Source organism: Pinus tabuliformis, chromosome Q (genome assembly GCF_031772625.1).
Source record: "Pinus tabuliformis cultivar Carrire ecotype Pingquan chromosome Q, CPIR1, whole genome shotgun sequence".
NCBI lineage: Eukaryota > Viridiplantae > Streptophyta > Pinopsida > Pinales > Pinaceae > Pinus > Pinus tabuliformis.
Window position 1 is genome coordinate 1,094,790,059 of NC_142296.1, and position 144,179 is coordinate 1,094,934,237.

General features: G+C 39.9%; 1 pseudogene; it reads left to right on the forward strand.

Moving 5' to 3' along the window:
• The first annotated feature begins 25,341 nt into the window (after nucleotides 1–25,341).
• On the forward strand, nucleotides 25,342–102,407 carry LOC149223330 (cation/calcium exchanger 4 pseudogene; annotated as a pseudogene).
• Nucleotides 102,408–144,179: the final 41,772 nt, after the last annotated feature.

The window sequence follows — 144,179 nt, forward strand, 5'->3', positions numbered from 1 at the left end:
AATCAATCACTTTAACAACCCTTCAATCCGATATTTCAAAATGTTGTAACCAGAATACAGTACCCAGAACCCAAGCCAGAACCCAGAACACTACAACAGCAAACAAAATTAGCTAAAATATGTTTTATAAGATATACACTACTTCCATGTGTCGAACCTGTGTGCATATCTGCTTTCCTCAAGATGAACCTATGTACCGATCTGCAAATCAAATTTATGATGTATACATTATTTCGATATGCAGAACTAGCATTTATACGTGCCTTTTCTAAAGTGAACCTACATATAGATCTGTAAATGATGATTTAAACATTACAACAATTCTAGACTTCAGTCATACCCAGATCATCATATTTACAGACTACAACATGCGCCAATTAATAAAATGATCAAACCACATAAATATAATTCACTTCAAGCCTTGAGATCTTGACACATCATTAGATATTATCCTTCGTTAACTGCTAAGGTTCATCCTTGGTTTAGATCTAGCTATGCACCATAACCTAATAACCTGTATACTAGATCTTACTCTTCATCAGATATACAATACTTGAGTGTCCTGCCCTAATGATCTTCTCCTCCTTTTATAGTCTTAGGCCTTACTCAATACCATGGACCAAAACCACTTAGACCAATACCTTAGACCAAATACTAAGGGTCAATACCTTGAACCATATGCCTTGGATCAATACCATGGATCAAAATACCATGGACCAAAATACCATGGACCAAAATACCATGGACCAAATACCTTGGACCAAAAATTAGTTTTCCAAGATATACGCGCCTTTCATTTTGTGAAAGTGCGTGTGTACGTATACGTGACTTGTATACAGTTAAACCATGTGTATATGTGACTTGGCCAATGGTGAACCTGCGTATACCTCTCTTTCTTCATCCTGTGAAGTCTGATCTGAGCTCCGTGTTGTTAACCTGCTGAACTATGACCTGTCATCTGAGTGAGTTGCGATCAAGGACAACACTTGTGTCATAATGCCAACATGAGTATGATGTCTCCCCATTGTACACTTGTTGAGCCTACCTATTATTGAGGTTTGGATTTGGCTGCGCAAGCATCTGGGGTTGCTTGGGTGGAACAGAGTGTAGGAGTTGTGGTTCTGTAGGTGGTGGAGGCAATAGAGCTGGAGAATTGTTGTGTTGGGGCCTCCACTCCTAGATTGGGGTATTCCACGGAGGTTGTGGTGGTACGTAAGGTTGAAATGACTGGTTGGCTAGCTGAGAATGATACTAAGATGCATAGGACCAAGAGAGGGTGTAGACCAAGAAGGATGAGCAGGGGGTCCCCAAGAAGGTATAGTTGTGGTTCGGTTGGGGCTGTAATATGCATGGGATGACCCTTGCATACCCTACTAGTATGGTTTAGGCATAAGAGGTCTCCTTTGGTTGATGTAGAAAAGTTGCTCAGTGACCCCTTCATCTCGTTGATATACAACTTTGAGTCCAGGTAAAGAAGCGCACTTGTCTGTCGAGTGGTTTTCTTCACAAACCAAGCAAATCTCAATGCAGTTCTGTTAGGTTCCTATACCAATATGAGTCATAATTTTGAATGACTAAGGTGAAGCCTTGTAATATTGTACATACCTTTTCTTTCTGCAAATGTTTTCCATATTAAAAAATTAAAAAATGTAAAGAGGGTATGTCCTAAAAGAATAATCAAAGGACAATAAGAATGAAAAAGGTCAAAAAATGAAAATATATGAACCCCAAAAGACAAAAAGAGACCATGAAAGTGTGCAAGTCAAAATGCCACTGCTATTTACTTTTATGCATAATAATGATTGTGTGCAGCTTGTCACTCATGCCACAATCCATGGTAATCAAACTGTTTAATCTTGATTATACCATGCTTTGAATTTTATGTTTATAGTTAGTGAATAAAATCTGACCAAATAGTGTAATCTTGGCAGATCATTAGATAGGTAGAGTAAATAAAAGGTGCTCATCAATTTAATCTGAGCCCTTGGATGATATAAGGTTAGAATTAGATAGTTTACTTTGTAAAAGAAAAGAAAAAGATTGATAAGGGTTTGCTAGCCTAAATGCACCCTAATAAAGTGAAGAAAAAATGGTAGGATGAGTAAGTGGGTAAGTAGTAGAAAGGTTGCAGAAATATCATGTGATTATACAAAAGCACATATGTCATTATCCTAAATGCAGTTTTCAAAAATGCATAAGTAGTAGATAAAGCAAACACAATGGTTCACAATATGGTTTAGTTAACACCCTCATCATTCATTTTAACCCAACACTCACTAATTTCCCTTTCATAATAGAAATATTAATACATATAGTTCTTTAAATCAAAGAGGCTCAAAGCATTTCTCTGACACTTCTGGTGGGACCAGAACCTCGGCTTGTTGACTTAAGAAGAAAAGGTGTTAAATTCCATTGCAATTCATTCATCCCCCTCATAAAACCCCTTTTCCTAAGGTTAAATTCTTTTTGCCTAAGAAAACCCCATGATAAACATATTTTATGCAAAAACCTATCAAATACATTTATCCTAAGTACTAAGTGTATGGAAAGCGCATAATATTTTGTATACCTAACTACAATACCCCTTCTGCTCATTTCACCTCATATTAGCTTTTTAATTAAATATATAAAATTCCCGAAAAACCCATTGACACTTATATGTTTAACTCCTTTATATAAATTAATCCCACCCCTTAGTTTATTTATAAACTATATGACTACCCCATATCCCACAAAATATATTAAAACCCTGCCCTCATTCCTTAATCCTATATTAAAGCACCTCGATGAGATTAAATTTTACTTTAATCCTATACCACCGGTGATTAGACCCATGGGCCCCCCGAAAAAAAATTGTGTAAATCGTCATGCGACTCCATCGCCCGCCCACCATTGATCGTCCCTTCCCCACATCCAATGGCCCATAATCATATCGGCTGTGCACGATGACTGAACAATAGCCGCCTGATAAAGTGGTTTTCCTCCTCACCCCTAATGCTATGTGTCAAACGATGAATGTAATCAGGCGACCCCTCCAGAAAACTAATTCCCTCTCAAAACCAGTGCGATGACCCTATTAAACCACCTTCTAGTATAACTGAAAAAACTTCCCACTGTTCATCAATTAATGAACCTGCCAAAATTAAAAAAATTTCTATATAAGCCCAATTACCCCTCTTTTCACTCTTTTCGCGCATTTGCTATTGAGAACTCAAAAAGCCGTTGCGACCCCTGCAATCAACAAATTTACTCATAAAGCTTTGCCATTGCTCCATAGATGCTGCAGACAACCCTTCTCATTCATAAGTCTGTACCAAAACCGTACAAACCTCTGCAACTGCCATAAACCACCATTTACAGTCAATTTCGCCCAATTCCAGGTATTTAACTATGGAATACAAACTCCGTTATCAAATTCCAAGTAAATTCATCCTCATAACACTGTTAATTAAGTAAAAGATATCAAATTTACTTTAATTATAACACTCTGAGCCATAGCCAACTACAAGACCTCTGTTTACATAAAACCCTCTAAAAATCCCAAGAACCTTTGGAGAAACCCCTAGAGCATAATTCAAATCCACAAGAACTAAATTATGGTTGCCCCCATCGCCATGGACGTTAGACCCATTACCAGTCCACACCTAGACTTGGACAACCTTCCCCTGGCTGAGAGGGGCTTCCAAAAAAAAGATACTATTGCCCTAGAGCCCCTGCTCAAAGTGCATTGTCAAAGTAGGGATAGATACCTTAACCATGCTGATGAAATTGGCCTGTGGGAGTCAAATTTGCCTAAATACCGGTTCCCCCAAGTTCACATCTTTCAAGAAATTGTCCATATGTGCTATGCTTGCTACGTACCCAACCACAGAACCATAATGTCTCATGACAAGAAGGTCCTATTCACCATCACAGTTGAGTCCATAAATGAAATGCTACAGTTCCAACTAGGGGCAAACCTAACTCCACTCTCAATTGGAGACCTGTTGGACCAGAATCCTATGCTAAGCCCTGCAAAATTAGCCCAATTATTCCAAACCTTCATTAGAGGGGAAAAACACATCCCCAATGACTCCCTCCGTATGTATCATCCATTTTCTCTCCATGGGGCCAAAACATTGTAGCCATGATATCATGTGTTTTGGGTTACACCACAAGTGAGTACATTGATGAAATTATTCTTGCTTTCATGTCCATATATACCCTAGGACAACCTCCTGCAGCCATATATGACTTTGCCACATTCATAGCTGATAGAATGCATGAGCAGTTCACAAGAATGGGAAATGAGAGGGTGTTCAAATACTCCTCTGTATTATACCATCTATTTTTGTATTATCAATCAGAGAAGTTTCCCTTCACTCTCCAAAAGCTTGACACCAAGGGCCAACCCAAATCTGTAATCCTTTTCACCCCATTTTTCCATGAGTTTAGATCACCATATACCTACTCAAAATTTATAAATTCTTTTGTGCATCCAATCATGACTATGCTCACTGGGAATCCCCCACCTAGGATAAGCCCAGAAATAAAGAGAGTCCTCCAACTTTCCAAGCAGACCAGAGTGGGCGACTAGTACCTTTATGAGAACCACACAAAAATTAGAATATATGGTTGCAAGATTGCACCATATAAGTTGCCAAGATACCTCCCTATGAGGTTGTTTGCCTTAGAGCATTACAGACAAATCATTAATGCAGATGAAGTCAACTTTGTCAATGCCAAGAAGAAGGTCTATTTTAAAATCAAATATCAACTAGGTCCCTTCATATGCAATTCCAAAGAGGCAAGGAAAGAGGCATACCTAATCTTGCAAAGAATGAAGTTCCAAAGGAGTTCTGTATGGAGATATGACCCTTTGGAATTCATTACCAAGAAGAGGAAAAAGGTCAAGCTAGGACCTTTCATCCACCACCCCATACTAGAAATAGAGGCATATGCCAATCAAACAGAATGGGTGGAAGGTATTCTAGTAGAAAGAGATAGCACCACAGTAGATGTAGAAAATGCCCTGATTGATTTGAAAAAGTAGCTTGATGACAACTCTTTCCTACATGTACCGGAAGAGCAAGAAAGAGCCATGAGCACCCCTCCAATCATCCAGAATCCTCAGAATGAGGAGAAGATTCCAAAATGAAACAAAGAAGGAGCTTCCACTTCAGGAATGGAAACCTCAAATTTGTAATAAGAAACAACCAAGAGGGAAAAGTTCAATCCGACCTATGCACATGAATACACAGAGGAATCAGCACAGGTTACCAACACAGAAGCATAAATAAGTAGGCCCTCTACTCTATCTAAAGGCATGCAAGAGCCTTGCACATTAGAGAGTTAGATGTTGCAAAGGTAGCTTATTGTGGAAGTATCATCCTTCAGCAGGCTTGCTGATAAAGACCAAGACATACAAGATAGGTACAAGGAAATCAAAGTAAGAAATGAGAGGTTTAAGGCCCAAACATATGCTTAGTACCTGAAACTGACTCCTACAAATCAAACAAGGCTAATGTTAGCCTTTGACATTAAAAAGGGAAATCTTTCAACATCTGATTTCAAAAGGGTTGATTTTGAAGTGTTGGCAAGGGATATTCATCCCATAGACTAGATTGAACTACACAAATAGGTTGGCGAAATAATATACTCCACCCTAACAGGTAAGGCCATAGCCACTCATCAGCTACAAAACTCTTTGAACAACATTTCGACACAACTTCAGTTAGAGAAGGCCTCCTCACAAGCCAAGGATACAAGGATCAAGTCCTTAGAGGAATTAATGGTTGAATTGGAACACGATCCCAAGGATATTAAAGCTATAGAGAAGCTTATAAAAAATAAAAATGATGATATTGGTGCACTTAAGAGGCAATTAAAAATACCATAGCTGCAACATACTCAAACTATAGAACTCGTAAAGGGCCAAACTAAAAATAAGGAGTTTATGGACTTGGTCCTAAATTTTAATGATCAATTAAAGGAGACAGAAAAGGAGTTGGACGCTTTAATTCAATTGAATCAAAGAGACATGGCCACAGCTCCTAAAGATGTCATCCCTACTGTTATAGACATTTTGGGCACTGCAACCCCAATCATAAATGTCCATAAACCAAGGGCTCTTAAGTCCCTAAAAGTGCTGTTCCAACCCCTAAAAGAACAAGGTCAGCTAATTACATCATCTCCCAGAAGTTCTCCATGAAAAACTACTCAGAACTGGTCAAAACTGGACCATCTCACCTGCTCCATGGTCAAAGTGCGTTGCATCCCACCTAAATGCACACGGGAGGTGCGATGCATACTGAAAAGCCCTTCTATGGGGTGTGATGGGTGAGAGTGGACAAATCGCAGGGTCAATCTGCAAGGTGGAGGATCATGGAATCTTCCAGAAACTTCTCCTGTGACACTTGCCTCTCCGCATTCGCCCAGGGATGAGTAAGAGATCATCAATCTCCAAGTGGAATCAAGAACTATCAGAGAGAGGACACTAATAAAATCTCAAAATCTGACTCACCCCCCTTGCAAACATCTATATATGGATCCCTCATCCCAGAGATTTGGAGGCTGGAATTTTGTATCTTGTAAGGAATTGCTGCTGGTTCTTGGTGTAACATCATAGTGTTGGGTGATCTAAGCTTTTCATGAGGTGAAGAAGGGCTTTCTTGCTGAGAGGATGACGCTGGTTCAAAACAATTGGTTGTAATCCTCTTTCCTATTCTTGATTATTAATAAAGCTATTCAAGTTTTCCTCCACATTCTTGTATGATTGATGATATATGCATTTGTGTGGTCAATATATATCTAGTCCTATATTGTTTATGATAGTAGATCTATGTTCTTGGATAGTATTATGCTGCTTTGATTTCACAGGTGCTCTTCGAAGCTGGGTAGACGAGGAAGCGAGTGGTAAAGAGCTATCAGAAGGGAGAGTAATCAAGCAAGGAACCAAGTGCAAGACAGAGGTTGGTCTCCTTTATTCCCCTCTTATCTACTTCTCATAAAGGAAAATGAAAGTGGTTTTAGTTTTTTTGTTTCTAAGGTAGCTACCAGCCTTAGTGGGACTAGCAGCTCTGCATAGACACTAGATTTCCAGATAACAAAATGGCGACCATAGTGGGAGCAAATAGATTGTTTGTTTGTCTATATTTGTGTGCTTTATAAACTTACAGACGGAACCTGAAGTCAAGCCAGCTAGCCTTCGAACTGAATTTTCTATGCAATTGCAAAGTAGATCAATGTTGCTTCAGTCTATCTCTGAGTTTTGTTTATGAACTGAACAATTGATTTACAAACTCTCTATTTTCCCTTGTGGTGGCTCTAGTAACCTCTTTAGATCTACCCCTGTGATTTATTTACTGATTACCACTTGCTCGGCCTAAATCACTGAACTGTGCTGCAAATTGTGATCAAGAACTAGATCAAAAGTCTCACACTGTACCATCAGACCCTCTCTTCAAGGATCTTAGTATGCATCGCACTTCCCATGTGCTGTAGGTGGGATGCATACTGGAATCCCTATGTAACATGTGCGCTGATCAGAAAGGGCTAATTTTGCCTTCAGTCTTTGGTTTTTTCACTCTTTTCAGCTCTATGCAGGAGTTTTGCTGTCTGTAATCAGTATACCTCTGTTGGAAACCCCCTTCCTTGCCATTATTCCGCCTCCATTGTGCAAAGAGCTGTAAATGTTTTTATGTATTGTGAGCCATTTTCAGTTCTCTTTTACAAAGAAGTAGCGTAATTGAACTGTCGATTCTTGATTTGAAAGTGTCACAAGTGTCGTTTTCAGTCATAGAAGAGAATCTGATTGTTCTTGATAGTTGATTACACTGTTACTCTTGTATTTGATTTGAATTAGTAGTTTTTTCAAGTGTCGAAAGCAAGTTTTCAATTCCAAAGAACAAAGTGTTGTCATTGTCTTCATTTTGTCTTGAAAAGAAACTTGTTATTAATGTCGCTTTGAAAAATAATTCAGATTTGCACTCAGCTTTCTTTTTTATCATTCACGCATTAAGAAGGCTAAAAACAAATACATGCATGTGCATTTTCATTTAGACTATTTGTTGGTTTGATTTAGGACAGTGCATATAGTGTGTGCTCTCTACTCTATGTTGAAGGAATATCGTCTCTCTTTCCTTAGTAGCTAGGATTTTCATTTCAAAAAAGAAGATTAAACGATTGTTTATCATCTTAGATTGCATTTTAGGAATTTTATATATACATCACGTGGTGAACCTGAAAGGAAAATTTCTTAAGCAAGATCAACTGTAAAATAAATTTAATGAATCTAAAAACGCATTGGAACCTAACGCACAACATTTAGAAGTCTATGCTAGAGACATATTCTAGCGTCGTAAAGCCTGGTAACTGTTGTTTTCATTGCTGGTTGGGTGATTCCTCCACTTTGAGACGATAAGTGCCAGTATGGACTTGTGCTCCCACATACCATCGAGTATATATTGGGAGACCACAATAGGCTTTATCCTTTATCCATAGGAAGCGGTGTCTGCTGCCCTATCGATCGAAATTCACTGAACACATCATTCGGGAAGATTGACTGTCGTACCGTAAAAAGTATTCTACAGTTTTGCGATTGGTTTGGTAATCCCTCTGTCTAGATTTCCAGATTAGTCTCTTCCGTTCCTTTTCAGACTCCTTAACGGAAAAGGTCCATCTGAGCACTTATCACTTTAGGCTCATTAAAAATCGAAGGTGACTAGAGTCATCTTTTGTGTTTTCTCGACACTTAAAAATTGAAAAAACAAGTTGTGTCAAAGCATCTAAAATTCATTTAATTCGGAAACATATTTCCCCTTGATTTTTAATTGATCGAGTAATCCACAATCGTGGAAGAAATTCAATTGAAACCCCGTCGTTCGTGGAGGCTTACGAGTCAACCGTCTTTGTCTCCAAAATCAAAACTATTACAGACGAAGTGAACTCGTTTAACTGGTTCCAAATCCCCTGGTAAAGTTAGAACAAGTGTTCCAACACCATCGGAGACTCCGGTTACTCCAACCATTTCTGGTATCCCTACCTTTACAGAAGAAGTTCTGCAGCCACCAAAGGACAGTAGAACTGATCCTAGTGTGAAGGTAAACACTTGTATTACTGAACCAGCTCCATCTACAGCTGATTCGGAAGGTGTTATTCCCCAAACATTTGTCGTTGCAGATTCTATACCTTCTTTAGCACCAAAAATATTTTACAGACCTGACGGTCTTCCTCTTCCACCTGTTCTGATTGCTATGGAAGAGATTGTGGAGGATCCTCCATCTAGTACTCCATCGCAATTTGGAGTCGGGATCACCCTATATCCTTCTTCATCAGAAATTAGTCTACCATTATCAGAAGCTCTTGTAGAATCGCTAGGAAATCTTTTGGATAGACTAGAAATGTCTGAACAACCGTCGACATCTAGGACTGTGTCATCTGACACAGTGACGGAAGAACTTCCTGCTATCACTCCAACAATTTTCACCGGCATACCACCTGTCCCAACTAGCTCTCAATCGCTAGATGAGGCCCACTCAGGGGCTATTTTGACAGTATGGTCCATTCCCGTTTGTTCATCCGGAATAATATCCGGGAACTCTTATGTTGAGTCTCAGCAAATTGATCCTTCACGGTATCAATTTGGGCAGTCTGGTCCTCAAGGGCAAACCATTCCTTTAAGTACCGGATTACCGCCGTATGGGGGGCAATATACCCTTTCATTGTCTCCTCCAGGAGGACAACCATACGAGAGTTCACAACAAAATTCAGGTTATGCTGGAATTACATCTAGCGGTTGGGTGCCACTATTGCCTCAACAACCAAGAGTTGTATATTCGATGCAACAATGTTTACCTATGTCAAATATACCAACTACACCGGCTATTGTGACGGTGTCGCAGGTACAAGCGTTGCCTATTGTATGCCAACCTCAGGTTTCTCAGGATGTAATGAAACAGCCTCTTCTCCCTATGACTCAACCACAATCGCCAACTAGTGGAATGACACAGGCCCAAACAGGTACAATTACCCCTCATCTTGGTCAAACGGCTAGTATTGGACAAGATCACATGGGTTCACAACCATGGTTGGTGCAATATCAACAACCGCAACTCCAACAAGTATACCAAGGATCTGAGCAACAAATCTTTGCAAATAATGGGCAGCCGTATATTCAAAGCGGTCAAAATCAACCATTCTATAATGGTTATGCCCATCAACCTTACCAAAGTTACCAACATCAAATGCATTATGCTGGTATGCAAAGACCAACTGCTCAGGAAATTCCATCTTATCCTAGGTATGCTTCGCCAAACCTGAATCAACAGTTACCCTTCGTGGCAACTTTAGAGTTACTGGATCTAAATCAGCTAACGAATGATCCAATTGCTTACGCCCCTTGGTGGCCAGTGATTCCTCATAAACTTCCGTCAAATATTCCTAAATTTAATGGGAATCTGGTTGAAGACCCATCAAATCATGTGATCACATTTCATCTTTGGTGTTCATCAAACACCCTAAACGATGATTCGATTAAGCTTCAACTTTTTCAGAGAATGTTAATTGGTCCGGAAGCAAAATGGTATATCGAATTACCTAGAGCTTCATTTGATAACTTCAGTGCCCTAGCCACAACCTTTTTAACCCATTTTTAGTTACCCATAAGGTACGAAACGGGTACAAAACTTCTTACCAATTTCAAGAAAACGATGGCCACTCACACATCTGACCATATTCATGAGTGGCGACATCATCATAGAATGGTAAAAACGTATGTTCCTGATCAGCTTTTAGCTTAATGGTTTATTAAGTCATTATTACCTTCCATTACAGAAGATGTGGCAAAGGGAGGAGTCGTCACTGAAGAGCAAGTTATTGCTTGTGCGTAATATTTAGACTTGATTTATACTCAGTCTGGCACGCTCTACGATAAAATCCCTGACGCTCCCAGGCCGGAATTTTCTGTTCCTCCTCCTAAATCGAACAATGACTCTCATGCCAGCGATGGCATGATTGGTACAACAGAAACAAAATCAACAAAGGCTACATCTAAAAAGGCATGTAAGATTTCTAGTCAAAATGCAAAAGAAGAACTTCTCACCTCAGAAGTAAATGCCGTCTCAACTGAGAAAGGCAAAGAAACCAAGCAACCATGAGGCAAGAAGAAAAACAAAGGGAAGAAGAAGAAACAGGAGGAATCATCACCTGAAAAATCTTCTGCAAACCCTTTTGGAGATGAGAAACCAAATCGTCCCTGTCTTATATGTGATGAGGATCATTGGACAAGAGATTGTCCATATAAAGTTGAGCTTAGAAAATTCTTCAAGAATTCGAAAACCTCGGTGGTATTAACTGATTCGTTTCCAAATCCAGGAACAAATCTGGTTGCCAGTGATAATGCTTCCCCGTCCCAAGTGCTGATGTTGTCGGTTTCGAAACAGAAAAATGATGCTTTGATAACGACAAGGAATAAAGATTACGGGAATCCACAACTGTCGAACAACAAGGATAAAGATCAACCTAGTAGTTCGACAACAACTTCGATAGAAGTTGCACCACCCATCATTCCAGAGCTAACAATAAAACCGCCAAAGGGAGTAGTACACAAGTCGACATTTAATCCTCGTGCCAGAGCAGCATAGAATTATAATATAGTGGAAGATCTGGCCCAATCGCCATCTTCTATGTCGACACTTGAGGTACTGCAAAATTGCCCCTCCCAAAAGCAGGTTTTATTATCAGCAATAGGTGGGATTGACCCAAAGGATTCTAATCTTGTGTCCTTTAATCACAAAGGATATGATCCTCAGTTACCATCTCAACTAGCTTTCCTAATTCAAGTGAAAGCCCTCAACAAAACTATTCATCGAGCAATTATTGATGAGGGGGCATCTACATGTATTATGTCGATGAGTTGTTGGAAAACTTTAGGATCTCCAACCTTGTTGCGATCTTCGATGACATTAAAATCATTTGATGGACGAACATATACCCCATATGGGATTCTAAGTAACTTGCAAGTTCAACTGGAGGGGAAAACCGTAGAAATAGATGTTGAAGTAATCGACGGAAACCTCGATTACAACATCCTACTAGGAAGGCCTTCGATATATTTTATGGCTGCAGTTGTATCGACCTACTTTAGGAAGATTGCATTTCCTTTTCAAGGAGGAATTACAATCGTCGACCAACAAACATTTCTCCCCAATAGTTCCCAAGTTACGGGAAGCATTCCGATGATCCATGGAAGCCCCCATTCGCTTCAAAATATCGGAGTAGGCCTACTAAAATACCCTATATTAATGGGGACTTTTGCCCTCCCGCCTCCAATCAATGTGGCAGAAGTGGCGATGGTAGGAACCTGCAATATGATATCTTCTATTCAAAAGATCTCAGAAAACGATATTAACATGGATCATCCGCAGGTATTGCCTTCAAGCCCAATAGAAATATTGTAGCAATCAATGTTTTTGGCATGGGAGGCAGACCCAAATCAATGCTCAACAAGCATTTGGATAGATAGGTCTAAGGAATATGGCACCCCTTCAAATCCTTGGTTGCAAGTGTATTACATCGACAAAGGAATTGTTGAGTCAATGATAATTGATGGGGTGCCATGGGAAAATTACCACCATCATTCCCATCTTCTAGATTGTCAAGAAGATACTCCTGATGACCTTCATCATCCTTCAGTTTTTGATTTCCTATCAAATACTGTAAACACGGAGGATTACGAGCGAAACTTGTCCAATATCGAAGAGACTATCGCCATAAATATCTCGACCAAAACAGATGTTGTAGAGAATATTTATGTTGGAAAATATTGTTCTCCTTCAGAACTGGAAATATATAACGCTCTTTTTCGCGAATTCAGAGATGTCTTTGCTTGGTCGTATGATGAAATGCTAGGCATTGACTCGATTATAGTTGAACACGAAATCAAGATAATCAATGACCACTATATCGAGCAGTTTTAATGCAGAATTCAAGCTCGTTAAAAAATAAACATAAGAAATGAGAAAATGTTCCCCCAGAGTTTAAGCTCATTAAAAAATGAACCAATTTCCAGTAAATAACCATCGTGAATGTATTATCATCAGCTTTTGAAGCCTTGGTCATGTTCTCATCATCACCTCGACTCTATTTTGGCTGATCATTCACCTCCATTTGATTGTTTATCCTTTTTGAGGAATAGCTGCGAAGAGTAATCCTATTAGCCATCCTTGTGACACTGCCGTGATTGGAAAATTCCAAACCTTACCTGGAATTAGCTGCTACCCAAATTTATCACTCGTTCCTCAAAAAATGAGTCTCCTTTAAGCTCTTTTCAACTGACTCGTAAAATATGAAAAGATTGCAAGTGATTGGCCTCTCCAGCTCGTTAAAGTGACCGGAAGTGCTATCCCTCCTTTAGATTTTCATCTTTTTGGACTTGAGGGATTATTACACAAAAAGATCAAGCGCTTGTTTTGTTCGGCTTGTTAAAAGTACTGAAAATTCATCCCTTTTGTATTGTTTTATACTTTTTCGGACTCAAGGGATTATATGATGAAAAAGGATTATTGGACTTTTCTTTATGTCCCTTTTCAAACTCTCTAAAATTGAAAAGGACCGATTTATCTTTGTCGTTAAACTCGTTAAAACCGAATAGCGACAAACTTGTCCATACAGAAAAGAACGAGTTTCACTATTGCTAGGTTCATTAAAACATAGCGATGGGTTTGCCCGAAGGGTAAATTATAGAACAAGCATATGTTATCCTCCTCAAGCTTGACAAAAATAAAGAAGTAATGGTCAGCAATGACTGGGGAAAAATTGGGAAGAAAACTTGAAAAAAGTTTATTGGTAGCAAGTTGCTCTTGAACATGACACTTTCACTCCGCATCTGAGTCAGGTTGGGTTGTTCCATTCACTGGTCATATCACCATGGCTCCATCACACCATCCATATTTGGGGTTAACACTACCAATCCATCATGTTAGTGTCGCCGATATGTTCAAGAGAAGTCGCTCAGAGAATTCACCTGTGTCTCATCCACTGTAATACATTTACTCTCCATTCTTTCATGACTGCCACTCTGAACCTTATATCATCAAATCATTTTCACCTCCATTAAAATCATTTGCTTCGTTTCGTGTCATTGATGTGGGATTCACTAAGGCCCTCCTATGACAGATCGCTTCTTGTCGACATCAGCTCATTATCCAGGAAGTTGATCTAGGAACAACCCTTTCACTAATTTCAAGCTTGCATACCTCAATGGCAAGTTTCTCACTTCCAGTGACAGGTTTACATCAATGGCCTTCGACCGAAAGATTTTGCATGGTGTTCGACGCCAAGTCCCTTATTCACACCACGTGAATTATACTGTAGTACATTGAGGGTCATCATCATTATCGGTGATTCCTCTCACGCCTGTTAACAGCTTACATAATTGGCTGGTAATCAGGCGATGTCTTTCCATGTTTGACTCCAGAACATCTCTCACATGGATCGACTTGTACTTTGAGTGAAGATCGAATGAGATTGAAGACCCCGGATCTAGTTTCATCCATTCGGGCTGTGATATATATTCAGGAAAATAAAGACATCAAATGTACATCATTGCTGCACAGATAATCACCCAGTCCACGTGATGATGGCTCTAGCAGAATCATCAGTCTGCACACAGACGATTGTCTGTCTTATGTACATGAAAATGAACTTATAAAGCTGAGCATGGGAATGCCTGCCTCAGCTAGATCATGAAAATATTATGAAGATAATGTATTTTATTGTATCTTATTACAGGTCACCTTCCAGCTCGAAAAAACTTCATATCCTCATGATAAAGCATTCCACTCGACATCAAAAGATTAATGACCTCATGCTTTAGTGGGCAACTGTTATAGACATTTTTGGGCACTGCAACCCCAATCATAAATGTCCATAAACCAAGGGCTCTTAAGTCCCTAAAAGTGTTGTTCCAACCCCTAAAAGAACAAGGTCAACTGATTACATCATCTCCCAGAAGTTCTCCATGAAAAACTACTCAGAACTGGTCAAAACTGGACCATCTCACCTGCTCCATGGTCAAAGTGCGCTGCATCCCACCTAAATTCACATGGGAGGTGCGATGCATACTGAAAAGCCCTTCTATGCGGTGCGATGGGCGAGAGTGGAAAAATGGCAGGGTCAATCTGCAAGGTGGAGGATCATGGAATCTTCTAGAAACTTCTCCTGTGACACTTGCCTCTCTGCATTCACCCAGGGATGAGTAAGAGATCATCAATCTCCAAGTGGAATCAAGAACTATCAGAGAGAGGACACTAATCAAATCTCAAAAGCTAATTCACCCCCCTTGCAAACATCTATATATGGATCCCTCATCCCAGAGATCTGGAGGCTGGAATTTTGTATCTTGTAAGGAAGTGCTGCTGGTTTCTTGGTGTAACATCATAGTGTTGGGTGACCTAAGCTTTTCATGAGGTGAAGAAGGGCTTTCTTGCTGAGAGGATGACACTGGGTTAGAACAATTGGTTGTAATCCTCTTTTCTATTCTTGATTATTAATAAAGCTATTCAAGTTTTCCTCCACATTCTTGTATGATTGATGATATATGCATTTGTGTGGTCAATATATATCTGGTCCTATATTGTTTATGATAGTAGATCTATGTTCTTGGATAGTATTATGCTGCTTTGATTTCACAAGTCCTCTTTGAAGCTGGGTAGATGAGGAAGCGAGTGGCAAAGATCTATCAGAAGGGAGAGGAATCAAGCAAGGAACCAAGCACAAGACAGAGGTTGGTCTCCTTTATTCCCCTCTTATCTACTTCTCATAAAGGAAAATGAAAGTGGTTTTAGTTTGTTTGTTTCTAAGGTAGCTACCAGCCTTAGTGGGACTAGCAGCTTTGCATAGACACTAGATTTCCTGATAACACCTACAGTATCCATAACAATCCCTTCTACACTAGCAGCTTCACTAGCGCCTATAGCTCCACCTGCCATAACATTGCTAGTCACAGTAGAATCTACAAAAATAGGTGCATAAGGTGAGAAAGCAGCAGAATTGGTAAAAGCCATGGAAGAGATGTCTATCCAGGCTAACAAATGAACAAGCTAAGAGAAAAGGTGGCAAGTTTGGAAACTGACTACAAACTGGCCCAGCTTAAGCACAAGGAAGAAGCACAAAAGGCCCAAAGAATGAGTGAAAGGATAAAAATCTTAGAGAAAGACTTAACACTAGAGAAACCCCTTAGGAAAACCAAGGAAATGTTGTGGGCCAATATCATTGACTCCTTCAAGGATATTTGGCCATCAATTCAAGTTATTTTTTAGTAGACAAAGTTAGTAAAGATATTTACAGAAGCTATCCAAAAGGTCAAACAAGAATTAGGAGACATGCCTGAGGATGCCAATAGACTCATCCACTTCCTCAACAGCAAAAATAGGTATGAGCTCCAAGAACTCAATATAGAATATAGAACCGAGACCATTTTGGAAATAAGGAAGGTCCTTTCCAAAAGGAACCTTATGCTTAACTTAGAAGAAAAGTGCCACAACATGCAGATAGCCATTGCTAGGTTCATGGCTAAATTCCAAATTTTGAGGGAGAAAGGTCTGTCTAGTCCTTTGGTTATCAATGATAAACTCATGACACAGTTGGACTATGATAACAGTCTCAGACAGTTGGCTAAAGAACAAGCAAGCACTTCATCCATAAAGGCACTGCCAGCAGGAAAAGTTTTTTACAACACATTTGAGAACTTGTGCTATGGGGTAAAATGCATGGTGTATGTAAGATGAAAACTACCCTCAAAGGCCTTCCTGGAACCTTCGACAAACTATAAGACTATCTGCAGAAGCTACGAAGTTATGCACATGTTCATCTATCGAACATAAATTGACAAGGTATGGAAAGAGGATCACCTTTAGTTCCTTCTAGATTTGTTTGGAGATCTCTATGCGGCAAGAAGAACTCCTTCAAGGCCAGCTCCAAGACAATTCCTACACAAAGGACAAGGTAAACCAGTCATATCATACGCTCTTGAAAAATAATGTAAGAATGCACAATAAACATATATTAGTGCATAACTTAACTACTCATCTCAACAAGCATCAGAATGAACAAATCAATGAACAACATTACCGGCACTATGGAGTAGGGAACACAACTGCAGTTCTATATTTATAGTGGAAAAGTGATTACAACCATCTGTTGTATCAACCTTCCCTTTCCCCTTATTCCTCTCTCTCTCTCTCTCTCTCTCTCTCTTTCAGCTCACTTCTTCAAGTGTATGACAATTTCACAATAGCTTAATGGGCTATCCTTCCAAATGCTCTGACCCCTTTCACAATGGCCCTCTCGCATGTAGCAATCGAATTATGGATGCCAAGCTCCTCATAGATTTCATTAGGAAAAATTCCATGAACCTTCCTTGTTTTCAAGCTTTTTCCCATTTTCCTTCATTCTCAGATTGGAATTTCCCCAAATAATTCGATTTTTGGAGTTCCCTTGCTTTTCTTGATCAAATTTAGGGATAAATATCCATATATTTGTGAGCAGATTCGTTGATTTGACCCATTGAACTTCCCTTAGGTTCACTAATGTAGTATACCTAGGGGGGATAATATGGGGTACAAAGGGAGGTACCCAATGGAATAATAATGGGATGGGCAATAGTAATAAATAAGGTGGTTAACTCGTATCATGTAAAGGACCACACGTAGTTAGCAATAATGTAATAAGCCCATGGTATTAGATAGATGGTATTGAGGGAACCATGGTAATGACCCATGGTATTGTATGTATGAGGCCTATATAGAGGCTAGAGACTCCACATTGAGAGATGTCAAGGAATTATTGTATGAACAGGCATATGGCTTGTGGAGTGTTCTCCTTCCTTAAGGAGTGAATGTATGGTGTTGCCCTACCTTAAGGGTTTGATATTAATAAAGTGAAGAATTTTCTATATTTCAGATCTTGTTATTTCTGGGTTATTTCTATTATCTTATATTTTCAGATCAGATCTATAACAAGTGGTATCAGAGCACTTTCTTGGGAAAAAGTGGAGAATTTTTTTTTTTTAATTTTTTGCAGGAACTTTCTAGGGCGGCGCGTTTGCAGATCAAATTTGTACATTTTGGAGAAAAATATTCAAAGTATAATTGTAGATTTGGATTCTTTGTGAAAAAATACCCAATTTCAAAAAAAAAAAAAATCAGTCAAATTAGAGTCCGGATGAAGGAGATATCGTTGATCTAAAAATCAATGGTGTTGCAGACATTTTTCAAGGAAGTAAATTTGCAGATCAGATATGTATTATTTGGGGGGAAATCTACAAAATCTAATTGTAGATCTGGATTATTTGTGGCAAAATACCCAATTTAAAAAAAAAAATCGGCCGAATCGGAGTCCGGATGAGGGAGATATTGATGATTTAAAAATCAGTTGGGTTGCAGACATTTTTTTAGGTTGGTGGCTTTGCGGCACAGATCTGCACGTTCTAGTACACAAACTGAAGAATCTAATTGTGGATCTGGATTTTTTGTGAAAAAATATACAAATTCAAAAAAAAAATCAGTCGAATTGGAGTCCGGATGAGGGAGATATCGTTGATTTAAAATCAGCTCTTTTTTTAGATATTTTTTGTGATGGCTGGACAGTTGTTGTGTGGATCTAAAATTCCAGTGTCTAGATCGGGATTTCTATCACATATGAAGATGCAGAATGGTTGTTCCATTTGCAAAAACTGGTCATAATAGGGATTCTAAGTAATATTGACTAAATTGTGACAATTTCAAATTTTCGCCAAAATTTTTTGTGATGGCGAGCCTAGATCAGAATTTGAGGAAGATATACAAAATTGATGGTTCTGATCCAGAAATATGGGTAGCACTAATCGAATAATATTTCTCTCTGGAGTGCATCATAGATGATGGAACTAAACTAAGTTTGGGAAACCTTTACTTGAACCAAGAAACATGGCAATGGTGGCAGGGGCATTCTAAATGATATCCAAGGACAATTACTTGGAAGATGTTCGCAAAATCCATTTGTGATTGCTTTAACCCTAAATCTAATTTTTTGGGACCTCTTACTAAGCTTAGACAGACAAGCACACAACCTAGCAAAGATTTTATTTTTACAGGAAAGAAGGAAACCAAGAAACCTAAAGCGTTACTTTCTGCTGGTATCTCCTTATTGTAGGTTCATGGATGTATTCAGAAGGAGAATATCATTGTGTCTATAAATCATAGCTGCAAGCATAATTTTATCAATGTTAATTTAGCAAAAAAATTGCAAGTTCCAGCAAAATACATTGTGAACACACAAGTTGATGAGGAGGATGTTCAAGTTAATAAGGATTTGAAGCTTTCTATGGATAAATATGTGTTGCATGGTGATTTTTATACTTCAGATATGGATAACATGGATGTTGTTTTGGGATATCCTTGGATGAAATCTGTGGGTACTTTCAATATTAATGTGCAGAAGAAATTCCCGAAGCTCTGGTATAAAAATAAGAAAATTACCTTTCAAGATATTTCCATTAAGACCCAAACAGAGACTATGGAAGTAGAAGCACAAAGCTCTAATGACACTTACACATCAGATGATGAGCCTTTGATAATCGACAATAAAACACAAATAGAGGTTGAACTAGAAAAGGTTACAGGTACTGATACATCAGATGAGGACTCAGTAGTTGAAGTAATATTGGAAGATAAGAAACAACAACAGGCACCACAACATGTACCAGATACCACTCAGGCTCCACTATTGGTTAAAACTTCAGCATATCACCACCCACATCACCCCACAAGAAAACAACCAATAAGATGGCAACGAATTAGCCACAAGGACAACAACCCCCACATGATAGATAGAGAGGAGCAACAATCCACCTACTACACATCAACACAGAAGAGCCACCACGGTCAAATTCCATCTCAAGCGAGCGAGGCACCAGCTAGATTGAGGGTTCACCTTTCTCTTAGATGGCTAGATGCACATGCATGGTACCAGTGGACTACTCTTTTGAGTAGATCTTATTATTTGTGTTCTTCCCATGTTTCGAGGATGAAACATGTTAAGGGGGGTGGAATGTAGTATACCTAGGGGGGATAATATGGGGTACAAAGGGGGGTACCCAATGGAATAATAATGGGATGGGCAATAATAATAAATAAGGTGGTTAACTGTGTCATGTAAGGGACCACAAGTAGTTAGCAATAATGTAATAAGCCCATGGTATTAGATAGATGGTATTGAGGAAACCATGGTAATGGCCCATGGTATTGTATGTATGAGGCCTATATAGAGGCTAGAGACTCCACATTGAGAGATGTCAAGGAATTATTGTATGAACATGCATATGGCTTATGGAGTGTTCTCCTTCCTTAAGTAGTGAGTTTATGGTGTTGCCCTACCTTAAGGGTTTGATATTAATAAAGAAGCATTTATCTATATTCAGATCTTGTTATTTCTAGTGTTATCTACAGATATTGGGTATATTGATATCATTTCATATATTTGCAGGTCATATCTATATCAACTAACACTCCCCCTGGTCTAACAACTTGAGTTAGTAGGGTGACTAACACTCCTCTATGCTTGGTAACAAGCTTTATAAAGCAGGTTAGCAGTGTGCAGAGAGCGTTAGTGTGGAATCAAGGCTTGCAATTCTGGTCTTTGCTTCAGTCATCCTGTCTTTCACCTCTGAGTTGATGAGGAGGTCATTTTGTCCTATAATAGATGCCCCCTAAAGTATGAGATCAGAGGCAGAGATGATGGTCGAAATACTTTACTAAAACTATAATTTTCTATCAAAATTTTGTAAAGAGAGAGAAGTTTCAGGCGGCAAGGAAAACCTAATACAACACATACATATATATAAAATGTTAAAATCATGTCCTGAGTCGAGCATTCCCATTCTCAGTAGCTATGTTAGAGTGATTTTCTCTTCTAAGATATAACAATGGTAGCCCCCGATAAGCACAGAGCAGATCCAGTGTCATAATAGATCATGCTGAAATAGCTGTCTCCAAAGAACAATATCTGCAGTTTGGGAGAGGAAACAAGGCTGAATGATGCAATCCTCTACGCAAGGTCTTGATTTCTGCTTCACCGAACAACATAGATCGGTACATGTGATAAGATGTGTTGACGTCGAACATGCATGAAATCATCTGATTACCAGTCAATAATGGAGACCGTTAACAGATGTGAGGAAGGCCACCGATAATGGTGATGGTCTCCAAGATGCACAGTGCAAACTAGCGAGTGTGAAAGATTTCTTTGTCATCAAACACTCATAGAATCGCTTAACCAGGAGCCAATAATGAAAACCCGTGATCAAACACAAGGTAACTTGCCACTAATGTCTGCAAGTACCAAGGAATTGAATGTGTTTCTGGGTTATCTTCCTAGATAGAGTGTTGAAGTCGATAGGAAGAAACCTGTCGAAAGGTAGGCAATGACGTGTCCTACATCAATCAACACGAAACTAGACAAGAATGATTTTTTTTTTTGAGGAATCTTTTGAGCATTTGGGTCTAAACAACGGAGGGCATGATGAAAGGATATGTATGATTGGTTGATAGAGGAAACAAATGGGGACCCTTGAACAATAGAAGGCATGACAACAATTTTAACAAGACAACACTAGACTCATGAACACTACAGAGTGTTAGGATACGAAGATGCAATTACATCAAGGTATATAGGCTAAAACTCATAGGTTGGCAGGGTTGATATTGAGAGGCCATCAAAATGAATGTTTTTATGAGGGAGTGCCATGTTCAAGGGAATGATTGCTACCAAACCACGCTTTCAAATACGGAATACAGTTGTGTTGTCCACTTTCCCCGTCTGATTAATTTAATGAATCTAGATAGGTAAACTCATCGATCTTTTCATGTTTAAAGAGTATGAAAAGGATCTCAAAAAGAATGACTCTTTTCCCTATCTAATTAGTTTAATGAGTCCAAATAGGCAAACTCGTCGATTTTTTCATATTTTAAGAGTCTGAAAAGTATCGTAAAAAGAACAACTCTGTATCTTGTCTGTGTAATTTAAAGAGTCCAGACTAGACAACTCAGTGGTCTTTTCATATTTTAGAGAGTCTGAAAAGATCATAAAGAGAGACTCCATGGTGGTCCCTTTTCATATTTGTTAACCAGGTGCGAAAAAAGGTTAATAGTATACCCGGATTGATTACTTTTCCGTCTTTTAATCTATTGAACACGGATAAAGAGAAACCTTTTTCCAATATATGTCGACCTCATTTTGTTACGAGTACGAGGCGACGGACTAAACTGGTGTTTTGTCGTGAATTTTTAATGAGCCCAGTAACAAAAACTCGAGGTTTTTCAGTTTAATGAGCAAGAAAAGTACCTAAAAGAATACTCGAGTCATATTTAGCAAGTTTAACGAGCAGCGAGACATAGCTCAGGATTTTTTGAGTTTAAAGAGCGAGAAAAAAAATGCCTAAAAAGAATGTTCCTTTGGTATTTTTCAATTTATGAGCTGAAAAAAGATCAAAAAAGAGTTTCTCAGAGCATCGTTGCATGTATTTGATGCAGGAGCATCAAGACCCTTTTTCTCCATTTGTAAATATGGGGTATGATAATATTAATTTGTAAATATGGGGTGTGAGGATTTTTAATATTTTATTAATTAATTTGAATAAAATAGGAGAAGGTGAGGATTTTTGTAAATATCTTTTTATTAATAAAAGGATATGAGGGAATTTAATAAATTGAAGGATTTTAGGGATAAAAACCTATCCTTTAGGGATGTTGAGAGATTTAGGGGTTTGTTGAGGAATTGAAGGGATTGAAAATTTAATTAAATGATTTTTTAAATTGTATAAATAGGAGGGGTTTTGAGAGAAAAGGAAATTGAGAATAGGAGAGGAGTAGAGAGCTGGTTTGGAACAACCAAGGCTGTAAGCCTTCAGAAATTGTAAGGGCCATCAATCTGGAATATTAGGCCAAACAAAGTTTGTAAGTAATCTTGTTTTGATTTCAGATTATATATATACATTTGGTGATTGGTTGTGGAAGTTATAGTTAATTCTGGTTAAATGTTTATATATGTGGAATTGATTGTTGGAAAATCGACCAAAGAGAACCTGTAATGAAAGAAATTGCGAGATGTCCAATCTAAAAGGGATTAATATAACATTTGTTATATGTGTATGAATGATCGATCTGAATTCGATTAATCACAAATAAAAAGAGGAGAGCACCAGCATTTTAATACAAGTCTGCAGTGTCAAGCTTTTGAAATCTTGAGGGGTCGATAGCAGAATTGCTATTCGTTGTGCGTTGAGAGCGCCAGTAAATATAAAATAATAAGCTTATAATCAATCAAAGGGAGTTCGATTCCAAGAACTGTGTGTTCAATTGACAGTGAATGCGTTGACGCAATGAATTGATTGCCGAAATAGTCTTATATAAAAACTGAATTCAATGTGTAGGAGGATTGATATTATCAGAGTTTGGAGGCGCTAACTGGTAAATCGATTAAGTGTTTAATCTGCAGGTGGAACAGAGACTCCAATGAAATTCGGTCTACTTTGCAGTGTTTGAGCTTGAGGTTACATCCAGAAGTTTTTATGGTGAAATCGATTGGTGAAGTTGCGGCAGAATGTTTTCAGGTTGGAAAGCCGATATCAAATGGTGTGTGGGTCGTAGCTAAAATCTGGACGCAGAGGATTTTGTTGTTTAACTTTGAAAAATCATATCATTTCACATTTCAGCTAATCGACAGTGTTATGAATCTGGTTTGATGAACCGAGTGCTGGCGTGGAGAGCAGTTGCACGTTGTGTCCCATTTAAACTAATATCGATTCACTCAAATGGAATCTACATTTGTTGAGAAGGACGCAGGAAATCGATCATCCTGGGTCGAATGTCAGTTACGTGGAGTTGGCATATCGACTTTGAAAGTAGAATTCATGGAGGCGAAATCACTTTAATAAAGATCTGGATGAATCGAGTGCAAGAAGCACAGAATTAACATTGGAAACCTGTTGATAAGAATTGTTTTGTTGAAACGCTGGTTTAAATGAAATGGAAGGTAACCACAGTATGAAACAAAAATGGGTAAAGTCGAAGATTGGCAGTGTTAAATGCTGAATGAGGAATGAATTGAAGAAATTCAGGGAAGTTCTTTCATTCTGATGGAAGGTATGTAATTGCCTGGGCAGATTATGGGATTTTGATTTTCTTTTAATCAGATATGGTTTTTGTGAGCGCGACATTTTTTATTTAAATATGAGTTATGAATTGAAACATTCTCACACTGTTAACAAAATCGACTATGGCTAAAGTCCATAGCTATGGTCAAATGTTGTGACCTTAGGTTTTAATCAAACTTTGCACGGGTTTATAATGGTTATAGTGAAGATTGAGGTGTGAGAGCATTGCAGAACTGAATAGGGTGAAGGCGCACTTGAGTTGCGTAGCCATTCAAAGATAAACTCATTTGTAATTACCATGTTAGATCTACTATCATGTTGAATGGGATGGGTGAATTTGTATCCATTGTGTATGGTAGATTTGGGGTAAATTTCACAATATTAAAATGCCTTCATGTCATGATAAGTGTTGGGCTTGAATGGTTAAATTCTTTTATAAGACTTTTGAATGGGTGTTCACAAAGCTTGAGGGTTTTATGAAGTATGTTGAAAGTAAAATGATGAATGTAGTTTCTAAATTGGTTTTGTGAATGAAGTTTTTGGTAGATTGCATGGAAGTGATATAAAGCATGGTTATTTGATGATCATGGGTATGGCAAGCTCTAGGCTTGCGTCATTTTTGGTATCAGAGCCAAATCCTCTGTTGAAATATTTATTTTATGAATGAGAACTGAAGTGTATTTTTGACTGTATGATGAATGATGATGGAAGAGAAGACGATGGCATTGAACCTGGCATTCAGCTAAAGGTTGAATAAGGAGGACAATTGTAGTGTCCTGAAAAAGAAGGTGAGTTGAAGAGATAGCCTGAAGAGAGAAGAGAGAGTGCTCGAAAGGTTCCAGAGGCAGTGAACTAGTACTTACCAAAATACTGAGTGATGAGGGCTTGGTGAGGTAAGTGGCAGCAGAAGAGATTGCTGTTAGAGGCTAGTACAACTCATAGTGAGTGAACAACTCATGGAGGATCAAAGAAGTGGTTCAGAGGAATGCCACAGTAATGAGATGACTGCAGAAGTCAGAGAAAGAGAGATTGCAGTAATGAAAGTGCAATTGCAGGTACTAGAGGAATGGCTGCAAGAGCAGGAAAACCAGAATAGAGGATGGATCTTTCCACTGAAGGGAAAGAAAGTGAAGTGGCAGAGGCTACAATAGAAAAGAGATCGACAGATAAACATGCAGTTAACAGAAGAGCTGAGAAAGCTTGAGCAGATGATGGATGTACAATTGAGACGTGAAGAACTCAGAGCAACTGAGTTGGAAGAGGAGGAGGAGATCATTGATGATTTCTTAAATTATTGGGCAGATCCAGATTAGCTGGATAATGTGAACTCTTGTGTTTTTATAGCTGACAGTTGTGATGTGGTTACAGGTTTTGTTGAAGAGGAAGTTCATGTGAATGTAGAAGATAATCAGCTGGAAGAGCTGGTATACGAACCGAAGATTAAAGCTGTTGAGACTTGTAGTTTTCAAACTAACAAGTTGTGTATGAATGCAGGGACTGTAAGTGATGGTGATGTTATGCTTCAAAAATGTCACAGAGAAATTGCATTTCTAGAATATTTGTTGAAGAATTCAGAGTATGACAGGGAGATGGCAGAAGAAATAGTTCAGTACAGTGAACGAGTGCATAAGATATCATGGAAGTAGATGATGTGAGAGAAAGACTGGTTGACAGTCTTGAGAATTCTTCAGAGAATTCTTTGGGTAAAAAGAATCAGCATACTGATGTGCTGATAGTGGAGGAGAATTCAGAACAGCATACTGAAGTGCTGGCAAAGGAGGATAAGGCACTGATGCCTTCTGATTTTTATTCTAACAAGTGTTTTGTGAATGCAGGTATTGTTGCAGAACATTTGACTCAGTTGAGCAGTCAAATGAAGGAAGAAGAAGTTTTCTGTTCCAGAAGACAAGAGGGTATGGATGATTGGGTGGCGGTAAGAAATGAGAAAGTCAGAACAGAAACAAGCATAGAAACAAGAAGTCAGCGAGTGACAGTACAAACTGAGCAAGCCGTCTTAGCTCAGCAGACAGCTGGAAATCAGCAGCCGGGAGATTATTTGGACCAAGAGATTGAAAGTATCAGAAGACTGATGACAAAAGAATCCCGGAAGAGACCAGCAGCAGAAAAAAAGAAAAGGAAAGACAACAAGAGAAAGACAGCGAAAGATTGCAAGAGCAGAGCAAGTGGAGCACTACAACACAAAATATGGAAGCCTGGAGGACAACAGCAGCTAGCAACAATAGTAAAGCAATTGACAAGCAAGGAAAATAAAATTTGGGATCCAGGAGGAAATAATTATCCAGAATTATGACCAGGTGGTCATGAATTTTCTTACATGGGGAGTCTGATGCAGGAGCATCAAGACCCTTTTTCTCCATTTGTAAATATGGGGTATGATAATATTAATTTGTAAATATGGGGTGTGAGGATTTTTAATATTTTATTAATTAATTTGAATAAAATAGGAGAAGGCGAGGATTTTTGTAAATATCTTTTTATTAATAAAAGGATATGAGGGAATTTAATAAATTGAAGGATTTTAGGGATAAAAACCTATCCTTTAGGGATGTTGAGAGATTTAGGGGTTTGTTGAGGAATTGAAGGGATTGAGCATTTAATTAAATGATTTTTTAAATTGTATAAATAGGAGGGGTTTTGAGAGAAAAGGAGATTGAGAATAGGAGAGGAGTAGACAGCTGGTTTGGAACAACCAAGGCTGTAAGCCTTCAGAAATTGTAAGAGCCATCAATCTGGAATATGAGGCCAAACAAAGTTTGTAAGTAATCTTGTTTTGATTTCAGATTATATATATATACATTTGGTGATTGGTTGTGGAAGTTATAGTTAATTCTGGTTAAATGTTTATATATGTGGAATTGATTGCTGGAAAATCGACCAAAGAGAACCTGTAATGAAAGAAATTGCGAGATGTCCAATCTAAAAGGGATTAATATAACATTTGTTATCTGTGTATGAATGATCGATCTAAATTCGATTAATCACAAATAAAAAGAGGAGAGCACCAGCGTTTTAATACAAGTCTGCAGTGTCAAGCTTTTGAAATCTTGAGGGGTCGATAGCAGAATTGCTATTCGTTGTGCGTTGAGAGCGCCAGTAAATATAAAATCATAAGCTTATAATCAATCAAAGGGAGTTCGATTCCAAGAACTGTGTGTTCAATTGACAGTGAATGCGTTGATGCAATGAATTGATTGCCGGAATAGTCTTATATAAAAACTGAATTCAATCTGTAGGAGGATTGATATTATCAGAGTTTGGAGGCGCTAACTGGTAAATCGATTAAGTGTTTAATCTGCAGGTGGAACAGAGACTCCAATGAAATTCGGTCTACTTTGCAGTGTTTGAGCTTGAGGTTACATCCAGAAGTTCTTATGGTGAAATCGATTGGTGAAGTTGCGGCAGAATGTTTTCAGGTTGGAAAGCCGATATCAAATGGTATGTGGGTCGTAGCTAAAATCTGGACGTAGAGGATTTTGTTGTTTAACTTTGAAAAATCATATCATTTCACATTTCAGCTAATCAACAGCGTTATGAATCTGGTTTGATGAACCGAGTGCTGGCGTGGAGAGCAGTTGAACGTTGTGTCCCATTTAAACTAATATCGATTCACTCAAATGGAATCTACATTTGTTGAGAAGGACGCAGGAAATCGATCATCCTGGGTCGAATGTCAGTTACGTGGGGTTGGCATATCGACTTTGAAAGTATAATTCATGGAGGCGAAATCACTTTAATAAAGATCTGGATGAATCGAGTGCAAGAAGCACAGAATTAACATTGGAAACCTGTTGATAAGAATTGTTTTGTTGAAACGCTGGTTTAAATGAAATGGAAGGTAACCACAGTATGAAACAAAAATGGGTAAAGTCAAAGATTGGCAGTGTTAAATGTTGAATGAGGAATGCGTTGAAGAAATTCAGGGAAGTTCTTTCATTCTGATGGAAGGTATGTAATTGCCTGGGCAGATTATGGGATTTTGATTTTCTTTTAATCAGATATGGTTTTTGTGAGCGCGGCATTTTTTATTTAAATCTGAGTTATGAATTGAAACATTCTCACACTGTTAACAAAATCGACTATGGCTAAAGTCCATAGCTATGGTCAAATGTTGTGACCTTTGGTTTTAATCAAAATTTGCGTGGGTTTATAATGGTTATAGTGAAGATTGAGGTGTGAGAGCATTGCAGAACTGAATAGGGTGAAGGCGCACTTGAGTTGCGTAGCCATTCAAAGATAAACTCATTTGTAATTACCATGTTAGATCTACTATCATGTTGCATGGGATGGGTGAATTTGTATCCATTGTGTATGGTAGATTTGGGGTAAATTTCACAATATTAAAATGCCTTCATGTCATGATATGTGTTGGGCTTGAATGGTTAAATTCTTTTATAAGACTTTTGAATGGGTGTTCACAAAGCTTGAGGGTTTTATGAAGTATGTTGAAAGTAAAATGATGAATGTAGTTTCTAAATTGGTTTTGTGAATGAATTTTTGGGTAGATTGCATGGAAGTGATATAAAGCATGGTTATTTGATGATTCTGGGTATGGCAAGCTCTAGGCTTGCGTCAGTATTTAACTAGTGCAATGACGAAAACTCTGAGATGTTTATATTTTTAAAGAGCAATAAAATATCACAAAAAGTGCTCTGACCATTGTCACAAAGTGTTAACGAGATTAACAATGAAAACTCGGAGATGTTTATATTTTTTAAAGAGCAATAAAATATCCCTAAATGTGCTCTATTGAGAATTGCATAAAATTACACAACATATTCCTAGTGTAATACTAGGCATAATACTTCTTTAGGTGGAACTAGCCTGACATAATTGGGTATAAAACGATGGAGAAAGTTGGCCTTTCCTTGTAGGCTCTAGAGTTGGTGTAGTGAAGTTGGAGGGGGTAAATTTACAATGGCCTCGACTTTTAGTGGATCAAGGCGAATATCATGAAACTCATAGGACATTGATCAAATTGTTGATTAATGTGTGGCTAATGAAATTTTTTCATTCATGGATGGATTCTATGGTTACAATCAAATTACTATCCGTCCAGAGGATCAGCACAAGACAACCTTTATTTGTCCTTTATGGGTTGTGACGGCAATCCAGTAATAGAACAAGTAAAATTAACCTGGTAGCCGCTAAAGGATCTGGGCAAAGTTGTCCATCATCACGTTCCTTTGTCACTCGAGGGCTTCTTTGAGCAAGATTTTGATAGGATCTCTTGCCCCCTTCATCTTTCTTTTCATCCTCCATGGGAGGCCGTCAGGGTTTGTGAGGTTGGTCTTCCAAAGGTTTGACCGTTCAAGCTCTAACTCCTTCTATCCCGACCTCGTTGGGGACGTGCAAAGAAAAACAGAGAAGAAAAGTAGATCGCTCTGATACCACTGATCCGGATTTAAAAAGGAACACAACAAATTACAGAGATAACCATAAAAACATAGATGCAGCGGAAATAATACTTCATCTCATTAATGTAAAATATTGAAATATGCTAACAAACAGGAATGGAAATAAACCAGGTAGGGGCTCCTTGAGCGGGACTCCTTCCCAGTCCTGTAATTCGTATGCCCCTTTGGAGTGGACTTTCTTAATGATATAGGGATCTAGCCATAACGGTTGGAGTGTGCCTGCCCCTAGGAGATCATGTTTTTGATCATAGACTAACACGAGGTCGCCCTCTTGGTAAGAATAGAGCTTAACGTTTTTGTCGTATTAGGATTTGACCCGACGCTTGTGAGCTTCGAGTGCTAGTTCGGTATCTCAACGGGTTTCATCCAACTGAGCAAGGTATACTAAGCATTCTTCTTCAGCAGTAGTGTCAGGTAGGAGTTCAACGGCTAGTTTCAAGGAAGGGATCTGACACTCAATGGGTAGTATCACTTCTAGGCCATACACCAGTTGAAAGGGTGTAAAGCCCGTGGCAGTCTTTACTGAAGTTTGGTATGCCCATAACTCTGAATATAACATTCGATGCCAATTGGTTTTTGGGTTTCCTACCAACCTTCAGATCATGGTTTTCAAGACGCCATTTATGGCTTCTACTTGACCATTAGCTTGGGGGTAGTAGGAGGAAGATTGATCCTAACAGAAACCAAGCAGCGACGTTAAATCAAACATCATATGGTTCTGGAAGTGAGATCCATGGTCTGTAACAATTGTACTGGGTACACCAAAATGACAGATAACCTGATTAAATAGGAATAGTGCCGCAGTTTCTCCATCGGCACTATAGGTAGGAAGGGCTTCGGCCCATTTCATGAAATAGTCCATAGCTACTATGATATAGTTGTGTCCAGCAGAGGAAATGGGATTACAGGTGACGAAGTCGATCCCCCATTTGGAAAACGGGCCAACGGAAACCACTAGGTGCAGTAGGGCCGGAGGGGTGTGCATTTTCTTTGTGAATATTTGACAAGGATGGCATTGCCAAATGGCCTTGACACAATCTTTGAACAAGGTCGGCCAGTAATAGCCTGCGCGCAGGATTTTCTGTGCAGTAGATATGCCAGAAAGATGACCGCCACATGCCCTAGCATGGCAGTCATTTAAAACATGCTCTGCCTCTTCATGAGTGAGGCACCATCGAAGAACTGTATTTTCACTGCGACGATATAACGTATTGTTAAGCACTAGATAGTGTCGCACTTGGTGACAGATGCGGCGACGGTCACCTGTGATGAGTTTGGGGCAGAACCGTTGTGCTTGGAGGTAGACAAGAATGTCTCCATACCGAGGATCTGTGGTGTCGATAAGATAGATAGCTTCATTTGGTAAAGGATCATGGGCTATCTTGTTCGGATCGACGATGGGAAGGTCTGACAAAAGTTTGGCGAAGACTAATGAGTTCTTTGCCTTGGCAGCTGTGAAAACCAAATCAAATTGTTGGAGGATGACAATCCATTTTGAATATTTTCCTCAAATTACTTGATGAGACAAAATATGTCTCATGGGATTCTCCAAGGCAATGACAGTAGTCCGTCGCAACATGATATAGTGTCGGAAATGGTTGACAACAAAGACGACTAACAATGACAACTTCTCCACATGTGAATATCAAAGCTCGAGTCCACCTAGGCCTTTGGACAAATAATAAATCACATGTTCACTTCAGTCATCGTGTGTTTGAACCAAGACCATTCCAAGGGAGGATGGTGAGGCTACGAGGTAAAGATGAAAATCGCGACTATAGTCGGGAGCACTGAGGAGTGGAGTAGATATAAGTGCCTTTTTCAAGGCATCAAATGATTGTTGAGCTTGCTCGTCCCATATATATGACACTTCTTTATTAAGTAGGCACATGAAACCTTTCGTCAATTTGGCATAATTTACGATGAATCGTCGTAAAAAGTTTGCTTTCCCTTGCAAACGTTGGAGCTGAAGGATGGATTGTGGTTCTGGAAATTGAACAATTGCTTTTACCTTATCGGGATCAACCCTAATCCTGTACTTGGAGACAATGAATCCAAGTAAGCGTCCAGATTTGACGAAGAAAATGCATTTATGCGTATTCAGGTAGATGTTGTAAAACCGGCACCTTAGAAAGATTTCTCTTAAATGATTGAGGTGTTGCGTTCATAACTTGGAATGGGCTGGGAGGTCATCCAAGTAAGCTTGAACGATATGCCTGATATCATGAAATGCGTAATCCATGGCTCTTTGAAAAGTTTCTCCTGCATTCTTTAAACTGAATGGGAGTTTTCTATAGGCGAAGACACCCCAAGGGCACACAAAGGCAGTTTCATGCTGTTCATCGGGTTTTATAGCAATCTGGTTATAACCTGAGAATCCATCCATAAATGAAAATGATTCACAACCTACACAGTCATCGATAATTTGGTCAATGAACAGTGTCAGACAATTATCCTTCAAACACGCAGCGTTCAAGCCTCGGTAATTGACACAAACTCGGATGGTTCCCTATTTTTTATCTACAAGAACCAGATTGGAAACCCATTCTGCTAAAGGAATGGGATAAACGAAACTAGCATGTAACAATTTTTCCACTTCGATTTTTATTGTTACCATTTTGCAGGGATGGACCAGTCGAAGTCTTTGACGGACAAGTTTTACATTGTTGTAAAGCTTGATCTCATGCTCGACGATAGATGGATCTATGTCAGGCATTTCCTCATAAGACTAGGCGAATACACTGTGGAATTCCTTAAATAGGCAGGTGAAGCTTACAATTTCCTCAGGATTGCAATCAGCTCCAACCTCTGGATGTTTTCCACGATGCCTGCCTTGACAGAAATATCGATGAGCAATGTCTATGAAATATTTCCCATGATTCCTTCCACATCCAAAGTTTGGATGGTGGTATAGGGAGAGAAAACGATTTTTGGTATGTCAGGAGACAGGATTTGAAGAGGTATCCTGTTTGAATCAGATATCAAAACATGATGATGCCAATGCTCCCAAGGTCGATCTTCTAAACTCATGACTTCTCGAATAGCTTCGTGTGTAGGTAGGACTTGATTGAGGAGGTCGAAAGAAGGCACGATTATGGAAGGGGCGGTGGTACCATCGGTAGTAACCGACATGACTGGAGGTTCATATGCGGATTGAATGGCTTGGCAAGCCAACTCAGCTGGTGATAGCGGCATCTAGTCTCTGAATGTGTCAAGGTCTGAAGGAGCTCACAGGATCCATGGATCAGTCGGTTCATGAGGAATAGATGAAATCATGTTAACCGATTGTGGAACCTGGGGCAGCTGTAGAGGAAAACTACCCATCAGGGAGGAAGCCTTCAACAGACCAGTACCTAAACTAACATAGCAGTTAGTTCCACCTCCTACTAGGGGTACAGAGCCACTTGGTAATGGGGAATAATCAGGGGTGCTAGAAAACAAAAAATTGATCCATTGTAATGACCTTTCCATCCAATGGAAATTGGATGATGTGAAAGACAATAGAAACAACGGTCATCATGGCATATGTCCAACTGCAACCTAGCAACAGATTATAGTTGAGTCTCTTGTCCATGACTTCTATGTCCACCGTTACTGTTTTCCCATACAATGTGATGGGAAAACTGGCTAGGTATCCTTTTGGGGTAAAGGTGTGGCCGTCGAAAGCTTTAAGGGAGTTCGATGACAGGGATAGGGTTGGAGAACCTAGGGTGAGCCAACATGAAGCCGACATGACATAGGTTGAAGCACCTTTGTCTATGATAGTTCGATGTATACCTTTGCCTTTCGAAGTGATATGCACTTGAAATGCAAGTTGGTGGGAAAGGAGAGGTTTACACTTGTCCATGTCGAAAATATCAAGCATGGAATCCATAGGGTGAATACCTCTAATAGCCAAAAGCAAAGCTTTCTGTTGGCTAGGGCATGTTTGTAATACTTCGAGCACCAACATAGCCGACGGCGCTTGTGCCAAATCCTCTACGATGTTGTAGTGTTGGGCAGCACGTGTAGACTTATTATGCATTGTGTGTCGAAGTGCCCCCATGGGGGATTGAATTATAAAGTCCTCAGCGAGCCTTTCGATATGCAAATTGTTGGGCAGCGATGGGTTTTGACCTGAGGATGGTTCTGCTACCGGAACGAAGGGAGCTCCATAAGATTTGGCTCTTGTGGCGAGTTCTACCATTTCAAATGTGTAAACGGTAGAAGATCCTTCACCATCTGAAGGATGTTGTGAACCATTGCTACCCCCTAGCATGGGTTGCGGTTGGTTGGCAATGAGATTTTGTTGCTGTTGAGTAGGAAAATGACTTCTAAGGACAACAGGTGCCTTACCAGAATCCCTTTTGGCAAAGTAATCTGTGCATTCTTGAAGATGTGGACAACACCAGGTTATGTGTTCTTCAAGACATAGTTTGCATTGATATCTGGTGCCTTTATCCTTTTCCCCATCAGTAGGTGCAGTGGCATTCTGTTTTGGGTTGGGCTGCCTGGATGATTGCTCTTTAGAAGGAGTGGTCTTGTTCTTATTCTTCTTGTTCTTGCCACCAGATTTTTGTGTATACTGCATAGAGTTTATCGCAGTGGCATGAAGAGTAGTCACTTTGGTAGAGGGGTCCACTACCAGATTGGAAATTGAACCACTGAGTTGTTTTATAGCGACCCCGAAGGTTGCACCTACAATCCTGTCGGCGTGCACTCTAGGGTGTTGAGTGGTGGAAGCATTGGGGTTACCAAGAGCATGGGGGATTATGTCATAGAGAGTTCTAGACTATGAATAAATCAAATCTAAGTGATGGGAATGACGTATGGATTGGTCTTCTGTGACCGCACCACCTAGAGTGACATCTCTAGCAATTTGTGGGAGTAAGGACTTACAGAACTAGTCCGTTAAGAGAAAATCAATGATGAGAGCTTTGAATAACCTTTGCTTATGTCTCCATTCATGAATATGATCAGATATGTGGGTGGCAGTATCCTGATTAAATGAAGTAAGGAGCTCTGTCCCAGTCTCATAACAGATAGGTAACTGAAAGTGCTTTAGGAACTCCATCACTAAAGCGTCAAAGGTATTTACTGATGTGCGTGTGTCACACGGAATTGGTCAAGGGTGCGGACACGACTGACCTTCCTAGAAGTCTAAGACATTCTAATGACAAACAAGACAAAATGGAGTGATCTTTCTCTAAATACACCTTTTACAACATGAAGATTACAAGTGTTTAGGCTTACCTTATTCCAAAACGCTGTTGTTGTAGTTTGTCCTTGCCAATCCGGATGAGCTCCTCCTTCAAGTCAATTCCTGCAACCACAAACAATCAAACAATTACCAAGCACTTGCATTTCATATAATAAAACATATATTCAACATGCAAACCAAGGAACACATGAAATAACTCATTAACACAAGCTATTGAGAAAAATAAACCAGTTTGTATTAATAACGAAACAAAGAAACTCTTACAACCTGGCCTTGGTGTTGTGCAAGTTCCTCCCAGGGTCCATCAAGGGTTTTCCTCTACTTTGACAAAGCTCACCCACTTCCAAGTAGAATCAAGTGAAGACAATCTCTCCTCACAAAGGCTCTAATGGAAGACCTAAATCCTGCAACATTTACCCAAAGAAAATGTATAGCTCCAACCTCTCTTCCCTTTGGCTCAATGTCTTTATTTATAGTGCTGTAAAGAGGTTAATCAGGTCCACTATTAATGGGATCATCCCTCTCTATGGGTGGGATAGCTCCCTTATTGATGGGATAAGTTCCCTCTTAATAGAGATACATGAACCAACTGGAGGCGCATCCATTTCATCAAACCGACCTCTAGAATGTTCTAGAAGTAACCACAAGTAAATTTTTTAAGATGAAACTCGCGCATTTTGCCTTTTACAGAAGGACGCACCTGTCCCTTAACATACAGAGCGTCCATGGACGTAGCTTTTGTGAACATGGTCAGCGTCCCCGCAGGTAAGGCTAGAGAGAACCTGCGACCCCAGAGATAAACATAGTTTTTACAAGACTTTCTCTCTTCTTTGAGTTTGAGATGGATAACAGAGGCATGAGACTTGCCTAAAAGGGGTAGCATGACTGTTGATTTCAGCCATACTAACTGCAAGTAGTCAAGGTGACATTTTTTAGTGTAACAGCGTGGTAATTCAATATACCATTTCACGGCATTGCCAGTGAGGGTACGGGGAAAAAGACATATCAGGACACTATCATCCACCATAGAGTTTGAAACACACTAGATATTGTAGGTGGTGATATGGGTGCTCGGATCCTCCCCTTGTTTTCCATCGAACTTTGGAATGTCCGTTGCTATTTTGTGTGGGATCGGAGGCCATTGTAAGTTGTGGTAGATGGGGTCATTTTTCAACTTGTATAAGTCGGGAATATCCAACATTGCCAAAAAAGGCAAAGAGTTAGGTGCCCCCGACTTGGACCATGGTGATGACGGATGACCTAAGGAGCTCTATGCTCCTCCCATCATTTGGTTCCCCATAGTGTACATGGGTTGTGTGGTGTAACAGTTGCTTTGTGGTATGGTGTTGTAGAGTTGATTTCCATGAGGATTTTGATATTGGGGTATGAAATTGCCTCCAGTATAAGCGGTGCCCCCTTGACTCATTTTCTATGAGTAGGGTGCCCCCATGGATTGGTTGGGAACCCCTTATGGATTCCTGACCGACACAGAACTAACCATATGACTTTGATTGATAGAGGGAACACTCATGTGAATCAGTGACTATCCATGAATGCTTGAGAATGGAGGGGGAATTGTGACATTCCCCACCGACATGTGCATATTGGGAACCCCCCCAGATATCTAAATTTGGGGGTTGGAACTGTACATTGGTGGTCAACCGTGTTTTTGGTAAATGGGAACCATGCCCATAGTGTCAAATTGAGTGTTATATGGAGCACAATATGTGGCACCATAGGAGTGGAACCTGGCATCTGCTGGGTTCCACTTATAGAGGGTGTTATGTGAGTTGTTGTACCTAGGACAAACGGGATAGCAGGATTCCACATTACTAGTGTTGTGATGACTGTCGACTGGGGAAGTGGAAGAGGACCAACAGTGTCTCTAAAATTCCACAACCCATGAGTCGTGGACTAGATAGATGGGAAGGTTCCACCTACTGAAGAAGGAAGTATAGGTACCACAGGAACCACGATGTCCAATGGATTTGTGAGTGGAGTGTTAATGTGAGGAAGGAATCCTTCTATGAAGAAGTCCTCTGGCAAACTAGAATTGCTGGTCATCCACAGAGATCCCGTGTGAGATTTAGGAGACAGATTTCTCAAAGATGAGGAATCCGAGTTTGTGGATCTCGACGGATCTTCCACAATGAGTGGAGGAAGTCCTAACAATAATCTGGAGTGACGACGAGGGCCAGATGTAGCCACAGTGACCGTTAAGTTTTATTAAATAGATTTTAATGTGATATTCTTTAAAGCCTCAAAAATGATAGCACTCAGGTACCTAAAAATAAAAAATACACTAAATATATCAATCAGCAAACAGAGGGAAAATACCTCGTCTGATAAGCACCGATCACTAGAGATGAAACCTAGTCTCTCAATGAATAACACAGAAGGATGGCCAAATGTAAAGTTACGGTTACTCTAGAGCATCATGCGAACCTCAGATTTAGGGGTCAAGTACTCTCATGAAGACAAGCACCCTCCCAAAAAATGAAGACAGAGTAGATTCGTCTGTTTTAGGTACCAGGACAGCCCGTTCTGGTCACCTTGTGTAAATGCCTAGAAGTTTTGGCCACTAGAGATACCTCAAATCATAGACATTACTAGGGGGGACATAGTCGTAGACAACATGCTGTGTGGGCAGGAAACCTGAGTCTCTGACTCAGTTTTGAAATCCTCGAAGGGACCCCCAATACACAGAATGCCCAAAGGATTTGTAAGAGAAGGCGGGCTACCTTCAATTACAGTCTGATATTGTCTCGTATTTCGCTCCATTGTTAGTGGAGTGGTCTTGGTAATATGAGTGCAAAAGGATATTTCACTCGTTAACGACACAAGTTTTGGTTTTCAACGTTGGGCAATTCACTCACATGCTTATCCCAAGGTCCTAGCCTAGCTAATGTTGGTTTGTCTTCAGTAGGGGTGTTGTTGTATGAATATGGTGAGTCTCTTGACTCAATAAATCATGCAGAACAATGCTCTGAAATATTTTTTCAATTTCTTATGCAAACGAGTCTTATTCTACATATTCATCTTTTCACATATTCATGGATTCATTTGTGCATCTAAAGCCATTCAACACTTGCATAACAAAAAGATTCTTTTCCCAATATTTCCTAACAACTACTGAAAACCAAAATGAAGCAACTTACAACTATTTTGACAGAAGGATGAATACAATTTATCAATCTTTCTTTTTAAAAAAATGTATTTTAAGAGAAAAAACTAAAACATTTTCCTAAAAATGAATTTTCAGGACACCAAATTTGTTAACATAATATAGTTGCTGATCTTACTTTAGCCCATGAGAAAATTCCCCCACCCCTTTTGGTCCATAGAATCTACTGGAAATCATGGAAATGGGAGACTAATGCTTTGTTTCAGCGTAAACAGAGAGTTAGTTGGGCCACTAATGCTCCCTGTACACAGGCACAGTGCTTTATAAAGCTCTATTTAGCCTGGCTACCTCCGTTAGTGAGGGAAATAGCTCAAACAAAGGGATTTTAAGATCAATTTCTGAGGAGAATGTAAACTAGTAGGATGTAACAAGATAGTTGGTGGATCAGAAAAGGATTTGAAGAAGTAGGGAGCTCTTAGAAGAAAGAGAAGAACTGAGAGGAGTCCAGGTAAACCAAGAACTATATGTATAGTCCCTAGTGGAGTCTCCAATTCTGCTATGTGGTAAAATGCACGATGTATGTAAGATGAAAACTACCCTCAAAGGCCTTCTCGAGACCTTCGACAGACTGTAAGATTATCTACAGAAGCTACCAAGTTATGAACATGTTCATTTACCGAACATAAATTGACAAGGTATGGAAAGAGGATCACCTTTAGTTCCTTCTAGATTTGTTTGGAGATCTCTATGAAGCAAGAAGAACTCCTTCAAGGCCGGCCCCAAGACAATTCCTGTAGAAAGGACAAGGTAAACCAATCACAACATACGCTCTTGAAAACTAATGTAATAATGCACAATAAACATATATTAGTGTATAACTTAACTACTCATCTCGACAAGCATCAAAATGAACAAATCAATGAACAACATTACCGACACTATGGAGTAGGGAACACAACTGCAATTCTATATTTATAGTGGAAGAGTGATTACAACCATCCCTTGTATCAGCCTTCCCTTGTCCCTTCTTCCTCTCTCTCTCTCTTTCAACTCACTTCTTCAAGTGTATGACAATTTCACAACAGCTTAATGGGCTATCCTTCCAAATGCTCTGACCCCTTTCACAATGTCCCTCTCGCTGCTTATGTAGTAATCGAATTAGGGCTGCAAAGCTCCTCTTAGAGTTCATTAGGACAAAAGCCATGAACCTACCTTATTTTCAAGCTTTTTTCCATTTGCCTTCATTCTCAGATTGGAATTTCCCCAAATAATTCGATTTTTGGAGTTTCCTTGCTTTTTTTGAGCAAATTTAGGGACAAATATCTAGATATTTGTGAGCAGATTCATTGGCTTGACCCACTAAACTTCCCTTAGGTTCACTAATGCTCCCCCTGGTCTAAAAACTTGACTTAGTAGGGTGACTAACGCTCCTCTATGCTTGGTAACAAGCTTTATAAGGCAGGTTAGTAGTGTGCATAGAGCATTAGTGTGGAATCGAGGCCGGCAATTGTGGTCTTTGTTTCAGTCATCTTGTCTTTCACCTCTATATTGATAAGGAGGAAAATTTTTCCTATAGCAACTTGTTTTCCCTTGAGCATGAGATAAAACACTTGTTCCTCACCAAGCCCACTTTTGCAAAGTATACTGACGCTGATGAGATATATAGGAGGATGATGAATATAAAATTACCTGATGCAGAACGGTGGGAGACAATGACTAATTTATTGTGATAAATTTACAGTAGAAAGTTACTCCACAGTAAAAATAAGAGCAGCCAGGTAAACAGATGAAAACAAGGCAGCATAGTCAAAGAGTATCAGGGTCAAAGAGTATCAGGTGCAATATAAAAATTGAAGAAGATTCCAGCGTGAAATATCACAACTAGAAGCCAGAATAAAGGGATACAAAATCAACCATCAAATCCAACAGTACCAAATAAAAAGGGACAACATGAAACAGTTCATTAGCTATCTCTATCTTCTTGTAAGAAGATATTTGTATTTCCTAGAATAAATCTCATGTTTGTTTTGAGATATTTTGTAATAATTTTTGTATAAATACTTCACAATTTGAAGTATGTAGGGTGGATTCTTAGAAATTTCTATAGATTTTCTTGATCAAAGACTATAAGATAGTGTATCACTGTTTAGACTAGCAAGCTGGATTAATGAATAAAGCCAAGACATTTCACAGGATTCATGTGTAGTGCAAAGTACAGACAAGTATTTTCTCTTGTGTTGTTATCTTTCTTTAAAAAATTTCCACAATCTTTAATGTATTTGAAATCTGAATGCTATAATATGGAATGATATCTCAAAATTTGCTTCATTGCACTATGTTTTAACTATTATGCATTTTAATGTTTTCTACTAATTATATGAGTTAAGGAATTCTTCATTGCTCCTTAGTTTAGGTAGTTTCCCTTTGATCTATAGTAAAGGATTCTTAATTTCCCTTTTCTCATGATTATCCTTCATTCCTCATTTTAATCCTAGTTTTAGAATTATTAAATGCAGTCTCACCTTCGTTAAGGTCATTTCACCCATCTGACCTAAAGATCTGTACTTCACTCTGCTAACTTACCCTTTGAACACTCCCTTTAATGAGTTAATATGAGTTTTGTTGTCCTTCTTTGACTCCATATCCCAATGGTCCAGAGACTTCACTCTATCCATCTATTTTAAGGATTCCACCATCCAACATTCAATACAAATCAAAACCCCCTGAACTTTAAGAACTAGCCTAAAATTTTAGCAAACAAAGATAAATCATATAGAGAGAGCCCTCTCTAAGTCATAGGTTGGCTAGAGCCTATACTTAAAAGATTGGTTTGTGGTTACCTTGGTCTTTTCCTTCTTCTGATAACTTCTAGGGAAAAATTTTGAGTGATAACATAGTGGCGACCATACTGGGGAACTCAAACCCTCAGTCCTAATAAAACTTTAAGAAATTTTTAAATCTATATTTTGAGCCTCTTAAAGAAATTTATTAGCAGTTATTTTAAAGAAATCTCACAAAAGAAAACAATTAGAAAATTTTTGAAATTTTGGCTTCAAGGAGAACTCATTATACTAGGGCTAACCTAGATCCAAACCCTGCCCCAGTAGTTGATAATCCCAACTTGATTTCAAGAAAATCCAAAAAGGAAGAAAGTTTAGCTAGTCACACACCATTAATTAAAGCTAATTCATGTTCTGATGAGTGGTTGTTTTTAGAAGATCTTCCCTTTGATTAGCAATTTGATTTGTCATTATTTAAAGCAAAGTCTAAAAGTGAAATATAAGATATTGTTCTAGACCCTTATTTCATTGCAGACCTTGAAGTCCAAAAGGCCAACAAGTCAATTGATGAATACATTCTGAATTCTCCACAATCATCCCTTAGTACTGCCAAGATCCCTGAGCTTTGTGAACAATTGTCGACCACTTTCAGTTCACCATTTTTCCCTTCAACTTCTAAAGTCCATTCTCCACCCCCATTTATACCTTCACTCCCTCACCAACCTATCATTTCCCATTTACCACCTACTAGTCCTGGTTCTTCATCCATTCTTCATCCACATTTTAACCCATCCCAGCCTACAACCATGGCTAATAGATATGCTCCTCTTATTTTACCTTCTCCACTGGGTGATATGCTAGCAGACTACGAGAGAAAAATTGTTCAATTTGATTGCAGAGGACACTACACTGCACATCACCATGTCAATAAGATGATATATTACTTTGAACTACATGAAATTGATATTGTGGATGTTCAAACGAGAATATTTTATCATACTTTAGTTGGTGATATTAGGAAATGGTTTAGAGCATTGCCTGATAATAGTATTGATAGTTTAGAAGTATTTCATCAACAATTTTTTAACAGATGGGAAAATAAGGAAAATCCCCTACAAATCCTTTTAGAATATGAAAATTTTAGAAGGGGACCGAATGAAACTATTGAATATTACTACACTAGATTTAATAGTATATATAATTCAATCCCAGTTAGTCTTAGACCCCCACCCAACTTAGCCTTAATAAAGCTCCCTGATAGTTTTGACACAGATATGGCATTCCAACTTAGGGAAAGAAACCCACCAACATTACAAGAAATGCAAAGTGTACTTGTTAGTGTTGAAGTTAATTTGTTAACTAAAAGCGTTAGAGTTAGAAATGAAAAGAGAGGAACTGCTAAAGGTGAAGCTTCACCATCAGACATCAAAATAGATAGTTTAGCCAAAAGTATGGATATACTAATGGATAGAATAAATAGCATAGAAAGTAAATCCTAATGGGATAATCAACAAGCACCTCTAGTTAGAAACGTAAACTTTAGAAAAAACCAAAACCAAAACACTGGAAAAAATGGACCTAATCAGAATATTAGGCCTCCTTTTCAAGTAAATTATGCAGAAGCATCCCATCCTGAAGACCCAAAACAAGATACACAAATTAACCTGATGGGATTAGATGATGAAGATGTTGTTTTTCTAACTGCATATGCTACAGCAATTGCAAATCCAGTCTGGAGAGTCATTTGACTATAAACAAGGTTATGCTTCTACCATCTTTGAAGTACATAAATAGCATAACCTAAGGAGTAAAAAGAACATTGATGTCCCTGACCAAACCAAGAAAACAGTGCCAAATCAACCCAAAAAAATCAAGGAAGCCCCAGTTTCTAAACTCCTCCTGATTCTCCTCAGACAGAACCAAAATCCCGCTGGCCCCACCATTGTAGATATAACCCCTAATCAACCTTCTGATGATCAGTCATCCACTTCAATTCCCTCTAGAGAACCAGTGGAAAAACCTCAAAACAATAGATTTGAAAACCTACATAAAGAGGTCCCCAATAAAGGAAAGGAAGACCACCCTACTCAAATCCCTGCTGTGAAAATTCAAAACCCTAAAATAGAAAAAGCCCCTTTGCCATTCAATTTGGGAGTAGAGGTGGCCAAGCTAAAGATTTCAGTCCCTTTAACAGAACTAATCAAGAATGAAACTTACAAGACACATATAAACCAGACCTCAAACATTGTTGAAAATGAGGATTCTTTTAGCCTATTTGATGACCAAGCAGAACTTATATTTGGTCCTTATGTTAATAGTAAACCACTAGAAGGAGGAGTACCACCTTTCTACATTAGACTTAGCATCCATGACAAAATCCTACACAATGCAATGTTGGATTCTAGAGCCTCCCACAACTTAATGCCCAAATCAGTAATGGAGAAGTTAAACCTAGACATTACAAGGCCTTACAAGGACTTATTCTCATTTGACTCAAGTCAAGTAAAGTTTCGATGATTGATTAAAGACCTGTGTGTTACCTTAGTTCAATATCCTGCCAAAAGCATCCTTATGGATATTGTGGTTGCTGACATCCCACCAAAGTATGGCATGTTGTTATCCAAATCATGGGGAGCCAAACTTCAGGGATCTTTACAACTTGATATGTCATATGCAACAATCTCTGTTTTTGGACAACCTAAGAAGCTGTACCAAGAAACTTTAATTAAATACATGGTAAGTAGCCAAGATCGGCCTCAAAACTTTCCTATATACTCCATACATTCAGACATTAATTCTTTTATCCTATATAATGCCGACACAAGAAACTATTTTAGACAGTATTGATACAAAACCAAAAGAAATTGCAGTTTCTATTCAAAATTAAACTAACCAAACTTTAGAACTTTCCAATAAACAAAGTGGTCAAATTTCTTTAATTAAGGAAAAAATTGTTGCACCAGATGATGAAAATTATGAGCATGAGATATTATGGCATCTTGAATTTGATGGATCAGTCAATAAGTTTTGAGCAGGAGAAGGAGTATGGATATACAATCTGGAGAATAATCACTCAGAAGGCCATGCATACAGACTGAACTTTAAATGTACTAACAATATGGTCGAGTATGAAGCACTAATTTTAGGTCTTAAATTAGTTAGAAATCTAGGAGCTAAAAGAGTCTCTGTCATGGGGCATAGACCTGCAATTCCAGATAATTTGAATAATTGGCAAGTATTTTCTAATGAAAAACAGATAAATTTTTTTTTTTTTAATTTAGAAGAAGAGTTGTCAAATCACAACATAGATACTGATACATCCATAGATCCATACTCTAAGGATGAGATAGAAATAAATGAGATAGAAGGTGATGAACTAGATAGATTTAACCCAACTAAATTTACTAAATCAGATGTAGAAAACCTAAAGCAAGTTGAGATTGATGAAATAATTAACGAAGACACTGAAGTAATTAATCTCAAAGATAATTTCTTACATAAGGGATTAACCCCTTTTGAATATTTTTTCGATTAAAATGATGTTCCTAGGAAACCTAAAATGGAACCAGTAAGGTCTGATATATAGGAATGTAATATAGGCACCAGTGAAAATCCTAAACTGATAAAACTTTCAAAATCATTACCTCCCACTGAAAAAGTAAAATACATTGAGTTGTTGAAAGAATTTCAGGATGTCTTCTCTTGGAGTTATGAGGACCTCAAATCCTATGACACCAACATCATACAACACACTATTCCTATAAAAGAAAATCAAAAGCCTTTCAGACAAAAACTTATAAGGATTAATCCTATCTTATTACCTTCAATTGAAAAAGAAATTCAGAGGATCTATGATGCTAAAATAATTGCACCAATCATATTTTTTGATTGGGTCTCAAACTTGGTTCCAACTAGGAAGAAAACTGGTGAGATCAGACTCTGTGTGTATCTCAGAAATCTCAACAAAGTGTCATTAAAAGACAATTACCCTCTCCCCAAAATGGACCACATTTTACAGAGAGTAGTTGGAGCAACCAGAATCTCATTATTGGATGGGTTTTCTGGTTACAATCAGATCTTAGTTCATCCTGATGACCAAGCCAAAACTGCCTTTACTACTCCTTGGGGCACATTCATGTATGTGAAAATTCCTTTTGGACTAATGAATGCAGGAGCCACTTTCCAGAGGGCTATGGATATAGCCTTTGCAAAATAAATTCATGATTTGCTTGTGATAAATCTAGATGACATTACTATATTTTCAAAATCTGACAATCAACATCTAGATCATCTGGGGAAAGTCTTTATTAAATGCAGAAAATATGGAATTTCCTTCATCCCCAAGAAGTATTTGTTTGGGTTAGAAGAAGGAAAGTTATTATGCTGAATAATTCTAAAGATGGTATCTGAATAGACCCTGCAAGAATAGAAGCCATATTACAGATACAACATCCGAGGAACATTAGAGAATTGCAAGATTTCTTAGAAGGAAAGTTATTAAGCTGAATAATTTTAAAAGATGGTATCCGAATATACCTTGCAAGAATAGAAGCCATCTTACAAATACAACATTGAGGAACATTAGAGAATTGCAAGCTTTCTTAGGGAAGATTAATTTTCTTGGAAGGTTTATTTCTAATTTAGCAGAGTTAATTAGATCACTGAACAATATGCTGAAAAAAAATTTGACCATAAAATGGACTGTTGAGGCTAAGAAATCCTCTAAAGACATTAAACTAGAATTAACTAAAACACCAGTGTTAATCAGTCCAAAATTTGACAAAAAATTCATCTTATTTTCCTTCGCTTCTGATCACACAATTATTGCAGTCGTACTACAGAAAAATGACCAGGGCTATGAACAACCGATTGATTTCTTTAGCAAAGCCCTGAGAGATGCCCCTTTGAAATATAACATAATGGAAAAAAAAGCCTTTGCTTTGGTCAAATCCATCAAGGATATCAGGGTATACATCTTCTATTCTCATATAGTGGCCTACGTTCCTAATTCAGTAGTCAAAGACATCCTAACTCAAGAAGGTCCAGATGGAAAGAGAGGAAAGTGGATTGCTACTATTCTAGAATATGACATAGAAATCAAACCAACTAAGTTAATCAAGGGCGAAGGTTTAGCCAAGCTCATGGCTGAATCAAACTGTTAGGCCTTCGATATAAACTTTATTGCAGCAATAGATAATCGAGAGGAGATGGCGACTCCACTAATCATCCAGGGCTTTATTGAATCACCTTGGTATGTTGATATTATTTATGTTTTACAAAACTTACAATATCCTCCCAAATTATCTAGAACTAAAAGCAGGTTTTTAAAGATGAAATCCTTAAAATTTTGTATATTAGACAATGCTTTGTTTTGGAGAGATCATGAAGGTATTCTTCTCAATTTCCTATTAAAAGATGAATCTGAAAAAGTATTGCAAGAGTTTCATGCAGGTGACTATGGAGGACACATTTATTGGGAGACCACTACAGAGAAAAGTCTTAGAGCTGGTTTCTACTAGCCTACCTTACTTTCTAATGTCAAGAAATATGTCACCTCCTATCACAAATGTCAAATTTTTGAGGGAAAGAAAAAGCTTTTACCTTTACCTCTCAAGCCAATCTCTACTGAAATACCTTCTCAACAATGGGGTTTAGACTTCATTGGTGATATTCACCCACCCTCCTCTGCCCAACACAAATGAATCTTCACAGCCACAAACTATTTCTCAAAATGGATAGAGGCCATACCTTCAAGGCAAGCCACAAACACTGTTTTCATAACCTTCCTTGAAACCAATATTATATCAAGATTTGGATGTCCAACTAAGCTCATTACTGATAATGAGGAAGCCTTTAAATCCAAAAGAATGATAGGTTTCTGCAATAAGTATCATATAACCCTGGGCCATTCCATAGCCTATTGTCCTTAAGGAAATGGACTGGCATAATCCTCAAACAAAAGCCTCATAAACATCATCAAAAATTTGCTAGAGGACAATAAGAAAATATGGAAAAAGAAGCTAGTCAATGCCCTATGGGTAGACAGATTGACCACAAAGAAATCAATTGGTACTTCTCCCTATCAACTAGTTTATGGGATGGAAGTTGTTTTTCCATCTTCCTTAGGAACACCAATGATGAAGTTTCTTCAAGAAATTCAGGTTGAACCAAATAGTATCCAGAGAAGAATCAACCAAACAATTCATCTTCAATAGCCCAAAGAAGAGGTCTACATCAGGTCTCAAGTTGTGTAGGAAAGGGTTAAAAAGATTTTTGATAAAAGAATCAAGGCTGATGATTTCTACCTTGGGGATAAGGTGCTCAATTTGGATTCAAGGAGGGAAGATAAAGGTAAACATGGAAACTTTGATTTCTTATGGAAAGGCCCATATGTCATTTATGCTTTCAGACGTAATAATGCTTTCTTCCTGAGAGAACTTGATGGTACAGAAGCAGAAGGTGGACCAATGAATGGTCGAATGCTAAAACATTATTTTGAGCCTAATTAATAATTTCTCATTTTCCATTTGTACATATTCTATTTTCAAATGTCTAGTTTGGATTGTATGGTGATTTTTGAAGTTGAAGCCCAAAGAGAAGACCCTAAGGTTTGAAAGATCCACTATCATAAGTATTACTAATGCAGAGGCATAAAGGAAAATTTTACAAGGAAACATCAACAGCAACTCAAAGGCTACTGATCTACAAAGTCCTTGACATTTCACTAGAAAATGGCATCCCCAAGTGGAGCCACTGTTAGGTTCCTATACCAATAGGAGTCGTAATTTTGAATGACAAAGGTGAAGCCTTGTAATATTGTACATACCTTTAATTTCTGCAAATGTTTTCCATATTAAAAAATTAAAAAATATAAAGAGGGTATGTCCTAAAAGAAAAATCAAAGGACAATAAGAATGAAAAAGGTCAAAAAATGAAAATATATGAACCCCAAAAGACAAAAAGATACCATGAAAGTGTGGAAGTCAAAATGCCACTGCTATTTACCTTTATGCATAGTAATGATTGTGTGCAACTTTTCACTCATGCCACAATCCTTGGTAATCCAACTGTTTAATCTTGATTATACCATGTTTTCAATATTATGTTTATAGTTAGTGAATAAAATCTGACCAAACAATGTAATCTTGGCAGATCATTAGATAGGTAGAGTAAATAAAAGGTGCTCATTAGTTTAATCTGAGCCCTTGCATGATATAAGGTTAGAAGTAGATAGTTTACTTTGTAAAAGAAAAGAAAAATATTGATAAGGGTTTGCTAGCCTAATTGCACCCAAATAAAGTGAAGAACAAATCGTAGGATGAGTAAGTGGGTAAGTAGTAGAAAGGTTGCAGAAATATCATGTGATTATACAAAAGCACTTATATCATTATCTTAAATGCAATTTTCAAAAATGCTTAAGTAGTTAGAAAAAGAAAAGACAATGGTTCACAATATGGTTTATTTAACACCCACATCATTCATTTTAACCCAACACTCACTAATATCCCTTTCATAATAAAAATATTAATACCTGTAGTTCTTTAAGTTAAAGAGGCTCAAAGCATTGCTCCGACTTCTGGTGGGACTGGACCCTTGGTTTGATGACTTAAGAAGGAAAGGTGTTAAATTCCCTTTCAATTCATTCATCCCCCTCACAAAACCCCTTTTCCTAAGGTTAAAATCTTTTTTCCTAATAAAACCCCATGATAAACATATTTTATGAAAAAACCTATCAAATACATTTATCCTAAGTACTAACTGTATGGAAAGCGCATAATATTTCGTATACCTAAGTACAATACCCCTTCCGCTCATTTCACATAATATTAACTTTTTAATTAAATATATAAAATTCCCGAAAAACCCATTGGCCCGTATATGTTTAACTCCTTTATATAAGTAATCCCACCCCTTAGTTTATTTATAAACTATATGACTACCCCATATCCCACAAAATATATTAAAACCCCGCCCTCAGTCCTTAATCCTATATTAAAGCGCCCCAATGAGATTAAGTTTTAATTTAATCCTATACCACTGGTGATTAGACCCATGGGCCCCCCAAAAACTTTTTGTGTAAATCGTCGTGCGACTCCATCGCCCACCCACCATTGATTGTCCCTTCCCCACATCCAATGGCCCATAATCATATCGGCCGCACCCAATGAATGAACAATAGCTACCCAATAAAGTGGTTTTCCTCCTGACCCCTGATGCTACGTTTCAAACGATGAATCGAATCGGGCGACCCCTCCTGGAAACCACTTCCCTCTAAAAACTAGTGTGATGACCCTATTAAACCACCTTCCAGTATAACTGAAAAACTTCCCACTATTCATCAATTAATGAACCCACCAAAATTAACGTTTTTTTCTATATAAGCGCAATTACCCCTCATTTCACTCTTTTTGCACATTTTCTATTGAGAACTCAGAAAGCCATTGCGACCCTCGCAAACAACAAATTTTCTCACAGACCTCTACCATTGCTCCATAGATACTGCAGATAGCCCAGCTCATTCATCAAACTAGACCAAAACTGTACGAACCTCTCCAGCCATCATCAACCACCATTTACAGTCAATTTCACCCAGTTCCAGGTATTTAACCGTGGAATACCAACTCCACTGTCAAATTCCAAGTAAATTCACCCTCATAACACTATTAATTAAGTAAAAAATATCAAATTTACTTTAATTATAACACTTTGAGCCATAGCCAACTTCCCTCCATTTACCTAAAACCCTCTGAAAAATCCCAAGAACCTTTGCCAAAACCCCCAAAGCATAATTCAAATCCATAAGAACTGAATTATGGTTGCCCCCATCGCCATGGACATTAGACCCATTACCACTCCACACCTAGACCTGAACCACCTTCCCCTGGATGATAGGGACTTCCGAATAAAAGATACTACTGCCTTAGAGCCCTTGCTCAAAGTGCATTGTCAAAGTAGGGACATATACCTTAACCATGCTGATTAAATTGGCTTGTAGGAGTCAAATTTTCCCAAATACCAATTCCCCCAAGTTCACATCTTTCCAAAAAATTTCCATATGTGTTATGCTTGCTACATCCCAGCCATAGAACCATAATGTCTCATGACTAGAAGTTCCTATTCACCATCACAGTTGAGTCCATTAATGAAATGTTGCAGTTCCAACCAAGGCAAAACCTAACTCCACTCTCAATTGGAGACCTGTTGGACCAGTATCCTAAGCTAAGCCCTGCAAAATTGGCCCAGTTATTCCAAACCTTCATTAGAGAGGAAAAACACATCCCCAAGGACTCCCCTCCATATGTATCAACCATTTTCTCTCCATGGGGCTAGAACATTGTAGCCATGATATCATGTGTTTTGGGTTACACCACAAGTGAGTACATTGATGAAATTATTCTTGCTTTCATGTCCATCTATACCCCAGGACAGCCTCCTGCAACCATATATGACTTTGCCACATTTATAGCTAATAGAATGCATGAGTAGTTCACAAGAATGGGAAATGAGAGAGTGTTCAAATACTCCTCTGTATTATACCATCTATTTCTGTATTATCGACTGGAGAATTTTCCCTTCACTCTCCAAAAGCTTGACACCAAGGGCCAGCCCAGATCTATAATCTTTTCGACCCCAGTTTTCAATGAGTTTAGATCACCATATACCTACTCAGATTTATAGATTCTTTTGTGCATCCATTCATGACTATCCTCACTAGGACTCCTCCACCTAGGATAAGCCTAGAAATAAAGAGAGTCCTCCAACTTTCCAAGCAAACCAAAGTGGGTGATTGGTACCTTTATTAGAACCATACAGAAATTAGAATATATGGTTGCATGCTTGCACCATATAAGTTTCCAAGACACCTCCCTATGAGGTTGTTTGCCTTAGAGTATTACTGAAAAATCATCAATGTTGATGAAGTCAGCTATGTCAATGTTAAGAAGAAGGCCTATTTTAAAATCAAAGATCAATTAGGTCCCTTCATATGCAATTCCAGAGAGGCAAGGAAAGAGGCAGACCTAATCATGCAAAAAATGAAGTTCCAAAGGAGTTTTGTATGGAGATATGACCCTTTGGAATTCATTACCAAGAAGAGGTGAAAGGTCAAGCTATGACCTTTCATCCACCACCACATACCAGAAATAGAGGCATATTCCAATCAAACAGAATGGGTAGGTACTCTAGTAGACAAAGACAGCACCACAGTAGATGTAGAAAATGCCCTGATTGATTTGGAAAAGAAACTTGATGGTAGTTCTTTCTTGTAGGTACCAGAAGAGCAAGAAAGAGCCATGAGCACCCCTCCAATCATGCAGACTTCTCAGAATGAGGAGAAGATTCCAAAAAGAAACAAAGAGGGAGCTTCCACTTCAGGAATGGACACCTCGAATTTGCAGTACGAAACAAGCAAGAGGCAAAGGCTCAATCCAACCTCTAAACAAGAATACACAAAGGAATTAGCACAGGTTACCAATGTAGAAGCAAAAAGAAGTAGGCCCACTACTCCATCTAAAGTCATGCAAGAGCCTTCCACATCACAGAGTCAGATGTTGGAAAGGCATCTTAGTGTGGAATTATCATCCTTAAGCAGTCCTATTGATAAAGTCCAGGACATAAAAGACAGTTACAAGGAAATCAAAGCAAGAAATGAGAGGCTTAAGGCCCAAACATATGCTCAGTACCTAAAACTAACTCCTACAAATCAAACAAGGCTAATGTCAGCCTTTGACATTCAAGAGGGAAAGTTGCAGATGTCTTTCATCAAACCTACAGCTCAGCAACCCAAGACAACATCTGATAAGGGTTTATTTTGAAGTGTTGGCAAGGGATATTCATCCCATAGACTAGATTGAACTGCACAAACACGCTGGAGAAATGATGTACTCCACCCTAACAGGTAATGCCATAGCTGCTCATCAGCTACAAAACTCTTTGAATAACATTTCAGCATAATTTCAGTTAGAGAAGACCTCCTCACAGGCCAAGGATACAAGGATCAAGTCCTTCGAGGACTTAGTGATTGAATTGGGACACGATCCCAATGATATTAAAGCTACAAAGCAGATTATAAGAAATAAAAATGATGATATTGTTGCACTTAAGAGGCAATTAAAAATACCCCAGCTGCAACATCCTCAAACTCTAGAAGTCATAGAGGAGCAAACCAGAAATGAGGAGTTGATGGAATTGGTCCTAAATCTGAATGATCAATTAAATGAGACAGAAAAGGAGTTGGACGCTTTGATTCAATTGAAGCAAAGTGACATGACCACAAATTCTAAAGATGCCATCACTATAGTATCCATGGTAGTTCCTTCTACACTTGTAGCTTCACTGGCACCTACAACTCCACCTGGCACATCATTGCCAGTTAGAACAGAATCTACAACAATAGGTGCATCAGGTGAGAAAGCAGCTCCAAGAACTCAATATAGAAGATAGAACTGAGACCATTTCTGAAATAAGGAAGGTCCTTTCCAAAATTAACCTTATGCTTAACTTAGAAGAAAAGTACCACAACATGAAGATAGTCATTGATAGGTTCATGGCTAAATTCCAAATTTTGAGGGATAAAGGTCTTCCCAGTCATTTGGTTATCAATGAAAATCTCATAACACAGTTGGACTATGATAACAGACACAGAAAGTTGGCTAAGGAACAAGCAAGCATTTCATCCAGAAAGGCACTGCCAATAGGCAAAGTTTTGCACAACACATTTGAGAACTTGTTTTTCCTTGAGCATGAGATAAAACACTTGTTCCTCACCAAGCCCACTTTCTCAAAGTATACTGAAGCTGATGAGATCTATAGGAGGATGATGAATATAAAATTACCTGATGCAGAATGGTGGGAGACAATGACTTATTTAATGTGATAGATTTATAGAAAAAGTTACTACATAGTAAAAATGAGAGCATCCAGGTAAACAAATGAAAACAGGGCAACATAGTCAAAGAGTATCAGGTGAAAGATAAAAATTGAAGAAGATTCTAGCGTGGAAGATCACAACTACAAGCCAACATAAAGTACTACAAACTCAACCATAAAAGCCAGCAATACCAAACAAAAGGGACTGCATGAAATAGTTCATTAGCTGTCTCTATATTCTTGCAAGAAGATATTTGTATTTCCTAGAATAAATCTCAAGTTTGTTTTGAGATATTTTATAATAATTTTTGTATAAATACTTCACAATTTGAAGTATGTAGGGTGGTTTCTTAGACGTTTCTATATATTTTCTTAATCAAAGACTGTAAGCTATTGTATCACTATTTGGACCAGCAAGCTGGATTAATGAATAAAGCTAAGACATTTCACGGGATTCATCGGTAGTGCGAAGTACAAAAAAGTATTTTCTCTTGTGTCGTTATCTTTCTTTAAAAGTTTTCCATAATATTTAATGTATCTAAAATCCGAATGCTATAATATGGAATGATATGTCAGAATTTACTTCATTGCACTCTGTTTTAACTATTATGCATTTTAATGTTTTCTGTTAATTATCTGAGCTAAGGAATTCTTCATTGCTCCTTAGTTTAGGTAGTTTCCCTCTGATCTATAGTAAAGGATTCTTAATTGCCCCTTTCTCATGATTATCCTTTGTTACTCATTTTAATCCTAGTTTGAAAATTCTTAAATGCTCTCTCACCCTGGTTAAGATCATTTCACCCATCCAACCTAAAGACCTGTACTTCACTCTACTAACTTTCCCTTTGAACACTCCCTTTAATGAGTTAATCTGAGTTTTTCTGTACTTCTTTGAATCCATAGCCAAATGGTCCAGAGACTTCATTCTATCCATTTGTTTTAAGGATTCCACCATCCAACATTCAATACAAATCAAAACCCCCCTAAACTTTAAGAACTAGCCTAAAATCCCAGCAAACAAAGATAAATCATATAGAGAGAGCCCTCTTTGAGTCATAGGTTGGCTAGAGCCTATACTTAAAATATTGGTTTGATGTTACCTAGGTCTTTTCCTTCTTCTGATAACTTCTAGGGGAAAATTTTGAGTGATAACAAGTTCAATGGACATTCGTTGCTAGGATGCCTCCTGGTGCATCTAGGATAAAAGATGGCTAGGTCTCTCTTTGCTTCCTCTTGCTTCTTTTTGATGTTCATGGTTTACAATTGGAAGGCAAGTGTTTTCAACATCTCACTTTTGAAATCTTCCAGCATATTTCCAATTTCACCCTTGATGGATGAGTTTGAAGCTGATGTATTGACTATAGGTTCACTACTCCTACCCTTTCTCCTGGCTGCCATATAATGGTTTCTAAAGACAATCTTGATATCCTGATAGGGTAATTGGTAGATATCTCTTCCTGATATCAAATGTAAGTTATCCAGAAGATCTTCCCTTACTCCTCTAAGCAGGACCAGCTTTAGTGACTTGGGGTCAAGTGTGCACCTGGCCCATTTGTAACTGAGTTTTGAATCTTTCTTCATAGTCTTCTAAGGATTCATCCTGGCCCATGGTCATCGCGAAAATATCTTATTTAGTATCCTTTGACCCACAGTAGTCCCTATATTTTTGTTAAAATACTGTTGCATCTGAGCCCAAGTTGTGATGCTATCTCTAGGTAAACCCATGAACCAGCACAATGTTGCATCCTTGAGGGTAGATGGAAACAATTTTAACTTTTTCTCATCATCTTATAGTCATAAGTTCGTCAGATAACATCAAACTCAAATAGGAAAGTGTCAAGGTCCTCTATGGTCAGGCCATGGAAATGAGGTAAAGCATAGGAGCTTATATTCTTCATCTTAGTGTCCCCATTGGTTTCCCTAATGGGGAAGGCACCCTCAATTCTCTCTCTATTTCCTCTTTCATTTCGGTTTTTAGCCATTGGTTCAGTAGGAATGGGTTCTTCTTCTTCTTATTCCCCTGTAGGTTTTTCAAATATGTCAGGTTGCTCACCTAAGGGTTCCTCCAGTTCACAGCCACCGAAGAATAGAGAAGGTTGGTTGTTGGATGCAGTGGGGGTATTTGGCAATAATTTTCCTAAATTGTCCATACTCCTATGAGGCATTAAAGGAAATTTTTTTGGGTTGGTTTTTGGAATTTTTTTTAGCAAGAAAGTACTTTGCAGAAATGAAATTACTGATTGAATGAAAACTACTGACAGAAAGAAACTACTTTCTAAATTGAAATTCTACTTGCAAAATGGAAAGGAAAGCGAATAATGAAAAATAAAAGAAAGGAAGCTACTAGATTACTTTTGCAGAAATAAACTAATGGAAGAAAATTGAAGGCTAGAAATAGAAGAAAAGAAAGAAGTAATCACATTCTACTCTGACACCTCCCAGAAATGGCACCAAAAAGTGATGAGCACCAGTATTGCAACAAGGATGTTGTAACTCCTGGGCTACCAACTTTTCTTATCAACCCGAGGTTCGTACAAACTTGGAGGTGATAGTGCTATATGCACAAGTAGAAGTGAAGGTCCTTCCTATGTCACTTGTTCATCTGGTGAGAGACCCCAGGGGTTCCAAGCCAGACTTCTATAGAGTCATAAGAAGCTTGATTCTTTTATGGAAGAAGAGAAAATCTATTCTAAGAGAGCTACTCTACTGTAGTAATGAAGAAAACAACATGTAATGCTAAATCACACCATATCCTAATTAACAATTTAAACAACTATGCTCAACAGAATTGCTAAATCAACACTAACCTAATGTTACTATCTAAGTTACAGAAGTAAAGAGCATCAAACCAAACTAATGAGTAAGCGAGGAAACTAAACTAAATCTGTTTTCATTTTCTTGGTTTTTTGATGATCGGATAGTGTTAGACTCTAATTGAATAACCAAATTGAAGCTCAGAAGTGGCAACGCTTAAATGATATGTGGAACAATGTTCAGGAAGGAGTCAAGCAGAAAATCAATCGAAGATCGAAATCAGTGAAGGGAGGATGTAATGAAGCAACAATGCATAGGAACCATTGGATCGATCAGCGAATAGTAAAAACGAAAGATGAGCAGTGGAGATCTTATTGCAGGAGATTACGTGAATAGATGGACGAACAGGATTAACGGGAGATGAATGGCAGAGATCTTATTTCAGGGGATTAAGTGAATAGATGGATGAATATGACTAACGAAAGATGAATGGAAAATATCTTATCGCAGTAGGTTAAGTGAATAGATGGACGAATAGGACTAATGCAAGATGAGCAGTGGAGATCTTATCGCAGAGGTTAAGTGAATAGATGGACGAAAAGGGTTAAACAGGAGATGAATGACAGAGATCTTATTGAGGTGATTAAGTGAATAGATGGAAGAAAAAGGTTAATGGAAGATGATCGGCAGAGATCTTATCGCAGGAGATCAAGATAATAGATGGACGAATAGAATTAACGAATGATAAGCAGCGAAGATCTTATCGCGGGAAAAATGTGCGGAATGATGGAGCGGGTTTTCATAGGTGGTAAGTAGTTTCTCGCATGCACTCAAAGTTGTAAGCTGTATTTCTAATTTTCACGCGATTGGCCTAAGTGAGTGACACGTAGCATGGCAAAACCACTTTTCTTGCGTGCTCTTAGCAGGATATTGGCCATTCAAGAATTCGCGTGAGATTGCGTGATAGTCATTGGATCATGCAGGATTGAGCAACGATGGAGATCAGTCAAGCTAGTTGGCAATCGGGTGATGCAATAACCATTGGATCAAGGACACGACAGATCGACGGTGGAGATTTGGAGTGCATAAAGAAGGTGGAATAATTCATGATAGTTGTTGGATCAAGCTAGACAGATCGACGGTGGAGATCTGGAGCACATAAAGTCATGCGTTGAAATGAATCGGACGACGATTGGTCAAGTTTATTATGGATCAGACGGTAAGGATATATATGGGTATAATCCTTGCTAACCTACTAATTGAAGAAAAAGACACAAAAAGAAGCAAACTAAAACACAACCAATGCTACATTCTTGTAATGGAAATGCAGCTACTTAAGCAAATGAACGATTAAACCATGAATCTATGCGCTACACTGTTGTAATGGAAATCCAACTACTTAAGAAAATGAATGGTTAAACCATGAATCTACGCTAACATACATGTACAATAAAGAGGAGCCTTAGCTGCTAGGGTTGGGCCCTAACCCAAGAGCTTCATCCCTCTGAGTTAACTCAGTGTTGGCTCTAAACAAAACTCATTCTTATTATCAAAACCATGGATTACATAAAAACTGTCACAAGTCTTGCAACTGAAAAATAAAGTAGAGTTTTACAATCAAAAGTCTAAATCCTACTGAGGTCATATGCCTCTCTACTTATACAACTAAATTCTCCAACGAATTCCTTAAAATTAGGGAGGCTTGGCTCCCAAACTCGAGATAAAATGGTGCTTTGACTTCCACTTATTCGGCTGCCTTCTAGTCCTCATGATTTGGTTGTTTTCACTTCGAGCTGATGGAGGAATATTCGAATGGAGGGGCAGCAAATGAGAAGGATTTCCCTCCTATAATTCCTCTCCCTTATCCCATTTGAGGTTTGACCAAGGTCTTTGCCAAAATTCCTTGCTTTTATCCTTTAATCCTGCATTACATGCACATTAGACCACAAAGAAAACTATCCAACTCTAACTCATCTCATAAACAAAATATAATCAAAAGTATGAAATAATTTGTGAGAATAGTTGGTTTGACTAATCTAGGAGGTAAATTAAGGCCCATATAATTACCCAATGATGAGGCTCATCACACGACTGATATCCGATCAAAAGCACGCGAGAAAAGTGGTTTTCCCATGCTACGTGTCACTCACTTAGGCTAATTGCGTGAAATTTAGGAATTTTGTTTACAGCTCTTAGGGTAGGGGAGATACTACTTACCACCTATGAAGACCGCTCCATCATTCTGCATGTTTTCCACCCTTCTGTTGACACGTGACTTGATGTGATCCATCCATCTATTAACGCAGTCTACTGTGATAAGATCTCCACCGCTCATCTTCCATTAATCCTGTTCATTGATCCATCCATTTATTAACGTAATCTCCTATGATAAGATCTCCGTCGCTCATCTTCCTGTGCACTACTGCTTCATTACTTCTTCCTTTCACTGATTTCAATCTCCGATTACTCTTCCACTTGACTCCTTCCCGAAATTTGTCTACGTATTATTTAAACGTTGCCACTCCTGAGAGACTATCCAAACACTCCATAGACCTTCTAGCCATCCTCAACCACCTTCCATCCACCTGTCACGTCTACAAGAACAATTAAATTGCATGCTTGATTTTACCAAAAAAAACCAAAAAAGTGAAAACAAACTTAGTTTAGTTTCCTTGCTTACACATTAGTTTGGTTTGATTCTCTTTACTTATGTAACGTAGATAGCAGCATTAGGTTAGTGTTTATTTAGCAATTCTGCTTAACATAGCTGTTTAAATGGTTGATTAAGATATGGTGTGATTTAACATTACATGTTGTTTTCTTCATTACTGCTGTAGAGTAGCCCTCTTAGAATAGATTTTCTCTTCTTCCATCAAAGAATCAAGCTTCTTCTGGCCCTATAGAAGTCTGGCTTGGAACACCTGGTCTCTCACTAGATGAGTAGTGACAACAGGCATGACCTTCACTTCTACTTGTGCATATAGCATTGTCACTTCCAAGTTTGTACGAACCCTAGGTTGATAAGTAAATCTAGTAGCCCAGGAGTTGCAACATCCTTGCTGCAATAATGGTGCTCATAACATTTTTTCGCCGTTGCCGGGGAGGTGCCTGACTAGAATGTGATCACTGTTTTCTTTTCTTCTATTTCTAGTCCTCAATTTTATGCCATTAGTTTATTTATGAAAAAGTAATCTAGTAGCTTCCTTTATTTCAGTTGTGATTATCTGCTTTCCTTTCCATTCTGCAAATAGAATTTCAATTTAGCAAGTAACTTTTCTTTCTGTCAGTAATTTTCATTCAAACAACAATTTCATTTCTGCAAAGTACTTTCCAGCTAGAAAAATATTACAAAAACCAACCCAAAAACATTTCCTTTCATGCCTCGTAGGAATAGGGACAATTTAGGAAAATCCTTGCCAAATACCCCCACTCCATCTAACATCCAACCTTCTCTCTTCTTTGGTGGCTGTGAATTGGAGGAACCTTTAGGTGAGAAAACTGACATATTTGAAGAACCTATAGGGGAAGAGGAAGAAGAAGAACCCATTCCTACTAAACCAATGGCTGGAAACCAAAGTGACATTGGGAATAAAGAGAGAGTTGAGGGTTCCTTCCCCATTAGGGAAACCAATGGGGACACTAAGATGAAGAATATAAGCCCCTCTGCCCTACCTCATTTCCATGGCTTGACCATAGAGGACCCCGACACTTCCTATTTGAGTTTGTAGTTATATGTCAAACCTATGACTATACAAATGATGAGAAAAAGTTAAAATTGTTTCCATCTACCCTCAAGGATGCAGCATTGCATTGGTTCATGAGTTTACTTGGAGATAGCATCACAAATTGGGCTCAGATGCAACAAGATTTTAACAAAAAATATGAAGACTACTGTAGGTAAAAGGATACTAAAGAAGATATTTTTAGGATGACCATGGGTGTTTTGGGAAGTTTTGGTGTCTACGGATAAATGCTTAAACCCCTAGACTAGTAGCTAAGTCTAGAACAACAGTGCAAATCATTCTCTACCTTTTCTATAACCAATAGATTAAATAAGATAGTAAAGAAGCCTACCTGTAGCCTTCGCTTACTGCTTATCTCCCTTGACCAATTATGTCACTCTTTTCCATGCTTAATCTACTTGAAAAGTACATTCACATAGACAGAAGACAAAAACCAATCAAAGCATATGATAATGATCTATTGATTAAACATAGAATGGAATCAAGTTCATAATACACATATGAAAGCATCAATGAACAATACAAACATATGGAAAAAGCTTTGAACACTTTATTAGTAAAAGGAAGAGTTACAACCCAATTTTATTGATTCAATGTCACTCCTCCAGTTCAATCCCATCCTCTCCTCCTAACAAGAAAGACATTTTGACATCATTACAATACTTGAAACCAACTCAAGTCTCACACTAACAGTATCTCCCTATAATTCAATGATTTCTAGCCCCTGATCACTTAGATGAGTGGTCTTTTTATAGGTGAATGAAGGAAGTTATGCCATAAATGGTGATAATGAATGCCCTCCCAAACATAGGATTTAGTTCCATGGAGGAAGGGATAAAGGGATTGATGTTCCTTAACTCCCTCCCTCATCCAATTTTGAGCCCAAAGGAGTGGATAGCCTTAGGAAAATTCTAGGGGCATCTTATGGATAAGAATATTCCAAACCCTAATGCAGATTTTGCTCAAATTCGCCCAGCGCAGCCTGGTAGTGTACTGGGCTGCACTACAGTGCACCCTGGTAGTGTACTGGGCTGCATTACAGTGCACCCTAGTAGTGTATTGGGCTGCAGTGCAACACACCCTAGTAGTGTATCTACCTGCGCTGATCTTCTTAGAGACAATTTTTGGATGATTTCAGTCATAGAACTTCTTGGGAAGTTAGGCATTCTGATGGTTGACTTCTTTAGGGTATGTAAGAACTGAATTAGGGTTTGATGTGCCCTAAAGCACTGATCTATAAGATGGGAGTGATGTGCCCAAATGGATCTGTAACAATGGGCCAAGATGAATCCTTAGAAGAGTACGAAGAAATATTCCAGCTCAGTTACAAAAGGGCCATGTGCACACTTGACCCTGAGTCACTAAAGCTGGTCCTGCTCAGAGGAGTAAGGGAAGATCTTTTGGATACCTTACATTTGTTAGCAGGAGGAGATATCTACCAATTACCCTATGAGGATATCAAGACTGTCTTTAGAAACCATTCTAGGGCAGCCAGGAAAAAGGGTAGGAGTAGTCAACCTATGGCTAGTACATCATCTTCCAACTCATCCATCAAGGGTGAAATTGGAAATATGTTGGAAGATTTCAAAAGTGAGATGCTGCAAACCCTTGCCTTGCAATTGGACACCATGAATATCAAAAGGAAGCAAGAGGAAGCAGAGATAGCCTTGGCCATCTTTTGTCCTAGATGCACCAGGAGGCATCCCAGGAATGAATGTCCATTGAACTACATTGAGATTTGCTCGATCTATGAAGAAAACCACTCCACAGACAAGTTCCCTTCTTTACCCAGACTCAAAGATGTATATCAAGGAGTTGAAGGGGTCACTGAGTAGCTTTGCTACATCAACCAAAGGAGACCTCTTGGGCCTAGACCATACCAACTGGGTATGCAAGGGTCATCCCATGCATATTACAACCCCAAACAAACCACAACTATACCTTCTTGTGGACCCCCTGCTCATCCTTCCTGGTCTACACCCCCTCCTTGGTACTATGCATCTCAGTATCATTGCCAGCCAGCCAGCCAATCATTTCAACCTTATGTTCCACCACAACCTCAATGGAATACCCCACTCCTAGGGTGGAGGCTCCAATACAACAATGCTCCAACTTTATTGCCTCCACCACCTACCCAACCACAACTCCTACACTCTACTCCACCCAAGAAACCCAAGATGCCTACCCAGCCAAATCCGAACCCGAACAATAGACAGGCTCAACATGTATATAGTGGAGAGACATCATACCCATCTTATGTTGTAGAAATTGAGGAGATAAACCTAAGATCTGGGAGAATTCTCCTGGATAACCAACCTCCCTCTCAACATAGGGAGGTTGAGGAAGAAAGAGATGAAAGCAACCTTAAAGTATATCCATCCTTTCCTGAGAGATTAGCCCAACCGCTCCAGCCTACCCCAGAAGGAACTGAAATTCTGGGAGAATTGAAAAATCTATGTGTAAAGATCCCCCTTCTCGAGGCAATAAAATATGTTCCCATTTACAATAAGTTGATTAGGGAGAAATGCTTCAAGCATTCATGAAGAATAAAAAGGGATGCCCCTACCATTAATGTCATTGGTTAGCTATCCGACTTAATGTTGGGGCAGGTAATATGTCCAAAATATTTGGACCCTAGAAGCCCTGTAGTATTTGTACACATCAATGGCACCATCATCTCACACACTCTGATTGATCTCAAGGTTGTCATTAAAGTGATGACCAAGGACACCATGCTCAAGCTCAACCTCCAAGGGTCATTGAGGAAGACCACAACAGTTCTGCAACTTGTAGAACGCTCCATAGTCACCCCTGAGGGAATTGTGGAGGATATGATGGTACCCATTGACTCTTGGGATTACCCTGCAGATTTGCTAGTTCTCCAGCCTAAGGCTAAGCTTATTGGTTACCCTCTCATCCTTGGGAGGCCATGGTTGGCCATAATCGATGCTTACATTAGCTGCAGAGCTGGGAATATGACCATCAATAATGGGCATATATCCAAACAGTTAGTCTTATACCCTCCGGCTCAACCTTCTCTAGAGCATGATTTACCTTTATGGTTGGAGGAGGAGGAAGAAGATGAGGTTTATTCAGCCCAGATTTATGCTTTGGAATCGAACATAGGAGGACAGTAAAATGAGGATGACTTAATTGAACACCTGCTCTAAATTCCAACTCCTAGTTCATTACCATTAGAAGAAGAAGTAATGGAAACCTAGAACAATCTTCCAATTGACTTATGCTTGGCCGATTCCAACTCACCCCATGTCAAAACCATAGAATTCGTCCTAGAGAAAACTTTGAAAATTAATCCATCTCTTTCTTCTCTCGAAGAGGAAAATCTATGGAACATGTTGAGAGAAAACCTAGAGGCCTTCACTTGGAGTTACAAGGAAATGAAGCGAGTACACCCCTCAGTGTGTACTCACCACATATACATCAAAGAAGGTTGCAAGCCAGTCTAGAAACCACAAAGGAGGATGAATCCAACTCTTAAAGATATAGTCAAAGAAGAACTGCAAAAACTGCTAGATGCAGGATTTATTTACCCTATCTCTTAATGTGAGTGGGTCTCTCCTTTAGTGTTAGTTCCCAATAAAAATGGTAAGTGGAGGATTTTTGTCGAGTGTAGGGAGTTGAACAAAACCACAAAGAAGGATAACTTTCCCCTACGCTTCATTGACCAAGTGCTAGATGGCCTAGTAGGGAAGAAGTTTTTTCCTTTCCTAGATGGATTCAATGGGTACAACCAAATCCAAATCTGCCTAGAGGACCAGGATAGGACCACATTCACCTATCTTTGGGGTAATTTTGCTTATAGGGTCCTTCCTTTTGGCCTATGCAATGCTCTTGCCACTTTCCAAAGAGCAGTCTTGATTATTTTTTCCGACTTAGTACATGATGCGGTGGAAATTTATATGGATGATTTTACACCTTATGGCTTTGAATTTCAAGAAGCCTTGACTAACCTAGGAAAAGTTTTACACAAATGCATTGAAATGAACATGTCTCTCAATCAAGAAAAATGTGAATTCTTAATGACTAAAGGGACCGTGCTACATCATTCAATATCTCAGCAAGGAATGTCGGTGGACCCAAACAAAATAGCAATCATCCAAATGGTCCAACCTCCACAAAATCAAAGGGACATTAGGAGTTTCTTGGGGTTAGCTGGATAATACCAAAGGTTCATAAAGGACTTCAACAAGTTGGTCTCTCCTTTATTTGGGTTGTTGGCCAAAGATTTTGAGTTTATATGGTCAAAAAGTTGTCAAGAGGCCTTAGACATTTTAAAGGGTAAGTTAACCACTGCACCAATTCTTCGAGGCCCAAACTAGGCCCTTCCTTTTCATATTCATGTTGATTCCTCACACAAAGCCATAGGAGTAGCCTTACATCAGGGAGAGGAGAAATTGCCCTATGCCATCTGTTTTATCAGTAAGAACTTGTAAAAGGCTAAGCTAGATTATACTGTGACCAAAAAGGAACTCCTAGCCGTTGTGCATTCATTAAACAAATTTAGGCATTACATTACAGGCTATCAAACATTTGTGCATACTAACCATGCTGCAATCAAATATTTAATGAATAAACCAGATGTGAATGCTAGAATTATAAGATGGTTGTTTTTATTACAGGATTTTGATTAAAGTATTGTTGATAATCATGGTAAGGAAAATGTTGTTGTAGACTTCCTATCTAGGATGAATCTGCCTGCAAGTGAAGGAATGGTGGATGACCAGTTACGAGACGAGCATTTGTTTGCTATTTCAGTTCTCTCCCCATGGTTTGTTGATATAGCAAACTATTTGGTATCAGCATAGTTCCCACCAAACTTGCCCTCCAAAGAAAAGAGAAAGATAGTCAGGAAAAAAGCCCCCTTCACTTCGATTAGGGGCAATCTTTTCAAACTTGGCTGAGATCAAATATTGAGAAGGTGTGTAAGGGAAGAGGAAGTTTTTTACATCCTTTTGACCTGTCATGATGGACCTTGTGGAGGTCACTTTGCAGCAAAGAGGACAACATTCAAAGTGTTACAAGCGAGCTATTATTGGCCCACTCTTCATCAAGATGTGAAAAAGTACATTAGCTAGTGTGATCGGTGCCAGAGGATGGGAAAGCCTACTCCAAGAGATGAAATGCCCCTACAACCTCAACTGGATTTCGAGCCATTTGACAGGTGGGGCATGGACTTCATTGGGCATATCAACCCTACTTCAAAGAAAAAATAGTAAATGATTGTGTGCACTGATTATTTGACTAAGTTGGTTGAAACCAAGGCAATTAAGGTAGCAACAAAAGAGAAGGTGGATGAGTTCCTATGGGAGAATGTATTCTACAAATTTGGGTACCCTAGAGAGCTAGTCACAGACCAAGACATCTAGTTTACCTCCAACATGATTGAAGAACTGCTCAACCATCACAAAATCAAGCATATGACCTCCACTCCTTATCATCCACAAGCTAATGGGCAACTGGAGGTAACCAACAGGGCATTGAAGAGCATCTTAACCAAGGTAGTGAGCAACAATAGGAAGGACTGGGTAGAGAGACTAGTTGAGGCCACCTAGGCCTATAATACAACATGGAAGACCACCACTTGATTTACACCCTATGAGCTGGTTTATGGGAAAAAGAACTTGTTGTCCATTTTGTTTGAATATAACACATTAGGGATGGTAGCCCAACTAGATTTGGATCTCTGTCATGCACAGAAAGAAAAAGTGTTCCACTTTAATGGCTTGGATGGATTCAGAATGTAGGCCCTCCTACATACAAATATATTTCAGCTTCAGAGGAAGATCTGGCATGATAAACATATTAAGGAGAAGCAATTTCAAGAGGGAGATTAGGCATTGTTATATGATTCTAGGTATAAATACTTCAAGGGAAAGCTAAGGACAAGACGGCTCAGACCTTATATGGTGGAAATATGTCATGATAATGGTTCAGTGCAAATCAGAACTATAGATGAAGAAGCCATTCCATTGCTTGTTAATAGACACCGATTGAAAATGTACAAGAGGCATTTATCAAAACAAGAGTTCATTGACAATATCAATAAGACAATGATGATGGTGGAGCAAGTTCCAGCTCCTCCCTCATCAGGTCACTAAAAAAGAGAAAAACAATAAGAATTCAGGTCAAAACCTCCATGAGGAACTTGAGTCCCATATTTGGGTTGAAAACTTCATGAGGCGGCCCAATGATGAAAAACAAAAATGGAGAAAAATAATAAGAAGATCCCTAGGTGAAAAACTTCCTTGAGGCACCCAGGGAAAACTTCTAGGGTGAAAACCTCTCTAAGGCAACCTAGGCACTTTTCAAAAGAGAGAGAGAGAGAGAGAGAGAGAAAATACATAATTGTTACTTACAGGTGGGCGAGAAAGACAATCAAGGAGAAAAGAGAAGATCCAAAGGGAACCCTGCCTCACACATATTCATCTCCTCCACTCCTTACCATGCAGCCCTCCATCAATTCCATTGTTTTTTTCACTTCATTGCTTCAATTTAGGCGAAGATCGTATTTTCTACAGGATCCCCTGAAAACCTATAGGATGATCCTGTAGAAATTACAGTGGCTCAGAAAACCTACAGGAAGAAATCCAGGGGTGAATGGTAGGTTGTTTAGGTACCAAAAATTCATTCTAGACATGATCTAACCCCTCACCTCGTCCATTACCATCATCTCTGCACTCACCATTCAAAACAAAAAGGGATCAGTTTCTGCCAGTTATATATTAAAAAAAAAAAGAGGAAAAAAGGGAAAACAGAGGAGAGTAAGAGGATTACCTGAATGTCCCTTACTCCACACACACTCCTACTCCCTTTGTCAATTCATTGTAACATCCTGATAACCCCATCTAGCAACATGATTAATAAATTCTTGAGAGAAGTAGCTACAGGACATACTATAGGAAATCCTATAGCAGCCTATCCCACAAAATATCAATCATTAGCTACAGGTCTTCACTAGGATGATCCGGGAGCTCCAGATAGCAGACAGCAGACAACAGACAGTAGAGGAGGCATAAGAATGACCATGCAGCAAATAAACAATGCAGCAGCTCTGATATTTGACAATTGTAGCATGGCATCGAGACCACATGTAAGTATCCCACTCACTCACTCATATGCATCATTTGATCAAATGTTGTAAGGGTTACGAGGTAGTTGGTTTATAAGTGAAAAGGTGGCCAGTTAACTTGGCCACCTTACTTAGAATGCATTCATGCATTCTACCTCCTCAAAACTCCCTCCCTCAATTCACTCTCATAACTCTGGCCACCCACCAGAAGCAAGGATCCATCGTTCTACAAGAGAATTTCTACAGGCGCATGCATAGGAATTCTTTTAGGAATAGTCTACTAGAGCAGTCTATAGGATACACAGAGGTAGTCTATAGGATAGGCAGAGAGGGGTTAAAGAGGGAAAATCACGAGAATTTCCCACTACCACCATTCTAAAGAGGTAGGATCTAAAAATCCATCCCCATTTACAAGCAAATGAACTAGAAATGCTCTAAAAGATAGTGTATATAACAACTATGGGAGGTGAATTACATACATAGGAAACTCATTTTCTCCTGAATTTAAAATTATTGTGTCAAACGTCTCGTTTCCTTCTCAAGCCTCACAAGCAAGATGATAAGAGGGTTTAATAGGAGAGAACCCACAAACATTGTGAGGATACAACAACACCCCCAAGAGCTTGAAATCTTTATAAGACACCAATGGATGGGGTTTTTTGAAAAATTCAGAGGGTATGATGATGAGGTGGCTCAAGAATTTGTTCACTCCCTCACTCCACATAGTAGAATCCATGCCACTATTATAGTTAGAGGGCTCACTATAAATCTCACCCCAAAGCTTATCAGTGGGGTCACCACACCTTCCCTAGGAACTCCATGGAGAAAAGAAGACAAAGCAGACAATCAGGTGGCAAAAAGGAAATTCTTTTCAGAAGGTGAAGAACCCACAGATGATAAAAATAGAGTAAGGAGGGACAGTCTGCCATACCCATGGAGTGAGATAGGTTACCAACTCATCAAATATATCTCATGTGAGGGTAGATACAATGTTGTTTATGGCTACCATTTTAGGATGCTTGAAGAATTAATATTTGGGGTAGAAACACTAGTTCACCAAAGACTCAGCTTACCCTATTTCTTGATGCAATCACTCATAGACTCAAGCAACAAAGTAAAGGAATGGAATTCCCAACAATTGGCTCACCATGGGTTGATCAGGATCCTCATTGAGGATTCCCTCCAAAACCTCAAGATCCCTATAACATGGTCAATCTTTAGAGACTTAGCAGCAGAGGATGACATCCAAACCCTCACCTATGACGTTAGTCCTTCTGTCAGTGAGGAGGAGGAAAAAAAATAATAAGATATAGAGCTAGATGGGGATGATATGGGTGAAGAAGAAACTAATAAAGAGGAACACGATGAAGCAGAAGAAGAAGGGGGAGAAGAGAAGGAGGATGATGCTAAAACACAGTAGGAAACGAAGGAAGAAACTGATGGGGATGAGAAAGAACAGCAAGAGGAAGAAGATAAGAAAAACAAAGAGCTAAGTGGCTTAAGGGACAGGGAAGCAATAATGAGAGATAAACTTGAGAGGGAAAATGGATGGCTGAGAGTACAACCGCAGGAAAGGGAAAACCACCTAGCATGTATGGCTAGCCTCTCCTTGGAGGCCATCCAGTGTACGATGCCAGCTAAATCCTATGCTCTTTACCTCAAAGAACAATGGCTGCAATTTCATATTAAAACACTAGCACAAAGGGGCACCATGCCATTTCAGGACTACAGGAAGTTTTTTGATCTTTGTGATCAAAGTACACTAGTGGATAGGGCCAAAATGGTTGAGTTTTACTTACACAACATGGCCCTCATAGACATGAATGTTTGGGATCCTAATGTCGAGCTAGGAGCTCTACAATTAATGGCTTTGGCATTGGATGAACCATGAGGAGTCAAGGGCTGCAGAGATGAAAAGAATATTGGCCAAAGAGAAAAATGAACATCATTTCATCAAAGTTGAAGAATCAAATCCCAAGGCCCTAATCAGCACCCATAATCTAATTACAAATGATCCTCAGCTAGCACCTAGATATCTTGCTACCCAAGAGGAAGCAATTCACATTTCGAGGATATGTTTAGGATGCTAGGAGATGATAGTATACATGCCTGCTCAAGAAGATGGAACACACTACAACAAAACTTGAAGATTAGAGAATATCACTCCCCCAAAGGTTGAGAGAGGCACTCAACGAGAAACCTATGTATAAGAAATCAATGCAAAGGTTGAAGGTCAATTGGATAGACCTAAAACTCAGTCCACCACTACTCCTAGGGATGCTAGAAGGGAGAAAAGAAGAAGAGGAAGAGATGTTGTGGGAAGAAGTAGAAAGGAAAGCAGGCTTCTATGAACAAGAAGAAGAGACCAAAATAGAGGCATGGGATGTCAGAGAGGCTACCAGATCCATGAAAGACATGGACATTGACTGAGTTTCTTAGAGGATGAGCAACACTTTCAGTAGGGGGGTGATGATGAGCCTCATAATTAGGTAATTATATGGGCCTTAATTCACCTCCTAGCTTAGTCAAACAAACTATTCTCACAACTTATTGCATAATTTTGATTATATTTTGTTTATGAGTTGAGTTAGAGTTGGATATTTTGCTTTGTGGTCTAATGTGCATTTAATGCAGGATTAAAGGAGAAACAAGGAATTTCGGCAAAGACCTTGGACAAAACATGAATGGGACAAGGGAGAGGAATTATAGGAGGTAAGTTCTCCTCATTTACTAACCCCCAGTCAAATATTCCTCCATCAGCTCAAAGTGCAAACAACCAAATCATGAGGACTAGAAGGCAGACAAGAAAGTGAAAGTCAAGGCACCAGTTTATCTTGAGTTTAGGCATTGAGGCTCCCTAATTTTAAGGAATTCGTTGGAGACTTTAGACGTATAAGTAGAGAGGCCTAGGACCTTAGTAGGATTTGGATTTTTTATTGTAAGACTTTACTCTATTTTCAAGCTGCAAGAATTGTGATAGTTTTTGATGTAATCCATTGTTTAGATAATAAGAATGAGTTTCGTTTTGAGCCAGCACTGAGTTAACTCAGAGGGCTAAAGCTCTTGGGTTAGGGGCCAACCCTAGTAGCCAAGGCTCCTCTTTATTGTACATGTATTCTAGCATAGATTCATGGCTTAATAATTCATTTTCTTAAGTAGTTGCATTTCCATTACAACAATGTAGCGTAGATTGGTTGTGTTTTAGTTTGCTTCCATTTGTGCCTTCTTTCAATTAGCAGGTTAGCAAGGAGAAAAAGATCACCATAAGGTTTTCGGCAGGTGTCTTGGCCTTACCTCCTCCCTCTGGGACCATGACTTGAGGAAGAGACCCTTCAGCAATCCCAAAAACACAAATCTCTAGTTCTTGCATGAGATTTGGAGTTTGTTGTCTTGATTCAGTACTTGATTCATTTTATCATCATCTATTTCCATCACTCTCTTTCTGTAATAATATCTCACTCATATTCTCATTTCCTTCAACACTTCCTTCATGCATGATATATGCAGAAGCTAATAAATCATGTCTTAATCAGATTATACCCTTAGATCTCCTTACCGTCTAATCCATAACAAACCTAACCAATCACCATTAACCATGTGTCGCATATTCATTTCAATGTTTGACTTTAGGCACTCCAAATCTCCACCGTTGATTTGTTTTGCTTGATCCAATGGCCATCGTGTCACCCACTCGCCAACTAGCTTGGCCGATCTCCACCGTTGATCAATCCCGCATGATCCAACAGTTATCGTGCAATCTCTTGTGGACTCTTGCACGACCAATATCCAATTGAGAGTGTGCGAGAAAAGTGGATTTCCCGTGCTACCTGTCACCCACTTAAGCTAATCGCGTGAAATTTAGGAATATTGCTTACAACTCTTAGGGCACGCGAGATACTACTTACCGCCTATGGAAACCGCTCCATCGTGTCACCTGCTCGCCAACTAGCTTGGCCGATCTCCACCGTCGATCTGCCTCACTTGATCCAACGGCTTTCACGTCACTTGCTCACCAACTAGATTGGTTGATATCCACCGTTGGTTAATCCCGCGTGATCCAATGGCTATCGTGCAATCTCATGTGAATTCTTGCATGACCAATATTCGATCGAGAGCATGTGAGAAAATTGTTTTTCCCATTCTACGTGTCACTCACTTACTCTATTAATGTAATCTCCTACAATAATATCTCCGCCGCTCATCTTCCTATGCGTTGCTGCTTCACTACTTCTTCCTTTCACTGATTTCGATCTCTGATTACTCTTTCAATTGACTCCTTCCCGAATTTTGTCTACGTATTATTTAAAAGCTACCACTCCTAGGACACTATCCAAACACTCCATAGACCTTCTAACCATCCTCAACCACCTTCCATCCACCTGTCACATCTACAAGAATAATTAAATTTCATGCTTGATTTTACCAAAAAAGCAAAAAAGTGAAAACAAAGTTAGTTTAGTTTCCTTGCTTACACATTAGTTTTGTTTGATTCTCTTTACTTTTGTAACATAGATAGCAGCATTAGGTTAGTTTTGATTTAGTAATTATTCTTAGCATGGCTATTTAAATGGTTAATTAGGATATGGTGTGATTTAGAATTACATGTTGTTTTCCTCATTATTGCAGTAGAGTAGCCCTCTTAGAATATATTTGCTCTTCTTCCATCAAAGAATCAAGCTTCTTCTGACTCTATAGAAGTCTGGCTTGGAACCCTTAGGGTCTCTCACCAGATGAACAGTGACAATAGGCAAGACCTTCACTTCTACTTGTGCATATAGCACTGTCACCTCCAAGTTTGTACGAACACCGAGTTGATAAGTAAAGTTGGTAGCCTAGGAGTTGCAGCATCCTTGCTGCAATGCTGGAACTCATCACTTTGTATGAAGGATGCACTCCTATTTATACACAAATTGAAGATAAATATTCAATAAATATAGATCCTTAAATTTCTCCTAAATCCACATTTATCTCTTGTGGTTACAACAAATCACCTAAAAATATAAGATACAAATCCTCTCAAAATTCTCTCTTAGTTTTGATATGACACACATATCAAAACATCCATGATTATTCTCCTTTGAATGTGCTTAGTTAGTGATCCACATCTTCTACAAATATTTCACAAAACTTCATGAGTTGGAATTTGAAATTCGAATTTGTGGTTGGGTGGCCAAATAGGACCCTTCTAGAATCTCCAAGTAGGCCTACAATATCACAAAACTCATACCACTTTTAGATATATATGAAAACATGTTAATTTCCTAATATTTAATCATAAATTCTCTTAAAATACTTAAGATAAATGAATTGGAAAATAATAATGATAAACACATATAATCATGAAAATGATTAATTAATGTAAGGTTATGGGGCTATAACGTTCTTAAATGAGGGTAAATTGATGGAAATGTGGGTAAAAGTGGATGACATTTTGGAGACCCAACAATAGCTAAGAAGTAGTATGAAGGAAGAGAAAGTGGAGAAATAGTGAGAAGACTGTGCTGGAGGTTGAAAGTGAGTACAAGACTTTGGATGTGAAGATGAAGGGACATAATAGAGATAGAGAATTTTGAGGGTGGCACATTGAGGAGTGGTTGGAGTTTTTGATGGAGTGATGTGGGAGGAGGTCAATCAGTGACAATGCCTACTGCAAGGAAAATCCTAGGGAGAGGGGATAGAAAAGGCCACCAAAGGACGAGGAGAAATGCAAGTGACCAAAGCTATGAGGGAACACAGTTTGGTACACCGCACACTGAAGTGGAGGAGGAGGAATGCCAACAACTTAGCCTAAAAAGTACATAGTTCATGAATCCTAGTTAGCAAAGTTAGACCATCCCTCGTGTCAAACCCATGACCCCACATGATTCTACAAATATTAAGGTAAGCACTTAACACACTATGACAGATATTGTAGAAGGTAGTCATAGTGAAGAGGGTGGAGGTAGTAGCAGTAATGGAATTGGTCAAGTAGTGGCAAGATTGTCATAAGGTATTCATGTTCATTTTGTTGCATAGACTAGTGCACATTTTTCTAGTGGTGTATTATATGTGTATGGAAGTGCTTCGTATGGAAGCATGCATTGAACATAATGACAAGAGTAGAGATGAGGATGCCTATCTTCCATGGTGCCAGGAACAAGGATCTAGAACAACATTGTTTCATTTTTGAGGTCGTCTAAACAAAAAAACAAGTTTAGGATGAGGAAACAAAGATTGTGCAGTTAGAATTTAATTTTATGGACAATGTGTTAACATGGTATATGAAATACAAGAGTGTGAATGCAGTAAGATAGACCAGGACATTGAATTACATCAAGCAATATATGATTAGTGAGATTGAAAAGCCAAAGTCAGAGTCTCAATGTATTATAGAGTTGAAATAAATAAAATATTATCCAAGTGGATTTGTATGGGATTTCAACCAGAGTTTCAAGATCCTAAAGGATAGGTTGACATTTGAGATCCTAGATGTGCATCATAAGGAGTGGTTTATTGTGGGACTACTTTCACATATTAGAGTTCTCCTTACATATCAGTGAATCAACTCGCAATCAGAAGCATTAGAGATTGCACTGAAGCTGTAAGCCTCTCTAGCAGAGAATTGAGAAAAAACGATTGTGGCACAAGTATAGTCTCAATTGGTTGCACTAACCCTTCAATTGCAAGATCTAACTAAAGGAAAAGAGAAGCAAGAAGAGGTGTGGTGCACCATTTTTAGGACAAAAGGTCACCAAAGGAACAAGTGTAAATTGATGACATATTATATAGCAATAGGGGCATCTAATATGATTGTGTAGGGTAGAGGATTATGGTGCATATTTTTCCAATTATGGGGCCATACCCCATAGAACTATCCAATGATGCAAAATTATGAGGCAACTACACGTAATTTTTTTTGTGAATTATGCAAATCTGTGGGACATGATATCCACAATTTTCATGCATTAGAGTTAATGCACGAACATGCAATTGATTCATTTAAGGTATAGGGATTCAAGGGAATGGAAGTTGTGATGACATGTTTGAATTAGTTAGGGTATAATCTAGCAGATCTATACAATCAACATGGCTAGTCCAAGAGGATCTAGGATGGCTTAAAATTAAAATTCCATAAATTTTTATGGAAGTAGTGGCAATTTCAAAAGCTTGATTGTATGAATCCAATGCAATTTGAATCACAATGATCCGAGTTCATATGAGAAAGTTATCACACTTTGAAGTTTTGCGATAATATGGAAAAAAGGAGGACAAAGTGACACGCAACATCCTCTCAATGTGAAACATGGTAGGTTGTATGAATGACACTTGGTTGTGATTGAAGATGATGTGAACATGACCGATAGTGACACTTCGCAATACTTAGTGTCGACACATGGACTAGGTGGCTAACAGTGCATGACATGGACCAATCCAATGGTGACACATGGCCCAACAGTAGGGCACCACATAGCACCATGGTACACCTAAAATATGGATTAGTACAATAGGCAGTACTTAGTGTCAACACATGGCATTACATGGATAGTTGACTAGGTGGCTACAGTGCATGAGGTGGACTAATCTAGTGGTGACACATGCCCCAACATCAGGGCACCAAGTGGCACCACGAAACACCTAAAATATGGATTAGTACAATAAGATGGAATTGGAGGGGTTTGAACCTATAACCATTGGTATATTAACCAAGAGCACCACCAATGATCCATGCATTAGTTTTTATAATAATGATGAATGCGATTATATTTGAAATTTTATTGTAGCGGAGAACTATAAAGGGGAGATCACAAACCATGACCACTATAACTACCAACAACTATGTGACAGGGGTTGAAAACACTAAAGCACATGGGAAAGGTGGATTAAGTGGCACATTGATATATTTCAGTGGTTTTTAAATTATTCTAATTTTATAATATGGTAGTTATGACCAACAATTATACCATGCACCAATGTAACCAAAGTTTCACATGCACCATCGGGATTTTAAGATATTATTTTATGGTTATAAATATTTACGCCGAAGGCGTTTTTCACTGTCAGATTAGGGTGAGAAAACACTGTTCACCCCAACCAATGGCAAGTGTTTATTTTATTCATCCTTTGTCTAATTAAAAATGTCCATGTGGCATATGAATAGTGCAAACTACTAACCCATTGGCTGCTAACTAAGCAGTAGACCAGAGAAATCATGTCCCCGCTCTCTTCCCTAGTACGGAAGGCTCAAGAGTCAAGATCCATTCTGGATGTTAATATTACAAGTAGCCATTTCTTCTATGAAGTCCAAGCTCCATCTTCCATGGTGTTACACTAAAATTTGTCACCATGACTATTTGCAGTTAGTATGGCTCCATCAACTGTCATATTATCCTCCTTGGCAAGCCTCATACCTCTGCTCTCCATGTCAAACTCCAAGAAAGAGAGAAAGTCATTAAAAATCTATATATCTCTGGGTACGCAGTTTCTCTTAGCCTTACCTGCGTGTACGCACCCCAAGTTCACAATACCTGTGTACTTGTACGCTTTGTCTATAAAGAGGAGGGTGCGTACTCCTGTAAAGGTCAAAAGGCGCAAGTTTCACTCCAAAAAAGTTACTTGTAGTCATTTCTAGAGCATTCTAGAAGCTTGTTTGACGTGTATGGAGCGCCTCCAGATGGTTCATGTATCCCTATCAAAGAGGAACTTATCCCATCAAGAGGGGAGTTATCCCATCCAAAGAGGGGCTTATCCCATTGATGGTGGACCTGAATAACTTCCTCTAGAGCACTATAAATACAGGCATTGGGCCAAAGGGGGGGGAGGTTGAAAGTTGAACATTCCTAAGGGTAGATGTTGCTGGAATTAGGACTCCCTTGTAAATCTTGAGAGGAGAGATTCCCATCCTTTCCTAGCCTTATTTGAGAGTGGGTGAGCTGGTCAAAGTAAAGGAGAACTCTTGCTGGACCCTAGGAGGGACCTGCACAACACCAAGGCTCAGGTTGTAATGGTTTCTTTTGTTTCCACTTAATACAAATGAACTCATTTTTCTCAACAGATTGTTATTCATGATTTGTTTCATATACTCCTTGGTTTGTATGATGGATATGTATTGTTTTATGAGTTTATCAGGTGCTATTTAATATTTTGGCTTGTTAGTGAATGCAGGTTTCGAAGATGAGGAGGAGCTCATCCGGATCGGGGAGGCTGGACTACTACAAAGCATTGGACTAAAGGTATGTTAAAATCACCTGATTACTTGTATTCTAAATGCATGTTTAGAGAAAGGTAGTGTTTATTTGTCTTGTTTGTCACTAGAAAGACTTTGCTTCTAGGGAGGTCTGTTTTGTCCGCATTATCGACTCTTTCCGCATGACAAAATGGCGACTCCGCTGGGGAATCCATTGATGTGAATGTTTTTTCCTTTGTATGAAACTTTGGTCTGAGAAAAGTCGTTTGTTCTCTGGTTTTTGGCTGTTTGACTGTGTTTTTGGGTGGGCTAGCTTAGGGTTAAATTAGATTTTAGTTTTTCTTTGTTTTGCTAGAAGTACACAACCTCTGCGTTGAGCACAGTGCATACCTGTACGCACTGCAGCTTTGTGCACAGAGCGTACACGCACCTGTGCAAACAGGTCGCCTGCGTACCCTGTCAAAATTAAGAAAATTTCAATTTTCTTCTTTTTGCCTTTTAGATTTTGGTTTTAATTTGTTTTTTCTGCCCAGATCCACTGGTTATCTGCCATCAATCTTCACCTAAGCTTGTTTCATCAGTGTCGAGAGTTTTAGTGAAATTCATAGAGATTTTTCCCTAGGGTTTGATTTTTGCACTGGTCCTGTAGTGACTTTGGCGTTAGAGGTTGTCAAACTTTGGATCTCCTTGGTTTTGTTCAGTCCTCTTAGGAGTCGGGCCTTTCATAGAATCCACCCTTGTGAGAAACCTACCTTTGTGTTCTCTCTTTGCCAAATCTCGAAAAAGTTTGTTGATTGAACTTTGAATTTTATTCTTGAGAAAAAGAACAAAAGATTTTGATTTTTGTTTTTGACTGGTTTTGGGTTCTGCATTAACTGGTCCTTAGTTAAATTTTGACTAAGTAAAACATCCAAGAATCATCTTTAGTAGGCTTTTGCCTCGTTAGATTTACTTTTAGGTGAATTTTCTCTTAGATTTGCTTTTGAGTGAAATTGAGTTGATTTGATTGCCATAGTTTTTTTTTAACTTTGATTTCTGTTAAAGTAAGTTTTACATACTTTATTAATTAGGAAAAAATACAAAAATATCTTTTGAAGGAAAGTTTGCTTTGGTAGCATTTGAGTCTTTGAAAGGAAAAAGAATTTTCGTGAAGTAATTAGTGGTCATGTATTGTATGCTTTGGAAAAGATAAAGAGTTTGTTTCTTTGATTTTCATTTCCAAGAAAGTTGTCTTTATATCAATTTTGCATTCTCCAACTCTCTTAGCTAGGGAATTCATTGAAAAAGAAAATTAGTATAAATCATCCTAAGTGCATCTTTTTAGTGGATTTCGGTCGAGTCTACACACCATCAGTTTCATCTCCACTACCTTTTGTCTTAAAAGAAAAGCCATAAAATTAACGCTTAAAGTAAAATCAACTTAGTAACTTTTTATTTACTAGGGCTCTGAAACACCAATATAGATCAGGCTAGTGTCTTGGAGTAGGAGAGTAATTAACTCTCCAACATAGCAAAAAACCAAACAAGTAGCTCATCTTGTGGTAGGATAAATCCAACTATTTCATTTGTACTCTGGGAAAGCTCCTCTTAAAGGAGAAGCACGAGACCGTGTCCGAACCAGTGAGGGGATCAATCCTCCTTCATTGGGAAAGATGCCAAATATGCACGTACTACAAACGGTAAACCTCGGATTATTGTTGAGGAGCCTGGGGTCACTTGTCGGTAAACCTTGGATTGTTGTCAAGGAGTCGGCAAGGGGATTGAGCTTGTTACTCTGCCCTTACGTGCTATCGGGTCGTAGACTGTTCCCCCAGGTATATTTGTTGTTGTTGGTAACCTTAGTGACCATTATCTTTAGGATTCTACCGAGGTGACGGTGGAGGGAAGATCCCACTGTACCTGGAGCAGACGTCGGCTAGACTCACTTGGATTTTCCAGGGGGTTCACTTCACTCGAGACGGTTAAAGTGGAGGAACTTGTGCCGGTCTATTCATTAAGTAGGTTGCCAGGGTAACTGTTCCGCCCACCACTTCTGTACTGGATTCGGCGATGTTGGGTTTCATCTCCAACTAGTGTTTTCGGTCTGGAAGGCTACTGTTTGTGTATGGTTTGACGCCCTAGATTCTTTAGGCGTGTGATTCAAATTTGTTTGGTCCTTTAGAGACTTTAGGTGGTTTGCTTTGAGATTTTACTTTGTTTGCGTGTGCAGTAGTTAAAAAATTTTAACTGTGGCTGAATTTCCGAGACAGTCCCGTAGACTTCGGGGCAAGTCTCCTGAGATTGTTACCGTGGCCGATTTATTGAGGAAGTCCCGTAGACTTCGAGGCGAACCTCCTGAAGAGGTTCCGGGTCATTACGAGCGTTTGAAAGTCCTTGTAACTCCTAGTGGCAGTAAAGTAGGTTCACCTGAAGAAGGAGAGTCATCGTTGGTAGTCCATCCAAATTACCAAGGTCTAGAAACAGGTTATAATCCTGAAGCTGTTGCAGTTTCCGAGCTTGCTGGTAGTTTTTCATCTACTAGTGATATAGGCGAAGAACCTGAAATATCTGAACCTTTTACTCCAACTTCTAGTGCACCTGATTCACCTAGGGTAGAAAGATTCATCACCGAAAATCTTCCTACTGGTTTGATCGCTATTGAAGAACTTGCTCCAGAGGAAGAATTTTGCGTCTCTATCCTTGAAGATCAAACTACTATTGATCTAAGGGAGCGTGAATCCATCTTTTACAGTCCTCCTAGAAGTACTACTTGGTACCTTTCGTTAACCAATTATTTAGACAACTCAGGGATAAGTTTTTCTCCACCTCGTACTCCTTTTCCACCTGGAGGTATTTATACTCCTGTAAATATGTCTGGTCAGTCATCCGTGTTTACTCAAGCTCCTGAATCTTTCTTGTACGGCGGTCCTTCTGTTCCCTCCAGGTATCAGTCACTTTCTGGTACTTTTGCGGGAGCATCTCCTCAACCCATTGAACATGGGTTATTAGCTGGAAACAATGGTAACAAACCGTTGGGTGTAGGGGACATTTACATGATCTCAGGTTCAGTTCCCGGTTCTCAACCTCAAGGTGTCCAATTACCGCCTGGGGGGCAGCCTCAATTAACGCCTAGGGGGCAACTTCAAGGTACACAAGTTGCGTCTGGGGGGAAACCTCAAGGACAATATGTACCCATAGTACAATACATTCCTCAAGGTCAACCCCAGCCTCAATATGTACCCCAAGGTCAACCTCAGTATCAATTTATAGCTCAAGGTCAACCCCATTATCAGTATTTACCTCAAGGTTATCAACCTCAAGGTCAATACTCGAGTCAAGGTTATCAACCACCTCAAGGTCAATCTTACGTTCAAGGTACGGGAAATGTACCTTTCAATTATCAATCCTACCCTCAATCCAGTTATGGATCTCAATATCCTCAACTTGTCATGGGTCAATACCCCGGAATGAACATAGTGTGGAATCCATCGCAAGTTCAATAGATATTGCAGCCAAGCGTACAGTTGTCATCTCAAGCTAGACCATCCTTAGTTGCTGGTCCATCCCAGCAACCAGTCCAGTCTAATGTTCAAACTGCTGTACCTTCGGTAGTTACTCAGTCGCCAATTGCACCTAGTACTCCATCTCAAACGACTGCTGCAACTACCGCAACATCCGTTCCTTCCACCACACTTGCTTCTAGAGTATCGACAGCTCTGGTTTCTACTGTCTCTGCAACTACTCCTCAGACATCTTTACCATTGTCTGGATCTACGATTCAAACTACGGTTCAGATGCTTGTAGGACAACCTGGTTTAAGTACGGATGTCACTAGTCAACCCCAATTCACTTATCAACCGTACCAGGGACAGTACCAATATGGGCCTGCTGTCCAACAGCCGGTTTACCAGTATCAACCGTATCCTGGGTACACTTATCAACAACCTCAGCAACCCCAGTACGGTCTGGTTAATCCTGGTTTTCCAGGAGGATATAATATCCCGAATGCGATACCTATTCCAAGTTATCCTGGATATCCTCCTCCTGGGATTGGTCTTGTGACCCAGCGTTTTAGGTATCCTAATCGGCAATTACCATTTATCGTAACTTTGGATTTACCAGACTTGTCGCGCCTAACGAATGATCCAATAAATTATCTTCCATTCTGGCCGCCAATGCCAAATAAGTTGCCCAATGATATACCAAAGTTCGAAGGTAAGTCTGGAGAGGATCCATCCAATCATGTGATGACTTACCACCTCTGGTGTGCTTCAAATTCCATCTCGGATGATTCGATCCGCTTACGTCTTTTCCAGCGTACGCTCATTGGTCTCGCGGCCAAGTGGTACATTGAGTTACCACGAGCCTCTTTTTACAACTTTAGTCAGTTAGCTACCTCGTTCCTAACTCATTTTCAGTTGCCGGTCAGATATGATAATGGCACGGAGCTACTAACTTCACTAAAACAGTCGACGTCTACTTATATTTCCGATCATATCCATGAATGGAGATGTCGACGGCGATTAGTGAAAGCTTTTATCCCGGACCAAATCTTAGCTGAATGGTTTGTTAAATCATTATTATCGAAGATTACTGAAGATGTAGCTAAGGCCGGAGTAGTTACTGAGGAGCAAGTAATTTCTCAAGCGCAGTACCTTGACTTAGTTTACACTCAGTCAGGTACGTTACACGAAAAGATCCCAGATCTTCCAAAGTCAAATCAAATCGCTACTGCTCCTTCGAGATCTCATGCCGTTGATGCCATGATTGGTACGGTAAATACTAAAAGCAAGAAGAAGTCTTAAAAGAATTCTTCGCCCATTATAACCTTACCAGATTCCCCAACAGGAGAGTCTTCTCCTGAAATTTCCGCTGATATTCACGCTGTAGAGTCATCTACGGCTAAATCAAAAAACGGTGGAAAGAAGAAAGGTAAGAAGAAGAGTAAAGCAGACAATACTCCAAAGGAGAAAACAGAAAAGTCAGAAACCAATGACGAAAAGCGCAAACTTCGATATCCTTGTCTTATTTGTGAAGAGGATCATTTTACAAGAGATTGCCCTCATCGGGCTGAGGTTGTGAAAATCGTCAAAGGTTCCTCAACTCCTGCCATTTTGAAAGATCCGTTTCCAAAGCAGGAGAGTAAGATGATAGGTTCTTCCTCGGGTGCCATTGAAGAACCCATATTGATGATGTCTCATGTAAGGATTGCGACTCGATCGCAAGATTATGGTAGTAAAAGTCTTGTTGATGGATCGAAAGAAGCAGAATCTTCTCATTCAAATCCATCAACCTCAGCTCCCGGTTCCGATCCACTACAGATCGAGAAACCTAACCCTGACTTAGTAATCAAACCGCCTGCCAAGGGTGTACTTCGAAGGTCTGCTTTCAATCCACATGCGAGAGCGGCCCAGAAGTACAACATTGTTGAGGATTTAGCTGTTTCACCATCAGCAATGTCGGCTTTAGAAGTGCTGCAATCATGCCCAGCACAGCGAAAATTACTTTTGTCGGCTATAGGAGCTGTTGATGTTCAGGACCCGAACCTAATAATCTTTGATCTAGAAAATAGTACACCGCATTTGCCTCATCAGATGGCTTTCCAGATCCCAGTGATAGTAAAAAACAAACCTATTCATCGGACTGTAATTGATGAGGGAGCTTCCATGTGTATTATGTCGATATAGTGCTGGAGATCGCTTGGTTCTCCTTCACTAAATCAATCTCCGACAATTCTTAAGGCCTTTGATGGTCGTGGGTTCCATCCGTTTGGCATTCTACAGGATTTGCCTATAGGGGTTGAAGGAAAAATTGTTAGTCTAGATGTGGAGGTGGTTGATGCCCCTCTAGACTACAACCTTCTTTTGGGTCGAAGTTGGTCTTACGCTATGACAGCGGTCGTTTCATCGGTCTTCAGAGTAATAAAGTTTCCACACAATGGCAAGATCGTAACCATAGACCAGCTGGCCTATTTTTCATCCGACCCAGCCTCTTCAGAGAGTATCCAGCATGTCGGTAAAACGACTATCCCTTATAAGGATGTTGGTGTAGGATTAGTTAAAGATGTCGGTTTACTGGGAACTTTTCCTTTTCCTCCAATCAACGCCGTGTCTTCGTTTGCATCTATTCATATGATTACTTCAGACACTATTATTTATAACGATCCTTGGATCGTTCCTTCTGAATCTGAGATAGACTCATTTGGTGACGCAATGCCTTTGAGTCCATATGAAATAGCCTATGAAGCCGTGCAGTCTTTTACTGACCCAAGTTCAACCCAAATGGACCAAATGAATGTGGTCCGTGAGGAATCCCTTTTCGCGTCAACCTCGGAATTAATAACGTTTCCTGAAGTTGTGTCATCTGACGAACAACTTTGTGAAGTCCTGTGTGTAGACGATTTACCATGGGCAGATCTCCATCATAGATCTTCATTTTTACCTAACGATGATCGTTTTGAAAACGATTTCTCATCAATCTTTACAGCTGAATATGTCAAAGACGCTCAGAGTCCAATGAAACATCTTGATTTCAGAGCTGAATTTGGGAAACATTTCTCGCACTATTCCCATTGACATTTCAGTGAAGTCCAGAATTATTGAACACATTCATATAGGTGCTGTTAGCGCTTGAAATTTCACCTCAGGCTGAGAAAGGTAAACCTCAAGGCAACATCAAACCATTTAGCCTCGTAGCTAGCCCTACGGGGCAGGAGAAGGCTCTCTCCGGTCTATCTCGTAAAATCTTCAATAGATGAGATGACCAATAAGGTAACACTGATATTAGGCTAGTAAACTGATCAAAGAGTTTGATTTTGAGGTTTTCTTGGTTTTTGGTGGCAAATTGAGGAGAGGGCAATTTTGGGTGTGGGGATTGGACACAGTTTCTGCAGGGGGTTCCTTGGGGCGAGGTAGGAGACAGTGTTGATGCCTTTGATTGAGGTGGATGGTCAGGAATGAAAGCTGAAGAGCTAAAGAGAGCAAACAATAACTTTGAATTCTCTTTAGACAGTAGAAAACATTGAAATTAAACAAACTTAAAAGTAGAGCATGGCAAGCATGAATTCTTACTTTAACACTTCATTTGTTTAATATGCAGAAGTAAAAGAAAGGAAATGAGTCACATAACAAGCTTACAAGTACATTGAGAAACACACCATCAACACATGAGTCCACAAGAATCCCAAAGAGGACTGCAAAACCCTGGTCTTCCTTAGTCAAAATTGCAGAGATACAATGAATAATACAATGATAGCTTCTCCCTCAAGAGTCCAACCATGAAAATGATAAAAAAGGTACATAATATAGATGGTCTAACCTCTTTCCCTGCCGCCATGGGTCGAGCTCACTATCCTAGGAGCTGTTTCAACCACTTCTAAACTAAGCATTACAAATTAGGCAGTCAAAACAACTTGCCTCTATAAACTTGGAAACCAATTCATTCACTTAACATTTACCCTCTTCATGAATGAATGTTCTAGAAGTGTTACATAAGAGTAAAAGTGTCTAAAAAGTACAATAATTACATCAAAGAGAATCACATTTCATCCCAAAAAGTCAAACTGAGTCAAATCTGCGTTTTCTGGGCTGTACAGTGCATTTCTGGACAAAACTGCCTGACAGGTCGCGCGCCCCTGCCTGACGGGTCGTGCACCTTTGGAGCCATGTTTGGGGCACTTGCAGGTGGCCAAATTGCGCCAAAGTGGGCTTGTTGGAAATTTCTATGAGTCTACTTTCCAACCAAACTAGAATTTCTGAATTTGGAGTTCATTTGCCCTGTCAAAACTCAAATCTCCCAAGACTGCTTTCTGCAATTCAAAAAAGTAGCAGAAAGTCAATTTTTGCTAGTTTTTTGACTTTCTGGAGGCCCAAAACTTCACCAAATCTCAAGTCCATCCATGAGAATGTGTAACTTTGCATGAAAAATATGGAAATGCTGAGTTTTTTCCAAATGGATTTGCCATGATGAAGGGTCGCGCGGGGGGTGAGACCCGTTAATGGGAAAAACCTGCAAATTGCATAAAAAATTCACAAATGACAACATTTTCTCCAAATTTCTTGAAATTTGGGCTGGGAGTCCCCAATCAAGTACCATGCTCATTCAAAGAGGCTTTGGCCAAAATTTGGAGTGGATCGGGCGTTTTCCTTCGTTTTTGTGCTTTGGCCAACCATCCTTGGAGCACCTTCGTTCTCGCCGGTATTTTTGACATTTCTTTAAAACCATGATACCTGTGCAAAAAGTGAAGGAGGTTTTTCTTACTTGGCATGTTTTGGACAAAAACCTCTCTCAGGTTTCCAAAATGCATCTTTTATTTCTCTGGAACATCATTTGAGTGCGACTTGTCCCGATGTGTGAAACAAGGAATTTTGTCGAAATGGAGCGAAATGAAGGGGATAGGGGGCTTCTAAATTCTTGGAGAAATTTTTGGGAGTGGGGAGGGATGTTAGGAAGTAGGGGAAAGTGGAATCTCAGAGATTGAGCGAGGGGAAGGGGTCCAAAAGGGAAAAACACAGGCCAAACCTAGAAAATTGCCAGGTTGTAGCTAGAAACTAGGGTTTGTGCAAAAATGAGGAATTTGGCGGATCTAAGGGATGGGAAGTGTTTGATAAGGTACTTTAAGGATAGGGGAAGGTGTATGAACATCAGGAAACAAGTTTTTCCGGTGATTTGACCATCCAAGAGAAATTGCCTTCAAAACCCTAGGAGAGGGAAATGACCTTGCCTAGGCACAACTGAAGCATGAATAAGGTGTAACATGACCCAATGGAACCTAATATGATGATAGGCTCAGCTGAATGATGACATGGACTGACATTTGGACAACTTTGAAAAGTGTGAAAGCAAACCCTAGACCTAATGCCTAGTGACCAAATTTTGCTTGAAGACTCACTGAAATGACAAAATTTGACCTTGACACTCTGAGATCACTTTGTAAGAGCATATTTGATCACTGGAGGAAGGCTGGAAATACTGACACTAACATTGGCTCCAATGGGGATGGTAGCTCCTTGGAGGTGCCAAGAACCGCAGACCTCTAGGAGAGCAGACCAATGCCTTATCCATTGGGCGATGGAGTCATTATTTCGGCAAACGACACAAGACTTTGACTCATTTATTAAATGATAACTTGACTGAAAACTGACTGAAACTTAACTAAAGCTTGACTCAAACCGACTCGATGGCAAACTGAAATAACTTGAAAAACTCACTCAACAGACCAAACACAAATGACTCATGACTGACTTAACTAAAACAAGAACTTACAAAGCTTATTGAAGGGTAGCAGTGCATCAAGATTTGAAATCATGATGACAACCACCTGTGTTTCTTACAAAACAATATACCATCAAACTATTTCAAAATGCCAATGTAACCAATCAAGCAGATGCCTTCTTGATTGGTTCTCCTGATCAGATCTTCTAGTCAACAGTACAAACCTATAACTGAGCATCCAAAAACATAGCTGACCATGATCTCCTTCATCACTGAACACTACAATAAACACTATCACTGTTGGATGCAACAAACTTGCTAGAGGATCGTGAAAAACATGAAGAGTTGCCACTGCCACCTCCTGTTGAAAGAACAAGGTGTCTTTTGTTTCAATTTCTGATCTGCCTTCCTCATGTGCTTCGGTGAAAGTATGCTCATGGGCTTCAAAAAATTCTGAAGAAGTAGATGAGCAAATCTCGTCTTGGAAAAGCATTTCAGCACATGAAACATATGAAGAGGAATCTGAATGGAAATCCTGAATGTTTTGTTCTTCTATGGTGTGAATATGCTGTAGGTCATCTTCATATGATATCACAACCAAATTATCAAGTTCCTTATTACATTATTCAATATTATCAAGCACAGTATTATCATTTAGATCGTTTATCATAAATTCACTCAAAGAAACTTTTTCACTTGCTTGAGCAAAGATCTCACCTTGTTGTTCATGAGCTGACTGAATGACCTGCTCATGAAGACTCGGTTCTAATGACAGACTGGCAGCACGACTGAGAACATTTGAATCCATACCGTTGTCTATGATCTCAAAAACAACATTCTCCTTTTCAGGATTCAGCGCAAGGTATTCTTGGTCACCATGATCTGAATTTTGATCTGAAATAGCTGAGTTGACTGCATTACATTCTAAAATTGAATCTTGGCTACCCTGCACGTTGTCTTCTTCTGTGGGCAGATCTTAAACAAGCTCTACTCTTTCATCAATTACAGCCATATGGCCATCTTCAACCTGCTGATCTTGACAAGTATCCTCTAAGATTTCTATGTACTACTGAAACGGCTTTTCATACAGGGCTTCCATGATCTCTTCATCCATGAAATTATCATCTTCATAAAACTTCTCAAGGCTTTCAATAAAACTATAGGCATGCTTGCAACAGTCTTGAACTAAATTCAATGATGGATAAGAGTCCTTATATCTTTCAATGAACATAGCATGAAAATCCTTTAAACAGTAAATACAAGCAGGTGGCAAACTTTCATACCATGATTGGGCTTTACCTTCCAGAGTGGCCAAGAATATCTTCATCAAGCAATCTTCAGGAAAATCCACCTTCAACTTGCGAATATGCATATGAAATCTAACTAGATGTAAAGCAGCATCCTTCTTACCATCATCATTAAATATAGGCAGATTCCTTGACCAATCTACCTTTGGAATTTTATTTGGAAAACCAGGGATGTGATCTCGGCTCAAGGGAGCATATCTTCTTGCGATCCGATCCATCTTGAAAAGCTCAAAGCTACTGATCTCTCTGCAGTGAAGTCACCATGAAGCATTGATCTCTGGAGTTTTCAGTGAAAAGAGTCGCCAGGTGAATGATTTCAGCCTTTCAAGTGTCTGATCGTTGTCCACCATCAACAATCAGATCTGAACATGATACATTTACTGGGGTAAAATGCAAATGAAGTGCTGTATTCACAAGCTCACGGAGATGGACTGAAGCAGCGTTTATCTACTAACGCTGATGTAAAACAAGAGCGTTTTCGAAGGCTACCTGGCGTAACTTCAGGCTCCGTCTAAGACTTATGAAATAACACGTCACTGAGCAAACGATTAGTTTGTTCTCCCCAGTATGGTCGCCAGTATGTTAGCGCTTGAAATTCACCTCAGGCTGAGAAAGGTAAACCTCAAGGCAACATCAAACCATTTAGCCTCATAGCTAGCCCTACGGGGCAGGAGAAGGCTCTCTCCAGTCTATCTCGTAAAATCTTCAATAGATGAGATGACCAATAAGGTAACACTGATATTAGGCTAGTAAACTGATCAAAGAGTTTGATTTTGAGGTTTTTTGGGTTTTTCATGGCAAATTGAGGAGAGGGCAATTTTGGGTGCGGGGATTGGACACAGTTTCTGCAGGGGGTTCCTTGGGGCGAGGTAGGAGACAGTGTTGATGCCTTTGATTAAGGTGGATGGTCAGGAATGAAAACTGATGAGATAAAGAGAGCAAATAATAACTTTGAATTCTCTTTAGACAGTAGAAAACATTGAAATTAAACAAACTTAAAAGCAGAGCATGGCAAGCATGAATTCTTACTTTAACACTTCATTTGTTTAATGTGCAGAAGTAAAAGAAAGAAAATGAGTCACATAAAAAGCTTACAAGTACATTGAGAAACACACCATCAACACATGAGTCCACAAGAATACCAAAGAGGACTGCAAAACCCTGGTCTTCCTTAGCCAAAAATTGCAGAGATACAGTGAATAATACAATGATAGCTTCTCCCTCAAGAGTCCAACCATGAAAATGAGCAAAAAGGTACATAATATAGATGATCTAACCTCTTTCCATGCCTCCATGGGTCGAGCTCACTATCCTAGGGGCTGTTTCAACCACTTCTAAACTAAGCACTACAAATTAGGCAGTCAAAACAACTTGCCTCTATAAACTTGGAAACCAATTCATTCACTTAACATTTACCCTTTTCATGAATGAATGTTATAGAAGTGTTACATAAGAGTAAAAGTGTCTAAAAAGTACAATAATTACATCAAAGAGAATCACATTTCATCCCAAAAAGTCAAACTGAGTCAAATCTGCGTTTTCTGGGCTGTACAGTGCATTTCTGGACAAAACTGCCTAACAAGTTGCGCGCCCCTGCCTGACGGGTCGTGCGCCTTTGGAGCCATGTTTCGGGCCCTTTCAGGTGGCCAAATTGAGTAAAAGTGGGCTTGTTGGAAAGGTATGTGAGTCTACTTTCCAACCCAACTGGAATTTCGGCATTTGGAGTTCATTTGCCCTGTCAAAACTCAAATCTCCCAAGACGGCTTTCTGCAATTCAAAAAAGTGGCAGAAAGTCAATTTTTGCTAGTTTTTTGACTTTCTGGAGGCCCAAAACTTCACCAAATCTCAAGTCCATCCATGAGCATGTGTAACTTTGCATGAAAAATCTGGAAATGCTGAGATTTTGCCAAATGGATTTGCCATGATGAAGGGTCGCGCGGGGGGTGAGACCTGTTAATGGGAAAAACCTACAAATTGCATAAAAAATTCACAAATGACAAAATTTTCTCCAAATTTCTTGAAATTTGGGCTGGGAGTCCCCAATCAAGTACCATTCTCATTCAAAGAGGCTTTGGCCAAAATTTGGAGTGGATCGGGCGTTTTCCTTCGTTTTTGTGCTTTGGCCAACCATCCTTGGAGCACCTTCGTTCTCGCCGGTATTTTTGACATTTCTTTAAAACCATGATACCTGTGCAAAAAGTGAAGGCGGTTTTTCTTCCTTGGCATGTTCTGGACAAAAACCTCTCTCAATTTTCCAAAATTCATCTTTTATTGCTTTGGAACATCATTTGAGTGCGACTTGTCCCGATGTGTGAAACAAGGAATTTTGTCGAAATGGAGCGAAATGAAGGGGATAGGGGGCTTCTAAATTCTTGGGGAAATTTTTGGGAGTGGGGAGGGATGTTAGGAAGCAGGGGAAAGTGGAATCTCAGAGATTGAGTGAGGGGAAGGGGTCCAAAAGGGAAAAACACAGGCCAAACCTAGAAAATTTCCAGGTTGTAGCTAGAAACTAGGGTTTGTGCAAAAATGAGGAATTTGGCGGATCTAAGGGATGGGAAGTGTTTGATAAGGTACTTTAAGGATAGGGGAAGGTGTATGAACATCAGGAAACAAGTTTTGCCGGTGATTTGACCATCCAAGAGAAATTTCCTTCAAAACCCTAGGAGAGGGAAATGACCTTGCCTAGGCACAACTGAAGCATGAATAAGGTGTAACATCACCCAATGGAACCTAATATGATGATAGGCTCAGCTGAATGATGACATGGACTGACATTTGGACAACTTTGAAAAGTGTGAAAGCAAACCCTAGAGCTAATGCCTAGCGACCAAATTTTGCTTGAAGACTCACTGAAATGACAAAATTTGACCTTGACACTCTGAGATCACTTTGTAAGAGCATATTTGATCACTGGAGGAAGGCTGGAAATACTGACACTAACATTGGCTCCAATGGGGATGGTAGCTCCTTGGAGGTGCCAAGAACCGCAGACCTCTAGGAGAGCAGACCAGTGCCTTATCCATTGGGCGATGGAGTCATTATTTCGGAAAACGACACAAGACTTTGACTCATTTATTAAATGATAACTTGACTGAAAACTGACTGAAACTTGACTAAAGCTTGACTCAAACCGACTCGATGGCAGACTGAAATAACTTGAAAAACTCACTCAACAGACCAAACACAAATGACTCATGACTGACTTAACTAAAACAAGAACTTACAAAGCTTATTGAAGGGCAGCAGTGCATCAAGATTTGAAATCATGATGACAACCACCTGTGTTTCTTACAAAACAATATACCATCAAACTATTTCAAAATTCCAATGTAACCAATCAAGCAGATGCCTTCTTGATTGGTTCTCCTGATCAGATCTTCTAGTCAATAGTACAAACCTATAACTGAGCATCCAAAAACATAGCTGACCATGATCTCCTTCATCACTGAACACTGCAATAAACACTATCACTGTTGGCTGCAACAAACTTGCTAGAGGATCGTGAAAAACATGAAGAGTTGCCACTGCCACCTCCTGCTGAAAGAACAAGGTGTCTTTTGTTTCAATTTCTGATCTGCCTTCCTCATGTGCTTCGGTGAAAGTATGCTCATGGGCTTCAAAAAATTCTGAAGAAGTAGATGAGCAAATATCGTCTTGGAAAATCATTTCAGCACATGAAACATATGAAGAGGAATCTGAATGGAAATCCTGAATGTTTTGTTCTTCTATGGTGTGAATATGTTGTAGGTCATCTTCATATGATATCACAACCAAATTATCAAGTTCCTTATTACATTCTTCAATATTATCAAGCACAATATTATCATTTAGATCGTTTATCATAAATTCACTCAAAGAAACTTTTTCACTTGCTTGAGCAAAGATCTCACCTTGTTGTTCATGAGCTGACTGAATGACCTCCTCATGAAGACTCGGTTCTAATGACAGACTGGAAGCATGACTGAGAACATTTGAATCCATACCGTTGTCTATGATCTCAAAAACAACATTCTCCTTTTCAGGATTCAGCGCAAGGTATTCTTGGTCACCATGATCTGAATTTTGATCTGAAATAGCTGAGTTGACTGCATTACATTCTAAAATTGACTCTTGGCTACCCTGCACGCTGTCTTCTTCTGTGGGCAGATTTGAAACAAGCTCTACTCTTTCATCAATTACAGCCATATGGCCATCTTCAACCCGCTGATCTTGACAAGTATCCTCTAAGATTTCTATGTACTGCTGAAACGGCTTTTCATACAGGGCTTCCATGATCTCTTCATCCATGAAATTATCATCTTCATAAAACTTCTCAAGGCTTTCAATAAAACTATAGGCATGCTTGCAACAGTCTTGAACTAAATTCAATGATGGATAAGAGTCCTTATATCTTTCAATGAACATAGCATGAAAAGCCTTTAAACAGTAAATACAAGCAGGTGGAAAACTTTCATACCATGATTGGGCTTTACCTTCCAGAGTGGCCAAGAATATCTTCATCAAGCAATCTTCAGGAAAATCCACCTTCAACTTGCGAATATGCATATGAAATCTAACTAGATGTAAAGTAGCATCCTTCTTACCATCATCATTAAATATAGGCAGATTCCTTGACCAATCTACCTTTGGAATTTTATTTGAAAAACCAGGGATGTGATCTCGGCTCAAGGGAGCATATCTTCTTGCGATCCGATCCATCTTGAAAAGCTCAAAGCTACTGATCTCTCTGCAGTGAAGTCACCATGAAGCATTGATCTCTGGAGTTTCAGTGAAAAGAGTCGCCAGGTGAATGATTTCAGCCTTTCAAGTGTCTGATAGTTGTCCACCACCAACAATCAGATCTAAACATGATACATTTACTGGGGTAAAATGCAAATGAAGTGCTGTATTCAGAAGCTCACGGAGATGGACTGAAGCAACGTTTATCTACTAACGTTGATGTAAAACAAGAGCGTTTTCGAAGGCTACCTGGCGTAACTTCAGGCTCCGTCTAAGACTTATGAAATAACACGTCAATGAGCAAACAATTAGTTTGTTCTCCCCAGTATGGTCGCCAGTATGTTAGCGCTTGAAATTTCACCTCAGGCTGAGAAAGGTAAACCTCAAGGCAACATCAAACCATTTAGCCTCGTAGCTAGCCCTACGGGGCAGGAGAAGGCTCTCTCTGGTCTATCTCGTAAAATCTTCAATAGATGAGATGACCAATAAGGTAACACTGATATTAGGCTAGTAAACTGATCAAAGAGTTTGATTTTGAAGTTTTTTGGGTTTTTGGTGGCAAATTGAGGAGAGGGAAATTTTGGGTGCGGGGATTGGACACAGTTTCTGCAGGGGGTTCCTTGGGGCAAGGTAGGAGACAGTGTTGATGCCTTTGATTAAGGTGGATGGTCAGGAATGAAAGCTGATGAGCTAAAGAGAGCAAACAATAACTTTGAATTCTCTTTAGACAGTAGAAAACATTGAAATTAAACAAACTTAAAAGCAAAGCATGGCAAGCATGAATTCTTACTTTAACACTTCATTTGTTTAATGTGCACAAGTAAAAGAAAGAAAATGAGTCACATAACAAGCTTACAAGTACATTGAGAAACACACCATCAACACATGAGTCCACAAGAATACCAAAGAGGACTACAAAACCCTGGTCTTCCTTAGCCAAAAATTGCAGAGATACAGTGAATAATACAATGATAGCTTCTCCCTCAAGAGTCCAACCATGAAAATGAGCAAAAAAGTACATAATATAGATGATCTAACCTCTTTCCCTGCCTCCATGGGTCGAGCTCACTATCCTAGGAGCTGTTTCAACCACTTCTAAACTAAGCACTACAAATTAGGCAGTCAAAACAACTTGCTTCTATAAACTTGGAAACCAATTCATTCACTTAAGATTTACCCTTTTCATGAATGAATGTTCTAGAAGTGTTACATAAGAGTAAAAGTGTCTAAAAAGTACAATAATTACATCAAAGAGAATCACATTTCATCCCAAAAAGTCAAACTGAGTCAAATCTGCGTTTTCTGGGCTGTACAGTGCATTTCTGGACAAAACTGCCTGACAGGTCGCGCGCCCCTGCCTGACGGGTCGCGCGCCCCTGCCTGACGGGTCGCGCGCCTTTGGAGCCATGTTTGGGGCACTTTCAGGTGGCCAAATTGAGCAAACTTGGGCTTGTTGGAAAGGTATGTGAGTCTACTTTTCAACCCAACTAGAATTTCGGAATTTGGAGTTCATTTGCCCTGTCAAAACTCAAATCTCCCAAGACTGCTTTCTGCAATTCAAAAAAGTGGCAGAAAGTCAATTTTTGCTAGTTTTTTGACTTTCTGGAGGCCCAAAACTTCACCAAATCTCAAGTCCATCCATGAGCATGTGTAACTTTGCATGAAAAATCTGGAAATGCTGAGTTTTTGCCAAATGGATTTGCCATGATTAAGGGTCGCGCGGGGGGTGAGACCCGTTAATGGGAAAAACCTACAAATTGCATAAAAAATTCACAAATGACAAAATTTTCTCCAAATTTCTTGAAATTTGGGCTGGGAGTCCCCAATCAAGTACCATGCTCAGTAAAAGAGGCTTTGAGCGAAATTTGGAGTGGATCGGGCGTTTTCCTTCGTTTTTGTGCTTTGGCCAACCGTCCTTGGAGCACCTTCGTTCTCGCCGGTATTTTTGACATTTCTTTAAAACCATGACACCTGTGCAAAAATTGAAGGAGGCTTTTCTTCCTTGGCATGTTGTGGACAAAAACATCTCTCAATTTTCCAAAAATCATCTTTTATTGCTTTGGAACATCATTTGAGTGCGACTTGTCCCGATGTGTGAAACAAGGAATTTTGTCGAAATGGAGCGAAATGAAGGGGATAGGGGGCTTCTAAATTCTTGGGGAAATTTTTGGGAGTGGGGAGGGATGTTAGGAAGCAGGGGAAAGTGGAATATCAGAGATTGAGTGAGGGGAAGGGGTCCAAAAGGGAAAAACACAGGCCAAACCTAGAAAATTGCCAGGTTGTAGCTAGAAACTAGGGTTTGTGCAAGAATGAGGAATTTGGCGGATCTAAGTGATGGGAAGTGTTTGATAAGGTACTTTAAGGATAGGGGAAGGTGTATGAACATCAGGAAACAAGTTTTGCCGGTGATTTGACCATCTAAGAGAAATTTCCTTCAAAACCCTAGGAGAGGGAAATGACCTTGCCTAGGCACAACTGAAGCATGAATAAGGTGTAACATCACCCAATGGAACCTAATATGATGATAGGCTCAGCTGAATGATGACATGGACTGACATTTGGACAACTTTGAAAAGTGTGAAAGCAAACCCTAGACCTAATGCCTAGTGACCAAATTTTGCTTGAAGACTCACTGAAATGACAAAATTTGACCTTGACACTCTGAGATCACTTTGTAAGAGCATATTTGATCACTGGAGGAAGGCTGGAAAGACTGACACTAACAGGTGCCTCGTGTTCAGCTGACGAAATTCAAACATACAAGGCCCTATTTCAAGAATTCCGCGACATGTTTGCCTGGTCTTACGAGGAAATGCCAGGAATTGATCCCGCCATTGTTGTCCATGAAATCAAGACTTACCCGGACGCTAAACCCGTCCGGCAACGTCTGCGTCAGATTCACCCACGAAAAGCGGCTGCGATTAAAGCAGAAGTTGAGAAGCTGTTGAAAGTAGGTTTCATTTATCTGATCCCGTTAACGGATTGGGTATCGAATATTGTTCCAGTTAACAAAAAACAGGGAACAATAAGAATATGTATCGACTATAGGGATATCAATCGTGCTTGTCCCAAGGAAAACTATCCAACACCCTATATCGATCAAATAATTGATGATTGTGCCGGCAGTGAAATATTTTCCTTTATGGACGGTTTTTCTGGTTACAACCAAATCAATATTCTACCTGTCGATCAACCAAAAACGGCTTTCATTTGTCCATGGGGGACATTTGCTTATTGCAAATTACCTTTTGGGCTTAAGAATGCCGGAGCCACTTTTCAAAGGGCGATGTCTTATGCATTTCATGACATCAAGCACATTGTGCAACCGTATCTCGATGATTTGCCCGCTCACTCCTTACATCGAGCTGATCACCTTGTCCATTTACGAGAAATTTTTATGAGGTGTAGGCATTATCGTATACGGTTGAACCCACACAAATGTGTCTTCTGCATAGAAGTGGGATGATTGTTTGGATTTGTAGTTTCAAAAGCCAGCATTCGCGTCGATCCCTCGAAGGTAGAAGCTATCATCAAATTGCCTCCTCCTTCAAGTCTGCGCCAACTCCAAAGTTTGCAGGGGAAAGCAAACTTTTTACACCGATTCATTCCTATCTACGCCGAGATTACCAAGGGTTTTACCCGGTTGTTGAAACAAAATGCTCAATTCTCTTGGGATGAGATAGCTCAAAAATATTTTGATGCGCTAAAGCACGCGTTGACCCATGCACCGTTGCTGCATCCTCCCAACTACAACCAGGATTACCTTTTGTACCTCGCCGCCGCTCATTCCACCATCGGAATGGTCTTAGTCCAGGAAGATGAATTCAGAACGGAACATGTGATCTATTATCTTCGTCAGATGTTAAATCCCACTGAGCTCAAATATTCACATGTGGCGAAATTGGCCTTGGCAGTTGTTCAAGCTGTCCAACGTTTTCGTCGCTACATTCTTCTCCGTAAAACTACAGTCATTTCGGATTTCAACCCTATGATCTACATTTTGACTAAACAATTGCTAGGGGGCAAGTACTCTAAATGGATCGTTATCCTGCAGGAGTTCGACTTGGAATTTGAAAAGTCTAAGTCTAAGAAATATTTAGTTTTTGCGGAGTTGATGTGTGATTTCCCGCGTGCTGACACGGAAACTGTGGCAGAGGAACACATTGCGGACGAATCTCTATTTCTCATCAGCACTTTAGATCTGTGGTATGGAGATATAATTGTCTATCTCCAAACCCAATCCTTTCGGCCCGAACTTTCAAATTCGGAACGTCGGAAAATTTGATTCCAGTCCCAACAGTACAAAATAATTGGAGATACTCTTTATCGCCGTGGGGCGGACTTGGTTTTTCGTCGTTGCTTAACTCATGAGGAAGTTGAAAGGGTTTTGAATGACTGTCACTCTAGAGCGTGTGGCAGTCATATGTCTGGGTATGCCACAGCCCAAAAGATATTGCGCGCTGGCTACTTCTGGCCGTCTTTGTTTAAAGACTGTATTATTGCGGTCCGGAAATGCCACAACTGTCAAGTGTTTGATCGCAAGATGCGCGCACCACCTGCTCCTCTCCACCCTATAATTACTGTTGGTCCTTTTGCTAAATGGGGTATCGATTTTATTACATGTAACCCTCACTCGGCCGGGGGGCATGCGTATATCATCCTTGCGGTTGATTATTTTACTAAGTGGGCCGAGGCAATGCCTACATTCGAGGAAAACGGCAAGATAGCTGCGATTTTTGTATTCAATCACATTATTGCTAGGTTTGGTGTCCCACAAGCGATAATCACTGACCATGGGCACCATTTTCGAAACGTTATGATGACAGAACTTACAGGCCAGCTTGGTTTGCGTCACGATAGCTGGACTCCTTATTATCCACAAACCAATGGCCTGGTTGAGTCTATCAACAAAGTTTTAGTTATGATGATCTGACGAATCATTGGTATTCATCGGTCGAATTGGCACAACATGTTATTTTCCGCGCTTTGGGCGTACCGAACCTCAGTGAAAACATCAACAGGGTTCACTCCTTTCCAACTAGTTTATGGTTTGGAAGCAGTGTTGCCCATTGAATGCGAAATCCCGTCACTTCAAATGGCTGTCGAATTACTTCCAGCTACTTCCGAAGAGGAGAAGCGTCTATTATACTTAGCTCAATTAGATGAGACTCGACGTGATGCTGCATTGGCAATCGAGACTCACGCAAAACGGATGAAAGCTCAGTATGATCGTAACGTGACCCCTCAAAATTTTTCGAAAGGAGACCTAGTGCTATTATATGATCAAGCTAATAATAAATTAGGTGCTGGAAAATTCGTTCCTATGTGGCATGGGCCCTACATTGTCAAGCGAAAGCTAACAAAAGGGGCCTATGAGCTGGTAGATTTTGATGGGGACTCTTTGGGTAAGCCCAGAAATGGACTTTACCTAAAGAGGTATTATGCTTAAATGATGGGTATGGAGATTTAGTTAGGTTAGTTTTTCTTTCTAGCTGGTGTGTTTGTTAGTATATACATTGTGCTTAGCTTAGAGAGTGTGTTTTTCGTCGTTATTCTGGCTTATCTTGGTTTTACTCTTGATATTGCAGATGTCGACGCCTCTCCAAACGTACATTGGATTCGCTGATGGTGCTTGTTGTAGTACACGGAATATCTCTTCCGCAGCTTGGGTTATCTATTCGCCCTCTGACGAGTTAGTTTCTATGCATGGGGTGAGCCTCGGTCAAACAACAAACAACATTGCAGAATACAGTGCAGTGATTGAGTTATTGTCTGAATCTATTTCGTTTGGGATTCGGAGTTTGATAATGAGGTTAGATTCTGAACTCGTTGTATTACAGCTTAATAGAGTATATGCCATTAGAAATCTAGTGTTATTAAGATTATTTTTGAGAGTGCGCCTCTTGGAACGTGAATTTGATTATATTGAATATCAGCATATTCCAAGGTCATTAAATACATTAGCAGATGCAATTGCTTCTCGAATGTTAGACAGACATTTGCGATAATCATGCATGTAAATTTAAAAACATTTCATCACACATGTTTAACAAGATAAGCCAATAATAATGATATATATAGATAGGAGTGTGTCAAAATATACATCATCTTCGATCATAGGTTGAAAAACACCTTATGATCGGCAAAAATGATAAGTACAAAAAACCAAAATGTCACATGTGTCTACAAAAAGTGACTAGCCAATCACTGGTGGTGCTCTCTATACGACACCACTGCACGCGCTACCCTACACAAGAACCTCCTAAAAGGTCCTGGGACTGCGACCACATAGCGCTGAAGTCTGATAGGGATATCATCTATAGTCGTCTCTGGTATGTCCGCCGTAAGACGCTCTAGGTCCTGTTCCAACTCGGCTAAGGTCTCTGCGGCCGCATCCTGTGGGGCCGGTGCTGGTGCAACTGGTACTCTTCTCTCGAAAGGCCGGAGATTGGCCGGACGCTGTGGACCTACATCTGCATTTTGAAAATTGTCACTGTCAGTTTTGAGACGATAAAAAAAAAAAGAGTAAATAATTTTAAAAACTTGTGGAAAATGAAGTACCTGTGTCGTCCCACTATTCTCTCGCTGGAAGAACCATGTCCGGATCTCCGCGAAAATCAACTCCGGCATACGGAAAATCCTGAATCGAGAAGACCTGGTTCTCTAACCAGTGAAAATACTCCGATCTAAATCAGACAACCTCCGTGCCCTCGTCAGGATGACGGGCCATCACCGCAACCCATCGCATCAACTTAGGCTCTTGGGGAGGCCCAACCTCAACAGCGAGATGCTGTGGGATCAGCATCGGAACCCTCTCTAGGGCAAAACTCACAACAAAAGGCCCATAACCAAAAGCCTTCAGCTGTCCGTTTTTAGTCCTAGTCAGTTGGCCCTTTAAGTTGGCCGACACAGCATCGCACCAGTTGAAAATGGTGCCCCGATAGCAGTCAATCGCCATCCGCATTTGGGACCTGGTGGAAATGTGTAAAGCGGCAGCGCCGCAAAGTCTGGTAACTATAAAGGCAATTACCATGAGTTCAGGTAGGGATATCTTTTTTATTTCTATCCCCTTATCCTGGTTTTGGTTGTTACACCACTGTAGCCGGAGGCTAGCAATGGACTGGCCACCCGGCCTAGTCCCGGACAGAGTCAATTGTTCGCCCCTCTTGGGCAAACCAGTGAAGAAGTAAATATTAGAGGGCTCTATCTCGAGCTGGTGCCCTCCAGTGTAAAAGCACTGATCCTGAACGTTCCACCTTTCGACCAGCGACTCTAGAAAGTGCACCTGGGCCCTCATGCCAGGTATGGCCTAGTATTTGTAAAGACCGCATGCCTTCAAAGCATCAATGGAAGGTTGATGATTAATCGCGGCCAAATCAACATCTTCGTGCTCCCTCTCGCGCCAATCAAGCATGGTGGGCAATCTACACACCATAAAACATCTGTTAGAGTCCATAAAAATGAAAAACTTTTGGTTCATTTTGGAGAATTTGGAGTTTCAAAATCCACTCCGCGGTGTATGCAGCCAGCCCTTTAGGGACAGGGCATATGTACGCACCTTCTCTTAAGGCAAGCTACGTACACCCGGCATTTTCCCAATGGAGAAAATGTCGGGGTACGCAGGTCACCCATGGGGCACCTGCGTACCCTAAAAAGCGGACCTTGAAACCCCCAAGGTCTCCAAAAAATAAATCTAAAGCCTAAAAATGAATTCTAAATGGATGGAAATGCAAGGGAGGATGTTGTAGAATACCTGATGAGACGGCGTTCGATTTCGACGATCGGATTCTCCGCAACGACCACGGGAAGTTTCTTGCCAAAAGCCCTTTTTCTCTCCTCAACAGTGAAATGGTAAAAATGAAATGGTAAAAGCCCTTTTTATAGGTTTTTTGAGTAAATGAATGTTAAATTTGTTTATTTTCCACCATGAAAAGGTATTTTTCAAAGTATTTTTATCTATATTAAACAGGTATGAGTAATGTGTTGGTTTTTGTGCAGGATACAAGGATTTTCGGGGAAAATTGTCATTTTTCACATACAAAAACATCAGAGTCATCTTTTAAGCCCTTTTCTGACTCCTAAAACATGAAAAGATTGCTGAGCATTTCTTTTACACTCGTTAAAATGGAATTAAAAGACGATCCCCTTATAGCCCTTTTCTGACCGTAAAAACAGGAAAAGATTGCCGGATTTTTGTCGTTTCAAATTCGATATTGGAAATAAAACGACGTGTCCTTGATCGCTTTTTACTTTTCAGGTCAAAGACACTAATCATGAAAGTACTCCTTGGTCGCAAGATCAAACAGTTCTCTCAAGTATTATTTTATACTTTTTCGGGCTTGGGAGACACAACTTTACGAAAAAGTTCAACCTGGAGTCTTCTTAAGTTTTTTCAGACTCTCTAAAAATGAAAAACGCCGAGTTTCTCCTATACTGGACTCGTTAAAATTTCACAGTAAAGGACCTGTTCGATTACAAATAGGAACGGACCACTCCTTCTTAGGGTTCGAATCAAAACTAAGTTGGACTCATCTAAAGGATGAGCTTATAATCAAGCATATTTTATCCTCCTCAAGCTTGTAAAAAATAAAGAGGTACTTGCCAGAAATGGTGGGGGAAAAGAGAGAAAAATGAGCCTATTTTTTATCCTTTGTCTCAAAAGAAGCCTTATTACCAGTCTTGAACACGACACTTTGCATTCACCTGGGTTGGGAAATCCTTTGCCTCACAGTTGATCAAACCACATTGAAATTTTTTAGTCGGGTATTAACTTTGGGTCAAATGTCACCAAGCCATCTGTCGTGTCGTTATGTGTTCAAGAGGTCACTGCAAATAAACCATTCATCTGCAAAATACCCGTCATCCATCTCGACCATCCCTGAGTCAGTCCTTACAGCTACATTTCTTCAACTTGATCTATGATTTCGTGTTGTGGGCTTGCCTGCAACGGGTCGCTTTCTATCGACATCAGCACATTATCTAGAAAGATGACCTAGGAATCATCAGTACCTTGAAGTCTGCATGCATCAATGGCAGGTTTCTCGCCTTTGACAACGGTTTACATAATTGACTTTTGATCGAAGGATTCCGTGAAATGTTCGACATCAACTCATTCATTCGCATCTCATGGATTGTACTGGGTACTTTGAGAACCATTGACATCACAGGTGGTCTCTCTGATGCTTGTTAACAGTTTACATCACTGACTGGTAATCAATTGGTTTCTACCATGTTCGACATCAACTCATTTATTCGCATGGATAGAATCGTACCTGTTCGGGAAGTAGAAATGAAGACCCTGGATCTAGTTTCCACCATCCAGGTTGCGAGGAGTTTTGTATTCATTATACAGTAGACTAACTATAAACAAGTGGCTGCGTCCATACTGTGTCTACAAAAGTCTATGATTATGATGTACTGCAAAATCATTCCTGTATCAGAGCAGTAGATAGTCAATTAGTTAAAGTTTTCAATCTGAGTATGGGAATGCCTACCTCAGCGATGATATGATCTTATATATGTATTTTGTGTTGAATACTTGCAGGTTCCGACTGGGCTCTCCACAAGATAATCCTTGAAATGATAAAGTACTTCACCCTTCCTAGATGATATGAAACTCTTATCTACTATAGGCTTCACACTTTAGGGGGAAATATGTTACACTAAAATTTGTCACCATGACTATTTGCAGTTAGTATGGCTCCATCAACTGTCATACTATCCTCCTTGGCAAGCCTCATACCTCTGCTCTCCATGTCAAACTCCAAGAAAGAGAGAAAGTCATTAAAAATCTATATATCTCTGGGTACGCAGTTTCTCTTACCCTTACCTGCGTGTACGCACCCCAAGTTCACAATACCTGCGTACTTGTACACTCTGTCTGTAAAGGGGAGGGTGCGTACTCCTGTAAAGGTCAAAAGGCGCAAGTTTCACTCCAAAAAAGTTACTTGTAGTCATTTCTAGAGCATTCTAGAAGCTTGTTTGACGTGTATGGAGCGCCTCCAGATGGTTCATGTATCCCTATCAAAGAGGAACTTATCCCATCAAGAGGGGAGCTATCCCATCCAAAGAGGGGCTTATCCCATTGATGGTGGACCTGAATAACTTCCTCTAGAGCACTATAAATACAGGCATTGGGCCAAAGGGGGGGGAGGTTGAAAGCTGAACATTCTTAAGGGTAGGTGCTGCTGGAATTAGGACTCCCTTGTAAAGCTTGAGAGGAGAGATTCCCATCCTTTCCTAGCCTTATTGGAGAGTGTGTGAGCTGATCAAAGTAAAGGAAAACTCTTGCTAGACCCTAGGAGGGACCTGCACAACACCAAGGCTCAGGCTGTAATGGTTTCTTTTGTTTCCACTTAATACAAATGAACTCATTTTTCTCAACAGATTGTTATTCATGATTTGTTTCATATACTCCTTGGTCTGTATGATGGATATGTATTGTTTTATGAGTTTATCAAGTGCTATTTAATCTTTTGGCTTGTTAGTGAATGCAGGTTTCGAAGAGAAGGAGGAGCTCATCCCGATCGGCGAGGCTGGACTACTACAAAGCATTGGACTAAAGGTATGTTAAAATCACCTGATTACTTGTATTCTAAATGCATGTTTAGAGAAAGGTAGTGTTTATTTGTCTTGTTTGTCACTAGAAAGCCTTTGCTTCTAGGGTTGTCGGTTTTGTCCGCATTATCGACTCTTTCCAAATGACACATGGCTATGGTAGCTACTGTAGAAGATTGTGATAATTTGAAAAAGATCTTTGTCTGCATCATTTTCAGGATTTGGCCTGCATCGAGTGTTTGATGGATGCTTGGATACTTCATTACCTCAATGGATGTGGGTGTCAAATGTAGTTATTTTATCAAACCAGACACTATCAAAGACAGTAGAAGAGACTAGGCCCCTATGGGGATGGAGTGAGGACAGTGAAAATTATCAAACAAGGTGTTCTTTATTTGTATTTCTATAGTGTTTTGTCGAATGGCCATTGACAATACCAAGACAACTGACCATCCCCATAGTGGAAGATGAGTGATGGTTAAAAGGTGTTGTAGTTGCATCTGTAACATTGTCACCAATTCTTTTGGCTCTGCTCTGGAATATTCAAGAAGTCAAGCCCTTGGGTATTGGAGGAATTTTGGGTGTTATATTTGGAACCATTATATATTTTACAACCAAGACAGTACCCTACACGAACCTTCTTGGAGGAATTTTGGGTGTTATATTTGGAACCATTATATATTTTACAACCAGGACAGTACCCTCCATGAACATTCTTGTTGGAGGAATTTTGGGTGTTATATTTGGAACCATTTGATATTTTACAACCAAGACAACACCCTCCACGAACATTCTTGTTTCCTTGGGTTGTTGGAGGTTTCATAATGAGTATAGTGTGGTTTTACATCATTGCAAATGAGTTGGTGGCTCTGTTGGTTTCCTTTGGTGTAATTTTTGAGATAAATACATCAATCTTGGGCTTGACAGTGCTGGCCTGGGGGAATTCAATGGGTGATTGGATGTCAAATGTTGCTTTAGCATTGAATGGAGGAGATGGGGTTCAGATTGCAATGTCAGGACCTATGCAGGACCTATGTTTAATACACTTGTTGGACTGAGAGTGCCTTTGTTGTTGGGATCCTGGTCCAAGCGACCTGCTACTTATATTGTTCCAAAAGATACTAGTTTTTTTTACACCCTCAGATTTCTTGTCACGGGGCTTCTGTGGGCATTGGTGGTTTTTCCCATGAATGATATGTGCCTAGGAAAGTTGTTGGGAATTTTCCTTTTAACTTTATATTCATCATTCCTTCTTCTGAGATTGAGTAGTGCTTTTGGGCTTCTTTCGATTTCAGGTTTGTATTAACCTTAGACATGTCCAATCATCAGATTGATAAGGTCCCTAGGGTCAATTTTTAATAGTTTTGTAATATTTTTGTAAAATAATGTAAATTCTCTGCAAAATGAGGAAGTGGAAAGCGAAGATAAGTAAGAGTCAAAGGGGCATTAGTCCCTTGTATGGGTAGGTGATAGTTCGGTTTTTAGACTCACTCATGGGTTGCAGGCCATGGTATTATAATGAAAAGGCTATATATAGTTGATTCTTAGTGAGTCTTTGAAGATAAGTTTTGAAAAAACATCATTGTAAGGGCAAGGTGCTAAGGCAAGAAAGGTATGTTTCCTGTACTTAGGCGAAAGGGGAAGGCTCCTGCAGTTGAGTATGCGGAGACCTTGGTGTTATAGCACTATTTACCATTCTTGGTAGAACTGATACTCTAGTTATGGCCTAGGGCAACCCTTCCTTCCAGACTTGGTCCAAAATCTAAAAAAAAATGTTTTATTCTGTATACACTACTTTTCCCTGTGATAAAAGCATGTACATGTGGGTCAGCGTATATCCAACCCACGTACATATGTTAAAACACTTAAAAAAATTAAATTTCCTTAATTTCAGGCAGAGTTCATGGGTTTTACCTGTTACTCACCTCCTATTGCCCGTGGCCCAATTATTTCCCAACTAAAAAAACTAATTGGGATAGGTATAAATAAACCTCCATGAGAAGGCCCTAAAGGAGAAAGGATGGGATATTGATACTATAGTGAGATTGTTGAGCGTGGGATCCCCTAAGGGAAGTTTTGGGGCTTAGAGCCCAGATTTTGGTCAATTTTGTAATTCTAATGTAAAGACTCCACATTTTGTGGGCGCGGAGCGCTTAGTTTGTTAAAGAATCATAGAGTTGTCTACCCTTAATTTTGATAATGTAATGTTAGCTGTAGAAGATCTACCCATGGTCCGCGGACCATGGGATTGTATAAATAGAGTGAAGCTCTAAGTAGTTAAGGCATTCATTCATATATGGAAATCTAATCAATGATGAAGAATTGAGTCATATCTGAAGTGGAAGTCTAGTTTTGGGTCATAGTGTAGGAAGCGGCTCTGCAGCTGAGTGCACAAAGTCTTAATAGTCCACAGCTGAGTGCGTTGACCCCTGTAGCTGAGTGCGCAAGGCGAGTTGAGTCTATAACTATTTGGAATTATTAATAAATATATTTTTCTATCAATTCTACATCTTTATTTCTTCTTTTATGCATCTCTTACATTGGGTATGAATTTTACGTCTAATGCTTATATGATGCGCGAATGAATATAACTATATTGGTTAAGTGAACACAAGTTAGAATATCTGTTTATGAAAAGATAATTAAGATCTATCAATAATATAAGTAAGATATTCCGTCTAGGTTGGGAAATAGCACAGTTAACTGCCATAGCAGTGCAAAAGCATCTCAGGCCCTGGTTAGGCCTACGCGAAAGACGATTGTAATAGTTCGTGAAGGTATTAAAGGGTGGAACAGAGCACGAAGGTAGGCATAGTTGGACTAAACAGACATCACATCCATCTCAAGGGTGCGAAAACTTGGTTCCAGCACCCCCCCATACTACTTTGGGTGAGACCTCAGTCTGCGCTCTGCGGGCTGATGTCCAAAGGGCCATTAGTGTAGACATTTATTTGGCTAAATAACTCTGAACCTAGGTTAGGCCCCCACAAGCCAACAAATGGTTCCATTTCTGGGACCAGTATCTGCATGAGAGATGTGTGATGTTGTATCATTGAAATCCAACTAAGAAAGAAATTGAGGGCTGGTTGGATAGAAGAATTCATGAGTTCGCGATGCAGGAAAATAGAAACCCACGACTATCAAAAGAAGAGTGGCTAGACAGCTACCTATACATGGAGATCCACAAAATCTTTTTCACATCCTTCCCTACTAAGCTATACGAGTGGATCAAGAATCTAGCATATAGCCAAGGAAGGTGGAAACTTGACGACCCTATTGTGTGGACCCTAGAGCTAGTGTGAAGATTGGAAGCATCAGAGGATAAGATCACGCGCACCATTGATCATTGGCTCGATCGTATTATAGGAGGATTCATTACTGAGTTTGCGGTTGACACCTCAGTCAACTACAATGAGGCAGAGTGATGCTTTCTCAAAGGACTGCAAGGTAAGTACATAAAGTCTTTGAATACTTGGATTAAAATGTTGTTGTGTGAAAAGTGGGTTATGTAGTTACCTTGATGTTCAGAGCTACGTGAAGTGGAAAGGTTTATAGGAACGAAGGAAATAAGGGTCCAGAAAATAGCCCCTTGATTTCACCTCCATGAGGGGATGAGGAAGAGCTCGCAAAGGTCTCTCTATGAAGTGCTATTCATTTGATAAGACAAAGAATTCTGTGAATACCACCTCCACCCACACCACCACCAACTTCACCACCATCACCTCCATCTTCACCCATACCAACTCCACCACCACCACATTTCGGTATGGCAAACACAGTGAAGTTTCATGTGTTCAAAGGTTTGGGAAGTGAGGATCTGGACCAATTTTGGTTCATTGTAAGGGCTTTATGGGAAGCACAAGGTGTTACATATGACCATATAAAGAGATCGACGTTGGTTAGAGCCCCACAGGATCACGCGTTGACCTAGTATATTAAGTACTCCAATGATATCCCGAATGCGAGAGTCGCAGATATCCAAACAACTCTAAATAAAGAATTTATTAGGCCAAAATTTGAAGTGCAGTCGATTGTGGGATTCAAAGAGATCATGATGCTACCAGGCGAGACTCCTTGGGAACTAGATCAGAGACTAAATTGTTCGATCCACGAAGCCAATATGAATCTGATGGATGGAAAACATCACGAGTGGTTTGTAGCTTTGCTACTACCACATTTAAGGAGTGTGTTATCGCAGCAGAAGATAACAATTTAGGCAGAGGCCTTAGAAATTTCTATTAGGTATCATGAGACCCCGATGCAGGATCTTAACCTAGGAGTTCAACAGATCCACGCGTAGCTGAAGAATCTATGCCTTGAGATGCAGAATTGGAAATAGGACAAGAGAGTTCGACCAGAAGTGTGCGAAGAAGTATGGTGCATGAAATGCAAGAGTCAAGGTCATGATAAAGATCATTGCCCGGTCTTTATGAATTACCTCATAGGAGGAGGATCGATGCCTTTAAGGCCAGAAGCTCAAGCAAGACCTAGCATGGCACCTGCTTTGTGGTGTGCTATTTGTCAAATAGCAGGAAAACATGCCATGGACAACTGCCACTTGTTACAGAAGTATACACAAAATTCACAATAGTTGTTCTGCAACTTTTGTAGGTTGGTGAGACATGATGAGTGTACATACACAAGTTATGAGTTGATGATGGATAGAAATCCCACCTACAGAGTTTAGGCTGAAACGCAGCCCCTTGACTAGAATGCACGAATGGCGCGGACAAGATTTCAGGGGTGCAGACGAGGCTGGGGTGGAGGATGACCTAGAAGAGGTTGTGGACAATTGATTTTCTACCATTATAGAGGGTCAGGACACTATGCCCATGATTGTATGAATTCAACGTGCTTGTTGTGCAAGTATTGCATGCTATTTGATCATGAGACAGAGGATTGTCCTATGTTGATAGCTAGGATACGCGACAAAGGAGCGCTACCACCTCCCCCGACTCAGTACATGTAGATGATGAGGTCTAAGCCATGCGAGGAAGACCTGAATGTAAACATTGTGCTCCAAAGTGGAATAACGATGGGAGATGACAAAGGAAAACAACCAGAGGATAGTACTTGAATTCACAAAGCTCTGACGAAAGAAGCTGAGTTTTATTTGGAGCATGCTCGAGAAACCGTCATGGAAGCTAAGAAGGGCTTCGCTAATGCCTCCACTTTAGGGAGAAAAGATAAACCGGTGCCGGAAATGGACCCATCTATGCTCACAATGTTCCTAGAAACCTATATGAAGTTACTGCATGACAATAAGGCTGTGAAAGGGTTACATGAACTCATCAAAAAATGTGCCGGGACTGCACCAAGAGAACCGCACGTAGTCCGGAAGATTGGAAAACATAAGACAAGAACTGGATGAGAAATGAGACTAACTGCACAGATCGAAGAATATGAGATGGATCAAGTCATTTTGGATTTGGGATCGGATGTGAATGTTCTGTCGAAACATACATGGGAGTGAATGGGAAGACCTACGCTGCAATGGTCTCCAATTCAGCTAAGGATGGCGAACCAATAGAAAATTATAGCCATGGGGAAATTGCAGGAAATAACTTTGGATATTGAGGGAACAAGCATGCTGGCAGACTTTGAAGTGATAGAGATTATTGATCATAGAAATCCATACCACACACTCTTGGGAATTGATTGGGCTACTGACATGAACGAGGTAATTAATATGAAGAAGCATAAAATGATCTTTGGGAAGAAATCACTGCGTGTAATTGTACCCTCGGACCCTGCTGAAGGATCGCATTGTACGGGGCCGGTTCGTGACTATGAAAGTTATGATGATTTAGATTGTATCTATAAGATAACAACATGAGACGAAGGCTAGGTAAATCCCACCACAGATGGGTGGATTACATGGGAGTGCAATAGCTCCTGTACTTCGGATTTTGATGAAGAAATAGAACGATGGCAGAATCAGTTACATGAAGTAACTACACTAAATTGCAATAGGATGACCAGATCAATGTGTTGCATGTCAACAGACGTAAGAGATCTACCTACTTATGATGGATTGAAGGAGGTAGATACTTTCTTGGATGCATTTGAAAGAGAGGCGTTGGAAAAACAATGCTTCCAGGCCTTGGACTGGGTACTGCGTGCTACACTGGCAAGATGGTGGGGTATGCACAAAGGAAGTTTTGGCGATTGGCGCGAATGTAGGAAAATGATGAGAGTGTGCTTTGGGAAGCCTAATCTATGACTGGCAGACAAGTACAATGGATAGGATGATCTGTGTGCGCATCTGGCCAAATGGGCGCAGGCATATGGAGAAAAGCCATAACTTGAGTGGGTGCACCTGTTCTTTCATGCCCTAGATGTTCTACCGATGAATTGGTATGTAGAAATAGAGCTTCACCATGGGACATACAAATGGGATATCCTATGTGAAGGGTTCATGATGACCTTTAGTTTTGAGGACGAATTTGATGGTATTGAAGAAGCGCTACAAGAAGTAAAATCAACCATCTTTAGGATTCCGCAAGATACTTTAGACTTGGCGCAGCCTAAATGGGCTACTCAGCAGGGTTGCACACTAGAATGTTATAATGTAACTACTGAAGAATAATATGAAGATCCATGGAAAATTAACATTCCAGAGACGGAAGGCCACCGCGAGGTTCAAGGACCACAAATTGTGAACCCTGACATAACCATGCCAGTGAAGACTAAGTAGGTGAATATTGGCATCGAGGTGGAGCCCAAATTCGCCAAGTTCAAAGACTACTGGGATGATGCAATGATGGATAAGGTCATTGAATTACTCCGCGAATATCAGGACTTATTCCCAACTAAGTTTACGGATTTGAAAGGAATAATCAGAGATTTAGGGGTAATGAAGATCACGTTAAAACTTGACGCGAAGCCAGTTAAGCAGAGGTCGTACCACTTAAATCTGAAATACAAGGAGAAGGTCCGTGTAGAACTAGAAAAAAGGCTTGAAGTAGGATTCATTGAACCTGTGGAAGAATGCGATTGGGTAAGCCCAATGGTGGTGCAAGAGAAGAAGTAAAAGGACAAGATAAGGATATGCGTGGATCTCAGAAAATTGAATGACGCTTGTGTGCATGATCCAATCCAAACTCCTTTCATGGATGAAGTGTTGGACAATGTAGGTATTCAAGAAGTATATTCTTTCAATGATGGGTTCTCAGGGTACCACCAGATCAAAATCACACTGGAGGATAGGAGCAAGACAACCTTCGTGACTGAGTGGGGTTGCTTTTAGTATACTGTCATGCCGTTTGGATTGAAAAATGCATCAGCCATCTTTTCACGTGTGGTTGTTGCGACATTCAAAGAATATATTCATAAGTTCTTGGAGTTTTATTTTGATGATTGGACTGTATTTGGGCTAGTTAAGCACCATGTAGTGAGCTTGCGCTTGATGCTGGATACCTACCGAAGATACCAAATCGCACTCAACCTCAAGGAGTATGTGTTTCTTGTTCCTTTTGGGAACCTATTGGGGCACGTGGTTTTTAGAAAAGGGTTGATGGTAGACCCCACGAAGATCATGGTGATCCTAAAATTGGAAGAACCACAGAGTGTGAAACAGCTGCGCGCTACCCTGGGACATGCAGGGTATTACAGAAAGTTTATCAAAGGTTATGCCCAGATCACCACAACGATAGAAAAAGTGTTGAAGAAGGATGTCATATTCTGCTGGAACAATGACTGTAAGAAAAGCCTGGATATATTGAAATAACAGATGGTTACTGCACCGATTCTTGTCTTGTTGAATTGGAAGAAAGAGTTTCATGTCCATGTTGACGTGTCATGTATAACATTGGGGGAAATACTAAGACAAGATGGTGGAGAAGGCTTGGATGACCCTATCACATTTGCAAGTCGTATATTATCTAAAGCAAAGAAGAAATATTCCACCACTGAGTGCGAGGGGCTAGCTATGGTATATGTGCTCCAGAAGTATCAACACTACTTTCTAGGAGATCACTTTAAGATGTATACATATCAATCTGTGCTAAAGTACTTGGTCAATAAGCTTGTGTTGTGGGGGTGCATCTATAGATGGCTTTTATTGTTCCAAGAGTATGAATTTGAAGTTGTGGTGAAGCCTGGACGATTGAATGCGGTAGAAGATCACCTGTCACGCATTGAGACAGGGGACAAACCTACTAGTTTGGAGGAAGGATTACCTGACGCGCAACTTTTTGATGTGCACATAGCAGATGGACATTTTTAAGATATAATTCACTTTCTAACAACTAGAATTGCGTAGGAAGAATACTCTGTCCAACAGAAGAATGAATTAGCGGTGCACAAGACAGATTTCTCTGTCATTGTGGGGCACCTATACAAGATGGGGATTGATGAGATACTATGAAGGTATGTACCTAAGTTTGAACGAAGTAGCATCCTCATGAATACTCATGGGGGTGCTGCGGGAGGACATTACGCAGGAAGAGAAACCACATAGAAAATTCAACGCACAGGGTTGTGGTAGCCAACCCTTCATCATGATTCAAAATAATACTACAAGGCATGTGATGTATGTCAAAGAATGGGTATGCCACTGCGGAGGGATGAAATTCCTTTGAATCCACAAGTGATGTTGCAACCTTTCGAAAAGTGGGCAATAGATTTTGTAGGACCTATTCAACCTCAAGGAAAGACAGGCGCGAGGTATATTATCACTGTGACGGAGTATTTGAATCATTGGGTAGAAGCACAACCGATGAAGGATTGCACAGGAACGACTGCCACAAAGTTTCTGTTTGAACATATATTGATGCGATTTGGATGTCTGAAGATCTTGATGAGCGATCACAGAACACACTTCTTGAACGAAATGATCAGCGCGCTGACAAAAGAGGTTCAGGTGTATCATCAGAAGAGCACATTGTATCACCCACAAGCTAATGAGACAGTACAATTGTTCAACAAAGTACTGGAGACTGTGTTGACCAAGGTATTCAATACGCAGCGAAGTGATTGGGACCTATGCATACCTATAGTGTTATGGGCTTATCAAACAACATGCAAGAAACTGACGGGATAGACAAATTTTCAACTTGTCTATGGAGTGGAAGCCATAATTCCTATGGAATACATCATGCCTGGTTTGCGCATAGCAGCACTCACAGGTAGGACAGATCGCAGAGCCCTAGAGGAGAGGCTTGCGCAGTTGGATGAGCTCGAAGAAGAACGATTTTTGGTAGGATTTCACCAGCAGGTCCAAAAGCAGTACGGAAAGGCATGGCACGATCAACATATTAAGTTGCACACCTTTAAGGTGAATGATTTGGTGGTGTTGTATGCTAGTAAGTTTGATAAATTCCCTGGAAAGCTCAGAATGCATTGGCTAGGGCCGTATCTTATTAAGGAGATTACCGATGGTGGCACGGTACATTTGGTAAAGTTAAATGGAGAACCCTTCCTAGGAAAAGTGAATGGAAGTCACCTGAAGCTATACACAGGTCGCCCAACCATCTGACTAGCCGACATAAGCAAAGTCTTAGCGCTCTAGGCAGCTAAAAGGAGAAGTGGGACTATAAGTACTCTACTCGGGAACTGCGCGATGACAAGACTGTGCATAGTACAGAAGTATCACAGGGTCTGCGATAGTGTGAAGATAGTTGCATTGGCACGCAGGTCTGCTGGAAAGTGACCGTTAAAGTCACTATTCACAATGTGATGCTTGGTTTGAGGCCAAATGGGGCGAGTGACAAGAATTTAAGGCGCACTTTATGGGATAGATTCTTGAAAATCTACCGCCAATCTAGCATTAATGAACCAAATGTGGGGGGAATGGTTGAATTTGGATTCCAAAGATAATATAAATTACAAATGGCTATCTACCAAACAACGATTGGCAATTTGAGAACTGAGTTGCATGCTCAGATATTCATGAACTGAGACTTGTTCAATATTCTGAAAGTGAATTCGTTGCTTGAACAATTACCAAAAACACTAAGAAAATTGTGGAATCACATTATTGCAGCACCCGAAGAAGTCATGGATACTAGAGCAATGACAGTTGAGTCATCCACGTAGGAAATTGTGGAAGTAGAAGCCCCAGACACCACCAGAATAGTCACTGAGATCCCTAGACCTAAGAAGGATAAGAAGGCCATGGTACTGGTGCACGTTTCGCCTAGAAATCCACTGAGGAGAAAGCTCGCAATGGGGGAAAAGGGGAAGGCCATTAATTTGGAGGCCGATGAGGAGGAAGAGTATGAAAAAATCTTAGTTGAGGAGGAAGAGTAGAGATGGAAGTCGAAACCCAAGGTGCGGACCCTCTCACCAGGCTGCCTGCATATGTTTAGCTGCGGAAGGGTAAAGCCAAGGTGCCCAAGGATACAGATGAGAGCAAGAGTTCTCTGCAAACTCTGCTACTCCCAAATGATATTATTTTTGAAGGAGTGCACTTGCGATGAGTCCCTGTGCTGAAATTTGAATATTGGGACCTCACGAACCACAAGAAGTTCCCACATTTAGTAATCTCATAGTGAATGTGCTAGAAGACAAGCACGCTAGTCGGAATGATAGATTTGGAGCCGTGCAAATGGCTTAGAGGTGTTGAGAAAGTAGGGTTGCTAAACCTACTTTGGTTGCCACATTACCACCATGCCCTAGTGACCATTTTCATCATCAAGCAACTTCTCTTCTTGGTGCATGATGGGTGCTTGTGGTTGGAGGAGCCCATCCCCATCATAGACCATCTGATTCATAGGATCACATGGCTCCATTATGAAAGGGAGGATCTAGCAAATATTTCGGAAGGAAAAAGTGGTGATTTGGCCATTGCGGACGCCATGAAAAAGAAGTTTAAGTTAGAGAAGAAGAAGCAAGCGTACACCATCTCCAGCATCAACAACCTTATAGCTAAGGTCGCAACACAGATATTAGCAAGGAAGGTGATGTGGAAGTGTCGTGTGGATGAGGTTCTCGCACCAGTGGTTGCACTAGTAGCACAATGCACAGAAGGGTTCCAGTTCAACTAGCCAAACTATCTGTGCGGTGAGTTCCTTGCGAACTGTCGCAAGGCACAGGAGCAGGGAAAAACATTCGATTATGCGTGGCTCCTGTTGTTGATAGTACTAGTGGCATGGGAATTTCCTGAAGATAGCTAGTTCTCATCGATCGCGGAGGACCTTATAGAGGCATCGAAGTATGCTTCGCTGTGGACAACCATGGATGCACAGAGGATAAGGGAGAGCAAGATCTTTTGGGTGCTCATGGAGATGAACATCAGTATGGGGATTAATCACAAGCCGTGGTTATCTCCCATAGTCTACAATAGTCTGCAGAGCTTTACGGAGTTCAAGGCATATTTACACCATGTCTTCATTACGGTGCGGAAGTACCCCATGAAGATGTGGCATGAGTTACCATATTTGGCGACTAACGGTGTGATATTCAAAGTCCTTGAGTCTCGGCCACCGAAGTGGTGCGCTCTAGCTATCTTTGTAGTGGAAGAAAAGAAATCCACCATGCAGCGGAAAAAGGAAGAGACGAAACTATGGATAGAGCAGCTGGCGGAAAAGCGCAGGAAGGAAGAAGCAGTGGCTAAGGCCCAGGTGGCGTGCAACGCTGTGAAGTTGGCCAAGGAGCAACAAAAGACAACCGAAGAAGAGTGTGAAGGATAGAAGTCGCCTTCACCTAAAACAAGGATCGATACAGAACAAGGTGGCGCAGACCCACAGACAACGTCCACCTAGCTAAAGTGTCTACGCCCACGAGAGTAGGTAGGGTTGCGAAAGAAGATAAAGGCCTCGAAGACTTCGTTTGACCCTATCACCCTCACTGAAGGGGATCTCCATGATATAGGTGAAACAGTGAAGGATGTCACTGCAAAGACCCTCTAGTAGTTTGAGCAGAAACTTCAATTGGTATTGGGGGCCCTTTGGACACAAATACAGGAGTTGTAGGTGTGCACTCCACAGGCTGGCACACTGTCAACCAGACTCGTAGTCGGCACTTTAGCAGCCAAGGAAATGTTGCATGCCAGGGTGACCAAAAAAATAGTGCTGCTACATGGAGCACTCATGATAGAGAATGAGGCCGATAGGCCTATGGTCAGTAGCTTGAAAGGGGTTGGCTTAGACATGGCTAGGCTCCCTTGGGAGACACTCTATCTTTTCAAGGATGGAATTACTATAGAGCTTCAGGCGAGAGGGAGCCGCGCGATACAGGTAATGAGTGAGCAATGCATCAACATTGAGTAGTTGAGCCTACACCACAATGAGGTCGTGGAGCAGAACAACAAATGGTGCAAGTTGTGGAGGAAGCCTACCAGATGGTCCTGGAGTTTGCCATCCAAGCAGAAGAGCCGGTGGAGGTGCATTTATATAAGTTAGCAGCAGGGGTACGTGACACCAAAGAAGAAATGGCTAGGGTTCAGCTAGAGCTGAACCTTCATATAGCAGAGCTACAGTTGAAGGCTCATCCTTAAACTTTGTCAGAGGTCAGAGAATAGTGCACCACCACGATCACAATAGCAATGGCGGTGGTTGATAGTGCAATGACAGATTGCATGAAGTTGTTCGAGGTCATCACCACCCTACAGGAGGACCCAAAAATAGAGTGCCTAGAGACAGAGGCGTGCAAGCAACAACAAAGATTCGATGAAGTAAAAGGGACCACGCAAATGGTTGCGCTTACATATAGGCTTGCGAGGATGCAACAGGCTAAGGCACTCAAGGAGCAGGTAGATGCCACTTAGCATAAAGAGGAAGTTTTGAAAGCTCGCCTACACCCATGGACCAATGAGGCCTATACCATTACAACCTCCATTGAAGAAAAACTTGCACAACTACAAGAAACTCAGGAAAGGATTTAGGGCAGTAGTTCCATGACAACGGTCACCGAACAACCCGTCGAGGAAGTCCAACAAGTAGCCACTCAGTGCATTACCAAACTTCTAGCGATCCAATCAGAGTTGCGAGGTCTTCATGGAAAGATCTCTGCACCTACAGAGTGACTCGAGGGTGAGTCACGATGTTTGTGTTGGGGGCCTGTTGGGTGCGGGATCCTCCAAGGGAATTTTTGGGGCTTAGAGCCCAGATTTTGGTCAATTTTGTAATTCCAATGTAAAGACTCCACATTTTGTGGGCGCGGAGCGCGTAGTTTGTTAAAGAGTCATAGGGTTGTCCACCCTTAATTTTGATAATGTAATGTCAGTTGTAGAAGATCTACCCATGGTCCACAAACCATGGGATTGTATAAATAGAGTGAAGCTCTAAGTAGTTAAGGCATTCATTCATAGATGGAAATCTAATCAATGATGAATAATTGAGTCATATTTGAAGTGGAAGTCTAGTTTTGCATTGTAGCGTAAGAAGAGGCTATGCAACTGAGTGTACAGAGGCCTAATAGTCTACAACTGAGTGCATGGACCCCTGCAATTGAGTGCGTAGGGCAAGTCGATTCTGTAACTATCAGGAAGTATTAATCAAGAGAAGTTTCTATCAACTCTGCATCTTTATTTCCTATTTTATGCATCTGTTATATTGGGTATGAATTTTACATCTAATGCTTATATGATGCGCGAATGAATATAACTGTATTGGTTACATGAACGCAAGTTAGAATATCTGTTTACGTGAAGATAATTAAGATCTATCAATAAGATAAGATATTATGTCTAGGTTGGGAAATAGCGCAGTTCGCTACCATAGCAACGCGAAAGAATCTTAGCCCCGGGTTAGGGTTGTGCGAAAGACAATTGTAACACTTCGCAAAGGTATTAAAGGGTGGATTAGAGCATGAAGGTAGGCATAGTTGGACTAAACCGACATCACATCCATCTCAAGGGTGAAGAAACTTGATTCTATCATCCCCCCATACTGCTTTGGGTGAGAATTCAGTCTGCGCTCCGTGGGTTGATGCCGAAAGGGCCAGTAGTGTAGGGATTTATTTGGCTAAATAACTCTGAACCTAGGTCAAGCCCCCATAAGCCAACAAATATTATCCCTGATCAAGTTTGAAGAATCCCTATGCCTCCTGCACTCCCCAAAGCTTCAGGAAACCCTTGTTTCCTTGATTATAGATATCCCCCATCTTGCTTGATATATCCTTATATTGGTGATGGAGGAAGATTGCTGAAGGCCGGGAAAGGACGGATCTAGAGGGTGGTTTCGCTTGGAGCCGGAGAAGGACTCAGGTCGTATTTCTCCACCTTATTTATAGCTTACTTCAATAAAAAGGAATGGTGTTTTGTTTCCGATATGAAATGTGTTTATGCATCAAAATTATGTTGTAATTCATTTATGAATCTTATATTGATGTATAATTAGTCATTCATTTATATGATTTAAAGTTAACATCATGTATATCATTTATGTTTCTACTATCATGTATGTTCCATTTGAATAATTTTTAGGTTTCAAGAACATCTGGAGAAGATGACAGTTTGCACCCTGCGGGATCTACCCAAACAAAGGACATCCATAAAAGGACACTCCTACATGATTTAGTAGAATAAGGATTTTTGATGATTGTTTGAGAATTTCTTATTAAGGTTTGCCCTCTGCTCTGTTGGAGTTCTCAACCCAAAGCCTTAGGGTGATTTTACCCATAACAGAATTGGCGACTCCACTAGGGATAACAATCTCGTTCTTCCTGGTTTGGGTTGTTTGTAATCAATTAGGGTTCAAATTCTTGATTGCTTTCTTTTACAGTATTGTTTGTTCCATTAGTGTCCTAGGCATCAAGTCTGATCTTCTTGATCAGACCTTGACTTTTGTTTTTCCTTACAAAGCTTTGTATCTGTTGTTTACTTTTTTTATAGTAGCGTATACACGTAGGTTTCAATAAAGCAGACTCGCGTATACGTGAGTTTCTTGTATTAGAAATGTGTGTGCATGCTTCTGCGTTTTTACACAGTCGCTTGTGCAATTTTTTGAATGATTTTTTGAAATCTTTCTACCCATTTAGGTTTGTAGCCTGGTGATTTTTGTTGTTGTATGGTCATCTACTGTCTGGAGAATTTACTTTTCCTGCAACCTTTATTTTTCAAAATATCCTTCTCACTGAAAAGATTTGGTGTAGGTTTGATTCTTAAGCAAGTTTGTAGTTTGTATCTTGGTATTCAAGGCTTTGCTTTGAAGTTCTTGGTTGTTCTAGTATTCTGAAACAAGAAATTATTTTCAATTTCCTTTTTTCAGCCTGGATTTCAAGTTCTCTTGCTTTGCTTTCCCTTGTTTGGTGGCCTTATTGCTCTTCCTTCTTTTTGAGTGTCTTTTTGACAAGTTTGAAAGTATTTCTTCCTTGTCCTTTTGGTCAGTTTGTCGAAATCTTTTGTTGCTATTTGGGTTAGTTTGTACAAGTTGTAGTCTTTCTTGTTCAAGTTTCATTCATTTTCAAGTTTATAACTTGCAAGATTGAAAGATTCCTTGTGCTTATTTATTGATCTATTGAGTTTTAGTAATACTTTGTGACTTCAAAAAGTTGTTTTTGTTTCCTTAAAATAAAAATCTCAAAAAACACTACTTTTGTTTTTCTTTTTCCAAGTGTTTGGTTTATGGTTTCATTTTCTTTATTGTTGAAAAGAAAATTGCAATATTTTGCAATTTGTTATTCTTGTTTTGAAGATAGGTTTGTGTTCAAATTTTTGTCCTCTTTAGTTTTAAGTTGGCTCATTGTCTCTACAAAGGATTTCATTTGCTTATGAAGGTTGTTTAGGATCTTGCATCATCATTCTAACATGCATTAGGGTAGTTTGCATTTTAAGGCATCCTTAATCTTTTTAGTTTTTGGGTGTGTGAAGATTGTTTCAGAAAAGAAAAGAAAAATATTGTGCTTTATATAAGTTTTTGTAGAACCCAAGTAGAGATCACTCTTCATCGAAGAAAATGACTGCATTCATATAGAAAATTTTCTATTGATTTCTTTTGCATCATAAAAACATCATCAGTTTCACTCTCATAATTTCCCCTGACTTAAATAACAACTACATAAAATCAAGTGATTAATAAAATGAACTAGAACTTTTATTGTTTTCATTAAACAAACACCAACAATTTTAGTTTCATTAGGGTCTTGGATTAGGTGAGTGGAGAGTTAACTCTCCAAGGCCTCTCAAATTACAAAACGTAGAAGTTGAATAAAGAGCGAAACCCAATATCGTTAGAAAGATTGGGAAAGATCTGTTACTGGGAGTTAAGCATGAGGGAGAGTGAAGACAAGGAAGAGAGATACCCCCTCTCCAACTTGTTGGATCCCACCTCACGACTGTTCCGCCTGGCTTTTGATACGAGTTGGTATCCATAGTTTCCTTTACTAGGAATCGCATAGGTGACTGCAGAGGGGAATCTCGTGGCACCTGAGGCTGACGTTGCATCACGTTTAGCAGTACTTCTGGAGGGTACCCTTGCAAAGCTTGCGTGCTTTCACTGACAAAGGTTGTTGTCTGGAGGTCAACATAACTGCTTCTGATACCTTCACTAGTAGGGCTGGGGCGTAATTACCCTAGTCTACTTTCGGAAGGCCCTTGATTTTGGCTTTACTGTATTTTGGTGTCCAGTCATTATCACTTGGAAAGGAAATACTTGAGACTTGTTTGATTGCTTGTATCTTTAGGGAATTTTAGAGAGTGCTCTTTACTCCTACTTGGCCTAACTTTATAACTTTTTTGAGTCTTTAAGTGGATTTCTTCAAAAAAATTCAAAGTGGCTAATCGACCAACTCGTCGGTATAGGAGACTTCGTAGGCTATCACCTACGAGTCTTGAGCCTTCTCCTCGAAGGCATAGGAGAAATACTGCTAGTGGTAGTAGGTGCATCGAAGATTGATCCTCCGGTTGGAGTCATTGATTCACAAGATAGACCTGGCACAAGTAGAGAGTTAGAGAGGAACACTCCAGTTCTTTCTCGAGTTCTCTTCTAGTCAGAAGATAATATTGAGGTTGAAGAGTTTCCTGAGTTAGTTGCGGCTCCTAATTCTCCTCTTCCTCCCAATCATCCAAAAGTTCTATCGTACGTCAGAACTCTGACCAATAGGCCTTCGAGCCCAGGTTTACATCAATCTATTCCTTCAATGAACACTACTAGAAGCATGGCATCCATGACAAGTGCTAAGGGTATGCAGACTCCCATATCTTTACAAGGAGGAGGAAAAATTTCTACACCTTCTATTACTCCTAGCACTGTTATATTTGGTTCTACTTCCATTCCATCATCGAGTGGAAGTTCTCAAGTTTTTGCCTTCGGCATTGGATTTTTCCCTTTTGGAATGCCGACTAGTTCAATTCCTTCGGTTCCATTGAGTATTCCATCAGTTGCCTCCACATCCATGTTGCGTGGATCAACTTCTTTTCATGGTTTCTCGTTTAGGTGTGGTCACATACCACATTCCAACCCAACTCTGGGATCCATGCCTTTTTCCTTTTCAGGTCAAGGTTATAATCCATTTCAAAGTTGGACAAACCCTACACTTAGTAGGTTAGGAGCCGAGAATCAATCTTATTTTGTCCAACAAGGGAATATGTCGTATTCTTTGGTCAATTCTTTTCAAAAAATTTCTCCCTACGCTAACGCATGGAATCCTTATCAAGGGCTTTCTGCTCCTTTTAACACTTCTTTAGGGGTTAACTTTACTAGTTACGAGGGATTTTTGGCAAGAGTTGGCCAACTTCATATTTTTCTGGATCACGAGGGTCTCCTTATGGTTTAGTTGGGCCTATGAATTACTTCGAGCAATCTGGTGCCTTCACAAATCCAAGTCATTCTTTTTAGAACTTTGGGAGTTCCGCCCACACCAGGTAGAATTCTCAGGGTCTACCACAACTCCCTTTTCTATAAACGTTAAACTTGCTATATCTCACTAAATTGACTAATGATTTGATTAGGCATAACCCGGTTTGCCCTCCGGTCCCAACCAAACTTCCCTCCACTATCCCAAAATTTGAGGGGAAGAAAAGTGAAGATCCGGGTGACCACGTAACCACCTTCCACTTATGGTGTTCGTCCAATTCCCTAATAGATGATTCAATGAGGTTGAGAATATTTTAATGTACCCTAACTAGAAATGCATCTTAGTGGTACATAGAGCTACCAGGGGGCACCTTCACTTCTTTCGGCAATTTGGCTATTATATTTTTGAACCATTTTCAATTGCTTGTCTGATATGATGCCGAAACTGAGCTTCTGGCTAATTTCCAACAAGATCAGGCAACTCACATTTCTGATCATATTTAGGAATGGAGGAGAAGGAATAGGCTCATCAAAGCCGATATCCCACAAGAATTCCTTCTCGAATGGTTTCTTAAATCATTACAACCTGAGATCTCTAAGGACATGTCCCTCTCTGGTGTTTTCACTAAAGAGCAGGCTATATAATTGATCTATTCTCAATCTGGGGTTCTTCAAAAAATTCTACCTGATGCTCCTAGATCCAAGGTAGATATAGCCAAACCAAAGCTAGGCCCCCATGTGGTTGGGCTAGTCGGATCAATCGATGTAAACACAGTTAACCTACTAAATGAATTGCAATAGTTGTATTTACAAACTACTTCCTCTATGTAGGAATCACCATCCACATCTACACCTTCTCAACCTACATCTATAAACGTCATCCAAAATTCTAACCCCAAAGGAAATCAACAATCCAATGGAATGAAGAAAGGACGAGGTAGGAAGAAGAACCAGGATGGGAAGGGCAATACGAACAAACTCGGCAATGATGTTGGACAGGGTAAGAAAGAGTCCAAGAAAAAAGTAAAATTTCCATGCAAGTTATGCAATGGGGATTATTTGACTCATCTTTACCCTAAGATCCAAGATGCTCAATGCTTATTAGCGCAACAAGGGTCTTTTGGCTCGCAAGCTACTCTCACTAACCCTTTCCCCAAGGGCAGCAATTACCTGCTGTCAAAAATTCGAATGCTGGTACCCCTGTGTTGGTCACTTTAATTGTTTATTAATTAAACAGTCAAGTGCCACATAAATTGTCAACCCGGGAAACTCTGATTATTTCAAAGGTGACTACATACTGTATGTACTCGCTTTTAATAGCATTAAAAGCTGTAGTTTAAACAATTCATTCTCTGTTAAACCCTTACTCTCTGTTACAGTAGTTATAGTCTATTGCAGGAATGGAATAAGAACAAATAATTAATTAAAGAGAATAAATCTGCAAAAGGAAGTGATGGTTGTCCTGTAATAAAGGATCAGGACCCTATCCCCAGAGTAGGGACATTCAACACCTGCCTCTATTATCTAGTTCACCAATACACTCTGTAAATCCTAGTCACCGATGAGGCACTCATATACAGCATCAATCGATTAAAAGACAAACAGAGTCTCAGCAAAAGTAAAATATCATCAGAAGCAATACTCGTGAATAAGGTATGAACAGAAATCACACACAACACAGAACACACAACAGAAAGAAGATGGGTGAATCTTGTGATGAAGATGGGCCCTTTCCTTCTCACAAGGTTCCCCAGGACACGGAAGCTAAGATGAAATACTCAGAACAGAACTTTATTCATCTGTCAATATACCATATTACAAGAAAGATTCAATCTCGTCCTTCCACTACAATTCTTGTGTTGCAGCTTGTTCATCCTCTCTATCTATCTATCCCCTCTATTGTAGATGTCTCCTCTTTATAGAGGAGACATCTATTACAAAACATTTTCATTATACATTCTAGTTCGACCCTTTGTACAAAAATAAGGAAATCAGTTCCCATTAACAGAATGTTGTTACAGTAATGTGGATCATGATCGTTACAACCAACGTAACCGTTTATTCAATAATCGATCGGATTCCTTTGCTGTTGCGGATCTGATATGCAAATCTCAACTGTCTCCTCGAGGTTCGCATGCTGTGTTTGTTGTTTCAGCTTCGAGTTTCGTGTTGTTTCCGCTGTTTCAGCAACCGCAAAATATGATCCTGCCAGCTTTAGGCAGTTTCAAACAATTGTTCAGCAACTTAGTCAACTTCAAGGATCAATAATAAAGATAGCATGATTATGTGTTGAATAATTAAACATATAGCAACGAGGAGAGTTATTGTATACCTTTGGAATGATTAAGTCAAAACACTAGCAAAGGCTTTCAACTATGAGTTGAAGAGGGTAATATTATGACAAAATATAAGGTCAAAAATAGACAATATGGGGTCCTAACATCCCCCCCAACTGAAAAGGTTGCATGTCCACATGCAACATCTACTCTGAATTTGAGTCAGAATACTAGGATGAACAGTGTAAATTGCTTATGCAGTAACTGTAGAAGGTGCTGTCAACCATGTCTCTAAACCCATGGACACTCTGAAGTTTCTGCCATGCTACCAACTCCTCCCGTTTGGTCAATTTAAATTGAGCCTTATATTGCTGTCCAGGGAGCCATAAGAGAGGGAAATGAAAGTGGTAACCAATCCATCGTTCAGCACATTGTCTAATGCATTTAACATAATCAGGTATGCGTGAGATTTCCGCCTGAAGATTGAGAGGATTATAAGGATGATATTCCCGTCTTTCTTTAGGACAGTGTTCCCAGAATAGATTATTTGCTTTTATAGCCAGGGCTCCTTTAGTTTTCACATAATATTGGACGTCTTCCAAGACTGCTTCTTGTAGTTTCTTGATATGATCAGTCATCCCTGGTTCTCGTAGAATTCATTGATGTTCTGCAATGAAGATAGATGCATTTTGTGGTTCAGCACGAATCCAAAGAAGACAGTTCTCCTCATTGTGTTCTACCGACATAAAAGCATTCTGCCAAGTAAGTTGATTGGCCAAGAAGGAAATAAAGGCTCTTATTTGGATATCACCAACAAGAGGAAGTAAACTAATCTTTCTATCTTCAGGCATAGCCTCATTGTGAAGATAGAGTTCACACAGCAAGTTTTGGTCACTATTTGGTGCTTCTGCGAAAGTCTCAATAAATTTCTGCGGTGTAGAGACCTGGTGGGGTCTTCCATCCTTGATTGCTTTTATTTGGAGGAACGCTAAGCGTTCTCTCAAAAATACAGAATAGTTAAAAGAGGGTTTCCTTGTAGTGAGTAACTGCTGGACCAAGTCAAAGATGAGGGACAGTCTATCTTTTAATTTCTTATTCTCCTTATGTTGTGCGTGAGACTGTTCAAGCACTTCCCAATTTCTGTATGGATAGTTGAGCCATAATGACTTCTGTTGCTGAAATGCCTTTCCTTGTGAGAGCTCACATTATGTCTTCCATGTGTCACTTAGTTTTTGAAAACTGGAAGTCTGTGTGTAAGCATTGCTGACACGGGAAGGTTCAGTCTGTGTATACATAGTTGTAAAAGACTTTGGTACTAGTTTCTGTTCTGTAACAACTTGGGTAGGTCGGGGTGGTTTTGTTTCTTCCTCTAAAATTCTTGAAGACCCTGCTGGTTCTTGTGTAACAGCAGGGTGTTCCTTTTTGACTATAACAGGAGAAGGTACTGGACTGGCTCCAGACAATGGAACTTCAACTATCTTATAACCTGCTCGAGTATAGATATCACCACATTCACTGCACATGTATTCACTGTATTGATCCTTTTCTGCACTCTTTTTAGCTGTAGATGCTACCTGAGCTAACATGTACAGATTGAGTTCCTTTTAATAGGTTTCCCTAGCCATTCTTAACTCTTGCTGATAAGCCTTAATTTCCGATTTCAAAAACTCATTTTCTTCCTGTAGGGAGGCTAAAGTAACCGGGGCTTCTGTAGTTGCAGGTTCCAGTGGAGGAGAGAATTGTTGTTCGGCATAAACTTCATCATTTGCGTCCCCAACACGTGGTTCTTGTGTATCACCTGTTGGGTCAGTGGTTGGTTCTTGTGTATCAGCCACATCTAGGTCATCTTCTTTTTGTTCTCCAACAGGTGGTTCTTGTGTGACACCTATTGGGCTAGTGGTTGGTTCTTGTGTAACAGCCATATCTAGGTCATGTTCTTTTTGTTCTCCAAAAGGTGGTTCTTGTGTGGCACCTGTTGGGTCAGTGGCTGGTTCTTGTGTAACAACCACATGCCCTATATCATCTTGGGTGTCTACTTTAGATGTATCAGCAGCTGGTTCTTGTGGAGCAGCTGCCTCTTTTGAAAAAAATGATGTCACAAAATCCTGAACGCTTTGCATTTCGGCACCCGAGGGTGAGGAAGGTGAAGGTTCAGGGCTAGGCGGAATATGGGAATTTAGAATGATAGGTGGGGAATTTGGGATAATGGCCTCAATTGCTGCAGACAACCTTGTTCGTTGCCATGGTAAGGAACCAGGAAAAACAATAGTTTTTCTCTTACGAGCACTTTTCCTCAGGGTAGGGGGATTATCAGAAATGGTGGCTTCCTTAACTGAGGCCCTAGTTCTTCTTTTTAGTGGGGTTGCAGCTTTCTGTTGCTTCTTCCTCTTAAGGAAAATTATGGAGGTATTGTCATCCAAATCATCAGTGGGGATATGGGATATGGGAGTGGATGGTTCGGCTTTATTAAGGGGTGGGGTCCGCTGTAGATTTTTAGTGCTCAATTGGGGTGTTTCTGCTGCTGGTTGCTGATTTTCGGCAGCTTGCTTGGAGTTTTCCTCGGATTGCTGGGATTTTTCTTCGTCTTTCTAAGGATTTTCCTCTGCTTGCTGAGGGGGGTTATTGAGGGGAGGAGGATTGTGGAGGGCAAAGCCTCTATTTATTAAGAGTTAAACCAAATGATGGTGCGTGAGGCAGAGGAGTTGGTGCCTTGCGTTCACGGTATAGTGTGCCATATTTTTTAGACAGCCAAGTAGATAATATGGCATATTTATTAGATGACCATGCCTCAAATGATTTAATAAAACAAAGTCGTGTTGGTAGACTACCTGATAACGACCCTCGCAGGTGAAATAATGCTTAACAAATTCTGCAACCTTTGGCCATGGTGGTGGTAGTGATCGAAGTGCAACACCCCTGCCTTTGGTTTCAATGTGCTCCCCTGGTAACAGAAAATCTTGTTGTGCATTGAGAATGAGGTGTTTCCTATTGAACCAGCAAATGCCATTGGTTGGTAGTCCCGAAACTTGCACTATGTCCTCCTCTGTTGCTGGAATTCACACCTATTGGATAGTGGAGTATCCTTCCCTCAAATTGCATGCAAATTCCAGAACCTGCTGTGAATCAAAATTCGGAAGTCTTTTGAAGTAATCCACCCATCCTGCTTGTAGAAAGATTTGGTATGCCTCCTGGTAGAGTTCTAGTAATGTCGTCGAGCCAGGTTCATGTCTAACAGCATTTCCTCCCATAGTTACTGGTTCAGACAAAATACAAATTGCATAGCCAAGTTGCAGAGGTCGAAACAGAGCAGAACGTTACAAATGAAATTATGACATGATAAGGTACAAACGAGGTGGCTTAGATACTACTGCGAGAAATAGAGATGGCGGTGATTGGCGTGTCATTTAATGATTACAATATTTCGGTAATCCCCCCCAACTATGGCTGAATGATATGGTTGGTGGTACGACGCTTTTGGCAATCGTATCAATATCTCCTCATTAACTACAATTTAATATTCACACTAAAACATGCATACCTTTATATTTACCTTTGGTTGTTGCGCCGAAAAGTATTATCTCATCCTTAATAGTTCGATGACAATTATAAAAAGGGTCTGTAAAGTATGAGGGTTTTCATACACAAGGTTTTCAGTATTCACAGGAAGTAGTAGTGAAGGAACATAATTATCAGGATGAATGGTTGATTCCTTTAATGAAGAATGATATGTTTCTATCGGAGTAATAGTTCATTCTCGGGAACAAAAATGGGGGAAATTGGTGCTTTTTAGGAAAAATGGAAAAGATTGGTGTTTAAGCACTGGGATTTGGTGTTTCAGCAACGGGAAATGGTGTTTCAGCAATGGGAAATGGTGTTTCAGCAACGGGAAATGGTGTTTCAGCAACGGGAAATGGTGGAGAAAAATGTAAGAGGGAATGAATTATGATCTGAAGTGACATGGCAATGCTTCCCAAGCCGCAAATTAGTTCTTCCTATATTGGAATTTTTCTTCTCAGCCACCCTCCGAAGCTAAGATCTGCAAAATAATTAATTGTAACATGGAAACCCTTGACAGGGATTATTAGTTAAGAAATCTAATCTAAAAATAAATACATAAACAGAAAATTAAGTGCATTGAGGGATAGCAGGTCCCCCCAAAAAGACATAGTGTATGTCTGTCATGCAAGTAGCTTTGAAATCCTCTTTAGAAATAGGTTGTTGATACAAATGGAGTCGATACCCATTCACTAATAATGGTGTTCTAGAATCATCACTTGTTAGGAGTCTGACTATTCCATTTGGAAAAACAGTATCTACTTCATAAGGTCCTAGCCACCTTGTTCTTAATTTACCTTGAAAATTTTCAAAATGGGAGTCATACAGTAGAGCCCAATTACCTTTTTGGAACTGCTTATGCTTAATAGTTTTGTCATGCCACCTGGTTCTTTGTTGTTATATCATGGCTTTTTGATGGATGGCATCCAACCTCTTTTCATCCAATTCCTGAAGTTGCTGCAACCTTTCTGTCTGTGCATCAGTCAAGTCAAGGTTAACAGCTAAAGCAGTCCTTAAGGTTTTGATTTCAAATTCCACAGGAAAAACAACATTTTTACCATAAACTAATTCATAAGGTGAAAACCCGTAGTGTTCCTCCAAGTAGTTATGTAAGCCCATAATGCTTCAGGCAACCTTTGAAACCAGTCCCTTCTATTCTCCTTTACTGTTTTTGTTAAAATGGCTTCTATGACTTTATTCGTACTTTCCACCTGCCCATTTGCCTGGGGGTGATAAGGTGTAGTCATTTTATGCTTAATGTGATATTTATGGAGTGTATCTTTGAAGCCATGAGATTTAAAAGGAGGTCCTCCATCTATGACTAGCTCTCTAGGCAAACCAAACCTAACAAAGATTTCTTCAAATAAAAAAGTTAACACTGATTCTTCATTAGCTTTTAGGATTGCCTTAGCTTCTACCCATTTAGTCATATAATTTGTGCAAACCAGTATATAAACTCTTTGATTGGATAGAGGATTGATGGGACCTATAAAATCTAGCGCCCATCTTTCAAAAGGTTCAAGTATTACCTGGGGGTTGAGTGGCATTTCATCCCTGTGATTAGGCTGGCCCATTCTCTGACAGCTACCATAGGCCCTAAAATATTTCTTTGCGTCCTTGAAAAGCGAGGGCCAATAATAACACATTCTAAGAACTTTGTGTGCTATTCTTTTATCCGCAAAATGCCCTCCACAAGTGCCATCGTGACAAGCCTTCAATATATCATAAACTTCATCTTCTCTGATGCATCTCTGAATTTCCTGATCGAGTCCTGTGTGAAAAAGACACCCGCTTATCCAGTTGTACCTAGCACTTTGCTGAACGATCTTTCTTTTCTCTCTGTGCGATAGGTGTGTTGGTAGTTTTCCTGCAACTAAATAATTGGCAATGTCTACATACCAAGGTGAGTGAGCAAATACTGCAAATAAATATTCGTCAGGAAAAGAATCATCTACTGGAATATTTTCATCAGTTTTTAACCGAGAAAGGAAATCAGCAACTACAATTTCTTTACCTGGTCGATCTACAATTGTGATATCAAATTCTTGTAATAATAATAACCATCTGGTAACTCAAGCATTTGTAACTGATTTGTTCATTAAATATTTAATGGCCGAGTGATTAGTATGAACAAAAGTAGTGTAACCAGTAATATAATGTCAAAACTTATTAATAGCATAAATGACTGCTAAGAATTCTTTCTCGGTAACTGTATAATTAAGTTCAGCAGGGGTCATATTTTTACTAATAAAATAGATAGCATAGGGAAGATTGTTTTCTTCTTTACCCAAGACAGCTCCAATTGCAGTATCTGAAGCATCAAAGGATATATGAAAGGGGAGTGCCTAGTCAGGTCCTCTTAAAATGGGAGCTGTAGACAATTGATGTTTAACTTAATTAAATGCTTTTTGACAACCATCAGTCCACTTAAATTCAACATTTTTCATAAGTAACACAAACAAAGGAGAAGCTATTTTAGAAAAATCCTTGATAAATCTTCTATAACATCCAGCATGTCCTAAAAAACTTCTTACATCAGTTTGTGTTTTAGGGATAGGAAGAGTCTGAATTACTTGTACTTTAGCCGGATCAACTTGAATTCCTAGGAATGAGATGAAGTGTCCCAATACAATACCTTGATTCATCATCATATAACATTTTTCAGTACTTAAGGCAAGATGTGCTTCTATAGATCGTTTAAGTACTTTTTCAAGGTTCTGTAATGCATCTTCAAAAGTCACACCACAAGGAGTAAAGTCATCCATAAATATCTCTAAGGAATCATTAAGCATATTAGAAAAAATCCCTATCACTGCTCTTTGAAATGTTGCTAGGGCATTACACAGTCCAAATGGAAGAACTCTATAGGCAAAAGTCCCCCATGGACTAGTAAAAGTGGTCTTGTCCTGATATTGGGGTGCAATATTGATCTGATTATATCCACTAAATCCATCCAAAAAGGAAAAGAATCTCTTACCTGCCAAATTGTTTAGTACCTGATCAATAAATGGTAAGGGGAAATGGTATTTCTGAGTGGCCTTATTTAGAGCTCTATAATCTACACACACTCTCCATTTCCCATTTTTCTTGGGTACAATTACTAATGGAGAAAACCATTCACTATCAGATATAGGATATATAAATCCTGCATTCAACAATTTTTGAAGTTCTTCCTTCACAATTTCCCTTAAATTGGGATTCATTCGTCGTTGGGGTTGACAAACTGGGCGAGATCCTTATTTAATATAAATACGATGAGTACATAATTCAGGAGAGATTCCCTTCATATCTATGTAATCCCATGTGAATGCTTCTTTATTCTCACGGAGTAGCTTCATTAACTGTTGTGTTTCAGCATCTGTTAGGTTAGGGTTTATATTTAATGTTTTGCCAAGCTCGATTTCTACTGTTATACCTTTGGAGGAGATACCAGCTGATGTCTGAGATAAATTTTCAATTCTAAGGTTTTTCTAGGATTCAAATTCCAAGATTGTAGTCAAGTGATCATGTATTTCAGAGTTAACCGAAGAAGGTTCAGAAATAAAGTTGCTAATTAATTCATCTTCGGTTGAATCTTTAAAAGTTAAAGCTTGTCCGATAGTCAAGATGGGTTGGGTCTCATCATCCTCATAATCTAACCATACAAAGTTATCATTATTAATCATAGGTGTAGCATGAGGGTAAAGAGTAAGCTGCTTGGTTTCACATCCATTAGAAATTGTCATTGAACCTGATCTACAGCTGATGAAGGCATCTGCTGTAGCCAGACAAGGTCTCTCTAAAATCAATGGATGACCCCCCAACTTTGTTTTGGTCTGTAATACAACAAAATCAGCTGGGTAGTTCCAAGATTCGACTGAAATGATCAGGTCTTCAATGACTCCTTTAGGTTTGATTGTGGAGCGGTCCGCTAGCTCTAGAATGGTTGGGGTTTCCCTAATTACATTCTTTAACTGTAGTAACTGTGTGGTTTCAAGTGTCATGATGTTTATTGCAGCACCCAGATCTACTAGAACTCTAGAAACAAAAGTTTTTCCAACCTACACTGTGACCATAGGATGACCAGGGTCACCATATTTCACAGGAGGGTTTTTTTCTGACATTAGAGCAACTAGATCACCCATCACATGAACTGTGAGGGGATCTTTAGCTTTTCTTCCAGGTTTCTTAATACAAATATCTCTGACAGTTCTAGCATAAATTGGTACATCTCTCAGTGCTTGTAAGAGTGGAATTTTAACATATAAATTCTGCAGTTCTCCTAAAAGATTAAAAGTAGGTGGCTCAAGTGTTTTGGTAAGAGCCAGACGTTCAGGGAATGGTGTCTCTACTACTTCAACAGTCTTATTAGAGGATGATTCAACTATTTCAGCATTGTTATTAGATGACTTTTCTTTTCCAGTTTCTTCTTTATCAAAATCGGAAGAAGTAATGTCATCAATAATGGGTTCAACTATTCTCCCAGAGCATAAATGAATATCATTACATTGCATAAGGGAAACATGTTGGTTTTGAATATCAATTACCTGCAGAGCTTTATTGTTATTTGGGTTGGGGTTAGGTTGTATAGGAAGCTGGGGTCTCATTGTCTGATTATTCGGTGGAGTATTTGATGGTAAGGAGAGAGATCGCTGATACTGAGGAAATTGGTTTGGAAATGGGATCTGTTGAGCTGTCCAATTTGGGTTCCATTAATTAAAATAGGACTGTTGTAGAGCCCAGGGATTCCATAACTTAGGATCAACAAAAGGAGGATTTGTTTGTTGCATGGGTGGGAAATTCATTTGATTAAAGGGTGGGTACTACATTTGATTGAAGGGCTGGTAATTTGCTTGAAAAGGAGGATGATTATTCCAACGATTAAATGGCATGTTAGAATTCGTACCTTGTCCTCGTGGTTGCCATTGCCTCCTCTGTGTTAGCAGGTACACTGCTTCAGCTTCTTCTTTAGTTGGCTGTAGTGCTGCTTTTATTCCTGGCAAAGAAGGGCATTGTTGAGTCTCATGGTCCTTTTCAGAAATATGCAAATTGGTACCTTGTCCAGTGGGCATTCCCTTAGTGGGTGTTTTTCTTTGAATTTAGAGCAGAAAATAACCAGATCAGCTTTTTCTTCTGCATGCTTCTTTTTAACCTGCAAGGTATCAATTTGTGAAGCAAAAGAGCTTAACATTTCAGTTTTAATTTCTTCAAGTAAGTTACCTATTTTGGCCCGTGTTGCTCCTCCACTTGCTGATTTCTGGACTCTTGAGTATCTACTATCCTTGCTTTTTGGTCTGCTTGCTGCTCCTCTTGAACATCTCTTATAGAGGTTGACAATCTCATCATATGATTCCTTAGATATATCCCCTTTTCCAAGCATATTCAACATATCTAAACAATCATCTCGTACCCCTTTTAGCGGTATTGACTTAGGAATATCCTTACTCATATCTGGATGATCAGATCGCTACAAATTATACTGTAGTCTTTCCACGAAGTCCTCCAGACTTTCATCCTCCTTCTGAACCATCTTAAATAATTCCTCCTTCCTTTCTCTTGTTCGAAAATAATCTTGGTATTTGGCCAGAAATTTCTCCTTCATCTGTTCCCATGTCGTAATCACATGAGCTCCCGAGCTCATAAACCATCTTAGTGCATTCCCTTTTAATGTAGCTGGAAACAACTTCAATTTTTGAGTAGCATTAACATAGTCATAACTTCTACACAATATATCAAATTCAAAAAGAAACTCATCAAGATCTTCTGAGGATAAACCATGGGAATTGGCTAATGCTGAAAGTGGGATATTCTTCATAGGAGTTGCTCCTCTGGGGAGTTCCCCAATAGGGAATTCCAGGGTGGAGAGAGAATTCTCTCCCCTTCCTTCTACTCTGTGACCTCCACTGAAAATTCCTTCATTGTTATCCTCCATTGGTTGTTTTCCTGATGCGCTTGCCCGGTCTTCGGTGTTTTCTGTTGGACTTTCAATGTCTTGCACTAGTTCCTCCACTTTAGTCTCCTCTATTGGCTCCTCGATATTTTCTACTGGTCCTTTGACTTCTTCCACCGGTTCCTCAGTATATTCTGATGGTTCTATAACCCTCTCCGGTCCCACTACTTCCTCTATCTGATAGTTTGTTTGGAAAGAGTGTTGGGTCTATGGCCTTCGAGAGCTTAACCTCTGAGATGTCTCAGCTTTTGAAATAATATCGTCAATGAAAGTTTTTCTTCCTCCTCCTTTTCCCTTGCCACCTGTAAGGTTAGCCTTCCTGCATCCTCTCATGCATCCTGCATCTCTAAAAAAAATCGTTAATACTTTTAAACTCTTCGGTCGCCTTCCCCGGCAACAACACCAAAATGTTGGTCACTTTAATTGTTTATTAATTAAACAGTCGAGTTCCACATAAATTGTCAACCCGGGAAAGTCCGATTATCTCAAAGGTGACTACGTACTGTATGTACTCGATTTTAATAGCATTAAAAGCTGTAGTTTAAACAATTCATTCTCTGTTAAACCCTTACTCTGTGTTATAGCAGTTATAGTCTATTGCAGGAATGGAATAAGAACAGATAATTAATTAAAGAGAATAAATTTGCAAAAGGAAGTGATGGTTGTCCTGTAACAAAGGATCAGGACCCTATCCCGAGAGTAGGAACATTCAGCACCTGCCTCTGTTATCCAGTTCACCAATACACTCTGTAAATCCTAGTCACCGGTGAGGCACACATATACAACATCAATCGATTAAAAGAAAAACAGAGTCTCAGAAAAAGTAAAATATCATCAGAAGCAATACTCATGAATAAGGTATGAACAGAAATCACACACAACACACAACACACAACAGAAGGAAGATGGGTGAATCTTGTGATGAAGGTGGGCCCTGTCCTTCTCACAAGATTCCCAAGGACATGGAAACTAAGATGATATACTCAGAACATAAATTTATTCATCTGTAAATATACCATATTACAAGAAAGATTAAATCTCGTCCTTCAACTACAATTCTTGTGTTACAGCTTGTTCATGCTCTCTATCTATATATCCCCTCTAATGTAGATTTCTCCTCTTTATAGAGGAGACATCTATTACAAAAGATTTTCATTATACATTCTAGTTCGACCCTTTGTACAAAAATAGGGAAATCAGTTCCCGTTAACAGAATGTTGTTACAGTAATGTGGATCATGATCGTTACGACCAATGTAACCGTTTATTCAATAATCGATCGGATTCCTTTGCTGTTGCGGATATGATACGCAAATCTCAACTGTCTCCTTGAGGTTCGCATGTTGTCTTTGATGTTTCAGCTTCGAGGTTCGTGTTGTTTCCGTTGTTTCAGCAACTGCAAAATATGGTCCTGCCAGCTTTAGGCAGTTTCAAACAATTATTCAGCAACTTAGTCAACTTCAAGGATCAATTATAAAGATAGCATGGTTATGTGTTGAATAATTAAACATATAGCAATGAGGAGAGTTATTGTATACCTTTGGAATGATTAAGTCAAAACACTAGCAAAGGCTTTCAACTATGGGTTGAAGAGGGTAATATTATGACAAAATATAAGGTCAAAAATAGACAATATGGGGTCCTAACACCCTGTAGGGGGTAACTAGGAAGGGGACAACTCATCAAATGTTTATATGATGAGATCACATTGTTCGGCATGGAATCCCCCCACAGCATGTTTTCCCCATAGCATGTTTTGGGTCTCAAAGCCCATGTTTTGGTCAAATAATGTTGTAAGACTTCGCGAATTGCAAGCACGGAGCGCGAAATGTATCATGAGCCATACTGTTGTCTGCCCTAAGTTTTGTAATGTAATGTAATGTCATGTCAGCCTACCCATGGTCCGCGGACCATGGGATTGTATAAATAAGAGAAAGGGTCTAAGTTGTAAGGGAAGGAATCGATGGATTGATGTAATGATCTAGTAGCAGATAGAGAAGAAGTCTAATGTCTTGGATCGTAGTTGTAGGAAGAGGCTCCGCAACTGAGTGTGCAGAGGCCTAGTAGAATCCGAAGCTGAGTGTGTGGAGCCCTGTAGCTGAGTGCACATGGCAAAGTTGAGTCTGTAACCGAAGAAGAAGAAGAAGAATAAAGAGAAGTTTGATTCTAAATTATGTGTATCTATTTTTGTATGATTTTCTATGCATTTACATTGTTTTGTTTATCAGGCACACTTATATGAATACTGAACATTGTTAAGTATAATTGGGCTCATACAGATAAGTCAAGTAATTAGATAATATCAGGTTAATAGTAAGGAACTTGGGTAATAACATGGATCGCGCCTCGAATAGGGCTGCACAAGGGTAGCATTGCAGGCTGTAAGGTACTGATAGGTGTGCATAGCAACATGCGTGCAGGGTCAAACTACGGACCACCGAAAAACCATCAGACATCTCTAGGGTGTGGAAACTTGGTTCTAGAACCCTTCCATACTACTTCGGGTGAGACCTCGGTCCATGCTCCGCATACTGTTGCCGAAAGGGCCAGTAGTACTAGGACTTGTTTGGCTAAATCATTCTAAACCTAGGTCAGGCCCATACAAGCCAAAAAGTGGTTCCGTTGTTAGGACCAGGATCTGCATAAGGGATGTCTGATGTTGTGTCACTGGAATCCAACAAAGAAAGAAATTGAAGGGTGGTTGGAAAAGAAGATTCACGAGTTCGCAGCGCAGGAAAACGGGAATCCGCCAGTACCTAAGGAACAGTGATTGGAGCGCTACTTATAAACAAAAATCCATGAAATTTTATTTGCATCCTTTCCTTCTGAGCTGTATGAGTGGATTGCGAAGCTAGCAGACAGTCAAGGAAGGTGTAGGCTTGACATACCAATTGTGTGGACTCCAGAATTACTACGCAAACTAGAAGCATCAGGAGATAAGATTACGCAAGCTGTGGATCATTGGCTCGATCGAATTATAGGGGGATTTGTCATTGAGTTTGCGATAGATACGACCGTTAGCTACAGTGAGGTGGAATGTCGCTTCCTCAAGGGACTGCGAGGTAAGTATATTAAATCTGTGAACACTTGGATTAAGATTTTATTGTGTGAAAAGTGGGTTATGACAATAAATTAGTATTTGGGACTATGCGAAGTGGGAAGATCTATAGAAGCGGAGGTAGTGAAGAATTAGAAACCAGTCCCTTAATTTCACCCTCATGGGAAAGCAAGGAAGAGCTCGCGAAAGTTTCTCCGAGAAGCACGGTCAGTCTAATAAGGCAGCGAATTCCGTGCTTACCACCTCCACCTACACCACCACCCATCTCACTCTCCTCACCTCCATCTCCACCCACCCCACCTCCACCACCACCACAGTTCAGTATGGCAAGTGTGATTAACTACCGATATTCAGAGGGGTAGGGAATGAGGAGTCTGACCAATTCTGGTTCATGGTAAGGGTGGTATGGGAAGCACAAGGAGTCATGGATGATAATATGAAAAAGGCTACGGTGGTAAGCGCATTGCAAGATCACACATTAACATGGTACATCAAGAATTATAATGACCATCCAAATGCAAGAATCGCAGAAATCCAGACCGCGCTGAAAAGGGAATTTAGCAGGCCAAAGTCAGAGACACAATCAATTATCGGGTTTAAAGAGATCGTGATGCTCCTGGGTGAGACTCCCCGGGATCTGGACCAAAGACTGAAGAGTATGATTCGTGAAGCCAACATGACGTTGATGGATGGACAACACCACGCATGGTTTTTAGCATCACTAACACTGCATTTAAGGATGACACTATCACAATAAAATCTTTCCACCCATGCCGAAGCTTTGGAGATGGAAATGAGATTGCATGCGACCCCTATACAAGACCCTAGTCTGGGTGTCTATCATATCCACATGCAACTACAAAATATGTGTCTGGAGATGTAGAGTTTGAAACAGGATAGGACACCTCGGCCAGAGGCCCGCGAGGAGGTATGGTGCATAAAATGTAAAGGCCAGGGGCATTACAAGGACCATTGTCCAGTGTTCATGAATTACTTGGTAGGAGGAAGGCTGATGCCATTAAGAGCTAAGGCACAAGCAGGACCAAGCACGGTGCCTACAATATGGTGTGTGATCTATTAGATAGGAGGAAAACACACTACGAATAATTGTCATCTATTGCAAAAGTATACGCAGATGTCCCAACAATTGTTTTGTAATTTCTGCAGGTTGGTAGGCCATGATGAACGTACCTGCAGAAGCTATGAATTAATGATGGATTAGACTCATTCCTACAGGGTGCACACTGAAACGTGAGCCCTCAACCCAAATACAGGAATGGCGTGCGCTGGATTTTAGGGGTGCGGACGAGGTCGAGGTGGAATGGGACCAGTAAGGGGTTGTGGACAACAAATTTGTTACAATTGCAAAGGGTCAGGGCACTATGCCTGCAATTGTACAAACCTGACAAGGACATCATGTTTGTACTGTACTCAATTTGACCATGTGGTAGATGAATGCCCTACATTGATAGCGAGGCTGTGCGAAAAAGGGGTACTCCAGCCTCCTCCGACTTAGAATTTGCAGATGATGAGATCTAAGCCACGCGAAGAAGACCTAAATGTAAACATAGTGCTCAGGAGTGGTATGACCACTGGTGATGATAAAGGTAAGCAATTAGAAGAAAGTGCATGGGTTCATAAGGCTCCTACAAAGGAACCCGAATTTGATTTAGAACGCACAAAGGAGACATTCATGGAAGCTAAGAAGAGCTTCATGGAGGCCTCCACTTCAGGTAGTAAGGATCATTTAGAACCAGGGATGAATCCTTCAATGCTCACAACCTTTCTGGAGACATGCATGAAACTGCTACGCGACAGCAAGGTAGTAAAAGGATTATAGGAACTTATCACTAAGTGCACAGGGTCACGAGAACCGTGCGTGGTCTGGAAACTTGGAAAGCATGCATTGCACACAGGAAGGGAAATGAGGTTGACTACGCAAATCAGCGAGTATGAAATGGATCAGGTAATCCTAGATCTCAGATTGAACATGAGTGTACTGCTGAAATAAACATGGGAATGCATGGGCAGACCCACACTACAATGGTCTCCTATTCAGTTGCGAATGGTGAACCAATAGAAGATCTTACCTATGGGAAGATTGCAAGGTTTAATGGTGGATATTGAAGGTGTGAGCACGCAAGCAAATTTTGAAGTGATAGAGATTGTCGATGACAAAAATCCCTATCTCACGCTACTAGGAATAGACTGGGCCACTGATATGAATGGAGTCATCAATCTAAAGAAGTGCAAAATGATTTTTGAGAAAAATTCACTACGCATAGTATTACCGCTAGATCCAGCCAAAGGAGCGCGATACACTGAACCGGTGTGCGATGATGAGAGTGATGACAATCTCGATTGCATCTACAAGATAATTGTGTGAGAACAGGGTTGGGTGAATCCAACTACATATGGAAGGATTTTGTGGGAGCGCGAAAGCTCCTACTCTTCAGATTTAGATGAAGAAACAGAACGATGGTAGAATCAGTTGCACAAAGTAACAACGCTTAATTGCAACATGATGGTTAGAACACTGCGTTACGTGACAATAAAAGTAAGGGATCTGCCTACATATGACGAGTTGATAGCGGTGGATGAATTCCTAAACAAATTTGAAATCACAATACCAGAACAACAGTGGTTCGATGCTCTGAAATGGGCACTGCGTGACACCCGCAAGATGGTGGGGTCCACTTCAAGGAAGTTTTGAGGACTGGCACCGATGCAAGTGGAGGATGCACCTACAATTTGGAAAACCCCAGCTAAGGATGAGAGCTACTTACTAGGGGTAGAAAAATTTCATGCCCACCTTTCCCCATAGGTACAAACATATGGCATGCAACGCACACAAGCACACACCACTCCCAGAATAGAGAATCGGAACAAAACACAGTAGCAGGAAAGGCGAAGCACACCAAGGACTATCCAACGAGAAGCATTTTATAGGGTGTGCAAAGTGTTCAACAGGGTTCACCGGGTGAAACACACTGACTGGGAACTATGCATACCATCGGTTCAATGGGCCTATAGGATCATATACAAAATCCTGACCGCATAAACGATTCCAAGGTTGAGAAATAGAGTAGGGACCGTAATTTCTAAAGAGCATACAAAGAGGAATCCACACGTAACATCACCTATAGGTGTGACAATCCGCGAAGCTTAGGACGAAGAAATCACACAACCACGCGAGGTAGAACACATAAGGCTTCAGGAAGCCATTCGGAAAGGGAACCTTAGACTTCCTGAACTTGAAAAGGACGAGGTACAACTAAGGAAGAAAAGCATCTTGATGGACACAGAGGTCAAGAGGATGGAAAATGAGATCAAGAAAGCATATCTCATCGATAAACCAAGGATGGAAAGCAAGGTATGAAGGATCATACCAACGAATTAGAAGAATATCGCCAAGAATTGATTAGTCTGCTACCATGCCTAGGATCACATATCACTGAACATTGTAACTAGGGGAACGCACTACACACAGTAGAGCACACGGCACCATCTGTCGCGAGGGAAATTGAGGATTTTCCACGGACTATATTGGAAGTCGAAATGGAACCTCGTACAGGTGGTGCGACCGCTTGACTAGCCGTAGGAAGCACAACCTCAGCACACCAGTTAGCTGGAAGAGAGTGCGGAACTGTAAATGATTATGCCTGGAAACTGCGCACTCTGACAGATGCGTGTAGAAACATCTGATCACAAGGTTCGCACCCGCACTGGGGGTTGCATTGTCGCGTGGCTAGGCTGGGAAGTGACCGTTGGTGCAAGGAAAATTTTAAGAACCCCCCCTAAATTTATAAATATAATAAATGGGCGAATCTCCGTGGTATATAGGAAAAATGGAAGGCGAATTTATCAATAATATAATATGTACATATAATTTTTTGGCGAATCTCTCACCAGGCATGGCGAATATTTTACTCAATTATAAAATCTTGTAAGATCTTGGCGAGTCTTTCACTAAATAATAAAACTTTGTAAAGTCCTAGGCTACATGCTGGTTTAATTCCCCCATTTAAATAGGCTACATTCTAGGTGAATGCCATGGGTCAATACCATGTCCCATTTTGGTGAATACCGTGGGTCAATACCATGTGCCATTTTTTTTTTTATTAATTCTAATATTAGGGTTAATAATGGTTTTTTGCATGGTATTAATAACAATCTAGTCCATGGTATTTGTCCCATAGTATTTTGGCCACAGGTTTCACCTAAATATAACCCATTTTTTGAGTGTTCGTAAATATAAGGTGACTTATGGAGTAAATATAAAAAAATGTTTTATTCGTTTACCATACCTCTTGTTTATTTATATTTTTATTAATTTACCATACCTCTTTTACAAATATGGTATTTGGCCCATAGGATTCACTTAAATAAAATCTCTTTCTTGAGCCTTTGTAAATAGAACGCGGGTTATGGTCTAAATATAAAAACAGGTTTTATTTATTTACGATACATCTAGTTTATTTATATTTTTATTTATTTACCATACCTTTTGAGCAAGTATAAAAAGACGTTTTATTTATTTACCATACCTCCACTTTACTTATATTTTTATTTGTTTACACCCTTAGATGTATATAAGGTGACTTATGGAGTAAATATAAAAAATGTTTTATTTATTTACCATACCTCTCATTTATTTATATTTTTATTAATTTACCATAACTCTTTTATGAATATGGTATTTGGCCCATAGGATTCACTTGAATAAAACCTATTCTTGAAAATGGGCGAATGGATTCACTTAAATAAAACCTATTCTTGAAAATGGGCGAATGGAAGGTTGTAAGTCCTAATTTCAAGGGCTCAATTTACCTTTTTTACCCTCTCCCTTAAAATAAGGTGGGCTATTTGAGGTGATTTGTAAAAATGTACTATGATACAAAATATTCGCCCACTAAAAATTTAAAACCCCTTAATTTCGCCAAAGGGCGAACATTCGCCCCTAAAATTATCCTTGCGTTGGTGTCACTGTTCATGACAAGATGTCCGGTTTGAGGCCAAATGCAGTGGGCAGTGGACATTTAAGACAGTAGTTATAGGCAAGATGTAAGAAAATCTGCTGCCAAGAAAGCATTGATGGCTCAAAAATGGAGGGAACGTTCGAATTTGAATTCGAAAGGTGCTATAAAACTCCAGGGGCTAGCCAAGAGACAACACTTGTTCACTTGAGACTTGAGCGGTTCAATAGAGAATAGAGTGTTGAGCGCCGAGCGATATTCAGGCCCCTAACTTTGAGAAAGACCACATACAGTACAGATAAGATGACGGATACCAGGGCAGGTTTGGGCTTTGAAGAAGGAATCACTAGCAAGGCCGTGCTGACCCATATAGTACATGATGTTCTCAAAGGTACTGGGGTTGCACCAGAAATCCCAAAATCACCTCGGACACTGAGACTGAGAAAAGATAAGCATGCAATGGGACCAGTCCGCATGTTCCTGAGGAATCTGCGGTTCGGTAAGCTATCAATGGAGGAAAAGGGCAAGGCTGTCACCATTGAGATAGATGAAGAGTAGGAGGACTTACAGGCTTTGATTACCGAGGTAGAGAAAGAAGAATATGTGGAGGCGGACATCCAACTGATGCACTCTAGAGCAAAATTGCCTAAGTATGTCCCTCTGCCAAAAGGGAAAGCTAAGGTACCAAAGGATCTGGATGCAATGAAGAGTTCACTCCAAACCCCGCTCCTCCCCAATGAAATTACCTTTGAGTGTCCGCTCCTAGGACGTGTGCCTACCCTAAAATTTGAAGACTAAGACCTCACGAATAGAGAGAAGATCCCACACTTAGAGAGAGAGAGAGAGAGCCTAATGAAACAAAATATGGAGGGGTCGGTAATCACATTACAACCGAAAAAATGGTTGCGCAGTGTGGAGAAGGTTGGGTTGCTTCATCTACTGTGGATACCACACTTTCACCATGCACCCATCGCCATTTTCATCATAAGGAAGCTGCTTTTCCTAGTGCATGATGGGTACTGATGAGCCCCGAATTGGGTAACTTATTGGGCTCATTTTGCCTAATTGTCCTTGATCAATCCACCATTTTTCATAGATTATGCATGTTTTTGAGTATGTTTATGTTATTTGAATGAATAAGGGTGGTCACTTTACCAAGGAGGCTAATACGTGGTTATTTCAAGTTTGGAAAAATTTTGGAGCAAAGCCAAGCAATTATGAGCCAGGTGACAACCAAGCTTGAGGAAGCAAGGGTGAGGATTCATAGGGAGGTTGTCTCTTGCATTAAAAGGCCCTTCCTCGAAATCTCCACCCTCAACTCGGAGCTCAACATGCCACCAAAACGAATCCTAAAGGCAGCCAAGCAGCTTTGGGAAGAGTGACTGTTTACTGGCAGTTTGAACAGCCGCGTCCCCTGAGTTAAGGAGGGCTGCTAGACCCCTCGTAGTGTATAAATAGGAAGGCCTCAGCCTTCGTAGTTTACTTTTGGAACTATTGGGTTTTGCACGATAGTGCTCTCATTGTCTCAGCTTGTTTTTGTAGCTACTGCTGTATAACTTTCTTGTGACATGATTATTTTTGGATAATGGAAAGTAGCTCTATTTGGCATCAGCTCTGAATTTTATTTAGGAGCCTGTAGCTCTTGGGGTTGGGCCCAACCCAAGTGCCAAGGCTTCCTTATGTACTGTTATTTTCTTTTTATGTATTTGCAAAATAATTTCTATTAAGTAGATTAAAATCTTGCTAATTATCTAGGTCATTGTTGATGATTAGAAAGACTTTTGTTGTTCAGATTGAGTAGATAGGTTATTAATAGGGACAAGCTTCAGAAAAAGGCCGTCAAGCACCTCTGATTTCACCTCTCCCTCAGTGGGATCAGGCGCTGGGATCAAGGTGACCTTGCTGCCACCAAAAGCACTATCTTTGCTTTGCCATGCAACCATTAGTGTTCGATTTTTATTTGCAGAAGTTGGTTACATGTTCAGATTCTTGATTGCTTCGTTGCATAGTTAGTATACATGGTTTCATTGCAATTAAACTTTTGTTCATTCTCTTTACTGTTAGCTAGATCAGATTAGGTTAACATAACTAGGTCTCTGATTTTCCAAGTCTTCGTTGGTTTAGTTGAAGAAACAACTTGCAGAATACCCATACCACTTCTCTATCTGCCCATACTCCATCAATCTCATCTACTCCATCCCCTAACATGGATTCTTGTCTCACGTTTTTCATTTGCTCACACAACCCTAATTTTTGTGCAACATTGCTTCTCTCCTCCTTGAACAAATCCAACCATCTTCCTCTCTCCTCAACTCCATCGACCAAGTCCTAGACCTCTTCACACCCTTGCCCTACCTCCATACTCATTCCTCCACCTTTCTCTCTCCATCCATTCTCCAAAATCCTATTTCTAAGCATCCTGTAGAAAATTACACGCATCCTGTAGTAATTCCAAAACATCCTGTAGAACCCCTACAAACTTCCTGTAGAAGCTCACGAATGAGGCTTCTTGATTGCCAAACTTTGTGAAACTCTTTGGAAGGGTGTAAGGGACCCCTTAGGCCCTCTCTGAACCTTCCCGACCTCCTCCGAGAATTTCCTCTCACCAATCCACCTCTGCACAGTCAAGAATAGTTAAATCGCATGCATGATAATTCTGACAACTTATTCAAAAATACAAAAAGATTTTTTTTACAGATGTTACTGTAGAAGTAGCTTAGACACATGCATTTTACCTTCATAGAAGTCAATGGCATCTCTTTCAGTATCTTGCATCCTCTTTCTTGCACCAGTAGGGCTAGCTGGTAAAATTAGGGTTTGCCAGGGTTTACGTTTCCTTTCAGCTTTCCAGTTTCTTTCTACAAGTAGATCTGCCTTCTTTGAGTTAGCTTTCATCCATCAGTTAAAAAGCTTCTTCTCAAAGCTCATAGAAGTTGGCTTAAGCTCCTAGCGGACTTGTGCCAGCTGACCAAGTGACAGCTGTGGCAAGAGCTAGTACTTGTGCAAACAGCACCGTCGCTTCCAAGTTTGTTACGAACTACCGGGTTGATAAAAGCAAAGAAGGGAGTCCCATGAGTTGCAACATTATTGCTGCAATACTGGAGCCCACCACTCTTTTTGGCATCGTTGCCAGGGAAGCGTCAGAGTATTTGTGATTGCTGCTTTCCTTCTATTTTTTTCTACTCCAACCTTCTGCTAAGTAGTTTATTTCAGTTCCATTCTGCAATTTCATTTCTGCAAAAGTAAATTAGACATTTCCTACTTTCATAGATTATCCTTTCAATTTCACATTTTCAATTCTACAAGCATAGAATAGAATTTCAATTCTGCAAGCGTAGTCTAGCATTTCATTCCTACAATTTGATTTCAGCAAAATAGATTAGTCCTTTCCTAGTTTCATTTCAATTCCGCATTTTCATTTCCACAAGATGGATTTCAGTTAGTTGTGATTCCATTTGTTTCAGTTTTGCAGGTACAAGAATAAAAAAGAAAAAGCAACCAAAAATCTTTTCATGCATCGTAGGAATAGAGATAATACCAAAAAATTCCTACCCAACACCCCCACTACATCACTGAGTCACCCTTCTCTCTTCTTTGGTGGCAGTGACCCAGAAGAACCTATAGGTGAACCTCTTGAGATATACGAAGATCCTATAACAAAAGAAGAGCAATAAAACATTACTTTTGAGTCCATGGCTGAAAACAGAAATGGTAGAGCAGATGATGAGAGAATAGAAGGTACCTTCCCCATCCGAGAGACCAACGGGGACATGAAAATGAAAAACATAAGTCCCTCAGCCTTACCTCATTTCCATGGATTGACCACTGAAGACCCTGATACCTTCCTGTTTGAGTTTGTTGTCCTTTGCCAAACTTATGACTATGCTGAGGATGAGCAAAAGTTGAAGCTCTTTCCTTCTACCCTCAAGGATGCAGCACTCCGCTGGTTCATGGGGTTACCTGGAAATAGTATCACCACTTGGGCTTAGATGCAGCAAGCCTTTAACAAAAAATACTAGGATTACTGTAGGTCCAAGGAAACAAAGGGAGAGATCTTCTGGATGACCATGGGAAATGAAGAATCTTTAGAAGACTACGAGGAAAGGTTCCAACTCGATTATAAACGAGCCAGGTGCACACTTAACCCTGAATCTCTAAAGTTGGTTCTTCTCCGAGGAATCTCTGAAGACCTTCTAGATACCCTTCACATGCTAGCTGGAGGAGACATCTGCCAACTACCTTATGAGGACATAAATACGGTGTTTAGAAACCACTCTAGGGCAGCCCGGAAAAGAGGTAGGGGGAATCCACTTTCAGCTAGTACTACCTTCTCCAATCATGAGTTTGCTAATGAGATGGAAGACCTCAAAAGTGAGATGAGACAGACCATTGCCATGCAACTTGATACTTTTCGAATCCAACAAAAGAAAGAGGAAGCTGAGAGCTCTTTGGCCATTTTTTGTCCTAGATGTATGAGGAAGCACCCTAAGAACGAGTGTCCATTGCACTCAGTAGAGGTGTGTTTCGCTTGTGAGGAAAACCACCCCACAAACCAATGCCCAACCTTGCCCAGATTTAAAGCCATGTGCCAAGGGACTGAGGCAACCACTGAACCTCTCTACTTCCTCAACCAAAGGAGGCAGCATGGGCCCAGACCTTACCAGTAGGGGATGAAAGGGAGATCCCAAGCTTATTATAGCCCCAACCAATCTGCTCACATACCTTCTTGGGGTCCCCCTGCTCATCCTTCCTGGCCTGCACCTCCTCCATGGTCTTATCCATCTCAATACCATACTCAACCCACTGCTCATTCATTTCACTCACATGTCCAGCCACAACCTCAGTGGAATGCACCTCAACTGGGGTGGAGGCCCCAATACAACTCTCCTCCCACCATTCTGCCTCCACCACCGGCTCAGCCACAACCATTACCTCCTATTCCTCCAAGACAACCCCAGATGCCTGCTCAACCTAACCCAAACCCCAACAACCGACAGACCCTACATGTATACACTGGGGAGACAACATTCCCTACCTATGCTATGGAGATCCAGGAGATCAACCTGCGATCTGGGAAGACCCTTCCAAATCACCAACCTCCTCCCCTAGAGGACGAGGAAGAGAAATAGGAAAGTGAACCCAAAGCCATTCCACCCTTTCCTGAGTGACTAATAGTAACCACGCAACCAAACCCAGAGGAGACTGAACTTCTGGGAGAACCTAAATAGTTGTGTGTGAAAATACCACTTCTCCAGGCCATAAAATGATGTACCAATATACAAAAAATTGATTAAGGAGAAGTGTTTCAGGCACCCAAGCATGCGAAAGAGAGATGCCTCGACTATCAATGTCATAGGACAACTGTCCAATCTAATGTTGGGGCAAGTAATCTATCTAAAGTATTTGGACCTTGGGAGTCTTGTAGTTGATGTCCACATCAATGGCACTATAATCCCCCATACCTTGATTGATCTAGGGGCTGCCATTAATGTGATGACCAGGGACACCATGCTTAAACTCAACCTTCAGAGTTCCTTAAGGAAGACCTCGACAGTCCTGCAGTTAGCAGATCGCTCCACCGTGACTCCTGAAGGGATTGTGGAAGAT